This window comes from Staurois parvus, unplaced genomic scaffold, assembly GCF_062004578.1.
Source record: "Staurois parvus isolate SC_StPar_1 unplaced genomic scaffold, SC_StPar_1.0 ptg000298l, whole genome shotgun sequence".
NCBI lineage: Eukaryota > Metazoa > Chordata > Amphibia > Anura > Ranidae > Staurois > Staurois parvus.
The window spans coordinates 4859881-5004059 of NW_028318094.1; the positions used below are offsets into that span (position 1 = coordinate 4859881).

The 144179-nt window shown below is 43.0% G+C and overlaps 1 protein-coding gene across 1 annotated transcript; it reads right to left on the reverse strand.

Annotated features, from left to right (window-relative positions):
* Positions 1-2337: 2337 nt before the first annotated feature.
* On the reverse strand, positions 2338-114538 carry LOC149458012 (LON peptidase N-terminal domain and RING finger protein 1-like). The gene is made up of 11 exons (XM_089682814.1): positions 113863-114538; positions 95875-95993; positions 84173-84295; positions 78292-78429; positions 67941-68070; positions 64982-65075; positions 52222-52336; positions 52016-52137; positions 45914-46072; positions 30689-31001; positions 2338-14288 (listed from the first exon to the last, which is right to left on the reverse strand). Exons 1-11 carry the CDS (start codon positions 114161-114163, stop codon positions 14133-14135), a joined length of 1770 nt encoding a protein of 589 aa, XP_089538940.1. The 5' UTR covers positions 114164-114538; the 3' UTR covers positions 2338-14132.
* Between the last annotated feature and the right edge of the window lie 29641 nt (positions 114539-144179).

Sequence of the window (144179 nt, forward strand, 5' to 3'; positions counted from 1 at the left end):
GAAGGGGCCATCCCCAAAATGTTCCCACACAGTTGGGAGCATGAAATTGTCCAAAATGACTTGGTATTCTAATGCCTTAAGAGTTCCCTTCACCGGAACTAAGGGGCCAAGCCCAACCCCTTAAACACAACCCCACACAATTATCCCCCCTCCACCAAACTTTACACTTGGCACAATGCAATCAGCCAAGTACCATTCTCCTGGCAACTGCCAAACCCAGACCCATCCATTGGATTGCCAGAGAAGCATGATTCGTCACTCCAGAAAACACGTCTCCATTGCTCTAGAGTTCAGTGGCGGCATGGTTTGCATTGCACTTGGTGATGTAAGGCTTGGTTGCAGCTGCTCAGCCATGGAAACCCATTCAATGAAGCTCTCTACGCACTGTTGTTCTAATATGAAGGCCACATGAAGTTTGGAGGTTTTTAGCTACTGACTCTGCAGACACTTGGCAACTTCTGCGCACTTCAGCATGCGCTGACCCCGCTCTGTCATGTTACGTGGCCTACCACATTGTGGCTGAGTTGCTGTTGTTCCCAGTTGCTTCCACTTTGTTACAATACCACTAACAGTTGACCATGGTATTTAGTAGCAAGGAATTTCATGGATGGACTTATTACACAGGTGGCAACCTATCACGGTACCACGCTTGAATTCACTGAGCTCCTGAGAGCGACCCATTCTTTCACAAATAGAAGCAGTCTGCATGCCTAGCTGCTTGATTCTATACACCTGTGGCTATGGAGGTGATTGGAACACCTGAATCCAATGATCTGGAGCAGTGTCCCAATACTTTTGGCAATATAGTGTAGAAGTCCACCTCCTGGATGCCAAATATATGTGTTACGTGGTCATAAAGGGGTTAATCCAATAAAGTATAACTATTCAAAATTGAAAAAAAATAATTGCGTTTAGAGTGGAGGGGGATTAGAAAACCTGTCACATTTTCTTTTGTGGTCAGTGTTAGGGAGATTTATCCTATTTGTCTTGTTTACCATTATTACAGAGCGTGAATGTGAAAAAAAACCCACATTTTGGGTTGTCAACAGAATAGTGATAGAGGGGAAATCTTCCAATGAGGAGACTAGTTCTGGTGACCCTGGTGACAACCAGGGATTCCCCCCACTTTGGAGAGATTTCCTTTCACTTTCTGTTTTGAGTATGGAACAGGATGTAATTGGAAATCCCTGAATGGGACACAGATGGCAGATAAAATTGACAAGGGTTATACCCATCCAAAATGAAAAAAAAACAAAAAACACACGTTTTGCCTTTAGTTCTGCTTTAGGTTTCAAATCTAAATACTGTGAGCCATCGGTTTTAATAAAATAAGTAATTCATCCAATGGGATTTTTTAACCTGTGCAAAATATAATAGCAGAGCCTAGAAAAAAGGCAAAATAAAATTCTTAGAACACTGGATATCCTAGGTATTTTCAAAGAATAGCTAAAGTAAAATATCACCCTGACGTATACAATTTCTTCTGCCGTCTCTTTCCACTGGGGAATGTATAAAACCCTTGAGAGGTCTCAGTCTTGCCAGCAATAACAGCTTATCTCTGGTTTACTAAGATAATTGATACCATCTTCTACTCCGGTTAATAGATTTTGACTTTTTAAGCCAAGATGAAACTGTGGCATGTTGAGATGGTAGGAAGTTTTCTGGAGAAAATAAAGATGACAAATTCATCATAATGAATAATGGACCATATTGATTTTTAAACGTATAATAGTGTAAAGCTACAATCTAGCGAACCTTGAAAATTTAGTACAGAAATCCTGGGAATGGAGCTTACACGCTTGGAGAGTTAAACAACCTGGAGTTTCCTTGCTGTGTAAAATTCTGCTGTGTAGCAGTCTGGTACTTGGGAACACCAACCACAAGCCTCTGATCATTTAAATGTCTGCACAAAGACATTGATGGGTGGAGCTAAGATTTCCTACTGTTTATAGTCATACTCACAAAAGGAAACAAAATATGAAACCAGCCTAAAGAATCAGATAGTTCAAGCTGTGGCAAATGGGTCAATCTAGAATTAATCCTGGATTGCCATCTCTGGGCACCCCTCCACCCCCATACTCGTCCCAACCATTCCTTCATTATAAAAAGATACATTTAAGTAATGACAAAAGCTTATTAAACAACTTCATCAATTAGTTGGGGGAAACGGAAGGTTACAAAGGGCACAGTGGGATTGATACCCTTTAAGAAACTGTTAGGGCAAGTCAACTTATTAGCACAATTTCATATTTAACCTTAATTTCCATATAAATTACAAAAGATTTTTTGATTGGGTGGAGATTTTAATATAGCAAAAAAAAAGGAAAAAAAAGGCAATGACATTATCAGAATTTTTTAATGCTAATTCTTACAGTAGAAACAGTTTTATTTTTTCAAACTCATCATTCATCAGCAGATTACAATGCAGACATAAAATCTCAGGCTCTATAAAAGGTTAGATAAAGAGGAACTGTAAAACAAACAATTATGACTACCACAAAAACCAAAATGGAGCAAAAACTATAATCTATTTATTGCTTAAAAGAAAATGCCAGATTTAGCATTCATGTTGCACAGCAGCAGCCATTGTGTGACCTGAAAGTGTGAGCAAACATTTCAAATGCTTGTTTAACCCCTTGGCTTCGGCACCTCCCGGTCCTTTAAGGGTTTCAGAAGCCGGGAGATGGGGCGGGGTTTTGGTTCATGTGACCACCGTGACACGCCATTATATGATCAGGAAAGGTCCCGATCGAAAGAGGAGATCGGGACCTTTCCGTGAGTACTGGACATGTGTGCTGGGAACGCGCAGGGTGTGTGCTCTCAGCACATTTTTCTTAATTGCACGTAAATGTGCGGCCGCTCGGTGTCAAGGCCCAGGCGCTGGGAGGCCACACATTTGAGTGCGGCCGGCGACAAGAGGTTAAGCAGTTTTATGGATGATAGTGACTATTAATGTCTCGGCTCCAGATTGTAACCGGTTGTCCTAGTGCTAAGGACTAAGGCTGCTTTCACACTGATATGCTTTTGTGGTTAAAAAAAGCGGAAGAAAAACACAAGAAAAACAGGTGTATTCCTATGGAACTTTTCACACTGATCCGTTGCGGGTCAGGTGTGTTTTATAAAATCGTGCATTTTTGGTGCAGTAAAGAAGAAGAAAAAAAAAAAACGCACCTCCCCATTGAAATCAGTAGAAAATGCAGCAAAAACACATCAAAAGCACACCTGCACTACGTTTTTGGTGCGTTTGAGACATGTCCATTAAAAATGTGGCAAAAGCGTGGTAAAATGCGATCATTGTGAAAGTAACCTTAGCCGTAGCTCTCTAACTAGGACATAGATCTCAGCGAAAAAATGTTAAGGATGGCTTACAACCTCAATCAGTTTTTGTTATTGTTGCTCATATTCCCCTTTGCTGAGATTTCCTCTCGCTCTGTGTCCTGAGGAGGAAGTGATGGAAAATGTTCCCAGTGGGGCCCAAGATAGCAATAAAAAGCTTACAGTGACACTTATATGGGAAAATGTTCCCAGTGGGGCCCAAAACAGTAATTGAAGCCTTATAGAGTCCTTGACAGGAAGAAAAATCACTTCTGAAAGACCCTAGAATTGCACATACCATAAGGTCTGCCATCTTGGGTAGCATGTTTTTGGAGTAAATGATGCTTTCCCCACAATGCGCTGATTTATGAAGAGCAGAGAATAGGTAAGCTGTTCTGATTTCTAATAAGACCCCATCAACCTCATGTTGTGCGACTTTCATTACACAGGGATCCTACAAGTGCAGCTACATGCATCATGTGTTGCACAGCAATCAATAAAACCCTGTGGGTTCTATCTCTTTCCTTCTCGATCAAAAACATAAAATATATGCATAATCATTTCAAATAAACTTGAGAACAAGAAAATTGACTTGTGGTAATTGATGGCCTCACTAATTTGGAAGGTGAGTGTCACAGCTTGAGACCACAACCACCACATGCGCAGATATTTCGCTACTATGCACAGGCCAAAGACAATATTACTTCGCATTTTTATCATAACCTTCAGTTCACAATAAGTCAGTCTTCAAAAATATTCATAAGCAATGCCAGAAAATTAGAAAAAAAAATCCATATTTTGCATTTCACATGATTAAAATGATTACCTTAATGCTACACATTTTAGCTACGGCTCTTCATTTAAAGTGATTCAAAGCTCTAACAGGTAGCCTTTCATCTTGTCCTCCACTGCCTACTGATTACAGCTCTCTAAACCACAGCAAGGGGTAAATGAGTGGCTCCTCAGTTGCACTAGAATATTAATTTACAAACTGTTTTCTTCTGGAACACCGACTTTGTAAAGGAGTGTAATTTCTACTGCCACTTGTGAGAGGTCCTGGAGTTGTGCTTACCATGAGGTAACCAGAGTCTGCCATCTTGGGTAACATGCTTTTTTGTGGTTACAAAATGGCTGTTTCCAGGCAATAAGCTGATTTAATAAGAGTAGAAATGTCATTAATACTGTTCTTATATCTTATATATTACACATTACGTGACTTTCAATATATGAGAATCCTGCAGGCATAGATACATGAATGACGTAGTGTATGAGATTGTATTCATGTCAATGTTACCACACAACACCTGGCTGACACAATAGGGTATTCATGTCAATGTTACCACACATCTCCTGGCTGACACAATAGGGTATTCATGGCAATGTTACCACACAACTCCTGGCTGACACAATAGGGTATTAATGTCAATGTTACCACACATCTCCTGGCTGACACAATAGGGTATTCATGGCAATGTTACCACACAACTCCTGGCTGACACAATAGGGTATTCATGTCAATGTTACCACACAACTCCTGGCTGACACAATAGAGTATTAATGTCAATGTTACCACACAACTCCTGGCTGACACAATAGAGTATTAATGTCATTGCTACCACACAACTCCTGGCTGACAAAATAGGGTATTAATGTCAATGTTACCACACATCTCCTGGCTGACACAATAGGGTATTAATGTCATTGCTACCACACATCTCCTGGCTGACAAAATAGGGTATTAATGTCAATGTTACCACACAACTCCTGGCTGACACAATAGGGTATTAATGTCATTGCTACCACACAACTCCTGGCTGACAAAATAGGGTATTAATGTCAATGTTACCACACAACTCCTGGCTGACAAAATAGGGTTTTCATGTAAATGTTACCACACAACTCCTGGCTGACAAAAGAGGGTATTCATGTCAATGTTACCACACAACTCCTGGCTGACAAAATAGGGTATTCATGTCAATGTTACCACACAACTCCTGGCTGACACAATAGGGTATTCATGTCAATGTTACCACACATCTCCTGGCTGACACAATAGGGTATTAATGTCAATGTTACCACACATCTCCTGGCTGACACAATAGGGTATTAATGTCAATGTTACCACACAACTCCTGGCTGACAAAATAGGGGATTAATGTCAATGTTACCACACAACTCCTGGCTGACAAAATAGGGTATTCATGTCATTGCTACCACACAACTCCTGGCTGACAATAGGGTATTAATGGCAATGCTACCACACAACTCCTGGCTGACACAATAGGGTATTAATGGCAATGTTACCACACAACTCCTGGCTGACAATAGGGTATTAAATGGCAATGCTACCACACAACTCCTGGCTGACAATAGGGTATTAATGTCAATGCTACCACACAACTCCTGGCTGACACAATAGGGTATTAATGGCAATGCTACCACACAACACACAACTCCTGGCTGGCACAATAGGGTATTCATGTCAATGTTACCACACAACTCCTAGCTGACACAATAGGGTATTAATGTCAATGTTACCACAACTCCTGGCTGACACAATAGGGTATTAATGTCATTGCTACCATACAACTCCTGGCTGACACAATAGGGTAATAACCATAAAAGCAAATAAAATTTAGGGTGGTGATACATTAATGTAATGGGCTGTACTTGTGCAAAAGGTCTACCACTTCCCTAGAGGGCCTCACTCCACTTCCCCTACTAAGCTAAGGCCGGTGCAGACAAAAAGGGATTGTGTAAATAGGCCCTTACACCATATAGGTGAAAAAAGGGCCGTATGGAGATTGTACAACTACATTGTGACCTCTGTGGACTTAAATACAACAAAGTAATTTGCTACATAAATGTACAATGTGAAAGCATTAATTCAGAGAGCAATTGCACATATTCAGTGGATGAATGGCCAAAAAACAAGTACAAAAGGTTTATGTGGCTGCATGAGAGTCACTGATAACATATTCATCTACAAATTACTATCCTGTATCGAGAACTACATCACATACAGTTGTGTTCAAAATAATAGCAGTCAGACATCACCAACCTGATCAATCACTGTTTTTGGTAGAAATGATATTTCTACATGGCAAATAATTTACTAGCAGGTGTAGTAGAGTAATAGAAATCCAACAGACCCAACAGTCATGACATGCATGCTGCTGATTCTGTGTAATTGAATCACTAATTGAAAGGGGCATGTTCAAAATAATAGCAGTGTGGAGTTCTATTAGTGAGGTCATTCATTCTTTGAAAAACAGGTGGCAATTATTGCCCTTATTTAAGGAAGGAAGGCAGCAAATGTTGTACATGCTGGTTACAGTGCATTTCTCTCTGAAATTCTGAGGAAAATTGGTCGTTCCAGACATTGTTCAGAAGAACAGCGTACCTTGATTAAAAAGTTGATTGGAGAGGGGAAAACATATAAAGAAGTGCAGAAAATGATAGGCTGCTCAGCTAAAATGATCGCAAATGCTTTAAAATGGCAACCAAAGCCTGAAAGACGTGGAAGAAAGTGAAAAACTACCATTGGAATGGATAGAAGAATAGCCAAAATGGCAAGGACTCAGCCAACAATCAGCTCCAGGAAGATCAAAGAAGGTCTAAAGTTCCCTGTGAGTACTGTTACAATTAGAAGACGCCTATGTGAAGCCAAGCTATCTGCAAGAAGCCCCCGCAAAGGCCCACTGTTGAAAAAAAGACATGTGCTGAAGAGGTTACAATTTGCCAAAGAGCACATTGACTGGCCTAAAGAGAAATGGCGCAACATTTTGTGGACTGATGAAAGTAAGATTGTTCTTTTTGGGTCTAGTGGCCGGAGACAGTTTGTCAGACGACCCCCAAACACTGAATTCAAGCCACAGTACACTGTGAAGACAGTGAAGCATGGTTGCGCAAGCATCATGATATGGGGATGTTTCTCATACTACGGTGTTGGGCCTATTTATCGCATACCAGGGATCATAGATCAGTTTGAATACATCAGAATACTTGAAGAGGTCATGCTGCCTTATGCTGAAGAGGAAATGCCCTTGAAATGGGTGTTCCAACAAGACAACGACCCCAAACACACCAGTAAACGTGCAACATCTTGGTTCCAGACCAACAAGATTGACGTTATGGAGTGGCCAGCCCAATCCCCGGATCTTAATCCAATAGAAAACTTGTGGGGTGACATCAAAAATGCAGTTTCTGAGGCAAAACCAAGAAATAGAGAAGAACTGTGGAATGTAGTCCAATCATCCTGGGCTGGAATACCTGTTCACAGGTGCCAGAAGTTGGTTGACTCCATGCAACACAGATGTACAGCAGTTCTCAGAAACAGTGCTTATACAACAAAATATTCATTAAGTGATTCAAAGGAAAGCAAAATCTTCAAACATTTTTCAGTTTATATAGTGAATGTTTGAGTTTGTAAAGAAGAATACAAACACTGCTATGTTTTTGAACAGTCTAATATTCACTTTTCTTCAATTTTTTTAGAGGAACAACACAAATTTGATCTATTTTTCTTCATGTTTTGATTTGGAATAGAATGTGTAGTGTCCCCAATGCATTTGTGTGTATGGAAATAAAATCTATTAGAAGGATTTTGAGCTTTAGTCACTTTTTTCAACACACTGCTATTATTTTGAACACAACTGTATATACCCATTCTATACTGCCTTCCTTTTGGTTGCTGCGAAATCTCTGTACAAAAAAATGAGTGCAAGCAAAACATAATAAAATTAGGATCTGTCAACGAAAGGATTCATGACGTATTTTCAGCCTACCTATTCAACTACAGGCTAAGAAAAAGGGCCACTGTGAGAGGAGATGCCTTTACAGGCTACAAATACATAAGTCAATTGCAATGCATGCCTGAATAAACCAAAGAAACTGATAAAATAGTGGCTCCATCCTGGAATAAATTCATTGGTGGAACCCCAAACTGTAAATATCCTAAAGTATACCTGTCATAACAAAACCATGAAGAATGCCATTACTGATAACAGTCTAAATTGCCAGTATTTATAGGGCACCTGCAGACTTTGACTTCCAAAGGAGTTCTAATGGAATAGTGAAATGATCTATCTACAGTAGTAGCAGTCACATTCAGCTGGACTTGTTCTGTCATGTTGAAGACGTTTTGCAGCTTCTATAAGCCACAGCTTCAGTTCTAATGAGTATCAGGAAGATGGCCAACATGTATCTCTACATTTATATCTGTGCTCTGTGGATATACTGTACATGCTGGGTTATCTTCCTGACACTCAATAGTACCAAGGAAGTGGCTACTAAATGTCTTCACCATTATAGAACAAGTTCAATTGAATGTGACTACTAGCTATACTATGTCCTAGATCAGGCTCTCTCAACCGGGGTTCCTCCAGATGCTGCTTGGGGTTCCTTGAGCAATGTGCAATTTCTGCCTCTCAGATAAGATCCCATTGATCTTTTTTAGCTATCTTTAACCACATGCCCTCCAGAGGATTTACCCCCCTTCCCGTCAAGGCCATTTTTTTTGCGATACAGCGCTGTGTTACTTTAACTGACAATTGTGCGGTCATGCATCGCTGCACCCAAATAAAATGTATGTCCTTTTTTTCTCCACAAATAGAGCTTTCTGTGGTACTTTATTGCCTGTGCATTTTTTATTTTTTGCGCTATAAACAAAAAAAGACCGACAATTCTGAGAAAAAACAAACAAACAATACTTTTGACTTTTTGCTATTAAACATGTCCAGTAAAAAAAAAACAAAAAAAACACATTTTGTCATAAATTTAGGCCAAAATGTATTCTGCTCCATGTTTTTGCTAAAAAAAATCCCAATATGTGTAAATTAACTGGTTTGCGTGAACAAATGACGGTATATATACACCAAATTTTCTTTTTTTAATAATGGCGGCGATCAGTGACTTATAGTGGAACTGCGGCGGGCATTCTGACACTGGGGGGAACTGACATCCCTAGTAACACCAATACAGTGATCAGTGCTAATAAAAAAACACTGACACTGTACTAATGGCACTGGGCAGGAAGGGGTTAACATGTGGGGCAATCAAAGGGGTTACTATGAGGCTCTGTGCTGTGTTTCACTGTAAGCACACTGCATACAAAAGTGTGCAGGAGCTGACAGGGAAGAGATCTGTGTTGTTTAGACACAGGTCTCTCCCCCGTCGGAGATACTCGGCGATCACCAGGTGCTGGCGAGAAATCACTGGTGCAAGCCCCCTATCCAGAACTGCAAAATCACACCCATGCCACCCTGTAGTGGTTAAGGGGGTAATTCTTATAAATGACCTGTAAGGAGCAATCTTCCCACTGACATTAATTAATTACACATTAATGTATTATGAGTTGTAGATATAGTAACTTTTAGCAGGGACCCCGAGACCACAAAGTCATTTCAAAGGTTTCCTCCGTGTTGAAAAGTTTGAGAAAGACTAACCTAGATAAATGAAAACCTTCACAGTGACATGATAGATTACAGCATTTTACTGCTCAATGGTGTCTGCTAAGCTAGTGCCAAAAAATTGTCTGCCGAAACCTTACACCCCCTCCCATATGTTTAAAGGGTCATGTGACTGTTTGTGGTTGGGGAAATGCAGCAGACCGATACCAAAATCAGGCCTCTGTATCCAACTACCCCCAAGTATCCATTACCACCTTTGGGCTTTAGTATTGCTAGCTACTATCCCTTTTCTGAATATTCTAATAGGGTGACACACACACTTACAAGAACCAAATGATATAGCTAATATCTAACTAATCAGAAATGTAAAAATAAAGAAAAGAAAGATTGAAACTTTCTAAAATAGAAAAAAAAACAAAAAACATACTGCATTACCAAATGTGTAAGAAAAACTGGCATCTGACTAATTGGTTGCTATAGGTTATACTGCATCAAAAGTTCTTTGCACCTTTTTAGATTTTAGAATATATAAAAAGAATTTTGTGACAGAACGCTCTCGCTATGCCCTTCTAACACTGCTAACTGCAGTATTCCATATAATATTGTACAGTTCCGCCTTGCTGAGTTATATTAAAGAAGGCAGTAGCACAGAGAAACTTACAAAAATCAGATTTACAGCAATTTCCTTTAAAGTCAATAGATTTAAATAAAGAAATACTCAATATATAAAAATGCAACATTATTAAACACAAAGTTTGCCTATCTGCCATCTACAGAAGAAGCAGCCATCTTGTGGAGCAGATCAATATTTTATCAGATTCAACCTAAGCTGAATACTTTAAGAATAGCTCCCACCAATGTCCTTGGTGTCCTCTATATTTCAAGGTGTATAATTAAAATTGTTTTCTACCAGACCATTTTTACAACAAGGGTAGCTATATATTTTTTTTAAACATAAATACCTCAGAGGCTGGTGCCAGTAAGGCCTGTACAAAAACACCCACAAAATAAATGTACATTTTGAGATAACACACTTGAAGTGCAGTGCCTTAAGCCTTGTACACATGGACCAAAAATCCACTGAAATTGGTTGGTTCAGCAAGAACCGGCTGACGTTCGACCCATGTGTACAGCTATCTGTTCTACAGAAGCTGGTCTCACAGCTGGCTTGTTGAATGGGCATGCTGGTAAACCAATGGCTGCGAGCGCTGATCAGACTGCAATAGCATAGCAAGGGAGATCGCTGCACTAACCACATCGATTGTGTTAGTACAGTGATCTCTCTGTGTTTTTCGTTCGATCCGCTTGGTTGAACAAAAAAAGAAAAGACTTCTCGTGTGTACCCAGCTTAAGGATTATGGCACAGTTGATTTTACAGGATTCCATAGGAGTTGAACAGAGACTGGGAGGACCAGGAGCAGCAGCAGCAGCATGGGTGAATGGAGAAGACCTACACTGAATGACACACATCAAGTACTGATAGCTGATCTGCAGCTTGTAAGATGTGTCGCCTGCATAGTGCCTGCTATATATATCTATGAATCTACCTTGCAATCATGTAGCAATGTCACGCATTCCAATGCAGAAGATGGCGTAAGGCAAGTATTTTTTTTTTTCAGCATTAATGTGGCCATTTTGAATAGAGGAGGGGCTCTATGTAAAAAGCAGACTTTAAGTTCATTTTAATGCATTTGTTGTGCTACCTTAAATTTAAATAATTTAAATGCAGCTAGTAGTAATAGTAACCTAAATTGACTCTAGTAAGGATGAAGAGCGCAGCATCAAGCGCCAGCTTGCAACAACTTGTTGATTCCAAAGCTGCCGAGTGCCAGCATCCAAGGGGATCGACTAGTCCACTAAAAGTGATTGTGAAAGTCTTAGAGAAGCCGCACACCAACACCAGTCACTATTTGGCTTTGGGAAGAGACAGGCTAAAGCCGATTCTCTATACATAGTGACTGGACTGTGTTGTTGGTGTGCTGCTTCTCATGGTCTTCCAGTCACTACGTATAGAGAATCAGCTTTTCTCCCCCCAAAGCCAAATGGTGTTGTTGGTGTACGGCTTCTCATGGTCTTCCACAGTAATCGAAGGTATTAGCCTCTTGCAATCCCCTTTATAGCTGCACTCACACTAGAGGGCAGGGCTAAAGTCATCAATTTTGACAGCTGAAGAAAGCAAAGGGATAATATCTGTTGTTCCTTCACTATCCAATCAAAGGGCTGTGGGTAAGAAGATGACCAAGCTGTATTGCCCAACTGCAGCAGAGAAAAATCAGGTCACTAACCTTGCTTTACTGTACTGCAGTACTCTATTAATCTAAGGACTGGATGGACACAAATACAAGTACTTTAAGTAAAACAGCTCCTATATACAGTAATTAATCTGTCTATTCAGTTCAGATTTAAATGTTTCGCCGACCCAAGACTAATGTTTCAGCTATGAGCAAATGTTGGCAGGATCAGTCAAGCACCAGTTTCTTATATTTCTGAGGGACACCCATGAAAGGTTTCTACACCTGAGTTCCAAGTTCCAAGGTCTGCACACTTAGCACAGTTTTAACAAAGGAGTCTATTTATCTCTCTCTGTTGAATTTTTCATTTACTTCACATCATGGAGACTTCAGTAGAAAGCATAAAAGACACTCCCCACGTGCAACTTAAGGAGTGAAACTGGTATTGTTGTCCAAAGGAATTCCACTAAAACATTTAAGCAGCAAGTTTGCAATTCAGCTCCCCAGACTGCATACTCAAGTGAAAAAAAAAACAGCTTTGCCCCGAACTCCAGTCTAAATAAAACTAGTATATATTTTCTAGACACAGAGTTATTTAGATCCATATATAAAATAATTGCCAGTTCCTCTTCCGTGTATGTACATGGTATACATCCTAACTTGTCATCTAAAGCAGACATCCAGAATATTTTTATGTGTCTGCTGCTTACAGACTGTTAGGAGTTGGGGGCTATGCTCTTTGCCCCCTAGTGACAGTTAGACATGCTAAGCAGGAGCCTTCCAACATTATAGGTTCATCCCCATATTTAGGACTCTTAAATGGGAACTCCTAAATAGTCAGCATTTTTTTTTCTACAGAAAGAAAGGTTTTTCTGAAAATGCACGGTTTATTACATGGTCAGTTTAAACACCATAAATGCCAAGCATTGCTTTGGGAAACACTTTTATGTTCTTCCTAAACTGATCCTTTCCTTTACCTATGCAGGGGAACCTAAAAGTGTCGCTTAACTCCCCCAGCCCAGCAGCATATAATCACCATTCCTCATACCCGTGCTTCTCGGTTTTGACACCAGAACAAGAAACAAAATTCTGGATAAGCACCCGATTTATCAGAACTCACACAGACCTATAGATTCCTTTCCTTGCCCCATGTGTCAGCATTGGACCAATCAGAAGGCACCTAGCGCTGGCTTGCGTGAGTAAATCACAAGTTCACCCATACCTTAAAGTGCAGAATGGACTGGCGAGTGGTGAAGAAAGGTCAGTATATATGCGGCTGGGGAGCGAGGGAAGCCAAGTGACTCTTTAAAGAGTCCCTTTATTTGCCCCAGTATCATTTGGCAAGATTTTTAATAATATAATATATTTTTATAAATCCACAAGTTACCCTGTTCACTTCAAGATATACATCAAACATACAATTTATAGCAAGGATTTTTCATTGCTAAAATTAGAAAAAAACCTTACTTAAAAATAATGGCTATCTATAATAAAGTGCAAGAGTGCCAGCTAGACACTACTGCAAGAAAATGTTCACTGATTAAAGTAGTGCCACACTGCACTTAAAAAAGCTTACTTCCCTTGTAGCAAAATGCACATTTTTTTTTTTAACTTAAGGAGAGCTACATATGCTAGGGTCTTTCAATACATTTAAAAAATAAATATATACACTAAATAAAATATGCAGTTAAATTATGCAAAACACAGCTACAGCATTGTACTATCATTGTTGAGAAGTTTGGTGAATGATTTGCAGGCAAAAAAGACAATAGAAAGAGTGAGCGAGATGGCAATAGCCAGGTTCAAAAAGTATAAGAACAGAAAAAAAAAGTAGGAACATCTTATTAACAGATTGTTTCACTTAGGAAAATAAAGGAAAAAAGTTTTTGTTAAATTAAGAAGCCACTGAATCAATAAGTTCCATTACTTAAGGGCATCAACCCTCATCTGAAGGTCTGGGGATATTACATTTGTAACAACCATTAAGGTTCCAGTGAAAACATATTGTCCTTGTGCTAGGTTAACAGTACTTGACTGCGCATTGCAGAGTCAATCAAAGCAGCAATGTCAACTGAGCAAAGGTAATCCCTTATGGACGGATGGTGCACAAGTTTGAAAGTGTGTGCTTTTTGTCTTCTTAAATTATACTCATTATGGCATAGAATCCTTTAGGAGCTTAAGACCGACTCTGGAGGAAGACAGATAAAATGTGCTTCACATGGAAAAGCCTCTCCTTTAATGAAGTCATAGAAATAATTAGCGTTTGATAGGTCGGATCCAAGGGCAAGACGGACAAGAGCCACCAACACCAGAACGGACCATCTGGAGATGCCTGTGCGAAAGAAACACAAAAAATACAGTATGTAAATAAAAGGAACATAGATGTGATATCACAGCAGCAAATAATAAAGGATGCACAATAAAGAAGTCACTAACAAGTCACAAAATGTACTTCTTTTCACCGACAAAAGGAGACAGAGCTTCTGAGTGGAAATGGAAAGAAAACAATTTCTTCTGAACTCTGTATACAATTTTATAGTTCAACTTCAGCCAAAACATTTTAGTTTTGGATGTTGTGTGGAAAAGATAGAACGTCTTTTAACTTTTTATTGAGCTTACTTCTCATTGTGGAAATATCTACTGACTGCCCTCATCACTATGACACATGATAGAAATCTTCCCCAACAAGGTCACAGTCTACGAAAAAAAAAAAACCTGTCAGATTCTAACCCAGCATATGTGCCCAGGCAAGCACATCATTCCATTTACACAGGAAGCTGCTGCCATTGGCTGTACTGACAGCTCACTAGGTTGAAAAGTGCAAAGCCTGGAACACCCTCCTCATTGGCCTACCTAATCGCAGGTTATCATACTGCTGCCAGACTCATCCACCTTACTAACCGTTCTGTATCAGCCACCCCTCTCTGCCAATCCCTCCACTGGCTTCCCATTGTCCAACGGATAAAATTCAAATCATTAACAATAACATATAAAGCCATTTATAACTCTGCCCCAAATTACATCAACAATCTTGTCTCTAAATATCACCCAAACCGTACTCTCCGCTCCTCGCAAGACCTCCTGCTCTCTAGCTCCCTTGTCTCCTCCTCCCATGCTCGTCTCCAGGACTTCTCCAGAGTTTCCCCCATCCTCTGGAATGCTCTGCCCCAATTCATCAGACTATCGCCTACTCTGCTCACTTTTAGGCGATCTCTGAAAACCTATATTTCTTCAGGGAAGCCTATCCTGCCATCAGCTAATAATGGAATCTTCTACTCTTCCAACCAGTCCATCCCCCACAATTACTACCTTTTGTACTACTAGCCCCTCCCTCCTAGATTGTAAGCTCTAAGGAGCAGGGCCCTCCTATCCATCTTGTATTGAACTGTATTGTTGCTGTATTGTCTTCCGTTATATTGTAAAGCGCTGAGCAAACTGTTGGCGCTATATAAATCCTGTATAATAATAATAATAATAACAACAACAAGGACCCCTGATGTCACTGAGAGCCAAACAATGGTTTAGGATGCCGCTGTGCTTTGTGTAAGAAGCCTGCCCATTTGCTACAGGTACCCTATGTTCCTGAAGGTACAGGGTATGGGGCTGATCTAAAGGTCTGAAATGCATGGGTTTAGGGATGACCTGAGGTTTCAAGTGTATGGATTGTGTCATGATCTGAGGTCTGAAGTAAATGCATTGGGGCTGATCTGAGGTCTGAAGTGTAAGGACTGGGGCTGATCTGAGGTCTGAAGTGTAAGCATTAGGGGATGATCCGAGGTCTAAGTGCATAAATTTGGGCTGATCTGAGGTCAGAAGATTATGCTTAGGACATGATCTGAGGTCTGAAGTTTATGGATTGGGGGATGTTTTGAGGTCTAAGTGCATAAATGTGAGCTGATCTGAGGTCAGAAGATTATGCTTAGGACATGATCTGAGGTCTGAAGAGTATGGATTGGAAGATGATATGGAGGTATAAAGTCCATGCTTTGGGGATAATCTGAGGTCTGAAGTGTAAGGATTGGGGGATGATCTGAAGTCTAAGTGCATAAATTGCAGCTGAACTGAGGTCTGAAGTGTATGCATTGGAGCTCATATGAGGTCTGAAGTGTACGGATTGGAAGATGATCTGAGATATAATGTGCATGCTTTGGGGCTGACATGAGGTCTGAAGTGTATGGATTGGAAGATGATCTGAGATATAATGTGCATGCTTTGGGGCTGACATGAGGTCTGAAGTGTAAGGATTGGGGGATGATCCAAGGTCTAAGTGTATACATTTGGGCTGAACGAAGGTCTGAAGTGCATGCATTGGAGCTGATCTGAGGTGTGAAGAGTATACTTAGGGCATGATCTGAAGTCTGAAGTGTAAGGATTGGGGGATGATCTGAGGTCTAAGTGCATAAATTGGGTTGAACTGTATACATTGGAACTGATCTGAGGTTTGAAGTGTATGAATTTGGAGACAAAGGTTTAAAGTGAATGCATTAGAGGTGAACATAATTTGTGTGCTCTCTAGTTAATCAATCAATGTTTTCACTCTCTTAGTTGTACTGCTAATTGCAAGTTAAACTCATTAACATATAATAGGTAATGATTATCCCAACATATTGCAGGGGTTGACATAGGTGTGGATATGCATAAAGTATTAAACCACCATGTCATAGCAAAGTGTATGCCTGGACAAAATATAACCATACTATGCAGTACATGTCTACGATACATGCATTTTCTTTTTGTCCTTTTAACCAATTCAATACCGGGCAATTTTACACCTTCCTGCCCAGGCCATTTTCAAATGGTTAAAAATGCTTCCAGTACAAAAAATACCTGGTGATAATGCTAGAAATCATGTTGTTTGGATGACAACATTGTTTCTGTACAGAAATCCCTAGCAGTGTTGCCAGTCCAGCCCTAGATCTCCTCTGCTAGACTACAAAACTACACCTATCCCCACCCTAAGTGAGCTTCTCCACATGAATACATTGATTTCCCACAAAAACAAAGCTGCTGTCTTGACTTCCAAGAGCCTGCTCACAAACTATCATAGAAGTTGGCCATAGGCACCCTCTGATTCCCGCTCCCGGTATCTGCCCTTGCCATTACTTACTACAGGAGCAAGGTAAAGAAAAAAAACAGGGGCATGCGCTAGAGGAGAGCAGGGAGATATGGAGGTAAATTTGGATCATGCCCGTACAAATGCTTAAATAAGTATATACAGTTGTGACCAAAATTATTCAACCCCCACTGAAATTGAGTGTTTTGGCCAGTTTGACATTGCTTTTGATCATTCAGTCATCTTGCTTACATTTACATTAAAGAGGCACTTGTAGGTCAGACAAATATAACATAACAGTTATAATGAAATAACCACAAATGTCTTTTCTGTGCTCACAGCATTATCAGTTTTATTCAACCCCCAAGTGACATTCAATCTTAGTACTTAGTACAGCATCCTTTTACAGTTATAACAGCTTTTAAACGTGAAGCATAGCTTGACACAAGTGTCTTGCAGCGATCTACGGGTATCTTCGCCCATTCTTCATGGGCAAAGGCCTCCAGTTCAGTCACATTCTTAGGCTTGCGCACTGCAACTGCTTTCTTTAAGTCCCACCAGAGGTTCTCAATCGGATTTAAGTCTGGTGACTGCGATGGCCACTCCAAAATGTTCCAGCCTTTCCTCTGCAACCATGCTCTAGTGGACTTGGAGGTATGCTTGGGATCATTGTCCTTTTGAAAGGTCCAACGTCTCCCAAGCCTCAGGTGTGTGACGGACTGCATCACGTTTCCATCCAATATCTCCTGGTACTGAAGAGAATTCATGGTACCTTGCACACGCTGAAGCTTCCCTGTACCTGCAGAAGCAAAACAGCCCCAAAGCATGATTGACCCTCCACCATGCTTCACAGTAGGCAAGGTGTTCTTTTCATCATAGGCCTTGTTCTTCCTCCTCCAAACATAGCGTTGATCCATGGGCCCAAACAGTTCTAATTTTGTTTCATCAGTCCACAGAACACTATCCCACAACTTTTGTGGTTTGTCCACATGGCTTTTGGCATACTGCAGTCGACTCTTCTTATTCTTTGGAGACAGCAAGGGGGTACGCCTGGGAGTTCTGGCACGGAGGCCTTCATTACGCAGTGTGCGTCTTATTGTCTGGGCTGAAACTTCTGTACCCACATCTGACAAATCTTTTCTCAGTTCCTCAGCAGTCACACGGGGACTTCTCTCCACTCTACGCTTCAGGTAGCGCACAGCAGTCGAAGTCAGCATCTTCTTTCTGCCACGACCAGGTAGCGTTTCAACAGTGCCCTTTGCCTTGAATTTGCGAATGATGCTTCCTAAGGTGTCTCTTGGTATGTTTAACATCTTTGCAATCTTCTTATAGCCATTGCCCTTCCTGTGAAGAGAAATCACCTCTTCTCTTGTCTTCCTGGACCATTCTCTTGCCTTCACCATGTTTGTAACCACACCAGTAAATGTCTAGAAGGAGCTGAGTATCACAGTCATTTTAAAGCTGCCTAATTGGTGCTTATTATGCTTGATTGCTGCTCGGTGACATCCACAGGTGTTTTCAATACCTGATGGAAAGCACCTGTATGAACCTCTGTTCTTCAGAGTGGTAGTCTTTAAGGGGTTGAATAATTGTGGCAATGAAGAAACCACATAAGAACCATTTACTACTGTATTACATAAACAATTGATGTCATTTTAGTTGCATTTGGGTAGTTACAACGTCCTTGTAGGATTTGATTCTGAATACAATTCCAAATGTACACTATAGTCCCTAAACCCCTTTACAGCATTGGGGGTTGAATAATTTTGGTCACAACTGTAATAGCCACTGCTTTGGAATAACTTGCCCTTCCACTTGCCTGCCCTAGAAACTAAATAAGGACAGCTACAGTATATTCTCCTTGTTGGTCTACATCACTACAATGACGTGAGCAGGTATAACCTTTTCCATTATCTCCTGTTTACCTAGATTAACAAGGCCAGCTGTATTTTCTCCCCTGGACCACGTGTTTGTCTGCTCTCGCAACACGTATGTAAATCATGTGTCCTTACAAGAGAAAAGCATACCTTGCTCGGATCGTGGTCTAATTCTGCATGTCTATTCTTTGCTGCTGGATTATTAAAGGAAAATAAAACTGAGATACTGAAACGGGAACTTATGATCTCCTATTTGGATAGAAGTGTCCCTTTGGAGTCTTTAAGTATGCTATTTTGGTTTTGAGAACATTTTCCAGTCATTTGCTTGCAAGCACCTGGCGGCTTTTAATGGACAGGAGCATCAATCTCGCTTTCAAGAGCCGACAGTGTGGGCAAGGATAAGCACTGCAGGGTGCATGTAGTGGGGACAGATCTCCATGCTGTGTTGAATCCACTAACAGCTGCCATTAACTCCTGCATAGCCATGGACAAATTTAACCCAACGACACCTTTATAACATTTTTACCTATAGCATACATGCTTTGTGTTAAATAATTTAGGATTACGTTTTATACTAGGCTCCAGGCAAACAGCAATAAAAACTACTGCAATTGATGTTTTGGAACCCTTTCATTACAAAGGAATTTGTATTTCAGTCTATAGGCAATTCCAGACTGCAGAGACAAGCTGGTGACCTGACCTGTCCCTGCTGCAGGTAAGCAAAACAGCCTGGCCACCTTCCTGGCTTCAGCTTGTGATTGGACCATGTAGGAGCAGAAACAGCCCAATGAACTCCTCCCTCTGCTTTATCCTCCAGTCAGCTCATGTACACTGCAGCACACTGATTGGTTCCCTAGTGCTGTCCCTTTCATTCTCAACGGAAGTGCTGCAGTATAGGGGAATACAAGAGGCTGATCTCAAGTCAAAATCAGCTTCTCACACCGGTTTACAAAGAAAGATGTGACCATCTCATCTTTAATCAGCTCATTCTAGTTACTAGTCTGGTGTGCACAGTCCAGGTGTTCTAGCAGGATAACATTTAATCATTCTTGCAGAAATGATTAGCACCTCAAAGATGAAAGTAAAACACAAGGTTTCATTTCCTTCTACTAAAATCGAAGTAGTGCAGGTGCAAGAGAACTACATATAGAGACATCTCATTTTGACCCACCGAGTCTTAATCATGTTCCCTTGTTTTTAACATGGATTTGATAAAATACATTCTGGCTAATCAATTACTCTCCAAGCATCTTGATTATTTCTGCAAGCTTCACTACATACACTAGTTGCATTTTAAAACACATTGGGGTTGCTTTACTAAAACTGGAGAGTACAAAATCTGGTGCAGCTGTGCATGGTAGCCAATCAGCTTATAACTTCATCTTGTTCCATTAAGCCTTAAGAAAAAAGAAAAAAAAAAAAAAAACATGGAAGCGGATTGGTTTCCATGCAGAGCTGCACCAGATTTTGCACTCTCCAGTTTTAGTAAATCAACCCCCAAATTTTTTTTCTAATCTGAATTTTAATCTGCTAATATTTTGCCCTCCATGTAGCCTACAAATGCTAATGAAATTTAAAACAGAAAAAAAAATCTTGTTGTTTTTAATTCTATAACTTATTTTAGACCCAGTGATATCATCAGGTCTCTGTGTTTTTCTATGCAATGTAGGCAAATCATGACCTGAGGGAGGAACCAGCAGGGTGTTATACAAACAGTAACTCCCTGAAAACATGACAATACCTTGTCTCAGCTCTGATGCAAGCAGTGGGCTGGCTCATTGGAGGAGTTATGCAAACATTGAAATACCTTGATGGACAGATGTCAGCCTGGAGGAGTGGGCATTTCTGGGCAGACTACATTTGCATGCAGATCGCCCCAACTTGCACCCTTTTGTGATTGAGCCTCCATGATTGAAAGAACTGAAATTCAAGGAATGAAAGAGGTAAGCCAGGAACAGTAAGGCTTGGCGAGGAAAGAGTTAGATCAGCCTTTCTCAACCAGGATGCCCAGGCACCCTGGGGTGCCTTGAGGTTTCTTCAGGGGTGCCTTGGCAAAATATCTAAAAATTGCCCAAAACTTGTATACAAGCCAGCAGGTGGAACAAACCTGCCTCTTAGTTACACAAAGCCACAGGTTTTCATTGTGCACCATTACAACCTTCTAGCTGTTAGCATCCTGACAACTAATGACATCATCTGTTGATAGGGAGGATGTCAGTTGCCTACACAGCATCCTAGTATGACCCTTCCCTGCCCCTCTCCATCAGTGCTGGGGTCACATTAGCTCAGTGATGGAGAAAAACTGAGAGAGAAGAGAAACACTGGAATACTAGTCAGGACCAGTGTGCAAAAGTGTATTTACATTGGAAGAATAAATCACTCTAGCGTTGGGTGTCTTACATGTGTGGATGTTGCTGCGTTATATAAAACTATTACAACAGTTTTTCACATTTTAGAATAGGGTGCCTCAAGACTGTCCATAATTTTAAAGGGTGCCTCAGGACTGTCCATAATTTTAAAGGGTGCCTCGGGACTGTCCATAATTTTAAAGGGTGCCTTGACTGACAAAAGGTTGAGAAACACGGAGCTAGATGAGGCTGGATGTTCCTTAACCAGGAAATGGGGCGGCCTCTAACCAACTTGATGCAGCTTTTAATTCACACTATGAGAAGCTCAGAGTGTGTAGTAAAATCAAGGTAAGCAATTTCAGTCCAGAAGATGAACCTGTACAACTGTGCAAGACCAAGGCTGGGGGTCAGCTTAAACAAATGCATTACTTTATACTGGCCCTGACAGTTTTTCACATTTTAATGGTTCCATGGGTAATCTGCTGAGACTTGGACTTGTTGGAAGAAGGGAAAGTAAACGAAAACCTTAGAAAGCTACACTCTTATCAGTCTGCGTCAGCTTTTCTAAGGTTCACTGTGCTGCCCACTGCATTGTCACTCCATCATCTCTGCCACTACTCCCAACAATTTCATTGACAGAAAAGGGTATTGTAGGGCATTTCCAAGAGAAAATCAGCCACAAATCAGGTAACACATGATGGCTACATGGCTACAGAACCAAAAAGAGATAAAAAGGTGTTAGACTTCAATGTAACTTTAAAATGTATGTAAATAAATAAAAGTTTTTTTTGTTTGTTTTAAATAAAGTATAGAAAAAAGACTATGTCAGGTTTTTATTGCGATCTGTGCCCCTGCTGGGGAGATTCACCCCTTTATCTGTCCTATAGACCAGGGGTCTCCATATTTTCTAAACAAAAGGCCTTCAGACTTTGAGAGGGCCAGACTGTGGCCAGTGGGAGTAGAAATTGTCATGGAGCCCCATCTTTGATATCAGGGGGAGGAATAGGCCTGGTTTTTTGTGTCAGTGGTAAGAATCACGCCCCCTTGTTGGTGACAGTGAAAGGGATAGTGCCCCAAGGGCCGATTAAAGGCAAGCAAAGGGCTGCATCTGCCCCAACCCCCCCCCCCGGGCCACAGTTTGGAGAACAATGCTGTAGACCATTGTCATCAAGACAGGGAGTGAGGGGAAATCCATAACATTTTGAGTGTAGACCATATCAAGAGGTGAAGAAAAATCCCCTAAGGAGAGCATCTGTTCCTGCGAAAAATCCATTTACTTTGAGAGCTTTCCTCTCATTTCCTTTTGTGCCTCTAAAACAGAGTAGGGAAGAATTCCTAGAAGGACACAGGCAGCAAACAATCTGACAGGGATTTTAACCCTTCCATACTCTAAACCTAAAAATGCAGTTTTGCATCTCCATGCATGCTCACTAGCTCTTGCTGGCATTAGCCAGATGCTACTACTCCAAGATAAAAAACCTACATTTTTTTTTTCATGTTACACACCCAGCCCTCCTTACAACAACACACGTCAATAAAGGATACAGAGGCTCGGCATTGTAGTGACATCAAAGATGGTGCCATCAGTAAAGTACTGTATATCTCAGGTTTCCATTATATTGATTACAGGAGGAAACTCACATAAGATGTATCATGCTCTGAGCTGAAATTACTTTATAGCTATACTGACAGGAATTCTGGGTAAAGTATAGATAATTGTAGTGGTTGCAAAAAGCTAAGCAAGAACGTTCTCCCAGCCACCTATTGAGATGCATTCATGTCACGTGAGTATCAACCTAGGATAATAAAAACCATGCACAATTAAGTGCAAAGCAAATGTTATAAAGATTTTAAAGCCCTGGTGCCCAACCTATATAGTGAATAAATAAATTTATATTCCTCCTGCGCTTTATGGAGTACCTATAATCACAAGCTGCTAGCACTCAAAAACTGATAACTTGTATAGTGAACAGAAATAAATAAATCTTATTAATCTTACGAATACCTCATATAACATTGAAATACACAGAGACATAGAGGAATAATCAAAATAGGTGCCACACGTGCTCTTATAATATATGTGCAAGTAGGTGGGTGATCTATAGTCCTGTTCCTACTCCAGAACTGGTAACTTAGTAGTCACTACACATGTGTGATAACATATACTGGCCCCCTTAAGTCACACTCTACAGGAGTGATTGGCAAATATAAAATGGTGACCAAACAGATAAAGTAATATTTCTCTTAATGCAACAGTTCATAAATGATTAATATTCGTACTCCACTTGGTGCCCAACCGCCGCCCCAAGGGCTACATACGACCCTTTAGCACTTCTTGTGAAGACACTAATCTGTGTTTGCCTATTGCCCTGTTATTGTAGTGATTTCTGGCAGCCTCATATAATATGTCTCAAGTTCATCTCCTGAAGCATGTCCCCAGTCTCCAACAACTCCTATAGCATATTCATAGTTTCTGACAGTCTCCTCAGCATGTCTGCAATCTCTGACCATCTCTAGTATCATGTTCACATTCTCTGATTATCTCTTGTATCAAGCCCATAGTCTTTGACTATATTCTTTTATGTGTCTGCTGTTTCTGATAATTCACTAAATATTTTAAATGTGGCCCTTTGGTGATGTCGGGGGCTGCATTTGAGACCCTCATATCAAGAAAGTTGACCACCACTGACTTAAAGTGTTATCAAAGTTCCTGGGGTCTATTCATAGGGATTCACTTTGCAATTAGTATAGTAAATGTGTGCTGGACAGTCATCTGTATTTTTCAGCATTTGTCTATTATTTTCAGAAGATTTCTTATATATGTAAGGCTGGACATAGAGAGAAACTTACAGTCAGGTCCATAAATATTGGGACATCGACACAATTCTAACATTTTTGGCTCTATACACCACCACAATGGATTTGAAATTAAATGAACAAGATGTGCTTTAACTGCAGACTGTCAGCTTTAATTTGAGGGTATTTACATCCAAATCAGGTGAATGGTGTAGGAATTACAACAGTTTGCACATGTGCCTCCCACTTGTTAAGGGACCAAAAGTAATGGGACAGAATAATAATTATAAATCAAACTTTCACTTTTTAATACTTGGTTGCAAATCCTTTGCAGTCAATTACAGCCTGAAGTCTGGAATGCATAGACATCACCAGACGCTGGGTTTCATTCCTGGTGATGCTCTGCCAGGCCTCTATTGCAACGGTCATCAGTTCCTGCTTGTTCTTGGAGCATTTTCCCTTCAGTTTTGTCTTCAGCAAGTGAAATGCATGCTCAATCGGATTCGGGTCAGGTGATTGACTTGGCCATTGCATAACATTCCACTTCTTTCCCTTAAAAAAACTCTGTGGTTGCTTTTGCAGTATGCTTTGGATCATTGTCCATCTGCACTGTGAAGCGGCGTCCAATGAGTTCTGAAGCATTTGGCTGAATATGAGCAGATAATATTGCCCGAAACACTTCAGAATTCATCCTGCTGCTTTTGTCAGCAGTCACATCATCAATAAATACAAGAGAAGAAGTTCCATTGGCAGCCATACATGCCCACACCATGACACTACCACCACCATGCTTCACTGATGAGGAGGTATGCTTAAGATCATGAGCAGTTCCTTTCCTTCTCCATACTCTTCTCTTCCCATCACTCTGGTACAAGTTGATCTTGGTCTCATCTGTCCATAGGATGTTGTTCCAGAGCTGTGAAGGCTTTTTTAGATGTCGTTTGGCAAACTCTAATCTGGCCTTCCTGTTTTTGAGGCTCACCAATGGTTTACATCTTGTGGTGAACCCTCTGTATTCACTCTGGTAAAGTCTTCTCTTGATTGTTGACTTTGACACACATACACCTACCTCCTGGAGAGTGTCCTTGATCTGGCCAACTGTTTGTGAAGGGTGTTTTCTTCACCAGGGAAAGAATTCTTCGGTCATCCACCACAGTTGTTTTCCGTGGTCTTCCGTGTCTTTTGGTGTTGCTGAGCTCACCAGTGCGTTCCTTCTTTTTAAGAATGTTCCAAACAGTTGTTTTGGCCACGCCTAATGTTTTTGCTATCTCTCTGATGGGTTTGTTTTGTTTTTTCAGCCTAATGATGGCTTGCTTCACCGACAGTGACAGCTCTTTGGATCTCATCTTGAGAGTTAACAGCAACAGATTCCAAATGCAAATAGCACACTTGAAATGAACTCTGGACCTTTTATCTGCTCATTGTAATTGGATAATGAGGGAATAACACACACCTGGCCATGGAACAGCTGAGAAGCCAATTGCCCCATTACTTTTGGTCCCTTAACAAATGGGAGGCACATATGCAAACTGTTTTAATTCCTACACCGTTCACCTGATTTGGATGTAAATACCCTCAAATTAAAGCTGACAGTCTGCAGTTAAAGCACATCTTGTTCGTTTCATTTCAAATTCATTGTGGTGGTGTATAGAGCCAAAAATGTTAGAATTGTGTCGATGTCCCAATATTTATGGACCTGACTGTACTTGATTTCCCCATCCCCATGTACACTAACATCATAGATGGAGGAAACGTCATTGTAATTAGGCACCCATGGCAGTTGACGTTGTTGGGCAGTGACTATTTGATAAGATGCAGTCACTGTAATGGTGATAATTTTCCATCTGGGTCAGTCAATTTTTAATGTAACTTTTGTCAAGTTAGGTGGTGCTTGCGGGGCTACCCATAGCTGTAATTGCAGCAGAGATCAGCCAAAATCCAAATCATCTATGAAGGCCTTACTGCAGTATCTAAATGTCATTAGCAAATCTTGTTTGCAGATGAATTCTATCACGTGCATACTAATACTGCTGGGTGAATCCCGTTTGAATATAAATCAGATGGGCAAATTTTGTTTGTAATTGGAATCTATTATGTTATATTATGCTGATGGTTAGAGAGGAACTCATCTCTAGCTGAACTCCAAAATTAGGCTCTTTTACACTCCATTGAACTGTGGGTGAAGTCATTCTGGCCCCGTAGCTCATTGGAGAAAAAAAAAAAAAGGACAAAACACGAGTGTGGATAAAGTCTGAAGGACATCCAATCTCATATCAACTAATGGGCAAATCTAGTTTGATTTTTTTTATTTTAAATGTGACAGGTGAATCCTTTCATTAGAATCTCTCCCTTATGTTGAATTCTAATTCCTTTTCCATTGAATTTTCTTGGTAAATTTTTCAAGAGGTGGGTCGCCAACTGATCAGAGGTCTCCCCAATTGCTCAGCTTGGGACTGGCATGCGCAATGTGATAACACATGTACAGTATATCCAAATTGTACACGCATACTAGAGCAATGACACTTGAGTACCTGGAGAAAACTCATGTATGGAGAAAGAACATGCAAACTCAATGCACATAGTGTCCTGGCAGTTAAAGCGGAGTTCCACCCAAAAGGGGACATTTCGCTTTAAAGATTGGTCCCCCGCTCCCCATTAAGGATTGGCACCTTTGGAGAGCGGAATTTGACAGGTACCCGCTCCCACTTCCGCTGTGATCACCTAGGCGATCGGACACAGAAGTTGTCCTCCTACCCTCCCTCCCTGTAGTCATGTAGGACACGTGACAGGTCCCAGAAGACGACGGGGCCATTCAGGAAGCGCAGCACTACTTGCACATGCGCAGTGGGCACCCGGCTGTGAAACCGCAAGCTGTCACAGCCGGGTGCCCACTCTGAAGCTGCCGGCCTCCTGGAATACAGGACGGCCGGTGAAACGGGCTGCGGCGGGGGCAACGCGGGATCGTGGGACAGGTAAGTGGCTGTTTTTTAAAAGTCAACAGCTACAGTTTTTGTAGCTGCTGACTTATTTTTTTTACAGTGAGTGGAACTCCGCTTTAAGAACAGCAGTGTCACAAATGCATACATGCAAAGTGAAACAAAAAGAAAGCGCACCAACCTGATGAAGAAGGGACCCCCTCTGAAACGCGTCAGCCTTACTTTGGGATTGTCTGCCCTCGTGCTGTGACTCGCACTGGTTTTACACTCCTAGAGTTCTGTTTAGGATCTTATACACTTGTTATGCTTCTTTGTTTGTGAATATATTTCTCAATTCAATAAAATCACAGTTTACTAAGGTAATGCGCAAGGTTGGTGTGCTTTTTGTTTCACTTTGCAGTACTGGTTGGGCTTCCCCAGCCTTGTTTAGAGCCACACAACCTTCTATGCATTGGTGGACGAATTTCCACAAGATCCTTTTCCATCCATCCACCCTTGCTCTGGGTCGTAGAGCCAAGGAGGTGTTTTTGTTTCCACAAATGCATACATGTCAAGCCACTATGCCACCCCTGTCTTATTAGCAGATCCTTTAAATTGAGAGGCTGAGGATTAAACATAGCACCTTTTCATCTGCAGCAGTTTTAAAAAGCATTTTTTGTTTCTAGCAATCACATTACCACTTCAGTTCATTACCAAAGTAATTTAATTAAATCATTTTGTAGCGATATTTACATTACTCAAAACAACTGTGTGTTTTATGCTTTTAAGAAAGTCATTTTTGGAATAAATGAGCCTTGCACTGTGCCAAGCGCCAGCACTACTTTGCATGAGATGCTTGCGACTGCTGCAGCGGGATAAGATTAATGCGCGGTGGCAATGCTGTGTACGGCTTAACAATCATTAGTATACCTGCAGAGCAGAGGGACAGTAATAGAACGCGGTGTCAGAACAGTGTGTGTTTAAGAGGGAGTGATAGAGAGCAGGGGAGCGACAACACAGATGTGTCTGTCAGAAGATAAAACGTTCCATCTGTCATTTCTCCAGTCTTTCCCTCTTAAATTAGACGCTCAAAATTTAAGCTGTGTTGGCTTTTTAGTGAATACTGCTAAGGCCAGAGGTCATTGTAAGAAATGAAAATCTGGACAGGTTTTTTTTTTCCATGATGAGCTACTGAAGTCATTAAAGCAGAGATCTAACCAAAAATAACAAGATCAAAGGAAGCAGCCCATTTAGTGATAAAATAACAAAAAAAACTGCTTTGCTGCAATATTCAACTTCAGACCGGGAGTCTCTTCCACACTGCTTTTTTCTGCCATTAGATGTCCTCATTCTGATGGCCAGCACTATTCAACCTACCTCCTCTGAGCCCAGGTCATCCTTGACCTACCCAAGCCTGTGAGTGGACATAATAAGGACAAGCAGCACCATGGTGAGCTCTGTCAGTCCGTTTTCTCCTCCCACTTGCAAGAGGCTGTTTCCAGATCAAATTCAGGTACCGTACTTTCACTGCTTGTATTTAAAAATGCATTTACTGATGTATTAATGATTACAGAGCAGAAATTAGGGTCTTTCATTTTAATGTTATTTTATAATTATGTGTTGATTTATGAAAGGGAATGTATAGTGGTCTTGTAATTCATTTCTTTTGATCTTAACTTTAAAAGAATACATTAAAATATTGTACAGGATTACAGGGATGGATCCTGGACAGGATATATATTTCCCCACTAATTGGGTTGTGGTCCCTTTAAGGAAGAGTTCAAGAGACAATTTTAGTACTCACCCATGTAGGGTGAGGGGTTTCGGGGCAATTCAGCTGAAGAGGAGAGGACTCTCTACAGTACTCGCTGGACTGGCAAGTCCTCAGTTGGGACCTAGAATTCAGAGATTGGGGAGACTTTGAGTGGGAAAGAACCTCCAAACCCTGACCACAAGGACTTTGGTCCCACAGGGGTTAACCCACCTGCCAGGGAAGCCTGAAAAGCAGCAGGAATGAGTCAGTATCTGTCTATAAGGGGTTGTGGAGTAATCCCCAGCTGTGAGAAAGTGTGGGCTGTCTATTGACTGACTCTTTTACTGAGCTCCTGTGACTTTTATTGTAATCCAAAACAGACAGGAACCCTAAACCCACATGTGGGACTGAAATACTGGCGGTGAGCCATTTTTTTGGTCCAAATTCAGTCCAGGACTGTTTGCCTTTTTTTCCTGAAGAAAGCCGTTTGTATATGCTTGTTCTGAGAGACCAATAAAGACAACTACTGGCTGATATTCTTGGAATCTCCATATTACAAAATATATTCTAACAAGAAATGTGAAAGTTTAGACAGCTATAGTGCTGTCGGAACCCTCCATGTTACAACACACAGATGCTCCAATCACATATATGCAGCTGCAGTTATTTCTTGGAAGTACCTGTTCATAAAAACATAGGGAACAAACTCTTAAGCACACCATACACGTTACAATTATTTCATACAAGCTTCATATCAACATTAGAATTTACTAAAACTATATAATGTGAGGACCTACCTAAACTATCCAGTCAATCTGTTTTTAATCAGGCAGACCCTTGCACTACATACAGTAGTTGTAGTTAAATACATAGCAGATTGTACAGTCATATTGTAACATGTAAAACTTAAAAGTAGAACTTCTTGGAACGGGTGGGGTGACCTGCCTGAAGGTGGGCTTAATGTCTGAACTACTCCCATAGCCACTTATTAGTATTGTGCAAAGCAGAACCAATATTTATCCTTTATTCCTTGTCTCCCTTTCTTTTCTCTTTTTCATGCCATATAGCCACAGCATTCTTTGTCCTTTTCCCGATGACCATCCCTTAAACCTCACTTGTTGGTCATGTTCTCCTAGACATGAATTCCTGTGTAACCAGGATGCTTGTCTCAGATATATGTCTTCCCTATAGGTTATCTAATCTGAATACTTACCAAATATGATATTGTCAGAAGTAACCTCAGAACTTGACCTTTTTCACTTTCTGTTGACTACTACGTACTTTTCACTGGTCTAACAACTCTACATCTGGCATTTGTCTAACACTGTAAATGTCGATTGAGAATACATTGTAATTTATAATAGTATGGTCATGTCAATCAATGGTTGTACTTTGATTTGAAATTCAATAAAAATATAAAAAAAAAAAAAAACTACTGGCAAAAATGAGAATCCTTACATGTACTAAAAATGCTTCCACCTAATAATATTTCAGGTGTATTTTATTTCTTATCCTACCACCCCATGAACTGCTATTGCAATGAATAAGACCAATTGAAACACCGGAAAAGCATGGCTGCTGAATCACAGCTGCCTAAGGTCATCATTTTGCAGATGACAATGAATGATGGTTTTGTACTGTTGTGCAGATAGGGCTGCGTCTGATATGTGGACTGTTTTAGCAATGGTTTTGCTTTAAAGCCCAACTCCTTGCTCTGAGAAATACAAAGAAAGCTGTTGCTGACCTCGATCTGAAAATGCTAGTTGTTCATTACTTTTAAGACACTGCTGATAAGGAAAGTCAGATCAAATTCAACTTTTGTAACATTCACTTTTGTTTTATGTGAGTAAACTAGAGAGTTCTGAAGTCACAGGATTAGCATATCAACCAAGGAAATAGAATTTTAAGTCAGACAGTTATGACAACCTCTATATTTTCAGTAGTAGAGGCATCCTTTAAAATCTGCAGTCATTTTGTTCTGCACACTGACCTGGATGTTGTCTTCCTTTGGAGGTGGGCTGGTGTGATGCATGAAGACACGTCTAGGCAGACTCCCTCTCTGCTGTGAGAAGCATTCCTCCAGCTGTTGATACACCATGTCATGTAATCTCTGCAGCTCCTCCAGCTCTTCTCCCTCCACCTTCTTATCGGACAGGTACTCTATCTCCGCTTTGTGGTAACCATCCAATTGGCCTCTCTGCAGCACACGGAAACGTCTCCTGCCAATTGTCTCCACCAGTGACCGGCCATCAGGCAAATAGTCCAAGTGCAAGATCTCCAACATACAGCCATAGTCTGCAAAGCTAAACACATGAGAATTCACTGTGAACCATGAAGACAACAATACCAACTAGAAAATCTACAATTTCTGGGGAAATTGTGTAAAGTGTTCTTGCAAGCAACCTTTACCAACTGATTGATGAAATGTAAGCAGTGTACATAGCAAGCCTGACAGAGGGAGAAATGGATTTCAGCTTGTATTTTGCAAGCTCACAGTTAGCCTCAATGACTCAGCTGCGTGTGAGTCATGTTTGGTTGCTATAGCAACTCACTCAGTCAGGAATGTGAGAATATTGTGACAATCACAAGAAGCAGGGCTAAATTTTGATGTATAGTATGTCTCTGAAAGATAAAAAATTAAGGCACAGTCGCAGTTTAAAAACATCCCTTCACATTTCAGGTGGCTGTGAGTGAAGTTTCAATGAAAGTCAATGGGAGGGGTGAGTTGCAAACAAATGGTCATATTGTGAAAACTATCAGGAGTATGTCCTAGCCGTGAACATTTTTAGTGACAGCAGGGTTAGCTGAACGTTTTTATATAAGATATGTGTAGGTGGGCTTGAAAATGACAGAGTGATGGCAGTTTACAAATCATGTTCTGATTTTTCCTTCCACACTTTAGCTTTGTCACTTCTCACTCTAGATGCACCATTCATTCCTATGGGAAAATTTCACCACAAAAACCGCGATATTTCGTGAACGATTCGTCGAAACGTTCCACAAAGTAATAGCACACCAATCGGGAACAATCCGCACGTTTTGATATATTACTTGTCTTTGTAGTGTAAAAACTGTGGGAGGAGTTAGGGTGGTAAATATGGCTATAATAAGAAACGGAATAAGAATAAGAATATATTTGTGAGATAACAATAAGTGTTCCTGCTATGCAAGAACACTTAATAAGACACAAGCAGACCAGTTTACACAGTTACTGTATATAGTTAATAGGGGATCAGTGTTCACGAAGGTGAGGGAAAAAAAAGAAATAATTCCTGATAGACTGCCACCAACCCTACACAACTAGATGAAGATATGGAGAAACCCCTTAGACGAAGTAGGACTTTAAAGGCATAATACATACAGAAAAATTATGAAATCTTTATTTTCATTTTATTTATGAAAATATATATAATATATATATACACACACACACACACACACACACACACACACATACACTCAGGTCCATAAATATTGGGACATCGACACAATTCTAACATTTTTGGCTCTATACACCACCACAATGGATTTGAAATGAAATGAACAAGATGTGCTTTAACTGCAGACTGTCAGCTTTAATTTGAGGGTATTTACATCCAAATCAGGTAAACGGTGTAAGAATTATAACAGTTTGCATATGTGCCTCCCACTTGTTAAGGGACCAAAAGTAATGGGACAATTGGCTTCTCAACTGTTCCATGGCCAGGTGTGTGTTATTCCATCATTATCCCAATTACAATGAGCAGATAAAAGGTCCAGAGTTCATTTCAAGTGTGCTATTTGCATTTGGAATCTGTTGCTGTCAAATCTCAAGATGAGATCCAAAGAGCTGTCACTATCAGTGAAGCAAGCCATCATTAGGCTGAAAAAACAAAACAAACCCATCAGAGAGACAGCAAAAACATTAGGCGTGGCCAAAACAACTGTTTGGAACATTCCTAAAAAGAAGGAACGCACCGGTGAGCTCAGCAACACCAAAAGACCCGGAAGACCACGGAAAACAACTGTGGTGGATGACCGAAGAATTCTTTCCCTGGTGAAGAAAACACCCTTCACAACAGTTGGCCAGATCAAGAACACTCTCCAGGAGGTAGGTGTATGTGTGTCAAAGTCAACAATCAAGAGAAGACTTCACCAGAGTGAATACAGAGGGTTCACAACAAGATGTAAACCACTGGTGAGCCTCAAAAACAGGAAGGCTAGATTAGAGTTTGCCAAACGACATCTAAGAAAGCCTTCACAGTTCTGGAACAACATCCTATGGACAGATGAGACCAAGATCAACTTGTACCAGAGTGATGGGAAGAGAAGAGTATGGAGAAGGAAAGGAACTGCTCATGATCCTAAGCATACCAACTCATCAGTGAAGCATGGTGCTGGTAGTGTCATGGCGTGGGCATGTATGGCTGCCAATGGAACTGGTTCTCTTGTATTTATTGATGATGTGACTGCTGACAAAAGCAGCAGGATGAATTCTGAAGTGTTTCGGGCAATATTATCTGCTCATATTCAGCCAAATGCTTCAGAACTCATTGGACGCCGCTTCACAGTGCAGATGGACAATGATCCAAAGCATACTGCAAAAGCAACCAAAGAGTTTTTTAAGGGAAAGAAGTGGAATGTTATGCAATGGCCAAGTCAATCACCTGACCTGAATCCGATTGAGCATGCATTTCACTTGCTGAAGACAAAACTGAAGGGAAAATGCCCCAAGAACAAGCAGAAACTGAAGACAGTTGCAGTAGAGGCCTGGCAGAGCATCACCAGGGATGAAACCCAGCGTCTGGTGATGTCTATGCGTTCCAGACTTCAGGCTGTAATTGACTGCAAAGGATTTGCAACCAAGTATTAAAAAGTGAAAGTTTGATTTATGATTATTATTCTGTCCCATTACTTTTGGTCCCTTAACAAGTGGGAGGCCGATTGGTTGCTAGGTCAGTCCTAGAAACCAATCAACAGCTTGCAGCTCCTGGCCTCTGTCCAGACTTCCCGTGCCTTCCGCTCTAATGTGTAAGGAAGGACAGGGGGGAGTCGGAAGGGGAGAATGTGAATGAAGGCTGCTTAGGACAATAATGGGGGGATAGAACAGTAATGTGGGGGCTGAGGACAATTATGAGAGAGCGAAGGACAATTATAAGGGGGGCTGAGCACAGTAAAGGGGGCTAAGGACAATTATAGGGTGGCCGAGAACTGTAATGTAAGGATGGGCTGAGGACAGTAATGTTGGGGGGGGGGGGGCTGAGGACAGTAATGTTGGGGGGGGGCTGAGGACAGTAATGTGAGGGGGAGCCGAGGACAGTAATGGGCTGCTGAAGACAGTAATGGGGGAGCAGAGAACAATTATGTTGTAAGCAGAGGACATTTATGGGGGAGCTGAGGACAATTCTGGGTGGACATAGGACAGTAATGGGCTGAAGACAATTATAGAGGGGCTGAGGACAGTAATGGGGGAAGCCAAGGACAGTAAAGGGAGGCAGATGACAATTATTGGGGGGGGAGAACAATTATGGGGGGGGGGCTGAGGACAGTAATGTGAAGAGGGATTTTGATGTGAAAGGGGAGAGAACTGTGATGTAAGGAGAAAACTTTGCATGCACGTGTCACGGGTTGGGCAGCCCATTCATTTTGAAGTGCTTCCCTACCCTAAAGAAAGACAGGGAAGACGTTCATGACCCTTCTTTTCAAATTGCGCTGCACCAAGCTGCTTGGTGTGTGTCAAAATGTGCCATAGGTGGCAATGTGTGGGGGTGCATTTAAAAATGAATGGCACCCCCGTACATCTGATGAAGTACAGCACATTTTTCTGCAGGTTGGGAACATGTTCAGTTTCATGACCGTTCTCCAGCCATAGAAATATGAACCTAAGAGGAGATGGAGATTGTGATGTGAAGGATCTGAATCATGGCACAAACATGCGATCCGGACCTCTGTTGGAAGAAACTTTAATTGATTGGATCTCCATTAATTTTAATTCAGTACCCCTGCTTTAGAGACTCCAGAAAAAAATTATAAATGCACATTTTGTTTACCTGCAAAAAATATGCATTTATTAGTTTTCAAAAAAAGGTTAACTTATCTTTTAAGGAGCCCTAAAGCCTCACTTTTATTTTTTTTTTACAGATACATTCCTCTTACCCAAATAGGCATTTGCCAGTTAATCATTATTTGCCACTGTCACTAAACACTCACACAAACATGCAGCCTCCAGTTTCCTCCCAGCAGTTTCCCGGTAGTTCATGTGAGGGAGCTTCTCAACAACATGCCCCATCATTCCTAGTGCCTGGCCTAGCTGTACGTGTTTAGTGCAGGCAGTGGCAGCAGGTATACTATGAGGTAGAATGTAAGGGTGGCTATGGTGGGGCTCCATAGGACACTGGAAGCTAAAAGGTCTCACTATACAACGATAATAAAGCCCGGAAATAGGGGGACGCAAGCAAGTAAGTGCTGCCATCAGCCTCCTAAAGTAGACCTACAGGCAAAACTTTTTTTTAAAATTTTCAATAGAGTAAGGGAGGGTTAGCACAGTGGCAAAGTGGTTAATCCTCCACCTAGCAGCACTAGGGTCGTTGCTTTGAATTCCAGCCTGCATGCTGTCCCTGCATGGGTTTCCTCAGGTACTCTGGTTTCCTCCCACATTCCAAAAAATTTTTTCCAGAATTGGATGAAGTAGAGAAGGTTTGGAACCCGTCAGCCGATAGTGTGCTTTAGCTGACTTCAGAGTGCTCTGGGAAGGATCCTGATAATAATGCTGGCATCCACCCAGAAGCCTGATCAGAAGTTGGCTCAGCTCCAGTAAGCGCTGTCAGTTACCGCTCTTGCTTTATATATTAAATTTAAAAAAAAAACAAAAAAACACAACTTATACGGCTGCAGCATTGTTGTGATGCTGCAGCAGTCCCCCGCTGGATCGAACACTGAGAACTGAGCAATGAGTGGTCATGTGATTGCTCAGTTCTGAGTGTTAGAGCCTACCTGCAGTCTGCATGTTCTCCCTGTGCCTGAATGGGTTTCCTCTGGGTACTCCTGTTTCCTCCCACATTCCAAAGACATGCTGATAGGTTAATTGGCTCCTGTCTAAATTGGTCCTAGTATGTGTATGTATGAATGCGAGTTAAGGTCCATAGATTATACACTCCTTGAGGGTTAGGGATCATGTGAACGTACAATATGTATGTAAAGTGCAGCATAAATTGATCTTGCTATATAAGTACCTGTAATAAATAAAATAAATAACCTGTGTCAGACTTTTTTTTCGCCATCGCCATCTGTGTCCCATTGTTGAGATTTCCCTTCACTTCCTGTCCTATAGCTAAACAGGAAGTAAAAAGAAATCCCCGCAAATTAAAGGAATTTCTTGGGGACCCCAAGTCATCAGAACTAATGTCCCCATTGGAAGATTTCCCCTATGTTACTTTTCTGTTTTTTACTGTCACTTTCAACAATAATGGTAAACAAATAGGGAGAGTAAATTTCCTTAACAGAGACACAGACTGCAATAAAAAAAAACCTGACAAGAGTTCTAAACTCTCTTCACTCTGTCCAAAACTTAAAAAAAAACAGTTTTGCATTTAGTTAGACTTCAATTAGCACATTAAAGGTTTAATTATCCTTTAGATATTATAATGCCGAAGTGCATTATAAAGCCCGAGAGAGCAATATTGTATATGAATCTGTGACGTTTCCCATTCAGAGTAAAACAACAGGTTCTCTTGACAGGTCACCCACTCATCCAACCACTGATACCTTAGGCATGCTCCCCTGCCACTTTGTTCACCTTTTGGAGCTCTGGGACTAATCCTTTTTTTAAATACTAGGTTGGTTTGTCATGGGAGGTCATTTACCATGTGTAAGCTCCTACACAAAGTTCAAGCCTGGTGACAGGCTCCTCACGGTATCCTGGGATGAAGAGGAGATGGTCACATGTTCCCATACCTGAAAATACTTGCTACGTGGGGAGCATATTGCAAAGGTAAGTCTCAGATGTCAGGGGAAGAGTGGATTGTCAAGCAAATGTGTCACTTTGTCCATGGAGATGACATGGACACATTCTCTTTAAATCAACTGCATGTTTTAAAAAATACATTTGAACTGTGTTAGGAGAGGTCTATGAGGACATCATCTATGGTGACAGTTACCAAGGACAGGAAATGGATAGAGAACAGTCTGAAAGCAGGGATAAAGAATGGCATCACTGTGCTCTCTACATTGTTTTCTGAGATCCATAACTTCTACAAAGCAGCATGGATGCATGTGTAATTAACACTTTATGCTCAGCACCCACAGTCGTTTCCAGTTATGCTTCCTGAAGATTTCCATTGAGCCGGTCAGCCTTTTTAAAGTTTTTAAGCTAAACCTGCTTATCAGCAGTCAACAGACGGTGCTTACATCATTATTAAAATAAAAACCTTCTTCTGTGCCCACCAGCGCTAAATGTCCACTATTCAATGACAGCAAGCCTATATGAGAGCCTTCACTTAATAATCATTAGTTTAAAGTTCTTTAATCTCTTCATGACTGAAATAGTTAGATTTGCTTCCTCCTGGCAATATTGCAACAATGGGCACTCATTAACATCTGTTGTTCGGAATAGACATGACAGGTTTACAGGTTGTCAAGCCTAAATTTTTTTTTCCTAGAATTGGACAAAGTGGGGACGATTTGGAACCCGTCAGCCCCTTCTGGCTCTGGAAGGACCCTGATAATAATGCTGGCATCCACCCAGATGCCTGACCGGCAGCTGGCTCAGCTCCAGGGAGCGCTGTCAAATACCGCTCTTGCTTTATGAAAAAAAAAAAAACCCCAAAAAAACACACCCTATATGGCTTAAGCATTGTTGTGATGCTGCAGAAGTCCTCCTGCTGGCTCTAAAACGGAGTACTGAACACTCAGCACTCCGACGGGAACATCCTGGACCTTGTCTTCTCCCATCTCTGCACTCCCCACAACCTCACAAACACCCCCTTCCCTCTCTCTGACCACAACCTTATTACCTTCTCTGTCTCCTCGTCCTCAAATGCCTACCCCTCCAAATGTCAAACTATTACCAACCTGAACCCTGCCCCTTCCACTCTGCAGCTGATCAACTTTACGACAGCATCCTTCCCCTGTCCTGCCCCGACCTGGCCACGACTGCCTATAACAACTCGCTGTCAACCGCTCTAGACTCGCTAGCGCCTTTAACCACACGAAGCTTCAGACCCCGATCGCTTCAGCCCTGGCAGACTGATCACACCAAATCTCTCAAACAACGCAGTCGTGCGCTGGAGCGACTATGGCGCAAAACCAGATCCCAATTAGCGTTCACCCGTTATAAACCTGTCTTCCACACCTACACCTCCTCCCTCCACGCTGCCAAACAAGCCTACTTTCTGACCCTCATCAATACCCTCTCCTCCAATCCTTGCAGGCTCTTCTCTACTTTCAACTCTCTACTCTGTCTGCCCCCCCTCCACCTTTAATCACCCACAACTTTAATCTCTTCCTCTCTTCTGGCGCATTCCCCTCCCCTCTGAAGCACGCGCACATCACTCCATACTTAAAAAGCCCTCCCTAGATCCCACCGACCTGAACAACCTTAGACCCATCTCCCTGCTGCCATTTACATCCAAACTCCTTGAGCGCTTAATCTATAATCACCTAAGCTCCCACCTCAATGACAACAAACTCTTCAACCCCCTACAGTCCGGCTTCCGTCCCCTACACTCCACCGAAATTGCCTTACTCAAACTCACCAACGACCTGCTAACCGCCAAAGCTAATGGTCACTATTCAGTCCTCCTACTCCTTGACCTCTCCGCAGCTTTCGACACAGTCGACCACCCCCTCCTCAAAAAACTACACTCCCTAGGCCTCAGAGACTCCTGGCTCTCATCCTACCTATCACAACGCTCCTTCAGCGTTACCTATAACGCTACCACCTCCCCCTCACTCCCCCTCTCTGTTGGGGTCCCTCAAGGCTCTGTCCTCGGGCCCCTTCTCTTCAACATCTACACCTCTTCCCTTGGCCAACTGATACACTCTCACGGCTTCAACTACCACCTCTATGCCGATGACACACAAATCTATCTCTCGACCCCTCGCCTCACCCCTTCAGTCTCCGCCCGAATCACTAGCCTACTGAACGACATATCAGATTGGATGTTGCTCTACTTCCTAAAACTAAACCTCTCCAAAATTGAGCTCCCAGTCTTCCCCCCAGCCCGCGCAAAGCCCCCCCCCCCCCCCCCCACTGACTTCTCCATCACGTCCAACAACGCCACCATCAGGCCCACCCCACAAGCCAGAGTACTTGGTGTCATTCTTGACTCCAATCTATCCTTCCAGCCCCAAGTCCAATCGCTAATAAGCTCATGCAGACTCCACCTCTGCAACATCTCCAAAATTACACCCATTCCTAACTCCAGAAACTACTAAGCAACTCATCCACTCCCTCATCATATCACGACTCAATTACTGCAACTCCCTCCTCACTGGCCTGCCTCACCACAGGCTATCCCCGCTTCATTCGATCCTGAATACGGCGGCCAGACTCATCCACCTTACCAACCGCTCCGTTTCCGCCACCCTCCCTGTGCCAATCCCTCCACTGGCTTCCGATTGCCCAACGGATCAAATTCAAAATGCTAACACTGACGTACAAAGCTGTCCATAACTCTGCCTCAAACTACATCACTGACCTAATATCCAAATACCACCCAAAACGAACTCTGCGCTCCTCACAAGACCTCCTTCTCTCTAGTTCCCTGGTCTACGCCTCCCATGCCCGCCTCCAGGACTTCTCCAGGGCATCACCCATCCTTTGGAACTCCCTACCCCAATCCATCAGACTATCACCTACTCTCCTCTTCTTTAGGCGCACCCTGAAAACCCACCTCTTCAGGGAAGCCTACCCCGCCCTCTGCTAATTGCCGATCTCCTCCACTCTTCCTATCACTCCATCCCCCACAGCTTTTCCTCCCGAACCACTATCCCCTCCCTCCTAGATTGTAAGCTCCAAGGAGCAGGGCCCTCGAACCCTTCGTGTATCGCATTGTATTGTTATTATACTGTCTCATGTATTGTCTCCCATTGTAATGTACAGCGCTGAGCGAACTGTTGGCGCTATATAAATACTGTATAATAATAATAATGTGATCACTCAGCCAGCGAGGGATCACAGAGACAGCGGGGGACTGCTGCAACATCATATCAATGCTGTAGCCATATAGGTATGTTTGTTTTCCATGTAGCCCACACTTCTGCTTTAAAGATATTTCCTTGCATTTCTGCCTGACAGGAATTGAGGGTAAATCTGCAAAAGAGAAACAGAAAAAATAAAAATGCAACAGTAATTCTAGCCTTGCCATACTCTACTAAAAGAAATATATTTTCCTGTCTATAGTGCTGTTGGAGATTTCCCCTCACCTCCTGTATGGTAAAAGGCTGTCAGCAGGTTGGGAAGTGAGGCTAAATCTAACAGAGACCCGGATAGCAGTAGAAACTTGACAGAGGTTGTAATCATTGCCCATTATGCAAAACTAAAAAAAAAAAAAAAAAAAAACACATTTTGGCTGGACATACAATTTAACATAATTGTGAACGTACAATACCAAACTACTCAGCATAGGTATGCTGTGTGTCTGCACAATGTCCTGTACCTCAGAATGGCCAACCAAAGGATGAAAACTGACCACACAAGAATAGATCAGCTTCTATGCTTTGTGTGGTCAGTTTAGAACAGGGGTGTCAAACTCATTTTCATTGCAGACTGTATCAGCATAAAAGTCGGTTGAATCTTCAAGACTATGGAGATGTACTAAAACTGGTGCACTCAGAATCCGGTGAAGCTGTGCATGGTAGCCAATCAGCTTCTAACTTTAGCTTGTTCAAATAAGCTTTGGCAATAAAACCTGGAAGCTGAATGGTTTGTTTGCAGAGTTACACCAAATTTTTCACTCTCCAGTTTTAGTAAATAACCCCCTATGTATGCAGATTTTTGGAGTACCCTACTTAGAGAGTGCAGGGTTCAGAAGTACACTATGTACGGAGTGCAGAGTTCAGGGGTGTGCTGTGTACAGAGAGCAGGGTTTAGGGGTGTGCTTTGCACAGAGAGCAGGGTTTAGGGGTGTGCTATGCACAGAGAGCAGGGTTTAGGGGTGTGATATGCACAGAGAGCAGGGTTTAGGGGTGTGCTATGCACAGAGTGAAGGGTTCAGCTCTTTCACAGACTGTCCACATCTCACTTCCACTTTGACCTCTGCACCACTCTCCCCCATCCCCTACTTCTGCACTCATCTCTATCCCTTCCCCCCAAAAATTTCCTTGCATTTCACCAACTTGGCCCCCCTCTAGTACCTCCTGTCAGTGTAGGAGACTCCACCTCTCTCCTTTTTGTAGAAAGAGCATTTGCCTCCATTGTGCCCCACCATGAGTGTGTGCTGGGAAAGCAAGGATCTGTGAGAGCCATGAGCTGCTGAGAGGACAGCTGTCCTGGTAAACACAAAAGGCTTTTGTGTTTACAAGTGACAGTGGTGAGTGGGGAGCGGAGGTAACGAGCCAGGGTGGCAGAACGGAGTTCCGCTATGTTCCAGCTGAAAAAAGTCCTGGGTGCAGGGGCCACATGAAATTGCCTGGCAGGCCAGATTTGGCTCACAGGCCTTGTATTTGACACATGTGGCTTAAAACAAGGAAGAAAGGTGGCTGGCAGGATCAACCAGATACTTTAGATGGAAAAAAAATGCACAGACATAGAAAAAACATATTTTGGGTAACAAAGTCCTTTAAGTCCTGGGAACCAGAGTGGCTCCTGAGCCTGCCATAACCATGAGCACCAAAAATGGTGACCACAGACAAGTTTGCTTCTTAAGGTTGCTGAATTCAACATTATAGAGATGTTGCTTTTTCAGTATAATGCAATGCTTGTCTCACCTCTCCTAGGAGTGCCATCTGGTGGAAACCTGGAGCAGTTTTCCCCAGCATCATAGTCGCTAGTTCTCATACACGCGTTAAGGGCACATTCACACTAGGAATCGCACAGGAACATAATGCGCATTCCTGTGCAATTCAGTGTGGTGTGATTTTAGCCCATTCATTCAAGTAGTGCATGCCTTTCTTTTGGAAGCACACTGTAAACGGATCATATGGTACTTTTGTTTCTTGTGATCCGATGTGGGCAGACGCACTGCAATTGCGATCTGTGTTTGAGGGTATCGTTAACATTGCACTGATGCCCGCTGAAGATCGCAAGGGCAGTGTACATGGCATTCTAGTGTGAACAGGCCCCAAAATATCACGGTAAAACAAGTTCTGTGTACAAGCTACTTTGTTGTATTGGTTGCAGAGACAAAGCAAGACAAGGAATCAGAAATCAAGGTGAGGAGGACTTTTAAAACCCAACTGAATTCACAGCGATAGATATACAGTCAGACAGACATTGTATTAGAGACCTCCATCATATAGCCTCATGACAGTGAAACCCAATGACAGCCAAAGTTTAGCCACTTTTCCATGTGAGTTATAAAATCTAAAGGTAGCCATACATGGCTCGATTTTCTCCTTCAATCACTTCCTCCATCCATGCTAACATGGAGGAATCTCCACTGGTATTTACTGTATACCTGAACAGCGACTGCAGCTGATAATATGGATTCAATGTTCGCCCAATAATATTCCACCCATCCCAGTCGATTTTTAAGTCAACTTTTGTCAAGAACAGTGCCTGCAGGGCCACCCTTTGCTCAAAGTTTAGCGGATCTAGCAAACAGACATGATCAGGCAACACAGTCCCATTAGTCAGACACATCCCCAACTATTCCTCCATAATACAAGTCTGTGTGAAGACATCTGTGATGTGGTACTCATCTATGCCAGCACAGAGCACCGGCGTGGGAGGCAGGAAATCAGAAATCACAACAAATAGTGGTACAGGACTATGAATAGATAAAGAAAAAAACCAACAAGCTCCTATCCTCCATGGCCTGGAAGACAACACAATAAATATGTGAGCAACAGCAATAACATCTGTCTGGGGTGGGGCTTAAGCCGACCATAGAAGGTTCGAATCTTGGCTGGTTCAGCAAGGAACAGCCGAAATTTGAACCATGTATGGGCAGGCTGAATGTACCCGAGTTGATCAATTGACCAACCTGGGTACAACCACAGCCTGTCGGATTTTACATGCAATTTATTGCCAGCGGCCATCATAGCCGCTAGCAGCAATCATTGTGTTCCCCCCCCGCCAGGAGAGTATAATGGCTCCAGGGGAGGGGTTCTCCCATAAACACTGACTGTATTGCTGAGGGAATCAAGTGATTTTCTTTCCTGCAACCGTTGGCTGCAGGAAATAAAATTGCTCCATATATGGCCAGCTTTAGTGGTGGGAGTGTGCAGACTGTCCTGCCATCCTGGGAACTCTGAGTGAGTCGTGCATCCAGCTAGCAGTTCGCCGACCCTGCACGCTGTGATATGTGGAGAGACGTAAAGAGACGCGGAGTCTTTTTTTTCTATGCATTGAGTAGCATTGGTTTTTAATAAAATGTTTTTAAAGCGGAGCTCCACCCAAAAAGGGGAAGTTCCGTTTTAAAGATTGGTCCCCCGCTCCCCATTAAGGATTGGCACCTGAAATTGACAGGTACCCGCTCCCACTTCCGCTGTGATCGTCCTCCTACCCTCCTTCTCTGTAGTCTTCTGGGACATGTGACAGGTCATAGAAGACTACAGGGCCATTCAGGAAACACAGCACTTCTTGCGCATGCGCAGTGGGCACCTGGCTGTGAAGCCGAAAGCTGTAACAGCCGGGTACGCACACTGTAGATGTCGGCATCTGGAACACCAGACGACTGACGAAACGGGCTGCGGGGAGGACACTGTGGGATCATGGGACAGGTAAGTGGCTGTTTTTTAAAACTCAGCAGCTAAAGTTTTTGTAGCTGCAGACTTATTTTTTTACAGTGTGAGTGGAACTCCGCTTCAATCTGGATTTACACTATTGGATCGCTTCCGCTTCATTCTTCACTCACCTTGTGGATGAGAACAGAGATCAAAACGGTTACAGGACTTTTCCTGGAGGACAGCAGACAATTTAGAGAATTCCAATGTGTGTAATGCCGGTCTTTTAACGGAGGCATATCATTTTGATGAGTTGCTGCCTAAAGGGTATGGATCACAGTGCACTGAATGAACACTTATCTGAGGGCTGCAACTGAACACTTCACATTTGGACACTTTGATCCAAAACTCATACAATCCATTTATAATCCCAATTTCATTTACCGTATTTTCCGGCGTATAAGACGACTTTTTACCCCTTGAAAATCTTCTCAAAAGTCGGGGGTCGTCTTATACGCCGGTAACGGCATGCTGACACTTTTTAAGGGGGCGGCGCGGTGCCGCCGCCGCCCCCCCCTTCCAACAGAAGGGACACTAAGTACAGGGGTGGGCAGGGGCTGCTGTCTCTTACCTGGCTCCGGTCCCACGACGATCCGGTCCAGGAAGCGCGGCTGCTCCTTCCTTCGGTTCGTCCACTGGATGTTCGCGCGGCTACTCGGCTCCGCCTCCTCACCGGTGATTGGCCGCCAGAACTGTAGCTCAGGAAAGGCACACAGGCGGCCAATCACCGGCGAGGAGGCGGAGCTGAGCGGCCCCGCAAAGATGCAGGTAAGTGTGCCGTGCTTAGGTGCTGCTGCGACCACATATGCTGGCTGCAGCAGCACCATACTGGAACAGGGGTCAGCAAGTATCAGTGGCAGGAATAGTGCCCCATCATTGGTGTCACTGATACCAATGATGGGGCATTATTCCTCCCACTGACACCAACGATGGGGCACTTTTCCTCCCCCCCACTGACACCAACGATGGGGCACTATTCCTCCCCCCCCCCACTGACACCAACGATTGGGCACTATTCCTCCCCCCCCACTGACACCAATGATGGGGCACTATTCCACCCCCCACTCACACCAACGATGGGGCACTATTCCACCCCCCACTGACACCAATGATGGGATACTATTCCTCCCCCCCACTGACACCAACGATGCGGCACTATTCCTCTCCCCCCCACTGACACCAATGATGGGATACTATTCCTCCCACTGACACCAATGATGGGATACTATTCCTCCCACTGACACCAAAGATGGGGCACTATTCATCCCACTGATACCAATGATGGGGCACTATTCCTGCATCTGATACCAATGATGGGGCACTATTCCACTGACACCAATGATGGGGTGCTATTCCCCCCAATAATACTAATGATGGGGCACTATTCCTGCCACTGATACCAATGATGGGGCACTATTCCTCCCACTGACACCAATGATGGGACACTATTCCTCCCACTGATACCAATGATGGGGCACTATTCCTCCCACTGATACCAATGATGGGACACTATTCCTTCCACTGACACCAATGATGGGGCACTATTCCTGCCACTGATACTAATTATAGGGTGCTATTCCTCCCACTGACACCAATGATGGGGCACTATTCCTGCCACTGATACTAATGATGGGGCACTATTCCTCCCACTGACACCAATGATGGGGCACTATTCCTCCCACTGACACCAATGATGGGGCACTATTCCTCCCACTGACACCAATGATGGGGCACTATTCCTCCCACTGACACCAATGATGGCGCACTATTCCTCCCACTGACACCAATGATGGGGCACTATTCCTCCCACTGATACCAATGATGGGGCACTATTCCTCCCACTGATACCAATGATGGGGCACTATTCCTCCCACTGATACCAATGATGGGGCACTATTCCTCCCACTGACACCAATGATGGGGCACTATTCCTCCCACTAATACCAATGATGGGGCACTATTCCTCCCACTGACACCAATGATGGGGCACGATTCTTCCCACTGGTGTGCACTGGAAGAGGGGTAGTCTTATACGGGGAGTATAGCCCAAACACTACATTTTAAACAGGAAAAATAGGGGGTCGTCTTATACGCCGGAAAATACGGTATATTTTCGCACAATTATATTGCATGAGAACATTTGAGAGATTGGAGGTTATATATTATATTGATAGGAACTTTATTTTTTTATCTTTCATGTAAATTAAATTGGCACTTTATGATTGTGTAGTTTCTGGATTATAGGTTTTGATGTTTTAGAGTAATATTTATAGCACAGTGCTGCAATCAATTCTAATCTATTTTAGGATTGTGTTTTAGAATAACAACAACAACAACATCTGTATGGTACCTCTTCCCACTCTCATAAAGGCACATGCCAAAGCTTTTGGTCCCAGTTTCAAGGCAGCGACGCATCATGAGGCGATAACGTGGTTCAAAAACATGGAGAGGACAGGGTACTCCAGGAAAGGCCACTGTGCACACGAAGATCGGCACATTGCTGACTAGGCTGGAAGAAAGGAAAATACATTACATGATCACTTGAATACTTTTAATGATATTCATATTATAGCCAATAACAGAAGAAACTTCATCAGCCATTCCTCCCAACCAGAACAGCGTTGCAGGTATTCCCAGCAGCAGGCTGCAGATAAAGACGGCTGCTCTCTGTGAAAGCAGCCATCTCTCTGCAGCAGTCTGACAACCCCTGCAAACAGCCACGCTCACGCCCCCTGCTGACTGTAGACCTGCACTTTTGGACTAAACAGAAGATCAGTTCTACAAAATCTTAACTCTTGATTTATTACAAAATATCCTTATCCCTTAGGGCTCATGTACACTGCATCTGATAAACTCACATTTAGGAGCTTTTCTGCATTTTTTTCGGCAGCCCCTGAACGCTCCCTAATGTTTTCCTATGTGTCCATGTACACATCGTCCTTTACAGGCAGTTGAGTTTACAGTCGTTTTTTTTGAATGCACCAAACTTGCGTTCAGAAGTAGATTTTATCAGCTTTTCAAACATCAAACGCGGCTAAACGCGTTTATAAACGTTTGCGTTTAGAAGCGTTTTTTAACTGATCCATATCCAAATGCTGTCCAGAGCCTTTCTTCATCATCAGAAATGCATGCAAAGCATTTTCCATGTATTCAAATAGACCCGGTACACCAGCGCGGTCAGTTCCAGGTTTTGCGTGAAGGAAAAAAAGGTAGACCGTGCCGCATTATGCTCATCATGGGATCCATAGTGAATACAACCAGAAAAGACAGGGCATCTCAACACATACTGCTCTCTCTGCTTCTGCTCTCTATTTCTCTCAAAATGTCTGAAATAGTTTTTTTTACTGTTTTTCCGTGCATCTGGGCATTTTGGAAGGTCTCCTGATGTTATCTTTAAAAAACGCTTCTAAATGCAAACGCTCATAAACGCGGTATGCAAACACGGCTAAACTCACGTTTTTTAACCTACGTTTTCCAGCAGTCAGTTTCCATCGTTCAGAAGTGTTTTCCAAACATCCCGTGTACATGAGCCCTCAGGGATTGCTTTATATTTATTGTTTACTTGTATTCATCTTCCTGTCAATGCAGACATCAGACTGTAAACCAATCCTTTTTCCTGCCTAAACTCAGTGCTGATAACACTCAAACTGTCAAATAAGAAAGGTGCTGTCAGGATTATAAGAACAAAATCTAAATGTGTCAACATTTTTTTGTTAGAGATGGTATTTTTTTTTCTTTTTTACTTAAACTAATGACCTGATTCCATAATGATGCCCTACAGAATAATGGAAACTGAATTTTAATTTAAAGAGCAACATCAAGCAAAATGATTTGGGGAACTGCTGACACATTTTAGAAATCTGAGCTCATGCTTCTGTACTACACTCAGAGGTCCTGCAGGTAAGTTGAAAAGACTTTCTAAGAAGGATTACAGTCTCTTGTCACATGACTCTTTATTCCCACTAATTCCCCACAATGTGGGAAAAGATGCAGAGAAATCAGAGAAGTGCTGAAACTGGGGAAGACACCAGCCTACATTCTGAAGGCTCTTATTTGCAGTCACCTAGGACACTAGTAACTATAGGAATATAACTGGGAAAGCAGCTGTCCACAGAGAGTAAATACTAGGATAAAAACTGGGGACACTCAGCAGGTAGTTTACTTTTTCTGAGAGTTAGTTTAAAGCAGTATTAAACCCCAAACCACAAACATCGCTTATTTCAGCTTAATAATCATTAGCTGTGGTGATTGCATTAGTTTTCTCTTTTTTTTAATATATATACACACTCCCCCCCCCCCCCCCCCCCCCCCGTTTTCACCTGGCGATCTGCCCAGTAACACACCTTCTCTACTAGAGTACCCCCACTCTGAATGAAAAAGCACAGGGGCACCTTTGCACAGCAGAATTGTCAGTATTGGGGGGAGGGGAGTATTAGAGTAGCAGATTTAGATACACTAACAATTTGAAGCCAAACTCCAGCTAACACTGCAGTTACAAAAGCAGTTACAGCAAACAGTTTTTTTTTTCTTTTGGGATAAAGATTTTAAAATCAATAAAAGTTGATTATGTAAGCACCCGTCAGAGGTAAATGGTTTCTCTCAACCTTCTAACTGCTACATCCGCAGGACAGCTTGTTCTGTTGAAAAAAAACAGACCTACTGGCTAGATCACCAGGTGAAAATAAAAAAGCCTAAAAAAGAAAACAAAAATGCAGCAATCTAAGGATTTTTTATTTTTGGGTTTAATGCTACTTTAAACCTAAACTCCAAGCAAATACAGATACTGTACTGAAATACAGTATATACCATATACTGTAGTATATTAACCTGCCAAATGATTTGTATTTCTGTCCAGTTCTGAGACTTACACAGCTCTGCCACACAGCATAAACCTGTCTGGAAGAACAGGGGACCTGATTTTAATCTACTGGAGTTCAGTAACACTTATGGGTCCAGTTTCTCCATTAGCCTGTGAGTAGATGGAGAAAAGAAAAAGCAGCAGATTTATGAGCTTGCCTTTCTTTGTTACTAAACCCACAACAGTAAAATCAGTCTGTATATGCAGTAAAGCACGCTTGGTATACTCACTGTGGAACCTAAGGGGTTAATCCTCTGCATTGTGTAAAAATTATATTTGATCCTGTCTTCTTTGATCCTCCCCCACTTCCACTGTCTCCAATCCATCTGCTGACAAAACAGAGCCTTGGGGGCAAGCTGCACATGCTTAGTTTGGTGTGTACTGCTACAGAGTTTTTTTTCATTCTTGGGAGAGTGCATGTGGTCAGCAGAGGGCCAATCAGTACTGTCCAGACAGAAGGTCAGGTGTTATGCAGCCTCATAGGACAGTCAGGGGAGAATGAAAACTCCTCCTCCTACTCCTCCTAAGCTTTAACCAGTGCTCTGCTGGACACTGATAGAAGTCACAAGACTGCTCTAACTGCTGATGAGAAAAGGTATTTATCAGTTTATATTTACTAAAATAAATGCATTTCCATTGTTCAGTGGACTGTGGGAGACAAGATATAGAGAATACAGGGTCCTGGGTTTGGTAACACTTCCTTCTCCTCCTATCAGCATGTTCCTTGTAAGCACATGAGCACTGCAGTACAAATAATTGGCTCCTTGTGCTGTTTCTCCATCCTCCCTTTGATTTCCACTACACAGGGACTGCAAGAGTCACATTCTGCTACTTACAATGCATGTACTTGTATGTATGTATGTTGATTGTCTATTAAGGAGTACAGAATTGTATTATTGTATGTCTTTTATATCTGCCTACAGTTCAGCTTTAAATGCAAAATGTTCAGCATTGACTATAGGGTACCTGTAAACTTGTGTAATATATACAGTTTATGGTGAACCTTTTCCAGAACCGTGCAACACACATGACTAGCTGAGGTTACTGACACCAGGGGAAGTCAATTACAAGGACATGCCTCATTTTCAGGCTCTAAAGTCAGCAGAAAAAAAAACCCCTTGCAATCTGGGAACGTTAATTACTGCAGCGAACCTCTGGGTAAGTGTATAAATCCACCTGCCGAGGCTCTATGTCAGCAGAAGAATAATTACCCGAGACCCCACAATTACTGAACTCTGTTATTCTTTTAAACTGTCCCCGTTATGGTAATTATCTTTTCTCAATATTAATGCCCTGACTCATGTGCATTCATTCTGAAGGGAAGAGCAGGGATCATTGGTGTGTTTGCCTCTACTACACCCCGGCTGCTGTGTTTGTATTTTGTATTAAATAGAAAACTATCGCCATTTCTACTCCTTTGTTCTTTAAATCTGTGTAAACTAATATTTAAAAATGTTACAATGTAGTTTATAATCCTAGAACTCTTTCCCTTTATCTTTTCCAACCTAGTTACTCCCTCCAATAGTAAGTGCTCTACCCACAATCCCTTTCTTCTCTCTCCCATTATAGTTGCAACAACTCATGATGTATCCAACGATGAAACAACTCTTCCTGGTTTTTTTATACTATATATTAATGCAGCATTAAACCTAAAAGCAAACATTATATTGCAGTTTACCAATTCTGAGTTGTGATGGCTGCATCAATTTTCTTTTTCAGATTGTTTCTTTTATTTTCATCAGGTTATCTTTTTTGTCTGTTATTTTTCAAAAGAACAAGCTGTCCTGCAAATGTCAGTGATTTTTATTAGTACTGATCACTGCATTAGTGTCACAGGGAATGTCAGTGACACCAAGTCAGTTCCCCCCCAGTATCAGAATGCCAGCCGCAGTCCCGCTATAAGTTGCTGATCGTCGCCATTACTAATAAAAAAATTTCCAGTATCTATACCGCCATTTGTAGACGCTATAACTTTCACGTAAACCAATTAATTTACATGTATTGGGATTTTTTTTTTAGCAAAGACATGTAGCAGAATAAATTTTTGGCCTAAATTTATGAAAAAATGGGCTTTTTAAATTTTTTGACTGGACATGTTTAATAGCAAAAGGTCAAAAATATTGTTATTTTTCTCAAAATTGTCATTTTTTTTTTTAAAGCACAAAAAATAAAAAAAACGCACAGGCAATCAAATACCACTGAAAGAAAGCTCTATTCATGGGAAAAAGGGCATACATTTAATTTGGCTGCAGCTTTGCATGACCGCGCAATTGTCAGTTAAAGTAACGCAGTGCCGTAATGCAAAAAATGGCTTGGTCAGGAAGGGGGGTAAATCCCCTGGAGGGCAAGTGGTTAAAAATTATGTAATCTCAACATATCATATTCCTGATATGTTCCACACTGATATTCCCAGTGAATGGCTCTGTGGGGATTGGAGGGTTGTCAGGACAAGCCTGATCATTGGAGGAGAGGCTGAGTTCCCAGCTCAGCTAGAAAACTGACTATGCTATGCTTTTCTGCCTAGTGTGGTCAGTTTTTATTAGGAAAGCAGAGAGACTGGCAGGAAACACCAGAGATTTCACACAAAGGAAGCAATGTAAAGAGAACAGAATACTTTTTCATACAAGTACATGGTACAGCAAGGACATCTGGAATATGAGGGCCCTCGAACCCCTCGTGTATCGTTTTGTTACTGTATTGTCTCATGCTCTGTCCCCCACTATAATGTACAACGCTGAGCAAACCTTTTTGCGCTATATAAATACTGTATAATAATAATATGAAGTTTTTGTTTTTTATATTCTTGAACACTTTTAGATTTTCCTTTAACATAGCAAATGTTTACCTTAAGAGTGTCCCTGTCACTGTAAGTTACTGTGATCTTTTACATTCCTTTGCATAATAACCCCACCACCACCATCACCTTTTTTTAGAATAATAATTCTTATGACTTGTTTTCTTTAATCTTTTAATGCTGCTTTTCTACTGTATTTTTAAAAAAAATTAAACAGTTTTATTGAAGAAAAAAAAAAACCACAATCCTCTTGCATATATGTGTGGCATGAATTTTGGCTGAATTTGTATTTGCTGGTCCGTAACCTTCTCTGTTTTGAAGAAACTGTTGCTTGCTTCACCGTGCCCTTTTTCAAACTAATATTTAAAAAGGAGAGTCTGCCTTCATTAATATTACAGAAGCATTCTCAGGATTGTAAAGAGATGGCTGCATTGTTTGCTTCCCTTAGATGAACCTTAGAAAATATCGAAGTACAAATTAAACTGCTCTTGCAGGGGATGCCTGACATTTGACCAGTGCACTTCACTGACGCACTTCTCCCCACTGACCTCCACTGTGGCGGCACACATCTCCATTGACTGCCATTATAACAGCATACCACAGAAGGCAAACAGCTGCTCTATACATTACACTCCCTGGATTGATTAACCCGGTCCACGGCATTGTACATTCATAACAGTAGGTAAATGTTTTCGGAATTTAGCATTTCATCTTTTACAAACAGACACACTTTATCTAGTCTTCGCTTGTTCTTCGGTTTTCTTTAAACCTGAGTTACTGGTTACAGGTCAAGGACTTACTTGGACAACTCAGCAATCTCTGAAAGATGGATTTGCTTCCGGTCAGCCATCTCAGAAGGAAATATGGTTTCAATGAGGTCCACCAGAAGAGCAGTGACAGCATATCCACCCACCCTCAGGTACTGCAACAGAGGTAAACAAATTGTCAGTCCAGGAGGAAATGCAGTCAGGACAACAACATTTACTGGAATAAAAGTGGATATTACCTCTCGTAAGCTCTGCTTGCACAATGGGCAGTAGGGCTGATGGTCCAGGCAGCGTAACAGGCACTCCCTGCAGAAGGTGTGGCCACAAGGGGTGGTGACCGGCTCCAGAAACATCCTGACATATTAGAAAAGAAAAGTTAGCTTTACTATAAAAAAAAAAGTATTACTAAAAGCACAGACCAAAACCTGATCAAAGAAAGTATCACCTACTGTCCATCTTTGTCAGGAAATCTAGGGGACCGGTTGACAAATTAGTCACATCCACAGAATCTCAGAATGTGGTTCAAAGCTCAAAAGACAAAATCGTAAGAACTGGATTTATTCACAGCCAACTAGGAAGGGGAAATGATGGAACTCTATCAGATGTCAAAACTAAAGCTGTAAAAAAGATGGTTAGCACACATTAATATATTGGGTTGGGTGGAGGAGTTGAGTGCAACCAGAGAAACGGACTGGAACTCAAATTTGGTAAACTTTGGTAAAAGCTTTTGAGACAAACTACTTTCAAGATGGTATCTAGTCCCAACCCCGAAACTAAATTTGGTAAACTTTGGTAAAAGGAATGCTCAAGTAACATCTATGCTTTAGAGACAAACTGCTTTCAAGATAGTATCTAGTCCCAACCCTGGGACTAAATATGGTAAACTACAAAATCATGCTGAGGTCATGTCTATGCCTTAGAGACAAACTTCTTACAAGAGGCTACCTGTAGGAGGTTTTTCCCACATGCCATCGTGGATGTAACAAACTTGATACCGTCTACTATATTTGCTGGACTTGCCCTGTGGTTTTCACTTTATGGTTCAGTACCTATTAAATTATACATACAATGATTCCCCCTCACACAGGATCCACATGAAGCCTTACCCAATTTTCAATTTAGGCTGTTAACTCTTTTAACTGCGACAAAACAAAAACAACAGCCAAAGCCTACCAATCTCCATCACACAATTCTCCAGAAATAGTGGTGAGAGGCTCTTGAACTCTACTGAAGTAGAAAAATAACTGACAGATACTTACAGACCAGATGTGAGAGTGTAATCCCACAAAGTACACTCCATCGGCGTCTTTACATATACATTCATTTTATGGAAGGATCTCCAAAATAAATTTTTTTTACTTTTTGAAACAATTTAAAAAATGTCTAATGTTAAATGTCTGTAATTAAGTTGTCATTGTACACTTGGCTACAAGTACTCACTGCAGTTTATGGGCTGCATTTCTCTGCTGTTATTGTTTCTTTATTTAAAAAAGAAAAAAACACTAAAAACAGAAAATATCTTGGTCACTGGTGTGTGCCTTTCCCACATACATAAACTTCAACCTATACTTCTATTTGAAAATTGTATATTACAGTTGACCCAGGGACATAAAGACATCATGGATTCACCCATGATCATAAATTGGACACCCCCTGTGTTTGGAATTGGTGATGAAAGTATTGTTTTTATCCTCTTGGCCCACCTCACCATTGCCTTTCTGGGTTATACCTTCTACATAAAATGATAAAAAAAGCTTGTAGTTTGGTTTTCCTGTTATCGTTTATATTTTTATTATGTGGACTGTAGCTGGGCAAGGACTTTAGTCAAACAAACATACATTCCAGCTGTGGAATGATTTTTTGTTTCATTCCATCCTCTAACTCAACTTGTCAATGGCAATGTAAAGCAGCCCATTCATTTTCAATTGGCTGACAATGCACAAGAAACTGAACCCTTTTGTGGGGATGCAGCACATTGTAGTACATTACCATTCACCATGACGGTAGTAATGCAGGTGCATTGCTTTAGTGAGTTGGGGTGCCATTCAAAATTAAAATCAATGCAAGGTATACACTATGGTGCATGGTGTAACATCATGTGTTGCTGCAAGGCACAGATGTAATCTCAGCATAAAAACGAACCTACTGCTCGAATAACATTTTTAAAAAATTCAAACAAATTGCAATTTTATATTAGCAAAAGGTAAGGGAAATACTGAAAAAGTCAACAATATATTTTAATTGAATATATACTAGATTTCCCTTTTAATATCAAATTTTAACATTTCCAACACAGAAGCAGCACAACCTGTGACAGTTCATGTGGGAAAAGGTTTGGAGAATATCTACAAATAACCAGAATCACAAAATGATGTAATTTTGGAACATGCAGAAAAAGAGATAGATGTTGAACTTTTATTACGCCATAAACGCAGTCATGCACATCCTGGTCTCATATTTATAGCGGGTTCCCATCAGGGGTGACAGACAGCTCTCTGGTGCAGTAGTGGGGCCCTTCAGCAGGTGTCGGTATGTATGAGAAATAACAGTGATCTGTTGTCTTCTACAAGGACGCAGTCTCTGCAGTTTTGGCCGTCTGCATGGATTCCGGCGGTGTTTTTTTGCAACAAAGACTCCTTCCTGCTTCTGGTTTCCAGGGAAACGTTCCAACCTCTCCAAATCCTACTAAATGTGTCTCTAAATAGACTGAAGGACTGTCACGCTGTTCTGTGCAGACTGCAGTCACCACAAAGTACTGCAAGGAAGAAAAAGGGAACTAAAGCTGAAGAAACTTCAGTCCCAAGGACCTGGGAACACAAGGGTACGAGTCCCAAAGACCTGGGAACATGAGAATACAACGAGTCCAAAGGACCTGGGAACATGAGAGTACAACGAGTCCCAAGGACCTGGGAACATGAGAGTACAACGAGTCCCAAGGACCTGGGAACATGAGAGTACAACGAGTCCCAAGGACCTGGGAACATGAGAGTACAACGAGTCCCAAGGACCTGGGAACATGAGAGTACAACGAGTCCCAAGGACCTGGGAACATGAGAGTACAACGAGTCCCAAGGACCTGGGAACATGAGAGTACAACGAGTCCCAAGGACCTGGGAACATGAGAGTACAACGAGTCCCAAGGACCTGGGAACATGAGAGTACAACGAGTCCCAAGGACCTGGGAACATGAGAGTACAACGAGTCCCAAGGACCTGGGAACATGAGAGTACAACGAGTCCCAAGGACCTGGGAACATGAGAGTACAACGAGTCCCAAGGACCTGGGAACATGAGAGTACAACGAGTCCCAAGGACCTGGGAACATGAGAGTACAACGAGTCCCAAGGACCTGGGAACATGAGAGTACAACGAGCCCCAAGGACCTGGGAACATGAGAGTACAACGAGTCCAAAGGACCTGGGAACATGAGAGTACAACGAGTCCCAAGGACCTGGGAACATGAGAGTACAACGAGTCCCAAGGACCTGGGAACATGAGAGTACAACGAGTCCCAAGGACCTGAGAACATGAGAGTACAACGAGTCCCAAGGACCTGGGAACATGAGAGTACAACGAGTCCCAAGGACCTGAGAACATGAGAGTACAACGAGTCCCAAGGACCTGGGAACATGAGAGTACGAGTCCCAAGGACCTGGGAACATGAGAGTACGAGTCCCAAGGACCTGGGAACATGAGAGTACGAGTCCCAAGGACCTGGGAACATGAGAGTACAACGAGTCCCAAGGACCTGAGAACATGAGAGTACGAGTCCCAAGGACCTGAGAACATGAGAGTACAACGAGTCCCAAGGACCTGGGAACATGAGAGTACAACGAGTCCCAAGGACCTGGGAACATGAGAGTACAACGAGTCCCAAGGACCTGAGAACATGAGAGTACAACGAGTCCCAAGGACCTGGGAACATGAGAGTACGAGTCCCAAGGACCTGGGAACATGAGAGTACAACGAGTCCCAAGGACCTGAGAACATGAGAGTACGAGTCCCAAGGACCTGGGAACATGAGAGTACAACGAGTCCCAAGGACCTGAGAACATGAGAGTACGAGTCCCAAGGACCTGGGAACATGAGAGTATGAGTCCCAAGGACCTGGGAACATGAGAGTACAATGAGTCCCAAGGATCTGAGAACTTGAGGGTATAACGAGATACAGCTGAAAAAAAAAAAAAAAAAAAACATAGAAAAAGGACCTGTCAGATTAGTAAAGTTACTTGTAAAGTAAAAAGGATGCTCTTGTCATTTACCCAAATCTTCATATGTATACAGCTACAGTGGGTATAGAAAAGAAACACCTACCTATAAAATAATCACATTTTGTTGCTTTGCAGCCTGAAATGAAGACAGACACAGTTTTGTTTTATCCAACTATATTTACTGATTGCAAAGTATAACATCCAAGTGAGAGATTTAACACCAAATAGTCAGAAACATTTTTTTTTTAAACCAAAACAACTGAGTTGGAAAAAGGATCACCCCCTCCTAATAATGACTTGTAAACCCAATCAGATGTAGCTAATCACCTTCTCGAAGGCACACAAAGCCATTTGAATTTCAACTGATCAGCTCTGGTCATTTTGATTAGCTCAGCATGAAAAGAGCTTTCCTGGAGCATTTCAGTCCTTGGTAGTGCAACTGAAGCAAACAATCAACTATGGGTGTCAAGGCACTGCCAAAAGATCTCCGGGATAAGGTTTTGGACAGGCACAAGTCAGGAGATGGATACATAAAAAAAAAAAAATAAAAAGGCTTTATCAATGCCTAAAAGCACAGCGAAGTTTATTATTAAGAATTGGAAGGTATTTGGTACAACACAGACCCTCCCTGGATCAGGACATCGCTCCCAGCAGATAAAAGAGCCAAGAGTAAACTGGTCAGAGAGGCTACCAAGAGGCCTACAGAAACTCTGAAGCAGTTGCAGGAATTTATGACAAGGATTGGTCATTGTGTGCATGTAGCAACAGTATCACAAATTCTCCACAAATGTGACTTGTATGGGAGGGTTGCAACAAAACTCCTCAAGAAAGGCCTCATGCAGACACGCACCTTGAAAATTCTGAGGCCACATGGAAAAAGGTGTTATGGTCAGATGAGACTAAAATTTAATTATTTGGCCTCAACACTAAACAATATGTCTGGTGGAAATCCAATACAGCTCACCATCCAAATAACACCATTCCTACAGTAAAGCATGGAGAGGGGAATATCCTGTTATGGGGGGTTTCTCTGCAGCAGAGACTGGAGAACTTGTCAGGATAGAAGGAAAAATGGATGGGGAAAAACAGTGTCAAATTCTTGAGGAAAATCTGCTGCCCTCTGCCAGAAAGTTGTCAATGGGAAGAAGGTTTACCTTCCAACATGACAATGACCCAAAGCACACAGCAAAAATGAGCACACAGTGGTTGAAGAAGAAAAAGGTGAATGTCCTTGCATGGCCTAGTCAGAGCCCAGACATAAACCCCACTGAAAATCTGTGGAATGACTTGAAGACTGCAGTCCACGAATGGTCACCATCAAATTTAACTGAACTTGAGCAGTGCTGCAAAGAAGAGTGTGCAAATATTGCAAAGTCAAGATGAGCAAAGTTAGTAGAAACAAAGCCCAACAGACTAAAGGCTGGAATTAAAGGAAAAGGTGGTTCAACAAAATAATGACACAAGGGGGTGATCCTTTTTCCAACTCAGTGATTGTTTTTTCTGACATGTTGGTATTATATATCTTTCACTTGGATGGTATAGGCTGCACTGAATGAATACAGCTGGATAAATCAAAAACTGTGCCTGTCTTAATTGCAGCAAAATGTGATTATTTTAAAGGTGGGGGGGGGGGATTATTTTCTATACCAACTGTATTATAAGGAGAGCACCAACACAATGCAAACCCACTGCCACGATTCTTTTCTGGTCTCTGGAATACTAGGAGACATCTCCAAAATAGAGGAACTCATGACACAGCAGAGATCTCCCTGGGTCAGGGACAGGTGACTATAAAACTGGCAAAGGGCGGGGAAGTGGCTGTACTTAAAAAATAAATACACTGAACCCTCTGGAGTTGACTTCCTAAAAGAAAATACTGTTCAGGGAAGCTGCACTTCACAAAGGAATTTCCCCCATAGCTTAGTGAATGAGGTGAAGCTCTGCTGCCTTCCATCAACTAATCATGTGAAAGCAAAAAATGCTTTTTTCTTATTTTTCTTTGCAAAGTGAAATTTCAACGTTCATTAAGCTCTGGGGAAAATTCACTTGCAAAGAGAACAGCCTATTTTCCTTACAGAATCAACCTCTCTGTTTTTATTATTGTCCCAGTGTCATGCTGGATATACATTAATAAATATGCTTCCGTTTTCGATTTTTTTACTTGCTATGTTCTGCAGGAAGGATTAAAGTGTTTGTAAAGGTTCAGATGGTTTTTTTTGTTTGTTTTTTTAAATAACAAACATGTCATACTTACCTGCTCTGTGTAATGGTTCTGCACAGAGCATCCCTGATCCTCCTTTTCTCGGGTTCCCCCGCTGGCACTCCTGCCCCCGCTCCCCCCCCCTGCTGAGTGCCTCCAAGCTTGCTCTGGGGGCACTCGTGCATTCTCGCTCCTGAGTCACCTAAGACACAAAAAGCACAGCTCTGGCCCATCCCCGCTCCCTCATCACTGTAATTGACAGCCAGTAACATGGCACTCCAGTAACACAGGTAACCAGTCCGGACAAATTCTGACATTCTACTGCTACATGTAAAAATCCTAATTTTTTTGCTAGAAAATTACTTAGAACCCCCAAATATTATACATTTTTTTCAAGCAGAGGCCCCAGAGAAAAAGAAATGGTTACGTGTTGCATATTTTTATGTCACATAATATTTGCTCTGTGGTTTTTCAAACCCAAATTTTTGGGAAAAACTATACTTCAATGAATTTTAATGCACAAAAACACAATATAACACAACATTATTGGTAAAATATAAAAGATGCATGTTGCGCCAAGTAAATAGGTACTAAATATATCATGTTTTAAAATTGCGTACGCCCGAGGAATAGCTCCAAACTACAGTACATAGAAACCTCCATAGGTGAGGCTTTAAAAGCCTTTACAGGTTACAAATTTAGAGTTACACAGGAGATCTGGCGCTAGAATTATTTCTCATGCCCTGATGTTTGTGGTGATATCTCACATGTGTGGTGCAATTGTCGTTTGCTTGTTTATTTTTAACACTGTACTGTTAATTTTTTAGCAACTTTATTGCTCTGACAAGGGATAAACAACATCCCTTGAGATAGCAAGGGCCATGACAGGTCCTCTTTATGGAAATATCTGGGGTCTCTCTCTTCTCTGGCTTCCAAAGCATCAAATCAAACTGAGATCGGTTTGATCTGATGCATTCACAAGCCAGTAATGACTTGTTTACATGAGACTGAAACCAGAAGTGAGAAATCCTTGTTGTTTCTGATGTCACACAGTGGGAGGAACAACATCACTGTATACCAGAAACCAGATGCCACTAGTCACATTCGTACTGGGCTTTCCAATCGGACAGGAGAGCCCGGTGAAGGCACAGGGGGGACCACCTTTCACAACCTGTAAAAACTATTCCAGTGGCTGTATATATCCTGGTATAACCACTTTTATCCATTTATAAATGTGCTAAGGGATGGGAAGTGGTTAATTAATAAAACAATTTAAATAGGATTTTTGTGTAGACTGATTGTAGACAATATTTTTGTATTGTTTCAATAATAAAAATCTGGCAGGGCTCCCGAAGGGAAGGGGATAGTGGCAAATGGAGATCAGCCCCCCATTTTCCCATTATTATTATTCTGTTTTTTCTTCTTTCTGGTTTTCATTCTTCTTTTCTCTCCATCCTCTACCCCCCTCCAACCTTTCTTTCTCACCCCTTCTCTTTCTTTTGCTTGGATATTATATTCCATCTACCGTATTTGCCGGCGTATAAGACGACTTTTTGACCCTTGAAAATCTTCTCAAAAGTCGGGGGTCGTCTTATACGCCGGTACACATGTTTAGGGGGGCTGCGGCATTAAGTACAGGGGTTTGCAGGGGCTGATGTCTCTTACCTGGATCCAGTCCCACGACGATCCGGTCCAGGAAGCGCGGCGTCTCCTTCAGTTCGGCCACTGGATGTTCGTGCGGCTGCTCGGCTCCGCCTCCTCACCGGTGATTGGCCGCCAGAACTGTAGCTCAGGAAAGGCACACAGGCGGCCAATCACCGGCGAGGGGGCGGAGCCGAGCGGCCCCGCGAAAATTGAGTACCGGAGCAGCAGGTAAGTGTTCTGTGTAGAGGTGCTGCTGCAACCACATATGCTGGCTGCAGCAGCACCATACGAGAACAGGGTCAGCAAGTCTCAGTGGGAGGAATAGTGCCCCATCATTGGTGTCACTGATACCAATGATGGGGCACTATTCCTCCCACTGACACCAACGATGGGGCACTATTCCTCCCACTGACACCAATGATGGGGCACTATTCCCCCCCCCCACTGACACCAACGATGGGGCACTATTCCACCCGCCACTGACACCAATGATGGGGCACCATTCCTGCCACTGATACCAATGATGGGGCACCATTCCTGCCACTGATACCAATGATGGGGCACCTATTCCCCCCACTGATACCAATGATGGGGCACTATTCCTCCCACTGATACCAATGATGGGGCACTATTCCTGCCACTGATACCAATGATGGGGCACTATTCCTCCCACTGACACCAATGATGGGGCACTGTTCCTCCCACTGACACCAATGATGGAGCACTATTCCTCCACTGATACTAATGATAGGGCACTATTCCTGCCACTAATGCCAATGATGGGGCACTATTCCTGCCACTAATACCAATGATGGGGCACTATTCCTCCCACTGACATCAATGATGGGGCACTATTCCTCCCACTGACATCAATGATGGGGCACTATTCCTCCCACTGGTGTGCATTGGAAGAGGGGTAGTCTTATACGGCGAGTATAGCCCAAACACTACATTTTAGCAGGAAAAGTAGGGGGGTCGTCTTATACGCCCAGTCGTCTTATACGCCGGCAAATACGGTAGTTCTCTTTAGATGCTATATCCCAGGGCTTTTGTAATATGGAAAAGAGGATTGTATTAATATAAGGATACGTAATCCTACTTAGCTCCTATTTTTACAATTGGTAATATCCTTACTATGGGAATACATTGTACCTTCTCTTTGTATAAGCTAGCTGGTAGAAAATCCAGTAGACACACACAAACTTGGGTTGCGAGCTGAAACCTGAGGAATCTTACATACTGAAACTGCCTTCATTCTGTGCGATCAGATATTATGTCATCCGGTATGTACTGTTTCTTTGACATAGGCTTTGTTGCCTAAAGTACAGTCAGGTCCATAAATATTGGGACATCGACACAATTCTAACATTTTTGGCTCTATACACCACCACAATGGATTTGAAATGAAACAATCAAGATGTGCTTTAACTGCAGACTGTCAGCTTTAATTTGAGGGTATTTACATCCAAATCAGGTGAACGGTGTAGGATTTACAACAGTTTGCATATGTGCCTCCCACTTGTTAAGGGACCAAAAGTAATGGGACAGAATAATAATCATAAATCAAACTTTCACTTTTTAATACTTGGTTGCAAATCCTTTGCAGTCAATTACAGCCTGAAGTCTGGAACGTATAGACATCACCAGACGCTGGGTTTCATGCCTGGTGATGCTCTACCAGGCCTCTACTGCAACTGTCTTCAGTTCCTGCTTGTTCTTGCGGCATTTCCCTTCAGTTTTGTCTTCAGCAAGTGAAATGCATGCTCAATCGGATTCAGGTCAGGTGATTGACTTGGCCATTGCATAACATTCCACTTCTTTCCCTTAAACTCTTTGGTTGCTTTTGCAGTCTGCTTTGGGTCATTGTCCATCTGCACTGTGAAGCGGCGTCCAGTGAGTTCTGAAGAATTTGGCTGAATATGAGCAGATAATATTGCCCGAAACACTTCAGAATTCATCCTGCTGCTTTTGTCAGCAGTCACATCATCAATAAATACAAGAGAACCAGTTCCATTGGCAGCCATACATGCCCACGCCATGACACTACCACCACCATGCTTCACTGATGAGGTGGTATGCTTAGGATCATGAGCAGTTCCTTTCCTTCTCCATACTCTTCTCTTCCCATCACTCTGGTACAAGTTGATCTTGGTCTCATCTGTCCATAGGATGTTGTTCCAGAACTGTGAAGGCTTTTTTAGATGTCGTCTGGCAAACTCTAATCTGGCCTTCCTGTTTTTGAGGCTCACCAATGGTTTACATCTTGTGGTGAACCCTCTGTATTCACTCTGGTGAAGTTTCCTCTTGATTGTTGACTTTGACACACATACACCTACCTCCTGGAGAGTGTTCTTGATCTGGCCAACTGTTGTGAAGGGTGTTTTCTTCACCAGGGAAATAATTCTTCGGTCATCCACCACAGTTGTTTTCCATGGTCTTCCGGGTCATTTGGTGTTGCTGAGCTCACTGGTGCGTTACTTCTTTTTAAGAATGTTCCAAACAGTTGTTTTAGCCATGACTAATGTTTTTTCTATCTCTCTGATGGGTTTGTTTTGTTTTTTTCAGCCTAATGATGGCTTGCTTCACTGATAGTGACAGCTCTTTGGATCTCATCTTGAGAGTTGACAGCAACAGATTCCAAATGCAAAAAGCACACTTGAAATGAACTCTGGAACTTTTATCTGCTCATTGTAATTGGGATAATGAGGAAATAACACACACCTGGCCATGGAACAGCTGAGAAGCCAATTGTCCCATTACTTTTGGTCACTTAACAAGTGGGAGGCACATATGCAAACTGTTTTAATTCCTACACCGTTCACCTGATTTGGATGTAAATACCCTCAAATTAAAGCTGACAGTCTGCAGTTAAAGCACATCTTGTTTGTTTCATTTCAAATCCATTGTGGTGGTGTATAGAGCCAAAACTGTTAGAATTGTGTACATGTCCCAATATTTATGGACCTGACTGTATATATTTATTGCTGTTCAGTCGCACCCTACTTGATGGAGATCTGAAAAAGTGTACTTATTATTCTGTATGTAATGTCTTCCTTCTTCAATTAAATTTTATTATGAAAAAAATAAAAAAAATCTGCCAGGGATTCTACTTTCCTAAAAAAATAAATTACCATCTCTTGTTTGCCTCTGTTAGAGAGGTCTCTAATCTTTTGTCCATGTAACAGTGGAACAGGAAGTTTAGAGAAATCCCCCCAGTGGAAACAAATAGAAAAAAAAAATATCTGAGGTTCTAACGCTTTGCCACTTTACTTAAAACAGATTTGGCTGGGGTTAAATGTTAAAATTGTTTTCTTTTATATTTATTGAATTCATGTTTGTAAAGTTGTTTTTTTATTGTTTTCTTTCTTTAGACAAATCACATATTTATAAACATGAAAATTACAATGGATTCTGTTTGACTAGATCATTTCTAAACTCAGCAGAATCAGCTCATTATTGCCTGGGACATGACAGGCCCGATATTTGCTCTTTTAATCTTTTTGAAACCTGGAGTGCTTATTTGGAGAGAAGCCCAGATCATCTGCTTGGTAATTGACAATAACAACCTTCATTTCTCTCTACATAAGGCATCCCTTTGCTTTGCCACTTGTGTTACAGAATTAATTAGATTTTGCCATGATCTACTGTGTAGAACTGTCCACAGATATTACAGGATGAAAGTTTACTAGGAAAAAAATCTGATTGCTAAAAGATCCTTTGTATGCCCAATGTACATACAGGCTGCAGGTTCCACCCTATAGCCCAATTCACACTAATACTAAACAAGGCATTTACAGGAAGTTCTGATTCCTGCCATGCCTTTCTCAAGGATTTTAGGGCCAATGTACACAATGTTAACAAAATGCAAATTAACACGCGTTATTTCACCCATTTATATGTGTTGGGTTAAGGCAGCCCATGAAAAAAATGGTTGTTGACGCACCCCCACCATGCTTAACCCCTTAACGCCGGCGCTTCCCAGCCTTTTAAGAGGTTTCTGATGCCAGGACCTATGATCATGTGACCTACTGACTGACTGTCATAGCAGTCACATGATCAGAAAGCTCCCGCAAGTAGTGATAGGGAGATTTCTGTTGGCACCAGTAACTGTGCTGAGAGAGAGCAAGGCGCCCACTCTTGGCACAGGTTTGTTTACATTTTGGTACACATATATGTGGCCTCTCTGCGTCAAGGCTCACCCATCGAGTGGCCACATAAATGCATACTGTCTGCGCAATGGCGTTAAAAAGGCACATGACCCTTTTTTCTAATGCAGCATACACTGAGTATTTCAGTGCACTGCAACACAGGTGTATTGTTTTAGTACTTTGGGGTTCCATTCATACTGAATGGCACTGAAAAACACATTACGTGCATTGCCACATGTTCCTGTTTTTTCTGATGACACTGGTGATCAGGACAGACAGAGGGAATGAATCTTCCTAACAGGAACACAGCAATAAAAAATATGACAGGGGTTCTAACCCCTCACTGCTCTGTCCAAATCTTAGGCTCCGTTTACACCTATGCAGTTTGCTTTTTGTCCATTTTGCAGTGCTTTTCGAAGGTTGTTTTGCATTTTTGTACATGTATTTTTGATGCATTTTGTTCAACTGTTTTTTTTGTTGCTGGGAAGAATAAAAATGCAAAAAACATGGCAAAAACGCACTACCATGGATTTGAAAAGCTTTTCTATTGAACTCTTTTTAAAGCAAAAAGCAGCATTTTTGCTACAATAAAGTCCCTGACCCTTTCCAAAAATGCAGCAGCTCAAAAAAGCATAGATGTGAACATGTTCCATAGGAAACCAGGTTAAATGGACTGTAGTGAGTTTCTGCAAAAAAGCACTAAAAAAAAAACAAAAAAAAAAAAACCACACCAATCACTGCACTCTACCTTGTGTTTTTTAAATAAATTGATCATGAATGTATCCATCACAGCTCACCGAATACAAAGGGAACATTCCACATCAGAAAGGCTCAGCAGGTCTTTTAGAGATGAAAAGGGGCAGATTTTCTGAGAACCATCTTCTTCCTGATCTGAAAAGAAATTGGAAGTCTTAGAATCACATATATGATTCTCCCAATTTACCGCTCTACTGGTTTATTACTGAGAATAAGAAGTACTGGTGCTTCATATCACCTGTGATCAATCTGGCCAAGATTGATGCAGAAGCATACAGAAATCAATACAATTCATCTGGCACTGGTAAGACTTCATCAGGGGAAATTTTGATTGGTTACTGCTTATATTTTGTCTTTCCTGATTGCTTCCTAACCACCTCCTCAATACGCTTATACTGTTCTAAGGGCACTCCAGTCCAATCACAAGATCCAGAAGGTTCCAGCACCGACTTCAGTGAAGAGAAGATACAGCTTACAGCAGATGCTCTATAGTAAGCCTATGGGTGACGTCAATGCCCTGGCTCTGCAGCCGTCAGCAGTGATCTCTCCTAAAGCCGGTGCTGGAAAGATCCTGTGACCGAACCAGAGTTACTTCAGAATAGATAAGTATTGACGTCTTTCATTTTACAGGCTAAATAGAATCTAGATGTTCTTAGAATATGGGGCTCTTACTTTTTTTTTTCCAATGCGGAGTCCTGCAGCAAGAGTTTAAATACCCTGTGCTAGCTGCACTAAGACCAGGTCTTAAATGTACATGGTCCTACTCACCTATGTGCTGGAAGCACAGAGTATTTTAGCCCTGCAAGATGCAGCAGTGTAGGTAAAAAGAAATATAACCCTGTATTTATTCTGGCTGCACAACAGAAAAAATAGGGATTTAAATGGACTTTAAAGCATTCATATATTCAACTTTCTCATACACATCTGTCATCACTTAGGCAACTATTTTTTAGTATTAAGGAGAATACGAGCAGTTGATTTACTGGCAATAATCATATTCAGAGTATTGGTAATTTTATAGGTCAATGCAAACATTTCCCGGCATGCACCACTGACTCTTGATTAACCATCAATGCTCACATGCAGTTTAACTTCCGTAACTTCCTTATCCAGACTGAATAACCGCAAAGCTGCCAAATACACGAACATTAAGACTCATTGTGCTTTAAGGGAATTCTGCTCAATAGTACCGACATTTCCCAAAATGCATCACTGATATCTTAATGCCTCTAGATTTTAATGTGAATTTTAGTGTAATTGCTGTCATCTTGGCACCTCATAAAAAGTAAAAAAGGGTGACAATAAAAAGGTCAGCTGTACCGGGCAGCAGAGTTGCTAAATGGTTAGCACTTCCACCTGGCAGTACTCGGGTCGTTGGTTCAAATCCCCGCCACGGCACCACCTGCCTGGAGTTTGCATGTTCTCACTGTGCCTGCGTGGGTTTCCTCTGGGTACTCCAGTTTCCTCCCACACTCCAAAGACATAGTAGGTTAAATGGATCCGGTCTAAAATGGCCCTAGTATGTGTATGTATGAATGTGAGTTAGGGACCTTAGATTGAGGGTTAGGGACTGATGTGAATATATAATAAATACCAAAAAGCGCTGCTTTTGATTGCACTATATAAGTACCTGTAATGAATAAAGGAATAAAGGTCAGTATGGGAGTTACTATCCTAATACAGGATTTACAAGGATGAAGATTTCATGGTAAATATTTTCATGATGACAGGTATGCTTGCAAAAGATAATAAATAGCAATTCTGCTGGTTATTATACAACCGTTCATTACTTGGATCTGGAGATGAGAGCTCAGATAGGACTAAACATAAACAGACTGCTACAATTGCAGGCGTCAAACCCACAAGAGACAGAGATCCGTGAGAAAGAATGTGGTAAAAGAAAATCATGAATAGAGATGAGCTTGGGCGTCCTCCAAAATCTCTAACCTAAACTACTGCTTTCCTGTACTCCAATGCTCACGTGATCTGACCCCCATTCTGCCCAAACTCATCTTTAATTATGAATAAAATGCCAGGTGCTAATAGCAATGGCCACAGCAATGTGAAGCAGTGTGGAAGCTATGACAACAGCATGGCTTCATAGTAGAAAAGCCCAGGAGCTTAACCGGCCTGCCTGCAGTCCAGACCTTTCACCAACTGACAATATTGGCGGATGTTTAAAAAAAAAATAATAAATAAAATAAATATGACAAAAAGACCCAGTTAAGCAGTTAGAAAACTAAGGGCAAGAATGGGACAATATTCCTCCCCCAAAACGCAAGCAACTGGTCTCCTCAGTTCCCAGACATTTACAGAGTGCTTTAAAAGAAGAGGGGATACTACACCATGGTAAACATGGCCATGACCCAACTTTTTTGAGAGGTGTTGCTGCCATCAATTTCAAAATTACCTTTTTTTCTTGAAATGGTACATTTTCTCAGTTTAAACTTTTGATAGGTTTTCTAGTTTCTATTGTCAATAAAACATGGGTTAATGTGATTTGCAAATCATTGAATTCTGTTTTTATGTAGATTTTACTCATCGTCCCAACGTTTTTGGGGTTAGGGTGCAAATGAAAGCTGCAAATTTGGAACGAAATTTTGTTAAACTTTACATAAAAATTGAATATGTGAGAACAGGGAGGGCTTTTATTTCAGAACACAAATTTTCTCTTCTTCAATAAAGGATTCTCACTTGCCCATTTGCAATCTTCTTGAAAATGTACAGCTCTCAGCTCAGGCATCTGCCAGCTACTGGCATAAATGAACCCTCCGTGCATGCGCAAGAGTTACACCATCCCAGCATGGCCAGGTAGGATAACTAAAGTTTCCAAACACAGAAGTTGTCCAAAACAAAGATCCTGGCGCTGGCATGGGAGGTTGGGGATGTTGCATTGCTGGAAGGGAGCTGAGTAAAGTTCTGCTTTAATTGGCACAATAGATAGGCTATATGCCACTAGTTTGGTTTCCAGCTACTGACCTTTTAATTTGAAATGCTTACTTAGTCTGTACTTTTCTGGTGGGGCTGGCACATCTGGCTCCTTCCTCTTTCTCTGCTCTTGGTTGATGTCAGCTGACTTTGTCAGTCCATTATTAGAGGGCTCTGTGAAGGTCTTCTCATTGTCTTCAAGCTGTGGGAGGACACACATGTGACATTTCATAATGCATACAACCTTACAAAAAATAATAAGTAGTTCTAACATCCACAAAAGAGAATATATGTATAAGATATGTAAAGAATAACATGCCAGGCATCGGCATGTTATGTACATAGTTACACTGGTCCAGCTTGAACCAATATTACTATGCATATACCACAACTGGCCGATGCTCCTGGAAGTTGGAAATCACTGAAGTAGACACTGCTACACTAGTGATCTCAACTTGCCTCTGTGTCCCACCCTTAGCGGTTGTTCTCCTGCCTTGTGAACAGAGTAGGTCAGCCGCTCGGAATGCATTCCCTGTTTGGTCAAGGTAGAGTGTGACATCCCTGTCCAACCTCTCCATCTCATCCAATCAGAGAATGCTTTGCATTCATTCAACAACTGCAAAGCATTCTCTGAATGGTATCTGTGCTGAGCAAATGACCTTCAGTGTTCAGCAAACAGGTGCAGCTACTCGGCATGAGACCTGCAAGAAGGTGGAGATCACTGAAGCAACAGTGACTATTTCAAGGATGTCCAGCTTCCAGGGGCATCAGCTAGGTATGTTCTATACATAGTTACATTGGTTCAAGTTGGACTAATGTAACTATGTATAACATACAGATGCCTGGAATTCTTCATTAATGAAACTTTCTCCTATCTATATTGACTTCAGCTTCATATTTCCTCAAATATTACATTATTTGATGGTGGATGATAGAGTTAAAGGTTCTGTTGGATAGGTTTTACAAAAGTAAGGGTGGCCATACATAGTTCTTTTTTGCTTTCAGCCCAATGGCTGAACACAAAAACTAACAGATTCCTACATCCACACAAGAGGTGGATAGAGGAATCCCCCGCCAGGACATTGTATTCTGACAGTGGCACCTGCTGCTGTCAGAAAACACTGATCAGTGGCTGCAGCTGCTGTATGTTGGAAAAGTTTCCAACATATCCCCTCAATAAAAGTTCATTAAAAGCAGTAGTAGACTGCAAAAACAAAAAAATATATTGTGCTATTATAGATCACATACTGGCACATGATGACAGACTTACCTTATGACAAATCCCTCCAGTTGCATGCGGTCACTGCTGACAGGGATTCTGAACCCTTCTGGGTTTGTGGGCTTCGGATGTTTGAATGGCCAAGCTGCAGTGACACCACTCCTGCATATGCTCTGCGGCATAGCTCTCTCAATGGACAGCGTGCCATCCACTGAGAGCGCAGTGTGCATGTGCTGGTAATGTCACAGGCTGCTACTAAAGAAAATATTGCCTAAACGGTACACGTTTAGGAGATATTTACTGTACTTATAGGTAAGCCTTATTATAGGCTTACCAGCAGGTACAAGTAAAATAAATCAGACTTTACTTAGTACTACATTAAATAATCAATTTCTGTTGATCAGCAATGGACTTGCCAAAATTCAATCAGTGTATGCAGGAGTCTAATTAGAATTTGTGCTGCCCTAGGCAACACAAAAAAATCTGCCGCCTCTGACCCCTCGCTGCTGCCCACCAGCCCCCCCCCCCCCCCCCCACCTGCGACCCAACTGCACACCACGGCCCCTGCGACTCCACCTCTCCCTTTTTTCCCCGGAGAGAGACTTACCATCACAGTGGTTCTGTTCCCGGAGTTTCACAGCTGCTCAATTGGTTATCCTCACTCCACTCTTCTGCCCATTAGAACCAGCGGCTGTTCATGGGGGTGGGGGGAGGAGTATAGGGGGCGGCGCTCCCTTCACTCCACTCTTCTGCCCAGGAGAACCAGCGGCTGTTCATGGGGGTGGGGGGAGGAGTATAGGGGGCGGCGCTCCCTTCACTCCACTCTGCTGCCCAGGAGAAACAGCGGCTGTCCTTAGGGAGGGGGGTGGCGCTCCCTTCAGTCCGCTCTGCTGCTCAGCCCTGGTGAGAAGGAGAACCAGCGGCCTTTGTTCTGGGGGTGGCGCCGCCCCCTACCCTGCAAAATTCCGCCCAAGGCAAATGCCTTGTTTGCCCCTGGGTGTATGGCCAGCTTAAAAGTGCAAAGAGAAGTAAGCAAGCAAAGACACGATAACAACAATATCATTCTAATAGCTAAGCAATGTACATACTTGGGTCAGATAATCAGAAGCTACATATTAGGGAAAGTTCCTAGGATTCCAGGAGAACATATGCCAGAGACCTTATAGCATTTGTATTGGCCATAGGAAGCATGTGTCAAGGCCAGTCTGCCCTACACAGACAAGCCACTGAGCCAGACAGACAGACAACTGAGAGTTGGAATTGTGCAAGGTCACAGGTAGTCCACATCACAACAGAACATTGTGTCTGAGCTAAGGAAGTACCAGTCTGTATGTGGACAACATGTCCAGTCTGATGACCTAGAGTGGACCTCACATTTAAGACATTACATAGTCATACCCCTCCCCATTACATATTTGTATTTTTGAGGGGCAGCAAGTACCCTTTTAAGCACATACTTGCTCCCACGTCTATTTCCCACCTAGGCAAGGATTACATTCTTAGCGGTGGAGGCTGTAGATCTTGGGCTAAAAATATTTTTAACAAGTACAGAAAATACGTGATCTTCTCAAAAATTCAGTGTCCTTGTCACTTCCTGTGAGCTAAGAAGGAAAACACAAAAAACCTTTATTGTGTAAACTTCTAGTCCCACCAGTCCACCGTGTAATGGGGATGAGCAAAGGCAGACATGTTTGAAGTCCAGCCACCCATGGCTGCCCCCATCCCCACAACGGATAAAAAAAAATAGACATGAAGGGACAGAAAGTGTTATTCCCTAGATCACCAGGTTAAAATAAAGAAAAAAGGCCTAAAAAAAAAAGAAAAACAAATGCAACCACCACATCTAAAAACGAATAAGCTACATATATCACATTTTTGGTTTGGGGTTTAGATATACTTTTGTTTAAAACACGTTTTCATTTACAGCTTTAAAACACCATTAAATTGAATCTCCATCACAAGGTCAAACAGCAAAAAAGGCAAGGTGAAACACAAAACTATCTGTCCGGAATAAACAATATATATAAAACGCGTGTCACTTCTCCGACACGTAGCCTGTAACTGTGCTTCACGTCTCAATGCCTACCTGTCACATCCAATTTTACACAGGCTTGTGGATAGTTGCCATAGCAAAAACACATGTAGCGTCTATTGATTTTTTTTTTCTAGAGAAATTCGCATTCTTGCAATAAGACTTTTTTTGTTATGTTTGAATATAAATCATCCATGTCAAATTATGCACCTGGAATATGGTGAACGACACTTTTCATTAGATAACGCTGCACGTTTCCTATCTAATTTGAACAGGAAAAAATTGGTATATTTCTTATGCGGTTATTAACGATTTAGCTCATAAATATGTATATAAACACACAGAAGTTTAGTACATATTATAAAAGGAAATATTAAAAGATGAAATCATTTGAAGGAAATAAGATCAGTTTTCTAGAGGAAAACAAACAGTTTATTGGACTTTATCCTCAAGTTGGTCATGGATGAATATAGATGTAAACATGTGAATATGTATGAAGATAACAGAACAAGGTCAACAACTGAGGAATAATAAAGGATAAATAACTTCACCAAGTCATTGCAGCACTTCTATGTGCTCCTGGAATATCTTTGAAAAAAGTATATTCATTGTTCCCAAGAATCATAAAAACATGGGCTAAAATAGCACAGGGACCAAACAGCTAGGAGGAAAGTACACAACCTTAAGAAACAAATCAGAATTCCTCTTTTACTAGTTAGAGTTCAGCAAAGTTTATTACTATGGGTTACTGAAGTACGTACTTGGCATATTACTGCTTGCATCCTTAGCTGATAAAGCCCAAAATGGAATAATGCATTACTCAAATGTTTCTGTAGATAAAAGTAGGCTTTGTAGAGTATCATGTCAATTGCCAAAGCTCAAAAGGCTTGATGAATAGTCTTTTTGCTTCATCAAACTGCCTATTTGCAACACTTAATTCAGACTCAGCAGTTCTGGTTTGGCACACTAACCTTCTAAGTGCAAACTGTCTGTCATATAACATTTTTTCATGTTCTATGCCAGTTTCTACATAACGTTCACCCCAATGTCTAGGCAGCCTCCATACTATTCTAGAGTTTATCTGTACACCTTCATATCTAAGCTGCCCAATTTTAACTGCATTCTCTTCACACCTCCTTCTGACTCATTCTTCCTCATCCTGCTAACCTAACTTTCCACTTGTCTAAACCACTTTCCATTTCATAATGTCCACCTTTTGCCCACCTTTCATTCACTTCACCATCTCCCCATCTGTACCACTGCGACTCCCCTTTGTCCACAATCTAATCACTCATGCTGCACAGTATACCATCTGCCAGACCCAGTGGAAGTCAGACTAAAGTGCAGAACCTAGAGAAAACAAATGAAGAATCTTCATTATCTTGTTAGAATTCTGTGAAGTGAATTACCAAAGTCTACTTCACTTTTACTTAGCGTTTTGCTCCTCACCTCCTTGGGTGAAGAAACCCACTATGGAATGTTGCACTAATCAAAGATTTCTGTAGACAAAAGTAGGTTCTGAAGACTAACATGGCAATGGACAAGGATCATAGGGCATGATGGAATTTTCAAAAGGCTGAAAAAGGGTATAAAAAAAAACCATGTACTGTATAAAAATAAAAATTAGATATATATAAAAAATTTGGGCATGTCACGGTTTGCCAGACACTGTGCCCAATAGGGGTAAATTGGAGCACAGTACAACCATGTCCAATCCCTCTTCAAACAAGTGTGCGGGAGGCAAAAGATAGTTTGCTAACCATGGGCCAGGTGCTGCTGATAAAGCGATCCACCAAAGATCACAGCTAGGCCCATATCAAACAGGCCTAAAGGAAAAAGATAGGAGCCAATAATTGCCAGCAGTGTTAAAATTTATGCCAGTTACATCTAGATTCTACCCAAATGTCAAATCATTTCCTTAACATTTTGCAGTTTTGTACCCGGTCACCTAGACAAGATATTTGTAAATTTGGATAAGGGATTTGTCAGCTCAACACTTATGACAACATAGGCCACTCTGTGTATGATTAGGTGCACTGAAGAGCAATTTGTTACCACCAACATAAAGTTTACAGAAGCACAGGGGATAGATGGTACAAAAAGTGGAAGTAAAGTGGTGGACATATTGTGGATGAAACTGAGGTAAATGTGGACAAAGTCAACAAAAAAGTAGTGTATAAGAGTGGCATAAAGTTAGAAAGGTTAGCAGAAAGTTCAGTGGGCACACATAGTGAAATAAAAAGTAGGTAGATTAAGACAGAAATTGGATATAGTGGAATAGAAGGTGGGCAGAGTAGGACAGAAGGAGGAAATCATAAAGCAGAAGGTGGGCAGAGTAGGACAGAGGATACAAATTGTGTAAAAAGGTGAGCAGAGTAGGACAGAGGATGGAAATTGTGGAAAAGAAGGTGAGCAGAGTAGGACAAGACAGAAGGTGGAAACAGTAGAACAGAAGGTGGACAGAGTAGGACAGAGGATGGAAATTGTGGAAAAGAAGGTAATCAGAGAAGGACAGAAGGTGGAAGTAGTGGAATAGAAGTTGGGCAGAGTAGGACAGAAGGTGGAAATAGTGGAGCAGAAGGTGGAAATAGTGGAGCAGAAGGTGGGCAGAGTAGGACAGAAGGTGGAAATAGTGGAGCAGAAGGTGGAAATAGTGGAGCAGAAGGTGGAAATAGTGGAGCAGAAGGTCAGCAGAGTAGGACAGAAGGTGGAAACAGTGGAACAGAAGGTGGAAATAGTGGAATAGAAGTTGGGCAAAGTAGGACAGAAGGTGGAAATAGTGGAGCAGAAGGTGAGCAGAGTAGGACAGAAGGTGGAAACAGTGGAACAGAAAGTGGGCAGAGTAGGACAGAAGGTGAAAACAGTGGAGCAGAAGGTAAGCACAATAGGACAGAAGGTGCAGCATGGGACAAAAATGTGAACTGATTGGGACAGAGGGTGGAAAAAGTTGAAAGATGGTATACTGAGAAGAATGGAGCAGAAGGTGGACATAGTGGGGTAAAAGTGGACAGATAAAGATTAGACTAGAATTGAGTAGACAGTGACATGAAACTGAAGCTTCATGGAGGTCAGTGTGATAAAGCAGTAAGACCTGCTGAGGTTGAGAAAGTGTCAAAAGTAGGCAGTTGACCAAGTAAAGTAAGTCTCCTCTCAACATTCTTCTCAAGTATTCTAAATCTATATGGAACTTAAAATGTACCTTTTGCAAAAAAAAAAAAAAAAAGTTTCACCACCACCTACTCTAAATAGACCCGCTCACTACCTGGAAAGTTCATCTAGCCTGCTATGTGATGCAAACATTTTTACTGTTGCCTACTCTTGCCCAGTGCCTCCTGCACCACACACGTTTCACTTCTTGAGGAACCTACATGCACCTTCTATTGGCTCACACACACTCACTCTCTATCTCCTTCCTGTCTGTCACATTGAACAAAAATGTATTTTACATTGATAACACCACAATTAAAAAAAAAAAAAAAAAATGGTTAGATAGGCCGAAACATAAATAAATCAGCAATATTTCTTATTCCTAAACAGGCCACAAAATTACAAGATAAAAAGCATGCAGAAAGCTGCATAAATAAATTATATAAAGTGTACACTAGAGGGCTCCACAAGATTGGCTAATGAAACAAATTATCACATGAAATTGCAATAAACTTTTTATTGAGGTTTGAAATGTGCTCTGAAGCCTCCAGTCTGCGAAGCACATATATGAAATATATGCTTTATGTCATTCAGGTGCAGTTTCTCAGAGAAAAGATGACAGTGCAGCTGAATTTAATTTCCCATGTTATGTAAATGCCAGGAACAACAGGTACATTTAAATTAGAACCCCAAGCAAACCACTAAATACAGTTAGGATGGTAGTACATCTCACACATTTTAAGTTTTGTCATTCAGGAATCCCAGCCAGATAGATCAGCATCCTAGACCTCCATGTAAAATACACTGCATTTAAAGCCAAGCTCTAAGAGTTAAAAAAAAAAGCCCTTGGGGACCCTGGGTTAAATGGCAAGGGTTAAATAAAAAGCGTACCTTTTCAAGAAAAATCAAAACGTGAATTTAAAATATCCTGGCCACCCCTCCAGACCCCGATGCACAAAGCGGCTGTGATGACCTTTCAGCCGGTGCAGCGGTCCATACACCACAATACACATCATAATGCTCACAATCACCTCCAAAAGGTGGATCCAAACACTTGGCACGCGGTTCCAGCACAATATTTCAATTACAAAATCCCCATTCACCTCAAGAAGGAAAAAAAAAGTACTTAGGAGGTGTCAATATTGCCCTCTGAATACCTGGCAGCACTACCACCTACTAAAAAGCAATTCATGCACATTTCATTTTAGAGTGGAAGTACAGAGTTCCACTCATTTAAAAACGCACCCTTAGATACACTTTCAGCTTTCACCCAATGAACTAGGCCTCCATAGTTCCATTAAGCAGTTATCTCGGTTATCGGAGAACACCTGCCTGTGATGCAGGAGAGCCATTCCCAAACACCCCCTCCTGACACCTTGCTGTCTCTCACATGTAAGAAAATGTCACTATTGAGAAGTTTTTCACAGATGCTAATCGGATTCAAACCTGCCCTGGAAGTCTAAAGGTTACTGGTGATGTAGGAAGTGGGAAAAAAAAAAAAAAGGAGGATGTTCACTCATAGTGACTCTAAGTGGTGCTCTCTGGATTTCTTGCTACAGCGGACCACACAAAATCCAAATTAAGGCAAATGCCATTACCTTGTAGCATGGCAGAATGATATGAGACACAGGGAGCAGCAAAAAATTACCAGATTCTAAATGTTGCCCACTTCAGGGCCTCATGCACAGAGATGGTGAGAGACTGAAAATTTGCCTAGCAAAAATCTGCCAGTGATTTCTTGCACCTAGGGAGCACAGCAGGCCTTAGAAGTGAATGGCTGTACATGGTATTCTGTACTCCTGTATATACTGATGCTTCTTCACATCAGCATTTACCCACAAGTGTGGTGTATCGGACATATGTGCATGTGTGGCTAAATGCTTGTAGGCAGGTTGCCTACATTGTGTTAGCTAGGCAGTGGCTGTCCTAGGATGAGGAAGGGGTTAATTATGTGCTCTGTTCCCGGGCTTTTTGGACCCAGCCTATCCTATGAGATAGAGATATTTTATATATATTTATATTTTATTATTACCATACAGAATTAATATAGCGCCAACAGTTTGCGCAGCACTTTACAAAATGAAGGTAGACATTACAGTTTCAATACAATTTGGTACAAGAGGAAGCAAAGGGCCCTGCTCGTTAGAGCTTACATATAAGGGAAGGCTCAGTACAGGGTCCCTGCTTAACCGGAATGCCGTGATCAGGTGGAGCTACAAAAGGGGACAGCAGAAGGGACCGGGTGACTGGAGAAATGCTACATCATGGAAAATGTCAGAGATGGACTGACACCTTGTTGAGGTATGCCTGGGACACCTAGGTTAGTGAGTTCATGCGTGTTATGGTTCATGCGTGTTATGGTTCATGCTGGACTGTGTTGCAAATTGTTAAAGTAAAAGTTGCCTGGACTGAAGTTATTCAAAGAAGTGAATGATAGTTCCTGGCATATGCAAGAACTTGGCCCAGTAAAGCACATATGGGGTATGAAGCAGGGCCGCTACATAAAGGGTTAACTCTGCAAGACAAGTGGAAGATGAATGCAGTTGCCACGGGTAACTGAGTAATGGTGTAAAGTATACAGCAACCGGCGGGTCCTCCGGTATCCAGTGAGTCAGTGATCTGGCTTCCTCCCCACCAGTCAGTTTTTCGGAGCAACCAGAACCGAACCCGCATTACGGAGACCAGCAGCTTAGCCATACAGTATGGAGAGCTGGACGAGTTAAGTGAGAGCAGGCATGGGGTCCGCACTAGAGCTCAGTGGGACCCCATTCTGTCATTGGAAGGGAGGTAGCAGAGGCATGCTGGACAGATGGAGAAGTCATGGTCTCAGCAGTGTCCCTTCCTAAATGTGACATGTTACAGAAAAGTGTGCAGTGACACAAGATGGAAGTTTACAGATGAACTCTTCATGTTACATACCAGTGCACAGCTCTTCTCTAAACCGAGGGACGCCATGACTTTCACATGAACGCGGTCCATGCCTCGCCCCGGGAAATGGTGAGTGTGTGCACTGTGAAAGGTACCCCCCATGAGCAGGGTGAGTGACCTCGCCCACACGCTGATGCACATCAGCACGGACATGAGTACAGACATGTACAGCGGTCCACCTTTATTGCCCGCTGTTAACGGTCCTGTAGCTCCCAAGACATGGGAAAACTCAGGGAATTTTACAATCTATATGGAACTTAAAATATACCTTTTGCAAAAAAAAATGTTTAACCACCACCTACTCTGAATAGTCCCGCTCATTACCTGGAAAGTTTGCAGTACCCGCCAAATCTAGCCATCTAGCCTGCTATATGATGCAAAAATTTCTACTGTTGCCTACACTTGCCCAATGCCTCCTGCGCCACATGTTTCACTTCTTGGGGAACCTACAAGCACAGTCTATTGTCTCACACGCACTTACTCTCTCTATCACCTTCCTGTCTGTCAAATTGAAAAAAAAATTATTTTACATTGGTAACACCACAGTAAAAAAAAAAAAAAAAAAAAAGAAAAAAGAAAATTGGTTCAATAGGCTGAAACATAAATAAAGCAGAAATATTTTTATTCCTAAACAGGCCACAGCTTAGCCAGACATGTTACAGAAAAGTGTGCAGTGACACAAGATGGAAGTTTACAGATGAACACTTCATGTTACATACCAGTGCACGGCTCTTCTCTAAACCGATGGACGCCATGACTTTCACATGAACACGGTCCACGCCTCGCCCCGGGCAATGGTGAGTATGTGCACTGTGAAAGGTACCCCCCATGAGCAGGGTGAGTGACCTCGCCTGCACACTGATGCACATCAGCACTGACATGAGTACAGACGTGTACAGCTTTTATTCACTTTTATTGCCCTCCTGTAGCTCCCAAGTCATGGGAAAACTCAGGAAATTTTACAGTAGCCATATTTCCAGCCTCTCACCGTCTCTGTACATGATGCCCATTAAATACAAAATGTTTTTGGCTAAAATTGCACCTTATGATACACAGCTGACATGTCACAACAAACACTCTTTTCATGAAGTTTTTACCTTCACATCGATACTGCCGCTGTGGATGGGGATTACAAGAGCAGTAGTGTCTACAGAGGACAACTTCAAGTATTGAGACACCTCATATAGTAGATCAGCCAGAGAAGAAGGCACGGGACGACCAACATCTTTCAGCATCTAAGAAAAGAACATAGAATTTCAATTTAGCATCAATTTTTTTTAAATCACTTTTTTTTTTTTTTTAACAGAACCAAGGCCAAACTGAAAAGGACTTTTAAATGTTGAAGCGAAAGTAAGTCATATTTCTAAAAACACTGACAGGTAGGGTTTTTAGGTCATAATTATTATCCTCATCTATCTGCAGTTAAAGCACTAGTGATGGAGTGCTGGCAAGGCAGTGCTGGAAGGAATCGATTGCAAGGCACATCTGCCATAATGTGCTAATATGCTGTGAAAACTGGCACATTATGGCAAACAGCTCCTGGGTCCAGAAATGTTATTTTGTTGTGGCAGGTTTAGGAGGTGTGTTACTGGCCAGATCACCAGGTAAAAACAGATGGAATAAAAAAAGACTAAAAATGAAAACGAATACAGCCACCACATCTAATGTTTGCTAACCTGCAATATGATACATTATTGGTTATAGGTTCAATACCGCTTTAATATTTAGGGCTTGTTCACACCACGTCTGTTGAACAGAGTTGATCTGCATAGATCAATGTAGGCTCAACTCAAGGGCACATAGAAAGCAATTGTTTTCTATGTGACTTGTTCACACCATATGCTGCGGTGGTGCAGCATATATGCAATTTTACCCAGGGCAACTCACTACACTGCAAAAAATAATAAACAGATGCAACAACACATCACACTGGCCATAACATACAGTCCTCTTCTCTTTCTTCTCACTACAGCCTGCTGAAAAAAGGCAGCTGAAAAAAAAAGGTACCAGAAAAGAGACAGACTACAATGGGATAAATACGGTATATAGTCGGTGTCTTTCTACCTTTATAGTGGTGGCTGGAAGTAGCTCCTGCAAGAAGAGCAAAACACGCCGGTACCAGGCTGGAGGGACCTGCGCCTGAGATTCCAACCTATAAGCAAAACAGGGAGCCCTTGCCACTGGCTAATGTGAGTGGGTTGCTGGGAGAAAAAAGGGTTAAAGAGTTACTAAACTCACAACAGTAAACTCAGTCTGTATTTGCTGTGAATAATGCTCGTTATACTCATTGTGGAGCCTAAGGGGTTAATCTTCCTCATGGTGTAAAAACGCTGTTTGATCCTGACTTCTCTGATCCTCCCTTTCTTCCAGTGCCCCCTCTTATTTCCTGGTAAGACATATAGTGTGGAGACACTCTGCACATGCTCAGTGTGGTGCGTATTGCTAGAGGGTTTTATTTTTTTACTTGGAAGAGTGCATGTGATAAGCACAGGGCCAATCAGCACAGTCCAGACAGAGGTCAGGGGTTCTGCATCCTCCTGGAGCAGAATGAAAACTCCTCCTACGTGCTTTAACATGTGCTCAGCTGGACACTGATAGAAGGCACAGGATTGCTATATACTGCTGAGAAAAGGTATTTAGGAGTTTATATTTACAACAAATAATGTCCATGTTCTGAGTACTGTGGGAGATCTGATATAGTGAAGGCAGAGTCCTGGGTTTAGTAATACTAAGTGCTAAATAATTGCTTATTCTTGTACACACATATAAAATGATTCACACGGAGAGATTAAACCTGAACTGTAGAAAAACAAAAACCAAGAAATGCATGCTTCCTCCTCCCTGTGCACTCTGACATCATCACGTGCAATGCACGACCAGTGATCCCACAATGTGGGAGAGGACACCAAGAACTAAGACCACAACCTGAAGCATTACCGGGAAGAGCACTGGCTGCCGGAGGAGCAAGGGGCATGGTAAGTAAAACTGATTTTTAATGGTGCCCTAGACAAAAATGGGTATTTAATCCTTGCTGTACAAGAGTAGTTTTGAATTTTACCTGGAGTTCAGCTTTAATGATATTATCTGCAGCCTTGTAACCTTTTCACCATTCAAATCAAATTCTTCAGTTGACCAAAAAAAACAGTGCAGCACTAATTTAAATACAATAAACCATAAATGTGAAAAATGTGAAGGGTCCTCTGATTCCATATACTAAAAAAATAAATGTCTCTTAAAAGAGCTCTGTATGCTTGTGTGAAATCCTCTTTTTTTTCTCAAAAGCAACACCATTTTCCTTGCCAAATTATTGATTGTGCCTTTAATTGTGTTTAGTGAAAATGAATGTGCAATACGTACCACTTTCACCACATGTGCCCTCACCTGGTCCCTGTATTGCCAGCTCCAATAATCTCAAGATACTCCTTCATAATCTTCCAGATCACATTGATCAACCTAATATTCGTGGTGCAGTCCCTTTAAATCCTCTTCCACTTTTCCTTCTTTCCCATTGTGAATATATTGTCATACACTGCCCGGTCATCACAGACATTGGGGCGGTGCCCTAAAAAGTACTAGTCTCTGTCTTTCCAACGAAGTATTCCAGTGTGATCGGTACTGGAGGAGAGGGTTGGAATGTTGGTGAAGATTGGGAGGTGTATGACAGTGAAAGACAATATATTCACTGCCCTGCACAGTGATTATGAAGGAGTATCTTGAGTTTGTTGGAGCTGGCAAATAAAGAGACCGGGTGAGGGCACATCTGGTGAAGGTGGCACCCATTGCACCCTAATTTTCAATAAACACAAATATAGACACAATTGATAATTATTTATGTGAGTAGTATAGTCTGCAAAGAAAATTGTGTTTAACCACTTCAAGTCTGGACCCTCGCACCCCAGTCCAGGCCAATTTTCAGCTTTCAGCAGATAAAACTTTAAAAGCAATCATTTCTCCTTCCCTCTGCCTGCATTCCTGCAGCCATTGAGAAATACTGTGCGAGCTGTGATTGATCACAGCTTGTCACATGGTACAAAGCTGTTGTGAATAGCCTTGTACCATGTGACCTCTGTGATCATTCACAGATTTCACAAGTAGTAAACAATGATGTCAGAAAGTGACATCTTGTTTACTACTGTTCATGTGATCACTGATTGACCAATCAGTGATCACAAAATCTGGACCTCACACAAAGGTCCCGTACATCTGTGTTTCGCTGTGTCCTATGGACACAGCAAGCACCAATCACGGTGCCGCGCACTCCCAGAGGCTCTCTGCGCTCTGCTCTGCACTCTGCACAGGCCATGGATGTGGGGGGGACATTTAGAAACGTCCACCCGCTTTGGCAGCACTCCCGTCTGGCTATTTATCGATATGGGCCAGACGGGAAGAGGTTAATTTTCACTAAACACAAATAAAGACATGACTGATAATTCTTTATGTGAGTAGTATAATCTGCAAAGAAAATTGTGTTCAAGGATAAGGCATTATGTGGTTTTTTTTATTTTACATGCACTCTGAGTGGAAGAGAAGATACTGAAAAATATTTTGCCGCACATGCTATGGCATGCATTTTTTTCATCGATTCCCCAGTTTTAAAAAAGGAGGCTATGCAAGGCTGATTAATAAAAATGATTATTTCACCATACATGATTTTAAGGTCAACCAATCCAGGTGAGAGCACACTCTGACTTTTGAGAAAACATAAGAGGAATTCACAAAAAACATACCCAGCTTTTCAAGAGACATTTATTGTTGAAATATATGGGAATCGGAGGACTCTTCACATTTTTTTCACATTTATGGTTTATTGTATTTAAATTAGCACTGCACTATTTGTTGGTTATCTGGTATTGGAACACATTTATCTGAGAGTGTGTTAGGGAGCTAGCAGCTATTAATTAGGGTAACTCGTAGAAGCTCACGAGAATCATAATACATTCTTCAGTTGGCAGCATGAGATGTCCTCAAGTCACAATAGACTCATTCACAGTCATTACTCTGCAAGACAAAAAGTAATCTGTCTCTATTTCTAAAGAAGAGTTTATATTATAATGTATCTAGGGAGAAGACCTGGTGGCTTACCTGCTACATCTGTTGCCCATGTCGTCCAAGCGATACAAACACTCTCACAACATACACCTACTAAATGCAGGTAAGGCTTGTATCCCATTGTTCTGGTGACAGACAACCCCACCCCCAATGAGGGCATGGCTGAACAAAAGTGGTCATATTTGTACATTGGAAGAGATCTTAGTGTCTTCCAACCACAGGGAAGACACATTTTATAAGACTTGGTATTATTGGTTCAACTACACCTTCTCTGCGAGTTACTCAGCTGATCTGGCTTGATAATTATTATTATACAGGATTTATATAGAGCCAACAGTTTGCGCAGCGCTATACAAAATGAAGGTAAACATTACAGTTACAATACAATTTGGTACACGAGGAAACAGAGGGCCCTGCTCGTTAGAGCTTACAATCTAGGAGGAAGGGCTGAGTGATACAAAAGGTAATAGCTGTGGGGGATGAGTGAAGGAGGAAGTAAAAGGCAGTTTTACTAGGTAGAAGCAGGATAGGCTTCTTTAAAGAGAACAGTTTTCAGGGATCGTCTAAAAGGTGGATAGATTAGGAAATAGCCGGACAGATTGGGGTAGGGAGTTCCATAGGATGGGAGGTGGTCAGACGATAAGCCTATTCCTACCTTCTGATGACCCAGAGATGAGGGGAGTGAGTGGGCGCCCCAAGGCCCTGGTTCTTTAATTTTACAAAATTCCTGCTAAATTCCTACTAAATATAAAAGCTCAACCTGTATTGAGTTAGAAAAAATATTTGTAAATTTTAAATTGCACTTTTGCGAAATGATGAAAATCTAATGTATGCAAAAATTTCTTTAAAAATAAGGAGGTTTTAATTGTTTACTTACAGCTTTCAGAGTTTGTAAAAGACTGCCCCAACCCCTATATTTTCTGAATGCCCATGACCAGTATATTCTTTACATCCCTAAGAATCTGGATACACCCCTGGCAGACAGCCATACCATGAACCTCAACCCCATTTATTTTTCTGCTCCTCTGTGCCCTTCCCCAGCCTTTTTTTTTTTCTTTTAATACCAACTCTCCCATCCATAAGATGTGAGGGTCTGCCCTGTGTCCTAACTTCCAAATTATTACCTATGACAAAGATCTTGTACAAGCTGTATTTGAGCTACACCCTTCACCAATCAGCCTAGTTGAGCCATTAGAGAGTTGACTACATGCTTTTATTGGTATGTGTCTCTTTTGTAGAGTTTTTATTGTTTTTTTAGTTTTTGCTTCTGTTTACATATATGTGGCATACGCCGGCCCTTTGGGCAGAATGTGTTTTCTCATACTGCTTTTTTTTCCTTCCTGTATATTCTGAAAATCTTAAAGAATGAAAAAACAATTATCTAAAACTAAAAAACTTTTTTTTTGTTTTGGATAGAGCAATGAAAGGCTAGCAACCCTGTCAGGACTGGATTACTTTCCCGTTAGGGAGATTCTCACTCTGTCTTGGTGCTCGTTTTCACCGGGACAGGAAACCAGGGAAAGTACAAACATTGAGTTGTCACCAGAAAAGGAATAAAGTGGGAATCTTCCCACTGGAACATTTGTTCCAGTAGAAACTGTCTAAGAAGATATTTCCCTCACTTTAAAAAGATTTCCTCCAACTTCCTACTGTGTCTATATCACAAGAAGTGAAGAGAAATCTCTCCAATAAGAGAGGTTTTAGCCAGCTTAGCTTTATCCAAAATAAAGTTTTGACTTTTGATATACTTTCAGAATGTGGCAAGTCTCCAAACAGCTGAAATCTAGGACATGGCAGTTTGAGGCTCTCACCCCCCCTGCTGCTGTGACAACATGAAAACCATCTTTTTCCTTTTTTTTTGCCAATTTCCTCTTTTACTTATCAAAAGGTTAAAAGGTTCAACCATGTCAAACAGCATTTCTGTGTTACCTGCTCAATTCCCTGACGGGCTTCAGGGAATTGTGGGTTCAGATTCATGCAATGCTGGAAATTAATGAGAGCCTCTTCTTTATTTTCCATGTTGAGCAAAGCCACTCCTTTTCTGTAGAAACCCTGCACAGAAGATCAAATGACACCGGCAAGTTAGATCATAAACAGTGTGAAAATACTTTGAGCTTATATAGGATATGTATATCCGAATTACAGTGTGCAGTAAAGTCAGAGTAAGCAATTTCAGTATAGGAGAGGAGCCTGTAACTGTGTACAACTGTGTGCTCAGGCAACCCAGTACTAGAGTCTTGGCTACAAATAATGCAGGAAAGTAGGAAAAGAAGTGAGTCCTGTTTGACAATCCAACATCCCTAACTGCACAACAAAAACTAGAGCAAGCACCGCAGAAGCTGCTTGCATTTATGTCTCTTCTCTCTGCAGAAAACTCAAACTAAGCCATCTTATCAAGCAAGGAGGGAGGAAGGCAGACTCATTCTGTTCTGTGTAAACCTCAGCTTGTGTCATTGAACTCTGTAAGCAGACTTTTCCAGCAAAGCACAGGTAAGGACAGACTGGTAAAAACATAAAAAGGAATCTAGAGCTCCTGCTATAACCTAGTTCTATGCAATGTAGATTTATTTAGATCTATAGGTCTATAGATTAGTCCTGACCTTTATATATTAATAAAATAGGCATATACAGTATAAGCTGCCTTTCTCTCCACATCCCGATCGCCCTATAACAGATATACTGCTACAGGGCAGTAGGGTTGCGCAAAATCACATATATATACACGTGATGTTGAATTTCTGGGTAGGGGGTGCACGCCCTACCCGTGCCACCATTCACGGCCATGGCTATCAATCACCGGATCCCGGCCGGTGATTACCCGCCGGCGCCTGTTGATTGCCGAGCATCTCCGATGGGGAGGAGGACTACTTTGTTTAACAACAGTCCTCCTCCCTGTTGATTCGGGGACCCTGTCCTGGATGGCTGTACACAGCAAAGCCATCCAGAGCAGAGTGCTTACAGTGAAGCACCAACACACCGCCAGCCAGTAAAACACTGCCAGCATATATATACATATATACGTGATTTTGTATTTCTGGGTAGGGGGGCGATCGCTCTACCCATGCCGCCATTCATGGCTGCGGCGGTTAATCACCGGGTCCCGGCCGGTGATTACCGAGCATTTCCGATGGGGAGGAGGACTGCTTTGTTTACTCTGCACAGCACAGCCATCCAGAGCAGTGTGTATACAGGGAAGCACCAGCACACCACCCCCCAGTAAAACACTCCCAGCACACAGTTAATCCTTTGATCACCCCTCATGTTAACCCCTTCCAGCCCAGTGCTATTAGTACAGTGTCAGTGCTTTTTTTTACTGTATTGGTATCACTGGCGATGTCAGTGACAACAAGTCAGTTCCCAACAGTGTCAGAATGCCCGCTGCAGTCCCGCTATAAGTCGCTGATTGCCGCTATTACTAATACAAAAAAAAAAAATTCCAGTATCTATACCACCATTTGTAAACGCTATAACTTTCACGTAAACCAATTAATTTACATGTATTGGGATTTTTTTTTTTTTTAGCAAAGACATGTAGCAGAACACATTTTGGCATAAATTTATGACAAAATATGATTTTTTACTGAACATATTTAATAGCAAAAAGTTAAAAATATTTTTTTTTTCACAAAATTGTCGGTCTTTTTTTTTTTTGTAATATCGCAAAAAAAGATTTTAAAATACCACAGGCGATCAAACACCACTGAAAGAAAGCTCAATTTGTGGGAAAAAAAGGATGTAAATTGAATTTGGGAGCAGCATTGCATGACCGCGCAATTGTCAAAGTAACGCAGCGCTGTAACGCTTAAAATGGCCTGGTCAGGAAGGGGGGTGGGTGGTAAATCCTCAGGAGGATTTTAGAAACCGCAGCTTGGCATTGCATGCCATTATTAAGCTTGTGATCTACCAGAACTCCCAGATCCTTCTCCACCATTGATTCCCCCAGTTGTACCCCCCCTAGTATGTATGATGCATGCATATTCTTAGCCCCCAAGTGCAGAACCTTACATTTATCAACAATAAACCTCATTTGCCACATAGTTGCCCAATTAAACAGTGCATTGAGGTCGGCTTGTAAATTAGAGACATCCTGTAAAGATGTTATTCCACTGCACAGCTTGGTGTCATCTGCAAATACTGAAATTTTTTTTTTATCCCAGACCCTATATTGTTTATAAATATATTAAAAAGTAAGGGTCCCAACACTGAACCTTGGGGTACACCACTGATGACCCTAGACCATTCAGAGTATGAATCATTAACTACTACTCTCTGAATACGATCTTTTAGCCAGTTTTCTATCCATTTACATACAGATTTTTCCAAGCCTGTAGACTTTACCTTACACATTAGCCATGTGTGTGGAACTGTGTCAAACGCTTTTGCAAAATCAAAGTATACCACGTCCACAGTACCGTAGTTTGATGTCATTCCACGAGTGTGCACAATTTTAAAGTGTGACATGTTAGGTATCCATTTACTCTGCATAACATCTTTTATATTTTACAAAAAAATAGGTATTATATTGTGTTTGTGTGCATTAAAATTCATTAAAAAGTTTAATTGCAAAACCTACCATTTTATTCTCTAGGGCCTCTTAAAAATATATCATGTTTGGGGAAGGGGGGGGGGGTCTGTAGATGAATGAAACATAGTAAATACAAAACAAACAAACAGTTTTACAAAACGCAGATGAAATAATGCATCAGGATCACAACTAAAGCAGAGCAGATTAATGCTGCCTGTATGCTGTGTCATAAAGTTGGAAGAGTTGTCAGGGCAGACGCTTCTATTGCAGATCTCTAGAATTTGTGCTTTGGTAACATCTACCCATTCATTAGCACTCTGTAAGCCAATTTAGAGACAGTTTTGTTCACACAGCGGAGCCACTTGAGGTCTCACAAGGTCCCAGACTCACTAATCATTCCATAATGAGGTCAACAGGCCAAGATAGCGATTTGATGTTCAGCCTCAGTGTGGGAAGAGCTGCCAAAAGAGGACTTGTAAACAGAGACTTTGAAGCCTGATTCTCAGCTACAGAGGTGTCAGAAAATATGGATCTGTGAGCTGGACAAGCACAAAATAAAAAAGGAAAAAGAGAAGGGCTTCCAATTATTTATTTCTACTACTGAATTTTGCTAGTGGAATTCTTTTATACTTTATTTAGTAAAATCCCAACCAGCTAAAGTAGTTATAGACCATGTACCCGAGACCTGGGATATAAAGGTGTACAGATAAATTAGTAAAAATTAACTTTTGATATTCTGTTCTAGAATATACGATTGTTACAATCCATGGTATCCAGTACATGTAATCACACCATAAACCACCGAAACCCCCCCCCAAAAAAAAACACACAAAAAATAGGAGGTAATGCAGCAAGTAAATATGTGCTTCCTCTAAAAAAAAAATTAAAGTTTGCAAATCCAGTAACCTTAAGAAAATATATACATGTACATAGATATTCCTCAAATATTCCTGGTCGCAAATACTTTTAATAATAATTTAATTGCAAATGTAATAAAATAATCATTTTTACTATTTTCTCTGTATACAATGAGTCTGTATAGTAGTGATTTTATAATTCTCAATCAGCTTCTGTACCTGCAGGGCTGTAATGAGGAAAAGTGCAGGGTCTGCATCCCTTTAGACATGATTTTCCTTTGGAAGTATCTCACCATTAAGGATATTTTTGCCGACTTCTGGAAAAATCAGTAAGCCAATCACAAAAAAAGGAAATTACATTTCTGGGGGGGTCTGTGCACAGTGTACAAAACACCTCCAGGTAGAAAAGGTGTTTTACTTTTTTTTTCCCCACGAAAATGGATTTACCCTTTCATTCGCAGATATCATTCAAATACATGATCCATGCTCTGATACATTTTTCAAGTAGGATTGTAGTTCTTGATTAATCTATTTGATACTACCCATTATCTGGCACTAATCAATAGATATTTATTATTTATTTATTTCAGGTACTTATATAGCGCCATCAATTTACGCAGCACTTTACACACACTCAGGACAATTTAGACAGGTTCCAACTAACCTACCAGCATGTCTTTGGAGTATGGGAGGAAACTGGAGTACCCGGACTAAACCCACACAGGCATAGGGAGAACATGCAAACTCCAGGCAGGTGGTGCCGTGGTTGGAATTTGAACCAACAACCCTAGTACTGCCAGGCAGAAGTGCTAACCACTTAGCCACTATTCATTATAATTTTTTTTTTTTCATTCTATTGTGTATATAATAATTTACTTGACTTGGTACTGTGTTTTTCATGTTTTAAAATTGAAAACTTTAGCCCTGAGTGTCATTTTAACCACTAGCCTACAGGGCACTTATACCCCCTTCCTGCCCAGGCCAATTTCCAGCTTTCAGCGCTGTCGCACTTTGAATGACAAATGCGAGGTCATGCAACACTGTACCCATATGAAATTTTTATAATTTTTTTTGTGACAGATAGAGCTTTATTTTGGTGGTATTTAATCACCTCGGGGTTTTTTATTTTTTCTTAAACAAACCAAAAACCACTGAAAATTTTGAAAAAAAAAATGTTTTTTCTTAGTTTTTGTTACACAATTTTGTAAACAAGTGATTTTTCTCCTTCACCGATATGCTAATGAGGCTGCACTGATGGGCACTGATAGGCTGCACTGATGGAAACTGATAGGTGGCACTGATGAGGAGGCACTGGTAAGTGGCACTGATGGGCATTGACAGGCATCACTGATGGGCACTGAAAGGCAGCACTGATGCATGGCACTGATAGGCAGCACTGATAGGTGGCACTGACTGGCAATAATAGGCGGCACTGACTGGCACTGATTGGCAGCACTGATAGGTGGCACTGACTGGCACTGATGGGTGACACTGAAAGGCAGCTCAGATGGGCACTGATATGTGGCATTGATGTGCACTGGTGTGCACTGATATGTGGCACTGATGGGCACTGGCACGAGACACTGACATAAGGCACTGATGGACACTGACAGGTGGCACTGCTGAGGCAACACTGATCATCAGGGCACACTGATCATCAGTGTACATGTCCCCTCAGCGTGACAGCTCGAGAGGAGAGAAATGCCGATAACCGGCATTTCCCTGTTTACATGTGATCAGCTGTGATTGGACACTGCTTATCACATGACCGAGCCGACATCTTCGGCCCTTTCCGTGATCGGTGATCTGCTGTGTCCGAGGGACACAGCGCACTGCCGAGCCCCGCGCTGCGCGCATGCGCAGTGACAATGGGAGGACGTCATATGACGTCCACCCAGAACGAGAGAACCACCTTGCGCCCGTCATATTACTATATGGCGGGGGGGGAGGTGGTTAAATGCACAGGGACAGGGTTTATTAGTCACCAAGTGATATCTTGCTACACAGCTGCGTGCGGGGTCTAGATCTGGTCCCCACTGATCAGATCCAGAACCCAATGAAAAAAAAAAAAATTAAAAATACAATTTTTATTATAATGTATAATTATGTATATTTAACACATTTTTAAAAATACCAAAACAAAAGTAGTTTCTTGATCCAAATGACATTTGCGTTTCCTGCGAAAGTGTCAAATACTCATGTAAGTGAACGCAATGTCATTTGGAATTTTAGTGAGCCTACACTTTTTAAAAAGTTGATATCTGGCTAATTTGTATCCTCAACAACCAGATGTGCACCTATCCTTAGACAGGATCAAATCAGAACAGGTAAGTGACCACACACCTTCCTGCACCCGCAGAGAAAAAAGTGTGATGCTTAGGCAATGCATGGGGTATCATTAATACTAAGAGTACTCCTAGAAACCCCTGGAGAATCCTGGAAACAGCAGCACAGTTTTCTATGCTGGGAACCTCACTGCACTATGCTGTTTCCCTGCGGCCCTGTTTTTGAATTAGGTGCAGGGACCTTTTTCCTGAGTTTTCAGGAGGTACAGCAGCTCATTCAAATGAATGGGCTGCTATGCCCGATCAAATGCAGCCGCCGGAAACCACTTACAGTTGTGTTCAAAATAATAGCAGTCAGACATCACTAACCTGATCAATCACTGCTGACCCAACAGTCATGACATGCATGCTGCTGATTCTGTGTAATTGAATCATTAATTGAAAGGGGCATGTTCAAAATAATAGCAGTGTGGAGTTCTATTAGTGAGGTCATTCATTCTTTGAAAAACAGGTGGCAATTATTGCCCTTATTTAAGGAAGGAAGGCAGCAAATGTTGTACATGCTGGTTACAGTGCATTTCTCTCTCAAATTCTGAGGAAAATGGGTCGTTCCAGACATTGTTCAGAAGAACAGCGTACCTTGATTAAAAAATTGATTGGAGAGGGGAAAACATATAAAGAAGTGCAGAAAATGATAGGCTGCTCAGCTAAAATGATCGAAAATGCTTTAAAATGGCAACCAAAACCTGAAAGACGTGGAAGAAAGCGAAAAACTACCATTAAAATGGATAGAAGAATAGCCAAAATGGCAAGGACTCAGCCAACAATCAGCTCCAGGAAGATCAAAGAAGGTGTAAAGTTACCTGTGAGTACTGTTACAATTAGAAGATGCCTACGTGAAGCCAAGTTATCTGCAAGAAGCCTCCGCTAAGTCCCACTCTTGAAAAAAAGACATGTGCTAAAGAGGTTACAATTTGCCAAAGAGCACATTGACTGGCCTAAAGAGAAATGGCGCAACATTTTGTGGACTGATGAAAGTAAGATTGTTCTTTTTGGGTCTAGTGGCCGGAGACAGTTTGTCAGACGACCCCCAAACACTGAATTCAAGCCACAGTACACTGTGAAGACAGTGAAGCATTGTTGCGCAAGCATCATGATATGGGGATGTTTCTCATACTACGGTGTTGGGCCTATTTATCGCAAACCAAGCATCATGGATCAGTTTGAATACATCAGAATACTTGAAGAGGTCATGCTGCCTTATGCTGAAGAGGAAATGCCCTTGAAATGGGTGTTCCAACATGACAACGACCCCAAACACACCAGTAAACGTGCAACATCTTGGTTCCAGACCAACAAGATTGACGTTATGGAGTGGCCAGCCCATTCCCCGGATCTTAATCCAATAGAAAACTTGTGGGGTGACAAAAAATTCAGTTTCTGAGGCAAAACCAAGAAATAGAGAAGAACTGTGGAATGTAGTCCAATCATCCTGGGCTGGAATACCTGTTCACAGGTGCCAGAAGTTGGTTGACTCCATGCAACACAGATGTACAGCAGTTCTCAGAAACAGTGCTTATACAACTAAATATTCATTAAGTGATTCAAAGGAAAGCAAAATCTTCAAACATTTTTCAGTTTATATAGTGAATGTTTGAGTTTGTAAAGAAGAATACAAACACTGCTCTTTTTTTGAACAGTCTAATATTCACGTTTCTTAAATTTTTTTAGAGGAACAATACAAATTTTATATATTTTTCTTCATGTTTTGATTTGGAATAGAATGTGTAGTGTCCCCAATGCATTTGTGTGTATGGAAATAAAAGCTATTAGAAGGATTTTGAGCTTTATTCACTTTTTTCAACACACTGCTATTATTTTGAACACAACTGTAGGTGTGAACCAGGGATAAATGTTATGCTAACTATGCAAACTGTATTTTTTTCCTGCATTCTCCACAATGTACCTTCAAGAGGGGAATACACCTTTACTTTGAGCCTTACCATTTAGTTACGCTACATAAAAATCATATAATGTATAATATATATATATATATATTATAATATAATTATAACTTATAATGGTTATTTTTTGGGGTACATACAACGGGTAAGTGTTGAACACGTCACCATTTTCCTCGGTAAATATATTTCTAAAGGTGCTATTGACTCGAAATTTTCACATGCCGGTAACAACCCATGCAATCCATACAAAGTAACCAAAACAAATAAAGTTACGAAATTAAGTTATGTGTGATAAAATGGCATGACACAGGGAAAAAAATATTGAACACGCTAACTGAAGTTTATTTAATACTTTGTACAAAATTCTTTGTTGGTAATGACAGCTTCAAGACGCCTCCTGTATGGAGAAACTAGTCACATGCATTGCTCAGGTGTGATTTTGGCCCATTCTTCCACACAGTCTTCAAATCTTGACAGTTCCGTAGGCCTCTTTTATGAACTCTGATCTTCAGTTCTTTCCATAGATTTACTATTGGATTCAAATCAGTTGATTGGCTGGGCCATTCTAGCAGGTCCATGTCTTTCTTAAGCTCTCCACAAGTGGTCCTTGGCTCTTGGACAACTCTTCTGATAAATCTTTTCACTCCTCTGTCAGAAATCTTACAAGGAGCACCTGGTCATGACCGGTTTATAGTGAAATGATGTTCTTTCCACTTCTGGATTTTGGCCCCAACAGTGCTCACTGGAACAGTCAGAAGTTCAAAAATCCTTCTGTAACCAATGCCATTAGTATGTTTTGCAACAATAAGGTTGTGAAGGTCTTGAGATAGCTCTTTGCTTTTACCTATCATGAGACACTTTGTGTGACGCCTTGGTAATAAGACACCTTTTTATAGGCCATCAGTTGAGACCGAACCAGCTAATATTATTTTGCACTGACAAGAAGCAGAATTGTGACGTGTTCAATACTTATTTTACCTGCTGTATCTGAGGCTGTGCTAATTACTTGAAAGCTGCATTGAAGAGAATTACAGAAAAATACACTGGTTTGGGATTTTTTGTCACCATTTCTTCCTAATTAAAATCTAGAAAATAAAAAAAAACATATGTATCCAAGTCTTTCAAATTAAACCCTATAAAAACAAATACATTAGGGCCCTCTCACATTGGTGGCACAGTATCCATTTTCCAAAAATGCATATCGTTTTCGACACGCTTTGGTGCACTTACTGGATTCTCTGGTCAGTGACCAGACATGAGACTTGTGGCTCTCCTACAACTTTGTCTTTTTTCCCCATATTGGTACTGTATCCGCTGTAGCATTTGCATTTTGCAGAGCAGAATAGCACTGGCCTGAGAGGGATTACTCTATTGCAGTTGGTCAACTGAAACGTGTATTGCAATGTGAGCTAAAAATCCTGTTTTTTTTTTTGTTTTCTTTTATTGCAAGTTTGCTAGAGAGGGTGTGTTGCAGTGTGCAGAGGGTTCATCCAGAATTTTTTTTACTGAATTCCTGACTCCCAGCATGCACCTGTGAAACTTGGACATGTTATTAGTATTATTATTATTATTATTATTATACAGGATATATATAGCACCAACAGTTTGCTCAGCGCTTTACAATATAATGGGGGACAATATAGCAACAATACAGTTCAATACAAGAGGGATAGGAGGGCCCTGATCCTGGGAGCTTACAATCTAGGCGGGAGGGGCTAGTGGTACAAAAAGGTAGTAACTGTGGGGGATGGACTGGTTGGAAGAGTAGAAGATTCCATTATTAGCTGAGGGCAGGATAGGCTTCCTTGAAGAGATAGGTTTTCAGAGATCGTCTAAAAGTGAGCAGAGTAGGCGATAGTCTGATAAATTGGGGTAGAGAGTTCCAGAGGATGAAGAAAGCTCAAAATGCACCTTAAGAGCACTAATGTGCAGAGTTCCAAAGGATTTAAAGGGAAATATTTTGAATGTGTTTTTGGTATTTAAGTGTATCCAGATATGCATATTTGCAAGTGATGGAAAATGCTGCCATGGTCACCCCCCTACCAGGGGCAGACTGACCATTTGGAAACTTGGGCACTGCCCGAGGGCCCGGGGTCAGTAGGGGGCCCCATGAGATGCCCCTGGTACCTTTTTCATAGGCTTTTTTGAGTTTGGGCAAGGACACAGGGGCCCCATGATCCCCTACTGCCCGAGGGCCCCATGAGTTGTCAGTCCGCCCCTGCCCTCTACCTACTGTAAAAACCTTTACTTTAATATATGATAAATGATTCCCACAGCACTATGGGATAGCTAAGGATTCAGCACAGCAGATGCAGCCAGCTCTGTAAAAAGGAGGCTCTTTCAATAATGTTTATTATTATTTACAAGTAATAAACAGGCAATTGTTCCAACCACACAGGGGCAAGCAATGACCATCATAACCGGAATAGGCACGCAAAAAGGCAAAAGGTGGCAATACAGAGGTACTATAAATCAGTCAGAAACTGACACAGCAGCAGCAATGAAACACACCTTATAGGGTTCAGAGGGGCCTCCTCATAGCGGCAGGGGGCTCCCTGGGGACGCCAACACCCATGCAAAGCCACCATCTGTAGCTCATGTGGATACAAGAGGATTGTACACCAAGTATGTAAAATATCCCCTCAATGGCCACAACCCCAAAAGCAGCAGTCACTGTAAGATGGATTTGCATGGGCGGTACCCAGTACCAATGAAATAGCACCTTACAGTATATGCTGCCTTCAAGGTAGCAGTGTTAAATGAGAATTTAGTCATAGAAGACCAGGCCTTGCTCTTGTCCACTAGATCTACCCTAATTGCCAGATCCCGTTCCCATTGGGTGACATAGGAGAGGACAGTATGGGAGGAGCAACTGGTCAGAGAAGCATAAAGGGCTACTCAAATATCATCCCAGACTTGTAGACTGATGCATGAGCAGACTCAATGCCGCAGTGTGGAGGTTAAATGGTAGCCAAAGAAGCGCTGATGTGGAAACAGGGGCACTGCTGGAAAGTTCCAGGAGAACCCATAGGAGAACGTCAACTGAGGCATGCAGTAAAGATAGCTTAAAGATCTGAGCCGCCCAATAGTATTTAGCTATGTTGGGTACCTCCAGCCCTCCTTGTAGCCTGTGCAAAAAAAAGAGTAGTCTTCTTTCCCTGGTGCCGGCATCTTCAGTGGGCACCCGGCTTGCAGTCACGTGTCCCAGAAGACTACGGGGAGGGAGGACAACCTCCACTTCCGATCGCCTAGGCAAGTGGGAGAGGGTACCTGTCAAATTCAGATACCCCCTCCCCCCCACTCCCCAAAGGTGCCAATCCTTAATGGGGAGCGAGGGACAAAGGCTTAAAGCGGAACTTCCCCTTTTGGGTGGAACTCCGCTTTTAAGGTTATACTTGTGGCCTGCGTAGGGAATGCCAGTCACACTGCGGTCAGCCCACAGAGCCATCGCCAACAGTTGCAGTGCTAAAATGAAGAGGGCTGGGGAAAAGGGGGCACACTTTTCTTGTGCCTCTGCAAACAGAAAAGGGGGCTGAGAAAAACCAGCATATTTTACTGAAGCAGAAGGGGTCCAAGTACAGGGCCTGGATCCAGGTCAAAATAGCCTCCCCAAACCCCCAGTGGAATAACACAAAGTACTCCCAACACAGGGAATCGAAGGCTTTGCAAATATCTAAAGAGCAGAAATGGTAATTTTCCGATGATGAAGTAGGTTTATAAAAGGTGGATCACCTTGCGGATGTTGTCGCTAGCCTACCACCTGGAAAAGAGATTCTTTCAAACCAATTAGAAAATGTTCCAACTGTGAATTTTGTGCTGCAAGGTAATAAACAATAATCTGGTTGCCATGGACACCACTATATTTTTTTCCTTCAGCATTCAAGTAAAAAAGATTAAATGAAGGCATTTACAGCATTTAGAGATTTTTTTTTTCTAATAGGTGGGGTTGCCGGATCTGCTTTAAGATTCTTGGATCACTATAAAGATGATGCATACTTACATCTGGGTCCTGAGGCTGCAAATTACAGATCACTTCTGCTTCTCGCAAGGATTCTGGGAACTGTTTTAAATGCACAAAAACCTGGGAGCGGAGTAATCTTAAAGGAACATCCTGAGGAGCTGCAAAGACAATATAATTAAAGATTATAAAGAATTGAAGAAGATTTAGAAGACCAGGCCTAATAAACCAAACAAAAATGTGGTTAGTACACATCCAAAGTTCATATTGGGCTAGTGGCATTGGTGTAAGACCTGGGTGAGTCCTTAGAGTATAATTTCATATACTGTAGCTTCACAGCCGGCTGCCCACTGCGCGTGCATGAGCCAGATTGTGCTATCTAAATGGTTTGACAAGTAGGAGGGGTGCCAGGAGACCTTCCGTTCTGATAGCCTGGGTTTTCGGAGTGGAAGTGGGAAGCAGGTACCGGTCATGTACAGTATTTTACTGAGTATGCAAATTGTTTATCCTTTAATCCTTGCCTATGTTCCAGTTTAGGCTGCTGCCATGACCACTGCCCCAGGTTTCCTGTTTCATGGTGGCTCCTTTCTCTTGCAGAATTCGTTGGAACCACCTTTGCATGCAGGGACTAGCGGTATGTCTCCCTTCACTGTGTGCATCAATAGAAACACACAGTCCCTTAGTCTAGGACGCAAAGCACTCCCCTGCTCCTACTCTCCTCTCTTTGAAATAAAAATGTGGGCTCTTTTACACCTTTTAACCTGGACACAAGATGATAGGTTTGGTCACCTGCACTTTCATGATCATGCTCTGGCCAACCCTTTTCTGCTCCCTTTGCTTTCCTACTAAACCAAAGTTTTATGGGTGGGCTTACCTGTCAACAGGGAGTCAATGGATGGTGGAAGCAGTGACCACAGAACAATCATGTGAATTCTGGTCACAGCTTGCCTAATAGTAGTACTGGTGCGGAGTTCCTCTGCAAGTCAACAAAACACTTGCACTTTCATTGTGGACAAATTTAAAGCAGCTATCCAGCCCACCATTTTATTGTAAAGTATGTGCATTCTGGAAACTCTAATAAAAAGACTGTTTTCAGGGGCAAACGTTTAAGAAGCATATTTCAAGAATGGACGAAGCTTCAAAATAGTTGACATTCCATATAATAAAACAATCCCCCCCACATCTTCTCATCCCAATGACTAATGGCTTTGCACTCAGGAACATTGGGTTATTTTCTCTGTCACAAGTCATGAAAGGAAACAAGTATAACCTAAAAGTGTGCAATCGAGCAATAGCAGGACTCTAGAGGGTCACACACACACACACACAATAGGATTTTTCTAGATACAATTGTTTTTTTAGTAAGAGCTTTACATCCTAATCGAATGACATATTGCCTGAATGTCTTCCTGCAATCAGACCAGATTTTAAAAAAAGCTAAACTCCAGGCAGATATAAAAAAACAGAAATAAATCCAGTGCTGTATTAATCATTGAGGACCAATTCACACTAGAGTGGTGACCAGCACTGGACAGTAAAATGCTTGTCACTGATAGGATACAAAAAAAACAGCGGTTTTCTATGTGTTCTGTTCACATTGCAGTGCAGCCCAGAGCTGTGCTACAGACATCTGTGATAAAATGCATACATGCTGCATTTTATCACAGTACATTGTACATGATCGCATATCACTGAAAAGCAGTGTAATGCACTTTAAATAAAGTTTCTATAAAGAAACCGGAGCTCATGTGCTGAATTGCACACCACACCACCCCCTACCGACACCTCACTGCAGCCAGAATGGACAGCGGTAGCACAGTAAACCACTGCAGTGTACTGTGCGTCAGTTTCAGTGTGAACCGGCCCAGAGTGTATTATTTCAAAGCCAATTACCTAAATTTGACCTGGTATCTGCCTCTTAGACCACATTCACACTTTGTATAGCGGGACTGCTTGTCTCCGCATGTCATGCATATGGCTGCCTGTTCCATTGAATGAGTTGCCCTATGCACAACAAACAAACCAAACAAGCTCCCGCACCTTTTTCGGGCATGGAGTGTTATATGTTTTTAAAACACGTATTTTGGCGCGTTTATAGTATATAAAATATGCAGCAAAACTCGCATCCGCTAACCACGTTTGGAGTGCCATTAACAATTAATGGCACTACAAGCGTGATGCATGTTTGTAGTCCATTTCCAAAGTTTGCTGTGTGTCTTGTCATGTGATCAGGAAAAGCAAGGTGTGAATGGGGCCTTATAGTCTCTGTATAGCAGTGCAGACTGGAGGAGGGAAATGCAGCACAAAGGACTAGCCATGGGCACTGCATTGTAAGAAGCATGCTAACAGGAGTAGAGAGAGAAGCACAGCGTGCATGGCAAGCCAATCTTACTGATAAGGGAAGGATTTCTTCAAGCCCATTAGCTGGAAACAGCACTCAAGAATGCTACAAGTTACCATCACAGTACTAATTATATACAGTCAATCTGTATCCATTGATCTACAGGCATTATGAGTATAACCCACAGAAATGGGAGAGCCATTCATAATCTTACAAATAAATGTACAGGTGTACCTCGGTTTACGAACGCCTCGGTTAACGTAATTTTCCATTGAAAAATGAAATGAAAGTCCATTGAAAATAATGCCTCAGTTTACAAATTTTTTTTTTGCAATATGAAGTAAGTTTCCCCAGGATGCATTGAGCTTGGGAGGTTTATACCTTTAAAGTGCACTTTATAAAGACTTTTGACATTTTTCAGACCTCTGGAATGGATTAATTGGTTTTCAATGCATTTATGAATTCATTTTTAATCATGTCCCTGTACAGTATTTATGCCTTTAAAGTGTACGTTATAAAAAGTTGTGAACCGATAAAATCCTTTTTTTTTTTTTGTTTACTTTGTAAACTGCACTTTATAAAGAGTTTTGAACGGATAAGACTTTTGACATTTTTCTGACCTCCGGAATAGATTAATTAGTTTTCAATGCATTCCTATGGGAAACCGTATTTCGTTTTACGAATTTTTCGCAATACAAAACGACCCGGAGAACGCATTAAATTCATAAACCGAGGTACACCTGTAATATTACGAATGGCTCTGCCATGACATGAATGGGTTCTGTTTATAGGACGGTATTTGCCGAGGGGAGGACATAATTAATTCCTCTGAATGACTTGCTACAGTGTTGGCAAATAACTATATATCTTCTGATTCATTGTATTTCTATGCAGGAATTCTTTGCACCTCTTTGGAAAAATCAAATTGTTCTGCTACATTGTTAGCGAATGAATCATATTACCGCTTGTGTAAAGTGCCACCTGGGGGAAACTTTGTTGCATGTTGCCACTATTCTATGATGAGGATCTGTAAAGAAACAATGTTGCAATAGGAATGACTTAACTATTTATTACTTGTGGGGTCCACCACTTAGAGGCTTTTTTACCTCCTTACTGCAATCCAGAGGGTGCATTATAGTATCTAATTAATGGCTTTAGTGGTGGTGGCACTGAAGAGAGGGGGAATATATAATGTATTTTTTGTAATAGCAGATCTGTTTGTTTTTCCTTTAATGTGCACACTTCGGGGAAGGGAATGTCTCCAATATCCAAAGCTTGCTTACATAAAATGCGGTGTTTATTTCAGTTTTTGATTACCTCCCTAGTATCACACCACTGTTTAAAAAAAGGTAAGTTGGTGGATCCAATTCTCTGGAAAGCCATTTATGAACAGCCTTGTGTCTCCTACATGTGCACACAATGCCTGTGATGAAGCTGTCATTAGTTAGTGCAGATGGCAAAAAGCACAGAGCTAATCAGAGTGGCTCTGAGCCTTAAGATCACTGTGAACCAATCATAGCAATCACAAGTTTCAACAAAAAACTGTAAACAAGCACTTGCCTTCTGCTATTCCCTTCTTCTCTTTAAAGAGGAGCTCCACCCAAAAGGGGACATCCCACTTTAAGGACTGCTCCCCCGCACCCCATTAAGGATTGGCACCTTTGGGGAGCGGGTACCCGAATTTGACAGGTACCCTCTCCAACTTCTAGTCCGATCGCCTAAGCGATCGGAAACGGAAGGTGTCCTCCCTCCCTGTAGTCTTTTGGGACACGTGACAGGTCCCAGAAGACTACAGGACCATTCCCGAAGTGCAGTGCTACTCGTGCTTGCGCAGTGGGTACCCGGCAGTGAAGCCGCAAGCTATCACAGCTGGGTGCCCACAGTGAAGATGCCAGCCTCCTGGAATACAGGACGGCCGGTGAAACGAGCTGCGAGGGACACACCACGGGACCGAGGGACAGGTAAGTGGCTGTTTTTTAAAAGTCAGCAGCTACAGTTTTTGTAGCTGCTGACTTTTATTTTTTGATAGGTCTAGTGGAACTCCGCTTTAAGTAATAACTCTGGTCCAACTGAGCAGCAGTGAAAGGGGCATTCTAACCAAAAAGGGCGAACACTGAGCAGCAACAGAGTAGAATGATCTTAAAAAGGCACACTGACCACCAATGTGGGGCATGCTCCACTGATCACCAACATTAAAAAGGGAGCCCAAACCACTGACTACCTAAATTTAAAGAGTCACTCACCACTGGCAACCACCATAAGGGACTACTAACTTCTGACCACTGGAATCTGCAAGCTGTTCTATGCATTGCATAGTCCTGACCTCTGCACTACAACTGCTGCAGTGTACAACACTATGCCCTAAATTATACTAAAACATTTTTAGTGGTGTTTGTACTGTCCTTGCATTTTTTCAAATTATTTGTCTTTTTCCCTTTATAGAGTAAAACAAAAAATAAATAAAAACAGTGACTATTAAATATTATTAAAAGAAAGCTCTGTTTAAAAAAAAAAAAAAAAAAGATATAAAATGCATTTGGGAACAGTGATGCATGTTGGAGTAATTGTCATTTAAACTATCACAGCACTGAAAACAGAAAAAGGCCTAGTAATGAAGGGGTATTAGAGGGTACTAATTCAAAAAAATATCCCAAATGCCATAGGGAAGCATTATGTAACAGTTTATTCTTTTTTTTTTTTACATGACAGATCCTCCTTAAGAAGAAATAGAACATTTGTACTGTTCAGATATCTATGAGTACAGTTGTATAACACAAACACATAACAAGAGAAAAAGCCATAAACATCTTTTCAGGTTAAAGATCACACTGATATCTCAGAGCTGTGTTCAGGCTAGCACAAAATTTCATAACCAGACATAACATACTTATTAAAAGGTGTTTTGCATATCAAAACTGGATTTTGTAGACATCTTCCAAGAAAGATGCTGGTGACTAATTTAATAATTTATTCTATCGCTTGCATTTGCTATAGACTCAGGAGCCAAAAGTACTCCTAAAGTGACTCCATTACCATTTGTTTCTCACTTCTTGGCTTTGTTACTGTTTCCATCAGGATGGTAAAAAAAAAAAAAAAAAATTCCCTAAAAAGGGACAGACGTTAAGGAAGGATTATAACAACTGTGCAATTTTTTTTTTTGCTTAACTGTATCCAGAATAAAAAAAAAAAAAAACCCCAAAAACAAAAAAAAAAAAACCTTTCAGCTGGAGATTAAAAGGGACCCTGTAAATCCCAGGTATGCTGAAAAAGGAACTTCCCACTTAAAAAAAGAAAAGAAATTAAATAAATAAAAGTCAGCAGCTACAAACACAGCATGTGGTGACTTTTAAAAATCAGGTACTTACCAGTCCCTGAAGTCCAGTGCTGTCTTCCTACAGCCATTTCTTCTTATCGCTGTGGATCCCTTGAGGAAGTACACTGGTGGCTGAAAAACAACGGACACACTTCTGTATGCCAACCCATTTGTAACTACCATGTCTTTCTTCTAGAGATGTTGGTTACAGCACATGAAAGCATACTCTCAGAAGTTGATTATATTTCAGCCACTGAAGCTCCTCAAAAAAGCAAGAATTGGTGGTACACACAGCGGTGTACGAGGACAGAGTTACTTTAGGAGAAAGGTGGGTAAGGCGCATGTACTAGAGCAGCCTTCCTCCGGATGTTGCTAAAGGTTCAGTAAGCAATGGAGGACTGATCTCCTGCCTAAACCAACCACCAATGTAAAGGGATATCTGACATCAAGAGGGTCACTTCTACATTGACCACCAACATAAATGGGCAATACACTGATCACCAATTTAAGGGGACACGTCTACACGGACCACTAAGATAAAGGACCATTTTTGTCGTGAGAGGAGGCATAGACCCATCCCGCCTCTTTCAGTTCATGGCCTTACCTTTTAACACACTTCAAAAGAGCCTGCTAACCCAACTTAGGAACAGAAGACACAAGCACACAGGCCTTTGTCAGAGCTGTAAACAGTTAATTGAGTTCTGCCAGGATGTCTGTTAGTTTCTGCTGACCATAATAATAAAAAAAAAAATATATATATAGATTAACACTTCCCTCGGACCTTCTGATCATAAAACTATAACAAAATCCTCCAGTTCTGTCACCCATGGTTTGTAGAGCAATTAAAGCACTAAGAACACACAGTGTCTTGAAAAAGTATTCATACCCCTTGAAATTTTTCACATTTTGTCATGTTGCAACCAAAAATGTAAATGTATTTGTTGGGATTTTATGTGATAAACCAATGGAAAGTGGCACATAATTGTGAAATGGAAAGAAAATGATAACTGTTTTTCAAAATTTTTTACAAATAAATATCTGAAAAGTGTGGTGTACATTTGTATTCAGCCCCCTTTTCCCTGACACCCCTAACTAAAATCTATTGCCTTCAGGAGTCACCTAATTAGTAAATAGAGTCCACCTGTGTGTAATATAATCTCAGTACAAATACAGCTGTTCTGTGAAGCCCTCAGAGGTTTGTTACAGAACATTACTAAACAAACAGCATCATGAAGACCAAGGAACACACCAGACAGATCAGGGAAAAGGTTGGAGAAGTTTAAAGCAGGTTTAGTTATAAAAAAGAATATTCAAAGCTTTGAACATCTCACAGAGCACTGTCCAATCCATCTGAAAATGGAAAGAAATTGGAAAGAGTATGGCACAACTGCAAACCTTGGGAGAAGCCATGTGGGGGACATAGCAAACATGTGGAAGAAGGTGCTCTGGGCAGACGAGTACAAAACTGAACTTTTTGGCCTAAAAGCAAAACGGTATGTGTGGTGGAAAACTAACACTGCACATCACCCTGAACAAACCATCCCCACCATGAAACTAGGTGGTGGCAGCATCATGTGGTGGGGATGCTTTTATTCAGCATGGACAGGGAAGCTGGTCACAGTTGATGGGAAGATGGATGGAGCCAAATACAGGGCAATCGTAGAAGAAAACCTGTTAAGAGTCTGCAAAAGACTTGAGACTGGGGCGGAGGTTCACCTTCCAGCAGAACAACGGCCCTAAACATCCAGCCAGAGCTAAAATGGAATGGTTTAGATCAAACACATTCATGTGTTAGAATGGCCCAGTCAAAGTCCAGAACTAAATCCAATTGAGAATCTTTGGCAAGACTTGAAAATTGCTGTTCACAGACGCTCTCCATCCAATCTGACAGAGCTTGAGCTATTATGCAAAGAATGGGCAAAAATTCCAATCTCTAGATGTGCAAAGCTGTTAGAGACATCCCCAAAAAGACTTTCAGCTGTAATTGCAGTGAAAGGTGGTTCTACAAAGTATTGACTCCGGGGGGCTGAAAACAAATGCACGCCACACTTTTCACACATTTATTTGTAAAAAGCGTTGAAAACCATTTATCATTTTCCTTCCACTTCACAATTATGTGCCACTTTGTGTTGGTCTATCACATAAAATCCCAATAAAATACATTTACGTTTTTCATTGTGACATGACAGTGTGGAAAACTCTTTTCAAGGCACTGTAGCATGCCATAAAAGGTCTACCCAGAAAGCAGTCAGGTGAGAGGTGTCTCCAAAACATCTGACCAATTCACAACTTAAAATCCACACACAATTCATAAAATCAAAACAGGACCACGACACATTAATATTATATTTAAATGGGGAATATCATACTGAAACAAATGAAGGTAACACATGACTAAGCTAGCACATACAGAGGGTGAGATAGTCTCCTACCTCCTGGGTGACAGGTCCATTTGAAATACTCTGTGTTTGGTATCCCTTGACACGAAATATAATGCTGTACAATAATCTACCAGTTTCCAGAATGCAACCTGTACATAACGGAAGATATTATTATTAGTATAAAACTGTGAAACTGTGTGTAAGGGGGGGCCATGATACAGTCAAACACGGTGACACCCCCATGGCCAATCCTCAAGCGCTTATTTGACAACACCCTCTTGATACCAGAGAAAAAGAGACAGCTCCAAAAGTTGATAGCTCTCATGTACCATCAACCAAGGAACATCCGTCAAGTTATGAGAGCCGGTAACACCTTCCTCACACTCGACTCAACTCTGCTGAAGCCAAAGACTTTGTATTATCTTTGTTTTTGTAAATATTTTATTGGCACAAGTTTGATATTTTCGTTATTAAACCCTATTTTAAAAAGTGTTGAAATTGTCTCTAAAAATGCGCTAATATAAACTAAAAGAATCCCTGTCTCTTGAAGAGTGCTAATGTAGCATAAATCCTCTGAATATGCCTGTCTGTGGTGACCTTGTGTGTTGCAGACATTTATTCTAGAATCATATTTGTTATTGCTAAGCTTGTGAGTTTCCTACTTCTCAGACAAAAGGTGGTGGTGGTAGCATAAACCGTTAATTGTTTAGTTAACCACTTGTCCTCCAGAGGATTTACCCCCCTTCCTGACCAGGCCATTTTTTGCACTACAGCACGGAGTTACTTTAACTGACAATTGTGCGGTCATGCAACGCTGCACCCAAATTAAATTTACGTTCTTTTTTTCCCACATATAGAGTTTTCATTTGGTGGTATTTGATTGCCTGTGCATTTTTTATTTTGTGAGCTATAAACAAAAAAAGACTGACAATTAAAAAAAAATATATTATTTCTGCTACATGTCTTTGCTAAACAAAATCCCAATACATGTATAATAATTGGCTTACGTGAACGTTATAGACGTCTACAAATGGCGGTATACATACTGGAATTTTGGTTTTTTATACTAGTAATGGTGGCGATCAGCGACTTATAGCGGGACTGCGGCGGGCATTCTGACACTGGGGGAAACTAACTGCCACTGACCTCCCCAGTAGCACTTAGCCCTCATGCACACTGGATGCTTATACAGCGGCTGTTTTTAGTGTTTGATGTTTTTTTCTAGTCAATAAACTCCCCAACATGTTATCCTATGTGTCCATGCACACATAGGCTGTAATCAACGTTTTTTGGCTAGGAAGTCTTTTGGCAGGAAAAAAAAAAAACAAAACTAGTTGGCTTCTAGAGGAGTTTTTTTAGCTGTAAAAACGCTCTAACGCTGAAAAATGCAGCAAAACTGTGTTTATTGGCTTTTTTTTTACCAAGAATCAAAAATTTTTTGGTAAAAAAAAACGCAAAGGCAGAAAAACTTAATCATGGCAAAATGCTATTGCAAAAACACTAAAAAAAGCTAAAAAACAAAAATTTTTAACACGACTTTACACAGCTAATGTTACCAGCATTATCAAAATGTCAAGTGTGCATGAGGGCTCATACAGTGATCAGTGCTAATAAAAAGCCCTGACATTGTACTAATGATACTGGGCAGGAAGGGGTTAACATCTGGGGCGATCAAAGGGTTAACTGTGTGCTGCTTTACTAACTGTGCTGTTTGTGTTTTACTGTGTGAGCATGCTTCTTTGTATTGCTCTGCACTGCTATGCTGGTGCTGACAGGGGAGAGATCTGTATTGTTTACATACTGACCTCTCCCGTCAGTGTTCCTCGGTGGGGAATCTCCGGGCGGGACCTGGTGATCGACAGCTGTAGCTATACGTGATTTTGCATAGCCCTGCCGCAGTAGTTCTGCTATAGGGCGGTCAGGAAGCAAATAACTAAACCCAGTGACAATCGCTCTCAGGCTGCTCGTACCTATATTGTGGTCCCGCGAGCTGGAAAATCTTTGTGCAGGGTGCAGCTGAGAGTGGCATGCGTTACGTAAGTGACAGAGCAGTTGGAGAGTGGCCAGTCCTTTGTCACGAGTTGGTGAGAAGGGCAGGGGTCAGGCAGCGCAGTCGGTACAGTTATAGCAAACCTTTACCTGCAAAATGGCAATTATAGATTACGATCCATTATGTTCAAATACATTTATCGTCCTATAGGCCCTCTCACATTACTTTGAACATCCCTCTTGCCTTTCACTTCTATATGGCTCTTGTATGTCGCAACCTAAAGCTCTGCTGGTCACTCATCCACCACTGTTTGTTTCATTCTCTTTAGACAATGCACCTCGGAGAGAGTTTCTCATTCTGTCGTACTCATGGTCTCCCATTTCTTGTGGTCTGAGATACCATGTTCGCAATGGGACCTTATGAAGGGGGGGGGGGGTCTTATTTTTTTTTTGTTTGATTTTTCTTTTTTTGTTACAGAGAACACAGTGGGAGAAGATGAAACACACAATGGTGGACAGAAACACCACTAAGTCCCAGGTAGACAAAAACAGGATTCAGGATTACGGTATGGCGATTTCAGTTTTGGAGATGCACAAGATGCCAGGGGCAAACTCAGTCTACAAGGCACTACCAGTCTCTAAAATATCACACTTGCCCTAGAAATTCTTTTACATCTGTAAATGTCTAGGAGCCTTTACATTCCAATGTTTTAAAACAAATCCAGCCAAAGGCTAGGTTCACATCTGTGCGGGTGGTGCCGCTGTGGATCCGCACAAAAATCCGTGCAGCCACACCACCCGCACAGAGGACTGCGGACCCGCGGGCGGGTTGCCATTAGTTCTAATGGTACGCTGCCTGTACTGGAAAACGCAACCGTACTGGAAACCGAGGTTCCCGCTGCATTTTCAAAAGTGCAGGGACTTCTTTCTTGCGTGTCACAGGGCACGGGAGTCCATTCAATGAATGGGCTCTCATGCCTGCGCAAAACGCGGCCCGCACGGCCACATATTTGTGAACCAGGGCTAAAAGGCATGTTGGTTTGTCTATCTGTATTCAGACTTATGTTCAATGTTTTACTATATAATTTATTAAAGGTATTCACAGTGGGCCAACGATTTATGCGGCACTTTACATACTCCACTTACCAGTTATTGCCGGTACAAGAACAGTTTGGGTTTTTTCTTCCAAATTATACTAACCTAGGTATTATTATTATTATACAGGATTTATATAGTGCCAACAGTTTGCTCAGCGCTTTACAATATAGCAACAATACAGTTCAATACAAGAGGGATAGGAGGGTCCTGATCCTGGGAGCTTACAATCTAGGAGGGAGGGGCTAGTGGTACAAAAGGTAGTAACTGTGGGAGATGGACTGGTTGGAAGAGTAGAAGATTCCAGTATGAGGGCAGGATAGGCTTCCCTGAAGAGATAAGTTTTCAGAGATTGCCTAAAAGTGAGCAGAGTAGGCGATAGTCTGATAAATTGGGGTAGAGAGTTCCAGAGGATGGGGGAAGCTCTGGAAAAGTTCTGGAGACGAGCATGCGAGGAGGAGACAAGGGAGCTAGAGCAGGAGGTCTTGCGAGGAGCGGAGAGTACGGTTTGGGTGATATTTGGAGACAAGATTGGTGATGTAATTTGGGGCAGAGTTACAAATGGCTTTATACATTATTGTTAATTATTTGAATTGTATCCGTTGGGCAATGGGAAGCCAGTGGAGGGATTGGCAGAGAGTAGTGGCAGATACAGAACGGTTAGTAAGGTGGAAAAGTCTGGCAGCAGCATTCATGGACCATATTGGTCCAATGCTGCATCTGTCCCCCACCGGCTCTAAAGCTGGGCATATACGTACAGATTTATGTTCAAGAATGTCCCTTTCAAGAATATTCGTTTGCTTTTCTAATCATTAGCAGGGTTAATTCGATGTTCATTTTCGACAGCAGTGATGGGAAAATTCGAAGGGCTGGAAGGAAAATGTTTCTCACTCAAAAAATTTTCGGCCAGTGTATGTGGTTGTCGTTCAGAAATTACATTAATTTTAAAGTTGAATGTTAAAAGCAAAAGAATTTTTGAATGACATTCGTCCATTCCTCAAATGTGCAAAGAATTTTTTGTATGACTTTTCTTACAAATATCTTTGACCGAAAATCTACATGTGTATGGCCAGCTTAAGTGTGAGAACACAGTGATCACATGACTGCAAGTTCTCACCACCGCTGCGAGCAGAGAGCGGTGACTTCAGTCTCTGCTATCTGTTCTGCCCCCCCCCAATGCTCACTGGAGCCCTGGGCTGTGGAGGGGGAGAGCGCGGCTGGCTCAAGCTCACAGCAGACCGCTGACAGGCCAAGCCAGGTGCCGCTCCAGAGTCTCCAAAGTTGAGATCTCTCCCCAACCTGGACCAGCTGAGTGACATCAGCCAACAAAAGGGCTTCAGCCCGCTGTCAGCTGAAAACGGGTCACAGGAGTGCAGAACTAACTGCACTCTTGTGATCCACTGGAGAAGTACGGCCGAAAGAGCTTTGGTTGTACTTCTCCTTTAAGGAGCTTACAATCTAAGGTCCCTCAAGCTGGCCGTAGATGGCTAGAATTTCTAATTAAATTTCTTAGGAAAATTAATACAAATTCTCACATTTCTCAGAAAGTTTGACATTCAAAAGATTGTGTTTGCTTTAAAAATGTGATTTTGTAACGAACGGACTTTACTGAAGAAAAACCACATAATGTTAGGAATTCATACGTTCGAGAAAAATTTACATCCTGTTCTTTATATTTTCCCGTCAGGTTCAGGAAACTTTTTTGGTTGTTGCGCACCCTGTGTTTGTCGCGCAGGAAACGTTGCGATTGCAGGGGGAAAAAAAACGCTCCGTTTTCAAGTGCCATCGAAATGAATGGCACCTGAACACAAATGCGCATTTCCACATTTTCACAGTGCGTTTTCAAATCGTGGGCAGAATCGCAGCGATTCCACCTGCGATTTGAAACGCCTAAGTGTGAATGGAGCCTTAGGCACTGCTGCCTATGACGGCTGGTATCAGCAGAACTGGAGTGAGATATGGTGAGCTCACTACTGTTCTGCTCATTGTTTTGCTGGAGGCAATGACAAGAGGAAGCAAAGCCCTGCCTCTACCAAGATGGCCGCCTCCGCACAGAGATAGTGTAGAACAAGACATGGTAACCAGAGGCCTTCCTCCATTGTTCTCATATACACAATTATGGCTCTAAATAGTTAGTACTGGCTACTGCACTGTGCAAATAAGCATCAATCTACCAGTAATTACTTAGATGGCATGCAGAAACTGGAACCGAGAGGAACCCCATAAACAGCAATTCCATTTCAGGTCGTCTTATTATATAGAATTTATAAAGCGCCAACAGTTTGCACAGTGTTTTACAATATAAAGGGAACCAGTAAAATTACAATACATTTCAGTACAGAAGGAGTAGGAGGGCCCGGCTCGTGGAGCTTACAATATAAAGGAAGGTGGAGGTGGTACAAAAGGTGATAGCTGTTGGCAATGATCTGGTGGAGGTGATTCAAGTGCAGTTCTTAGGTGTAGGTGGGGTAGGATTCCCTGAATAAGTGAGTTTTCAAAGATTGCCTAAAGGCAAACAGGGTGGGGGCTGACCGGACATACTGTGGTAGCGAGTTCCAGAAGATGGGAGAGGCTCTGGAGATGTCCTGGAGGCGAGCGTGGGAGGAGGTGACAAGGCAGCTAGAGAGCAAGGGAGGATCGGAGCGGGCGATTTGGATATCTGCGGATGAGGTTGGTGATGTAGCTAGGGGCAGTGTTGTAGGGTTTGTTCATACTTGACTCAAAACGCTAACTCTTAACAAACGCATTAATAGGTTCATTTGACCTATGTGCAGTTCTGGCGTATAAAAAAGGTACCTCACAATACCTATAATAAACTGTAAGGTTTTTAATGTGCCGCAACCACACAACAACTGTGCCGCAACCGCTGACCAGCGCGTTCATGCAGCGTTATCATAGACTTGAATGGGACGCATTGAAAGGCTTGACCTTCCTCCAGACTCGACATGAGGCTTCAATTTTGAAGCAAAGCGATGCAACAAAAACACTTCCTGTTTTGATCATGTGAACAGCACTGTGTGCTGCCCATAGTGTCATTTGCATAGGCCTGCTTTCAATGCCAGTGTGAACTTCGCCTTACAGTTCACGTTGAACCAGAATTTTGTAGCTTAAAGGCTTTTTTCACCTTTTGGAACTTGTTACAGATTACACCCATATTAGGGTGTATTTATAACATGCTACAGCAGTCTTCCCCGATTCCTCCCTGTGATAGCATTCGAGGGTTCCTCTCCCTGCCCACACTGCCATGTCATTCATTCACAGTGACAGACGGCTTGTAATTCTCAGCGAACTGCGGAGGGCACTGGTGAGCACGCCCGTAGTTCATTCACAAGCACTGCACTTTCCAAACTGACAGCCTGTACAGAGCTTGTCTGCAGGAGCCTGACATTTCACCTGATCAGGGGTGCGATGCTTTGCAGGCTCCTGCAGGAAAACATAATAAATGCTGCAAAAGTATTTATTATTTTTTCCCAAAAGGCAAACTTACCCTTTAACAGCACAATAAAATAAACATTCCTCTGTAAACTGTTGACATTTTTACCCCAACACATGCAGTTTACAACTGGCAATGGTGCCGACTCCTGCTCCGAGTACTACTTCCTTCCAATCTTCACAGGAGTTAACAGTGGACAGTTTAGTCCCTAGTCAGCCTGTTAGCTTGGAGGGGGGAGAGGGAAGGAGGAGCTTGCTATCCTAGGCTGTGGGGCTGTGTGTTTCTATTGATGCACACAGCACAGAGAGACAAGTCTAGTTCCTGCATGCAGTGGTGGCTTCATTGGAAGATGCAAGAGAAAGGAGCCATCCTGAAACAAGAAATCCGGTTTGCAGTCATGGCTCTGGCTTAAACTGGAAACTAGGCAAGGGTTAAAGGATAAAGAAGCTAAAAACTCACAAAGTGATTAAATCCACTGCTGGGAGTATTTAAAAACAAAGGGTTCAATGTCATTTTAGAGGATGGAATCTAGCATGTGGGCTGGTGTGAATGAGCCCAGGGTCTAGGTGACAATGGTCACCCAGGCATGTAGAGAGGAGAATCTTCCCAGTGGGAAGAGACAGCAATTAACCATTTCAATACCGGGCACTTTTACCCCCTTCCTGCCCAGGCTAGTTTTCAGCTTTCAGCGTGGTCGCACTTTGAATGACAATAGCGCGGTCATGCAACATTGCACCCATAAAAAACATTTTAATTTTTTTCACACAAACAGAGCTTTCTTTTGGTGGTATTTAATCACCACCAAGTTTTTTTCTTTTTGTTTCTGTTACAAAATTTGCAATTAAATATCCTTTCTTCATAAATTTAGGTCAATATGTATTCTACCACATTTCTCTGGTGAAAATAACCCAAATTAGTGTATATTATTTACTCTGTATCACAAACCTTGAGAGATAGATAAAATATATATATACGACAATCGATCAATCCTGATGTACTGATCTCATTTCTTGAGGCCCAAAAATACCAGGATAGTACAAATACCCACCAAGTGACCCTTTTTTAAAAAAAAAATAGACAGTCCAAGGTATTTCGTAAGAGGCATGGCGAGTTTCTTGCAGTTGTAATTTTTTGGAAAATGAAAAAGTGTGCTTACAAGGAACATGTTGATAGGAGAGGGAATTAAAGTGTTACTAAACCCACATTGCTACAGAGGTTTTTTTTTCTTCTTGGGAGAGTGCATGTGATCAGCAAAGGACCAATCAGTACTGTCCAGACAGAGGTCAGGGGTTCTGCATCCTATTACAGCAGAATGAAAACTCCTACAAGCTGTAACCAGTGCTCTGCTGAAGTCAGAAGACTGCTCTAACTGCTGATGAGAAAAGGTATTTATTAGTTTATGTTGACTAAAATAATTGCACTTCCGTGTTCTGTGTACCAGGGGTGGACTGACAACTCATGGGGCCCCCGGGCAATAGGTGATCATGGGGCCCCTGTGTCCTTGCCCAAACTCAAAAAAGCCTATGAAAAAGGTACCAGGGGCATCTCATGGGGCCCCTACTGACCTCGGGCAGTGCCCGAGTTTCCAAATGGTCAGTCCGCCCCTGCTGCGTACTGTGAAAGATCATATAAACTAATACATGCCTTTTCTCATCAGCCGTTAGAGCAGTCTTGTGACTTCTATCAGTGTCCAGCTGAGCACTGGTTAAAGCTTATAGGTGGAGTTTTCATTCTCCTCTCACTGCCCCATGAGATTGCATAACCCCTGACCCTCTGTCTGGACAGTGCTGATTGGCCCTGAGCTGATCACTTGCACCCAAGAAAAAGAAAAACTCTCTAGCAATACACACCAAACTGAGCATGTACAGTGTCCCCGAATCAGGAAATGAAATGGAAAATGTGGAAGGGGAGGATCAGAGAAAGCAGGATCCAACATCCTTTTTACACAATACAAAGGATTAACCCCTCAAGTTTCACAGGGAGTATAACAAGCATGCTTTACCCCCCGGTCACATCAAGCCCGACTTTGGTCAGTGAAGTCAATTTCAAAGTCGGGTGAGATGCCGATTTCATATGCAAATCACTCCAAAAGTAGTACATGTGCCACTTTATAAATCGGTGCGGCTCCGGCCAAGTTGGAATTGCATCGATTTGACCGCTCTAATTGCGGACAATAGGGTGCGTCTTGGCATATGATTTGCAAATTGCGTGCCAAGTCGCACCCCATGTGACCGGGGTCTTATGCATATACACACTGATTTTACGGTTGTGGATTTAGTGATATTCAAAAAAATTCACAATTTGTTTTGACATACTGTCACCAGTCCAGTACAGCGTTAATATATAACTGCTGTGCCTGTGATCAGGGGCACTGACCGGTGACAGTGTGTTAAAAAAAACAAACTATAAATTGTTTTCTTTTTATTACATTTTTTTTTCCAATTTTTTTTTGCAACACACTGTGACCAGGGCAATAAAAGGTTTCCATAGTAACATTGTACCACTCTGGGCAAGTGGTCAAGTTTTTTTGTTTTTTTTTTTACATGTTATGATTGCTTATACAAACGTATTTCATTGATATTAGTAACCATTTTTTTTACTGAAACTGATTCATTCAGTCTTTTGTTGTGATTAGCCAAAGCTCATCACATGGTACAGATGGGCTGTGATTGGCCCTATCTGTACCATGTGACCAATCACAGCTAACAACACTATTGTATACAATGGATGGCATGAAAGGAAGCCATCTACGTTATAAAATTGTCATGTGATCTGCTGTGATTGCTCAGTAACACTGGGCCGGTATAGTAATCTGTGACATGCGTGAGTGTCACCTTCTCACAGGACGTCATATGATGTCTACTCAGAAGGAGGAGCATCCCACCCAGCCTTCAATCTGCTACAACCCAGGTGGGAAGGTGTTAAAACCTGACAGGGGTTCTAACTCTTCTCAGTCCAAAACTTAAAAAAAAAAAAAAAAAGGTGTTGGGATTAGATACATTTTAAAGTGGATGCCTAGGCATGAGTTTATTGCAAAGTTACATTTCTCCTTCTTGGACCAATGTAAGCATGCATAGCTCATAGGTGACAGATCCTACAGCGATTGCAGCAGCCTTCTGGATCCGATGCCAAGAAGTTGCCCTTCAGCAGAATAACCATAGGGGGTTGCTCACTTGTATTTCTTTCAATGAAGACAAGGCATTCTCTGATTGGATGAGATGGAGATCATAATGTTACCTCTTCCCGTCCAATCAGAGAATGCCTTGTATTCAGTGAAATACATTACAAGGCGATCTGTGAACTGCGGCAGCAGACTGAGCGACCCTCCGTGGTTACTATGAAGAGAGGTAGCCGCTTGGCACTGGACCCTCAAGACTGCTGTGGTCACTGTAGCAGCGGCGACTACTACTGCACGGCTTCCACAGGGTCGCTCAGGTGTGAGATACGGATGGGTTTTTGGTTGTTGTTGCCCCCTTACCCAGGAGAACCGCCTTGCTGGCCACCTTCCCAGCCTCTTCATACTGGTGCTGGGCGAGGAGATGGTGGAGGTCCCTGGTGATCCGGGTGAGTTTGGTGGGGGGGTCCAGGCACTTGTCCATCAGGTGGGAGAGGAGGGTGTTACATGGCAGCTCCTGGTCCTCCGGGATCCTCAGCTGGCTCCTGCACACCTGGCACCTGGCCGCTCCCTGCAGACACCTCTTACAGAACGTGTGCCCACAGGGGGCAGTCACAGGGGGCCACAGGGGGTGCAGGCAGGATGGACACCCCAACAGCTCCATGCTCCCAGTCCTAGGCTCTCCCGGGGGGGGGCACACGACCAAGTCCCTTTAACGATCCTTTGAAAGAAAAAAAAACAAAAAAAAAACCCCAAGCAGCAATGACTGTAGAGGAATGGAGGGCAGCACTTCCCGGCTACCACCAGTACTGCCTGCTGCTGTCAGCGCAGAGTGCCGGGGCTTCCTCCGTCTGGGCACCCGGCGCGGAGAACAGCTGATGCCATCCCAGATCAACGGGGGAGCCGGGAGCACCGGCCGGCATTAGAGCTGACAGGGGAATGGGGGGGGGTCAGGGAAGAGGAACCCCGATCCGGCACTGAGGACCCCGCCGCTCCCGATCCGCCTTCTACTCATAGAAACACAAAGAGCGGAGCGGACGGATCATATAACACCGGCACTGCCATTACATAAACTCAGCGGCCACGTGATGCGCCACGGAGTGCTCCTATTGGCTGAGGCCGGATCCCCGCCCTTGTTGTGAAACAGGCACAGTCCTGTGTTTCATAATATTGGTGGTATGAGGAGGAGGGGGGGGCATTGAGAGAGACGGGGGACACAGAGAGATACAGGGGACACGGGGGACACAGAGAGAGACAGGGGATACGGGGGACACAGAGAGATACAGGGGACACGGGGGACACAGAGAGATACAGGGGACACGGGGGACACAGAGAGATACAGGGGACACAGAGAGAGACAGGGGATACGGGGGACATAGAGAGAGACGGGGGACACAGAGAGATACAGGGGACACGGGGGACACAGAGAGATACAGGGGATACGGGGGACACAGAGAGAGACGGGGGACACAGAGAGAGACAGGGGATACGGGGGACATAGAGAGAGACAGGGGACACGGGGGACACAGAGAGATACAGGGGACACAGAGAGAGACAGGGGATACGGGGGACATAGAGAGAGACGGGGGACACAGAGAGATACGGGGGACACAGAGATACAGGGGACACGGGGGACACAGAGAGATACAGGGGATACGGGGGACATAGAGAAAGACGGGGGACATAGAGAGAGACGGGACATAAAGAAAGGCAGGGGATACGGGGGACACTGAGAGAGAGGACACGGGGGACATAGAGAGAGACGGGACACATAGAGATAGACAGGGGACACGGGGGACATAGAAAGAGACGGGGGACACAGAGATAGACAGGGGACACGGGGGACATAGAGAGAGACGGGATACGGGGACATAGAGAGAGACGGGGGACACAGAGATAGACCGGGGACATAGAGAGAGACGGGATACGGGGACATAGAGAGAGACAGGGGACACATAGAGATAGACGGGGGACATAGAGAGAGACAGGGGATACGGGGGACACTGAGAAAGACAGGTGATACGGGGGACATAGAGAGAGACGGGATACGGGGGGGGGGGAACAGAGAGACGGGGGACATAGAGATAGACAGGGGACACGGGGGGGGGGGACACACAGAGAGAGACGGGATACGGGGGGACATAGAGATAGACAGGGGACACGGGGGACATAGAGAGAGACAGGGGACACATAGAGATAGACAGGGGACACGGGGGATATAGAGAGAGACGGGATACGGGGACATAGAGAGAGACGGGGGACACAGAGATAGACAGGGGACACGGGGGACATAGAGAGAGACGGGATACGGGGACATAGAGAGAGACGGGGGACACAGAGATAGACAGGGGACATAGAGAGAGACAGGGGACACATAGAGATAGACAGGGGACACGGGGGACATAGAGAGAGACGGGATACGGGGGACACTGAGAAAGACAGGTGATACGGGGGACATAGAGAGAGACGGGGGACATAGAGAGAGACAGGGGATACGGGGGGGGGGAACAGAGAGACGGGGGACATAGAGATAGACAGGGGACACGGGGGGGACACACAGAGAGAGACGGGATACGGGGGACATAGAGATAGACAGGGGACACGGGGGGGACACACAGAGAGAGACGGGATACGGGGGACATAGAGATAGACAGGGGACACGGGGGGGCACAGAGAGAGACAGGGGACACAGAGAGAGGGGACACGGGGGGGACACAGAGAGAGGGGACATAGAGACGGGATGGGGACACAGAGAGAGATGGGATACGGGGGGGGGACACAGAGAGAGGGGACATAGAGATAGACGGGACGGGGGGACACAGAGAGAGACAGGGGATACGGGGGACATAGAGAGAGAGAGGGGACACAGAGAGAGGGGACACGGGGGACAAAGAGATAGGGGACACAGAGAGAGGGGACACGGGGGGGAAACACAGAGAGAGGGGACACGGGGGACATAGAGATAGACGGGACAGAGAGAGAGGGGACACGGGGGACATAGAGATAGACGGGACACAGAGAGGGGGGACACGGGGGACATAGAGATAGACGGGGCACAGAGAGAGGGGACACGGGGGGGCACACAGAGAGAGGGGACAGGGGGGACATAGAAATAGAGGGGACACATAGAGAGGGGACACGGGGGGGACACAAAGAGAGGGGACACGGGGGACATAGAGATAAACGGGGCACAGAGAGAGGGGCCACGGGGGGGACACAGAGAGAGGGGACACGGGGAAATAGAGATAGGGGACACGGGGGGGAGGACACACAGAGAGAGGGGACACGGGGGACATAGAAATAGATGGGACACAGAGAGAGGGGACACGGGGGGGGGACACACAGAGAGAGGGTACATAGAGATAGACAGGGGACACAGAGAGAGGGGACATGGGGGGGACACACAGAGAGGGGACACGGGGGACATAGAGATAGACGGAACATGAGGGGGGCACACAGAGAGAGGGGACACGGGGGACAAAGAAATAGACAGTGGATACAGAGAGGAGACACGGGGGGACATAGAGATAGACAGGGGACACACAGAGTGAGGGGACTCGGGGGGGGGGGGGACACAGAGAGAGGGGACACGGGGGACAAAGAGATAGACGGGACACAGAGAGAGGGGACACGGGGGGGGGGAAACACAGAGAGAGGGGATATAGAGATAGACGGGACACTGAGAGAGGGGACACGGGGGGGACACAGAGAGAGGGGACATAGAGATAGACAGGGGACGCAGAGAGAGGGGACACGGGGGACATAGAGATGGGACACGTGGGGGACACACAGAGAGAGGGAACACGGGGGACACAGAGGGGGGACATAGAGAGAGAGGGGACACGGGGGGACACAGAGAGAGGGGACATGGGGTTGTTGGACACAGAGAGAGGGGACACGGGGGTTGTTTGACACAGAGAGAGGGGACATGGGGGGGGACACACAGAGAGAGGGGACATGGGGGTTGTTGGACACAGAGAGAGGGGACACGGGGGTTGTTGGACACAGAGAGAGGGGACATGGGGGTTGTTGGACACAGAGAGATGGGGGACACAGAGAGAGGGGACACAGGGGTTGTTGGACACAGAGAGATGGGGGACACAGAGAGAGGGGACACGGGGGGGCACGGGGGTTGTTGGACACAGAGATGGGGGACACGGGGGTTGGTGGACACAGAGAGATGGGGGACATATAGATAGACGGGACACGGGAGACATAGAGAGAGACAGGGGACACGGGGGGACACACAGAGAGATAGGGAACACAGAGAGAGAGGGGGGACACGGGGGTTGGGGGACACAGAGAGACGGGGACACAGATAGGACACACAGACAGAGAGAAGGGACACGGGGGGGGGACACAGAGGGGACCTAAAGAGGGGGTACATGGAGAGACAGGGGACATGGGGGGACACAAAGAGACGGGACATGGGGAGTTGGGGCACAGAGAGGGAGGAGAGCGGGGACACAGAGAGACAAGGGATATGGGGGGACACAGAGAGAAGGGACATGGGGGTACACAGAGAGACAGGGGACACAGGAGGGGTGTAATACAGAGAGAGGGGACACAGGTAGGGTTGGTAGGGGGGATGGGATAAGTGGCAGTGCTGGGGAGAAGGTATGAGTGACAGTGGGGGTGGGGGGAGGGATCAGTGGCAGTGCTTGGGGTACATGGGATCAGTGGCAATGCTAGATGGAGATGGGAGGTGACATTTCTACACCAATCACCAATGAAAGGGGGGATCTACACTGATGACCAATGAAAGGGGGGATCTACACTGATGACCAATGAAAGGGGGGATCTACACTGATGACCAATGAAAGGGGAGATCTACACTGATGACCAATGAAAGGGGGGATTTACACTGATGACCAATGTAAGGGGGATTTACACTGATGACCAATGAAAGGGGGGATTTACACTGATGACCAATTAAAGGAGGGATTTACACTGATGGCCAATGAATGGGGGGATTTACACTGATGACCAATGTAAGGGGGATTTACACTGATGATCAATGAAAGGGGGGATTTACACTGATGGCCAATGAAAGGGGGGATTTACACTTATGACCAATGTAAGGGGGATTTACACTGATGATCAATGAAAGGGGGGATTTACACTGATGACCAATGAAAGGGGGGATTTACACTGATGACCAATGTAAGGGGGATTTACACTGATGACCAATGAAAGGGGGATTTACACTGATGACCAATGAAAGGGGGATTTACACTGATGACCAATGAAAGGGGGGATTTACACTGATGACCAATGAAAGGGGGATTTACACTGATGACCAATGAAAAGGGGATTTACACTGATGACCAATGAAAGGGGGGATTTACACTGATGACCAATGTAAGGGGGGATTTACACTGATGACCAATGTAAGGGGGATTTACACTGATGATCAATGAAAGGGGGGATTTACACTGATGACCAATGAAAGGGGGGATTTACACTGATGACCAATGTAAGGGGGATTTACACTGATGATCAATGAAAGGGGGGATTTACACTGATGACCAATGAAAGGGGGATTTACACTGATGACCAATGTAAGGGGGATATACACTGATGACCAATGAAAGGGGGGATTTACACTGATGACCAATGTAAGGAGGATCTACACTGATGACTAATGTAAGGGCGATTTACACTGATGACCAATGAAACGGGGGTTTACACTGATGACCAATGTAAGGGGGATTTACACTGATGACCAATGAAAGGGGCGATTTACACTGATGACCAATGAAAGGGGCGATTTATACTGGCCACCAGTGTAAGGGCAACCCTGCACTTACCACCAATTTTACACCAACAAGCAATACATGTCTACACTGGCCACCAATGTATAGGGGAATTTACACTGACCACCAATGTATAGGGGAATTTACACTGACCACCAATGTATAGGGGAATTTACACTGACCACCAATGTATAGGGGAATTTACACTGGCCACCAATGTATAGGGGAATTGACCACCAATTTAAGGGAGACTTCTACATGGACCACCAATGTGAGGGAGGATACGACAATGACCAAAAATACAAATTAGGATTTTTTACCAACTACCAATATAAAGAGGAGTTTCTACACTGACCACCAATGTAAAGGGGATTTATACTGACTACTAATATAATAGGAACATTCACAGTGACCACCAATGTAATCAGGGATTTACGCTGACCACCAATGTAAGGAGGACATTCACAATGTCCACTAGTGTGAATGAAAGGATTATAAACACTGGCCCAATGTAAAATACACAGAGAGAATAGACAATGACCACCAATGTAAGTGAGACATTTAGCCTATGTTCACATGTGCGTGTCGGGACTGCATGCAAAATCGCTTTCCTGACACCACAGAAACATGCTGCCTTATAGCAGCTACACAGCAGTGCCATTAAATGTTAATGACACCCTCACGCATCTGGTGACGTGCGTGTTTTCATATGCACCATGCTGAAAAAGGGTCACAGACTTTTTTTTGTATTTCTAGTGCATTGAGCAGCCCATTGAAATGAATGGCTGCCCTACACGTGACATACAGTTGTATTCATAAATAGCAGCGTGTTGAAAAAAGTGAATAAAGCTCAAAATCCTTCAAATAGCTTTTATTTCCATACACACAAATGCATTGGGAACACTACACATTCTATTCCAAATCAAAACATGAGGAAAAATATATCAAATTTTTGTTGTTCCTCTAAAAAAAATTGAAGAAAAGTGAATATTAGACTGTTCAAAAAAATAGTATTCTTCTTTACAAACTCAAACATTCACTATATAAACTGAAAAATGTTTGAAGATTTTGCTTTCCTTTGAATCACTTAATGAATATTTCGTTGTATAAGCACTGTTTCTGAGAACTGCTGTATATCTGTGTTGCATGGAGTCAACCAACTTCTGGCACCTGTGAACAGGTATTCCAGCCCAGGTTGATTGGACTACATTCCACAGTTCTTCTCTATTTCTTGGTTTTGCCTCAGAAACTGCATTTTTGATGTCACCCCACAAGTTTTCTATTAGATTAAGATCTGGGGATTGGGCTGGCCACTCCATAGCATCAATCTTGTTGGTCTGGAACCAAGATGTTGCACGTTTACTGGTGTGTTTGGGGTCGTTGTCTTGTTGGAACACCCATTTCAAGGGCATTTCCTCTTCAGCATAAGGCAGCATGACCTCTTCAAGTATTCTGATGTATTCAAACTGATCCATGATCCCTGGTATGTGATAAATAGGCCCAACACCATAGTATGAGAAACATCCCCATATCATGATCCTTGCGCAACCATAATTCACTGTCTTCACAGTGTACTGTGGCTTGAATTCAGTGTTTGGGGGTCGTCTGACAAACTGTCTCCGGCCACTAGACCCAAAAAGAACAATCTTACTTTCATCAGTCCACAAAATGTTGCGCCATTTCTCTTTAGGCCAGTCAATGTGCTCTTTGGCAAATTGTAACCTCTTCAGCACGTCTTTTTTTCAACAGTGGGACTTTGCGGGGGCTTGTTGCAGATCGCTTGGCTTCACATAGGCGTCTTCTAATTGTAACAGTACTCACAGGGAACTTTACACCTTCTTTCATCTTCCTGGAGCTGATTGTTGGCTGAGTCCTTGCCATTTTGGCTATTCATCTATCCATTCGAATGGTAGTTTTTCGCTTTCTTCCACATCTTTCAGGTTTCGGTTGCCATTTTAAAGCATTTGCGATTATTTTAGCTGAGCAGCCTATCATTTTCTGCCCTTCTTTAAATGTTTTCCCCTCTCCAATCGACTTTTTAATCAAGGTACGCTGTTCTTCTGAACAATGTCTGGAACGACCCATTTTCCTCAGAATTTCAGAGAGAAATGCACTGTAACCAGCATGTACAACATTTGCTGCCTTCCTTCCTTAAATAAGGGCAATAATTGCCACTTGTTTTTCAAAGAATGAATGACCTCACTAATAGAACTCCACACTGCTATTATTTTGAACATGCCCCTTTCAATTAGTGATTCAATTACACAGAATCAGCAGCATGCATGTCATGACTGTTGGGTCTGTTGGATTTCTATTACTCTACTACACCTGCTAGTAAATTATTTGCCATGTAGAAATATCATTTCTACCAAAAACAGTGATTGATCAGGTTAGTGATGTCTGACTGCTATTATTTTGAACACAACTGTACATCTTTATCCACCCCGTCAGTACACTTTTGCATCCTAAATTTCCCTGCTAACCTCTGCACCCCAAACCTCCTCCATCCTCTTCACACTAACTGCCCCCGCCACCTTAACTCTACATGCCTCCTCTGCTCACCTGTGCACCCCAAACTATAATTCCTTTTCTGCTTACCTCTGTACACACCCCTACCCACTTTATTTACATTATCAGAACAGGCTGATGGTAGGCTCAGTGACCACAGTTGCCGGCAGAACTTTCAAGCATGCCTCTGTTTACCTCCCCAGTGGGCATCATTCAGCAGAGGTGATGGTTGCTGGAACCTCAGGGGGCATAATATAGATATGAATGCCAGCACTATTTACATATGAATGCCACATTGCCACCACTATTTACATATGAATGCTACATTGTCACAGCTATTTACATATGAATGCCACACTGCCACCAATATTTAGGTATGAATGCCACATTGCCACCGATATTTACATATGAATACCACATTGCCACCGATATTTACATATGAATGCCACATTGCCACCGATATTTACATATGGTCCACATTTGCTCAGGCACAGCAGCCCAGTCATTTGAATGGTCTGGTCTGCTGTGTGAACTGCAAAAAAAGGTGTATGCACCATTTCCAAAACGCATCCACAGGGAAACCGCATGTTCTTTTTGACCATTAGGTGTCCCTCAGTTCCTGCATGCGCGATCGTGCTATAGGATGAGATGCATGGGGGTGCCATGTAGAATAAATGGCACCCCCACACATATCACAAGAGAAACATGTTGCAGGTGGTTGCAGGAATCGCATCAATTCCTGCAACCAGCCTGCAGCGTGCGGGCTAGTGTGAACCTAGCCATAGCAAAGTATCTGACAGATACATAAAATTTATAAACCTAGCACCTTTATTCCTGGATAGCCAACTATGACAGATTTGCATGTTCTAAAACAGATTTATTACTGGAGATAAAAAAGATTTGCAGTCTACATGGACAAATTATTATGAAGTGGTCAGGGTTAGGTTTCATTCTGTTGCAGTGTTACTTTAGAGCAGCTGAGGGTGGAATTTATTGCTCAAGTTGTAACCTTGTAGTAAATCTGTCACACGATCTCACTGCTGCCTTGCAGTAGGACAGAATGGATAGATGTCCCCCCCAGGCCTCTTCTGCAATAAATGTTTCATACCTGCCTCCTATTGAACTGCTATAGATTGTACACCTCATGCGCAGCTCATTACAAAATGTTGGCATTCCTTTGTGCTGGAGTGAAATAACTCCCTTGTGCATGCTTGGAAGTTGCATCATCCCATGCTGGCCAATCAACATGCCTGAAGAAGCCCAACTGAAGACAAGGCAAAGATGAAAGTGCTGTAGAGTAGGTGATTACTGCAGACTTTAAGGGGTTTATTCTCTAAAGCTGGAGAGTGCAAAATCAGGCTCACTTCTGGATGGAAACCAATCGGCTTCCAAGTCTAGTAAATAAACTCCAAAGTGTCACTAAACCCACATCATAAAAACTATCAATAAATGCTGTATTACATGCTGTTCATACTCAGTCACTTTGAGATTCGTTTTCTGTGTTCTGCAAAAAACCTGCTGTTCTCTATCTCCCCCTTCTGTTCACGTCCCCAGTTCAGCTAGGGATTTTGCATAGCAGTGTTGACAACTCTGCACATGCTCAGTTTCCAGTGAGATTCTATGGTGATAATTTTCTCTCAGCAGCCCAGGTGACCATAGAGTCACACATGTGGGTGTATACACAGTGGTAAATGACAGCCTCCCAACTCCCCCATGCAGTGGTGTATTTAGGTTTTGTGCTGCCCTAGACAGCACAAAAAAAGTCTGCCCCCACAGACACCAACCAACACCACCCCCCATCCCCCTCCCGTGAAAAAAGCCTGACATTGACCAACAACACCCCTGCCCCCCAACCTGGGACAGCCTTCCACTATAGAAAGACATTCATTTTCACAACTCCGGACATCCCCGGGATTGATAATCAGGCTCTACATACAGCACTAAGCAGCCCGCAGCCTCTCTTGGATCCCACCTGGTTCCCATGGTGCGCGTGTCCCTTCTTTCATCCCTTCTTCTGGGGGGAGGTGCTGACCCCTGAAAAATGCCGCCCTAGGCAAGTGCCTTGTTTGCCTTGTGGTATATACGCCCCTGCCTCTATGCCCACTAACCAGCTACATACAATAGGAGTAGGATATTACATGTAGATTGATGGAGGCTTCACCTTCCTCTTATTCTAATACACAGGCTGGAGGGGCGTGACACAGCCTGTGACTGTCAGAAATCCACCCACACCATGTTATGCCAAAAATAATAAAGATTTGATTTCAAATATATATTTGTATGATGATTTTAAACAGTTTATTGATATTATTTATTTTTACTTTGTATTCCAAAGGCAGTTTTATTTTATTTTGAACATGTGACCAGCAGCAGAGGACTACAAGCTCCTCCTGCTTTTGTTTCCCTGCAGAGAGGCTGGGAAAGAGCTGGGTCATGCGACAGCTGTATATCTATTAGGAAAAAGGTACGTAGATTTGGTTGTATTATTAGACATTATCCATATACAGGAATAGATGGGATAATGTAAATTAAACAGTGTGTGTTTAGTATTACTTTAACCCCTTTGCGTCAGCACCTCCCGACCCTTTAAGAGGTTTCAGAAGCCAGGAGGCAGGGCGGGGTTTTAGGGTCATGTGACCGCCGTGATTTGCTGTCATGGCAGTCACATGATCGGAAAAGGTCCCGATCACAAGGGGAGATCATGACCTTTCCGTGAGTCATGGACATATGTGCTGGGTGCGCGCAGGGCACGCGCTCTCAGCACATATGTATATTCAAATGGTATGCAAATATGCGGCCACTCAGCGTCAAGGCCCAGATGCCAAGAAGCCACATATTTGTGTGTGCTCGACGTCTAGGGGTTAAAGAAAACCTATTTTGTTCAGGCAGGACAAAGCAACAGGTGTAAATTAATGGCAGCCCAAAAGACTGCTTACATGCCTATTATATTGCCCTCTGGCAGGTTATGCGGGTTCACGCAATGCATGAAGTCCAGCACCAGTTGGTTTTCACCAGACCTCCTGATGGTGGAGATTGGCCAGATATGCTAATGGTGTCTGGGTTTCTTTGCTGCACACCAGCACCAGGATTGACCCACCAGGGGTTGCTGGGACAGAAGGGCTATGGTGCAGAAACTGTTCACAATGCGGTGGACAAGAAAATAGTTAGGTCCAGGCAGAGGTTGTGGCAAGCAGCAAACAAGGCAGGTCCAGTAGGGGTCGCAGCACGCATGAGAGTAGTCAGGTCAATCTGGGTCAGCAACAAACAGGCAACTGGCAGGTATATAATATGGCTTTTTAGCTTGCAGGCATCTGGCAATAAAGCAATCAAAAAAATCGTAGAAAAATACAGCTTTCGAATTGATCGTACGATAATCTGATCATTAGTACACGGCTTTCGAGAGACGTTCACAACAGTTCATATGAAATTATCCGAAGGGACAAACATGAAAATTTTTCTCGTACGATACCAGATCATATGATTTTTGTTTAATCAGTACAGTTTTCGTCTGAAAATAAAATACTATACAAAATATCACATCACATCTGAAATTCTATTCTGTCGTGCGAGAATTTGCCTTAGTTGAGTAACCCCTTAATTTTCGATATGGAGAGTAGCATGCAAAAAAAATAAATAAAAGATCATGCGTTCGATGTTCTCATCATGCGTACAAGGCTTAAGACTCAGCACCAACCATGTCAAAACCCAGGGCTTAAAGAGGAACTTCAGTCTCCCTTCTACTTGTCATGCTGGGTTGTGCTTAATTCACTTACGTATGCAGGCCATAGTCGATTTGTTTATCGGCCGATTTTTCGTCCGAAAAACGAAACATCGTTCGTTCTGTAAACCGATGTTGCCACCAATGATTGCGAAAATCAGCCGTTTTTCATGAATTTTCCAGCATAAGCGATAAACAAAATGAGGAGGAACCGCGAAAATTGGCTGATGCGATTGCCCCACTAACCGTGCGAAAATCGGCCGATTATTCTTTCGAATGAAAAAGCGGCCAATAAATGAACCGCCTATGGCCTGCATTAGATATCTAGCAAATCCACTGTTGTCCTGCTGCAGTCCGCTGCTCAACTATCACAGCCCAGGTCCTACATTGACATCTTTGTCCTCAGTCATTGGGGGCTGGGAGCCAATTGCAGGTTTAGTTAGATGATGCTCAATGAGACACACCAGGTCAACCTACCGACCATTGTGTTCCTGCTCCTGGAACCTGCTGGGATTTATGATATCCCAGGAGAGTGCAGGAGCAGAGAAACCTTATTCTCACCTAAGCCTCAATTGCAGAACAGGAGGGTTGGACCAAAGAAAAAAAATGTGAACAAACATTGGCTGTATGTTTAGGGTCGTTGTACCGCTGGAAGGTGAACCTTCACCCCAGTCTCAAGTCTTTTGCAGACTCTAACAGGTTTTCTTCTAAGATTGCCTTGTATTTGGCTCCATCCATCTTCACATCAACTGTGACCAGCTTCCCTGTCCCCGCTGAAGAAATGCATCCCCACAACATGATGCTGCCACCACCATGTTTCACAGTGGGGATGATGTGTTCAGAGTGATGTACAGTGTTAGTTTTGCTTTTAGGCCAAAAAGTTCAATTTTGGTCTCATCTGACCTGAGCACCTTCTTCCACATGATTGCTACAGTCAGGTCCATAAATATTGGGACATCGACACAATTCTAACATTTTTGGCTCTATACACCACCACAATGGATTTGAAATGAAACGAACAAGGAGTGCTTTAACTGCAGACTGTCAGCTTTAATTTGAGGGTATTTACATCCAAATCAGGTGAACGGTGTAGGAATTACAACAGTTTGCATATGTGCCTCCCACTTGTTAAGGGACCAAAAGTAATGGGACAATTGACTTCTCAGCTGTTCCATGGCCAGGTGTGTGTTATTCCCTCATTATCCCAATTACAATGAGCCGATACAAGGTCCAGAGTTCATTTCAAGTGTGCTTTTTGCATTTGGAATCTGTTGCTGTCAACTCTCAAGATGAGATCCAAAGAGCTGTCACTATCAGTGAAGCAAGCCATCATTAGGCTGAAAAAACAAAACAAACCCATCAGAGAGATAGCAAAAACATTAGGCGTGGCCAAAACAACTGTTTGGAACATTCTTAAAATTTATCCCTGACCTATCTTGTGTTTTCCTTGGCCTTCATGATGCTGTTTGTTCACTAATATTCTCTAACAAACCTCTGAGGGCTCCATAGAACAGCTGTATTTATATTGAGATTAAATTACACACAGGTGGACTCTATTTACTAATTAGGTAACTTCTGAAAGCAATTGGTTCCACTAGATTTTAGTTAGGGGTATCAGAGTAAAAGGGGCTAAATACAAATGCACACCACACTTGTCAGATATTTATTTGTAAAAAATTTTGAAAACCATTTATCATTTTCTTTCCACTTCACAATTATGTGCCACTTTGTCTTGGTCTATCACATAAAATCCCAATAAAATACAATTACATTTTTGGTTGTAACATGACAAAATGTGGAAAATTTCATTGGGTAGGAATACCTTTTCAAAGCACTGTACCTACAGAATCTAAAGGAAACTCAAGCATAAAATAAACAAGCCAAGCAATAAGCATGCTTCACACCCATGACAATGCTCATTGGTTGGTGAAACAGTCCAAGAGGGTATACCTTTATTATGCATCCTGAGCTCATCCATCCACTTATCATCCAACCTTGATGAGCATGTTGTTGCTCTAAAATATAACACCGGAACGTTACATGTAATCTAAAAGGTCATACACTGAAAGTGACATTAAAGTGAAGCCTTTTCTCCATCCAACATTCAAGGGCTGTGAATAGGTCCTTTATCCTTTGTGCAGTGGCACATGAAGTTGTATATTGCTGAATCTTTTTTCACCCAAAAAGCTAAGTACAGGGCTTGATTTCTTTATAGCCAACACGAGCTGTGGAAGAGCTGCCGAGGGCAACATACAGCCACCCACACATCATGTAGCTGACAGTAACACATTCCCATGCATTGTATAAAAGATTCCAGGCTGCTGCATTGCCTGCCAAAGCATTCCGCCTGGGTTCTCATTGTTGCTGTCCCTGCACAGTTTCTGTAGTGGTTGGTGGAATAGTTTACTCCATGGTTACAGCTCTCCTAAAAACAACCTTCTAGCACAATAGGCAACAGTTTGCCTACTCTCCTAGTTAGAGGTGTACTGATACAAAGGAGACATTGCTTTATTTAGCCTTTCTGCCCCATAACTCCCTGTACCTTGTGTGGTACTAAGGCTAGCCAGCCGACTTGAGTGGGGAACAGTGCAAGGCAGTCAACCTAGGTCAATGGTTGTCAAATTACAAATCATACGGGCCTTGATTGTAATGCCTGACATCAACAAGGGGACACCTATAATGTTCAATATATGTAATGCTTGGGATAACTGTCAAGAGAATGAAGACCTGCTAGAGGAACTGATGGCTGGAGAGTGTAAACATAATAGAACAGCCTTTCTTAACCTTTTTTTTTTACCCCAGAGGAATCCCTAAAATAATGTTCAGGTTTCTAGACATTCTTACTAAAACCAATTCATTGGTGGTCAGTGGGGAAATGGCCCTTACTTTGGTCTACAGTTTGAAGAATGCAACCCTTTAGAGCAGCCTTTTTCAACTAGGGTGCCCAGGCATACTGGGGTGCCTTGAGGTTTTTTCAGGGGTGTCTAAAAATTGGGGGGGGGGTGTCCAAGATGGCGACCGGAGCGGCCGCATAATCGCTAGCTCCGGCGCCTTACAACTGAAACCGCTGCCATCTGGGCAGCAGAGAGCTATCGGCGCTCACCGGAGGTCTCCCCAGCCCTGCCCGCACCTAGAGGAGGGGAGCGGAGCAACTTTGGCCCCTCTCCGTGGCGGCAGACTCACCCGGCTCTGTGCAGCCTACCGTGATCTATCCTCCTCACATAATCTGCCATCCAGACAGCAGAGAGCCTCTAGTGGGCACCGTAGGCCTTTCCGACCTTCCCCGCACCTGGAAGAGGGGAGTGGATCAAGTTTGGCCCCTCTCCGCAGCAGCTGGAATACCTGGCCTGTTAAGGCCTACCGCAGCCCCCATTCTGGACACCATCCGGCCCAATCGTGAGTACAGCCAGCGATGAGTAGTGCAGCCAGCACCCATCAGGTCCCCTATCAGTGCCCCAGGGACTGTGACAAGTGTCTGAGGCCTATATCACCATAAACGCAGCCCCTATTTGGCCTGGATGCTTGCAGTGGCCTGCAATTGCCTGGCAGTCAGGTATCTGGGCTCCCTACACCCCATCTGACCAGCTCTGGGTTCTAGAGCCCTGGAGATCCTGTGCCAGGCGGTCCCCTGCGCCTTATCTGGCCCTATTATAGTGGTTGGGCCAGCATCTGGTTTTCTGGCCCCTATTGCACATAACCACCACAGCTGATAACCACTTACCAATCCCATATGTTGAATCTCATTTTTACAATATAAAATTTGTGCTTAGACGCCTGACTGCATCTATGTAACTATACCTTTGCACCGTACCGGGCGTTATAGTTCCCCTGGAGTCATTACTATCCTTGGTTATAAAAAATTCAATTGATCACCCCCAGGAGACTTCCTGCATGCCGTCCACCAAAAAGAAAAGTAGGGGTAATGCTCAAAAATCCCTTACGACATATTTAATGAAAACGCACAAGATTTGCAGCATGTCTCAAGATACCACGGAACGAGCATCTCCTTCCTCACAGGATACCGAAGCCCATCCTTCAGCTCAGGACAGTGAGTACGCACAGCAACTTACTAAGGGTGATTTGGAATCTTGCTTGGAAACTATGTATACCAAGTTGGTCGCTAAATTCCAATCAGAACTCCACAAGAGCACAAACGTCCTCTCTCAGGAAATAGCTGCATTGGGATCCAGAACTGATTGTTTAGAAACAAAACATGACAAGCTCAGCTTAGCTTATGGTGAGCTGTCCAGAGATCACGATCACTTTCAGATGGCCTTTACGCAGTTGCAGGCGCAGGTTGATGATCTGGACAATCGCAACCGCAGGCATAATCTTTGAGTTCGGGAAGTCCCAGAGACTGTGATTGACCTTTCACAGGCCACAACCAAGTTATTTAGGTCCCTCCTCCTGGATCGTGATACTGGGTCCTTTGTTTGTGATCGCATCCATAGAGCTCTGCTCCCAAAACCTCCTAATGATAAACCGCCTCGCGACATTGTCCTATGTATGAAAGATTTCCTGACCAAAGAAGATATACTCAGGGCTGCTCGCAACACTTCATCGATCACTTTTGAAGGCTCAACTTTGCAAATATTTCTGGATGTCTCTCCAGCTACATTGGAGAAATGCAGAAAAATGAAAGAAATCACATCCACACTTTCTTCAGCTCGTATCTGCTACAAATGAGGCTTCCCCTTTAAGCTGATAGTCCCACACAATGATAGCACATATATAGCTACATCTCTTCCTGACGGCCGAGAAATCCTGGCTAAGTTAGGCCTAGCGGACGCCCCCTCACCTCAACGTCCACCTTCCTCTCCTCGGGTATATCCCATTTGGCATACTCCATCTCCATGAAGGGAAAGGAGGAGAGTCAGGCAAGAACCAGGATGAAAGGATTCTGCTCATCTGTATGTCATAAACCCTTTGGATGGGTTTTTGGAAAATGCTGAGATCTCTTTATACTCATTCATTTATTATGTTTGATTTCCTCTTCACCTATCTAGTCGTGCAAAAGTTCAGCAAAGGCCTTCAGACCTTTACCGCCCGTACGCTAATGTTTTAGGACTCTTGAACACGTGACCCGACCCTGCCGCCTATCATGGCTGGAGATGTCACCGCTAAGTTGTGGGGTGGCAGCTCCATTTCCCGTGTTTCACGGCAGTAGAGTTTGGGCCCGATTGGCCCTTTGATGTTTAATTTTTCTGTCTTTTCAGGAAAGGCAGATAGCCTACCTGATCCATGGTTTATAGCAATTCCTTTAGTTGTAGGAGCTCTTAAAGCTCCAATTCTATTGCTTTATGCTTCTATTTCTCTGACAATTTTGGTACATGATGTTGTTTATACACCAGTTTGTGGATATCCCAGCCGCCATATTGGGACTTGTTCCATAAATTGATACTGGTGGATTTTGCCTTATCTGATGTGGATCCGAGTGTTCCACTGTTTAGACAAACTATAAAGGATACCTTTCAGATGAATACCATAATGCTGATAGATATGATTCTTGTTTGCCATGGTAATCCAGTGTATCTCACATAATGTCCAGTGTTTCAACTCACCAAATAAGCATAAGACTGCCTTCCTTCAATAGAAACGCCTAGGGGCAAAAATTATTTTACTACAGGAAACTCATTTTTCAGCCTCTAAACACCTGCAATATTTTCATAGATCTAACAAACAGGAGTTCTACACTTTACACTCTACTAAAAATAGAGGCGTGGCTATTTTTTTACACAACTCATTTCCTTCGATATTCAACATGTTTATCACGACCCTGAGAGCAAATTTATCATCATTAAAGGCACCCTCTCGGGTCGTGAACTCACGATCGCTAATGTTTATGCACCAAATTCTGCGCAAGCATCCTTCTTTTCCCGTTTTTTCAAAATTCCCTCATTTATTGGGGGGACGTGATTTTAATTTGGTAGCTAACCCCCTTTTGAACATAAGCTCGTTCTCACCATCCTCCCAAGCCTTCCCAAAATCCCTTACCAAAAAATTAGATACACTTCAACTGGTAGACTCCTGAAGGACACATAATGTAGGAGCTAGAGATTATTCATTTTACTCCCACCCACATGACTCTTATGCTAGACTAGATTATATCTATTGTTCCCCCATTCTGCTGGCTAACTCTAGGAAAGCCTGCATTCATTTAAGCCCCTGGTCCGATCACAATATTATCGTGCTATCTATCACTTTCATAGGTTTAGCACCTACCCCCTACTCCTGGCGCCTCCACGACTCTATGCTTACGGATACTAACTCTCGCCAAGAAGTAGTTACTTCTATTCAAGAATATTTTTAGTCAAACATATCTCCCCGGCCATCTTGTGTGTAGCCCATAAGGCGGTCCTGTGAGGCCACCTTATATCCATGGCTTCTTCTAGAAATAGAAAGCGTTGGAAACAAATTCAGAAACTTACTGGAGAATTAGAAGCACATTATAGAGCTCATGTTGGCAATCCATCTCTCCTTAACAAAACGATGTTATCGCAAAAGTGTCTAGAATTGAATACTTTACTTTCCCAGGAAACTGAAAAAGCTCTACATTGGTCGAAGGCCTCCTTTTTATTACATAGTAACTCAGCCTCTACTATGTTCGCACGGATTTTAAACCACTCTATATGACCCCACATATCTACAAGTTACGTACTGAATTCGGCAGTATCTCCTCTCATCCTCGTGAAGTCCTGGGTATTCTTGAAAATTTTTATTCCACCCTATTAGCTTCCCCGCAACCAACTCCAACCAACGCTCCCCCAAAGGGCTCATGGCTTGATTCTATACCCCTCCCTGCTCTCACACCCTCTCAGATATCCTCTCTCAATGCCCCATGCACTTGGAGGAAATAACCCATGTGATTAGCACACTAAAAACTTCCACAGCACCAGGCCCTGATGGGTTTACTGCCAGTTATTATAAACATTTTGCCCCTACATTGGCTCCCTTTTTGATATCATTATTCAATGATGTTTTGCAGGGAGGTAGGTTTCCTGAGGAGATGCTGCTGGCTAACATGTCTCTACTACCTAAACCACTAAAAGACCATCATCTACCTCAAAATTATAGACCAATCTCGGTAATGAATAATGATCTGAAAATATTCAGGCGCATTCTGGCAGATAGGTTGGCCCCTATTGTCTCTTCATTGGTCTCTCCGGACCTATCGGGATTTATCCCAGACAGACTTATCTTGGACAACATTTGTCTCACATTAAATGTTATTCAGGATGCCTATTTGCATTCTAAAGAAGTTTTGTTAATGAGCCTGGACATTAACAAGGCCTTTTATAGTGTCCTCTGGCCCTATCTGTTTTCATTACTGCAGAAGATGGGCTTTAGTGCAGAATTTCTGTCTGGTGTACATGCTTTATACGACTCCCCCAAAACAAGAATAAGACTTCCAGGCTGCAATTCTGATTTTTTTACACTGGGCAGGGGCACCCATCAGGGTTGTCCTCTTTCGCCTTTATTATTTGCGCTAGCATTGGAACCCTTGGCAATTGCAATAAGATCACACTGGGACATTTCTGGTTACCCATTATTGGTTTCACATTTCAAAATATGCATGTATGCTGATCATGTTATGCTTTTCCTTACTAAACCGTTAATACCATTGCCTAATTTATGCACAGTACTGAATGACTTTGCTATAGTATCAGGTCTTAATGTAAATTTTACTAAATCAGTAGTTATGCCTATCAATGTTCCCGATTCCCTGAGTGCATCTCTCCGTAATTCTTTTCCATTTCATTGGGCCACAGATCGGATTTCATACTTAGGTACCAGATACTCGGAATTATTTGGTGCTAATTACCCACCATGTGTGTCACACCTCTCTACTCTGTTGAATATCTGGCATGGATACCCTATCTCATTCGTGGGTAGAGTTACGGCAGTCAAAATGAATACCTTGCCTAAATTACTTTATCTATTTAAAGCACTCCCAATCCCTGTCTCGAAAACGTTCCTAGATCGCTTTCAACGGATGATTAACAATTTTATCTGGCGTAACAAACGTCCTCGTTTTACTTCATCGGTTCTATACCGGTCGCAACGGACTGGTGGCCTCGGTCTTCCTAATTTCTGGCTTTGCTACCTGTCGGCCCGTTTTGCACAATTATCACAATGGGCGACTATTAATTCTCAGATCCCGTGGATCAGATTTGAATCTCAGTCTATACGTCCGTTCTATCTACCAGGCATATTGTGGTACAAAATTCCTGCTCGCTCGTTATTGATTCATAATTCCATTGTTGCCCAACCATTGATGCTTTGGTCCCGATATAAACATAAATTCAATCTGGTCTCCCCAGGTACATCATTTTTTGGCTTTTTCCTCTCCACAGGCGTTCCGTTGGAGGTACGTTAGATCCTTTATCAGGTTATCTGACTTTCAAAGAGGAAGATCTTATATCACCTTTGAGATGCTACGTATACTTTTTGATATCCCGCTTTGGGAATATTATCGATATCGACAGATTAGACATTTTTTTAATTCACATTTTGGCCTTATACCTTCATCTCCGATTTTGTTTTTAGAACGCATTAGCCGTGACTCTCTTTCAGATTTGTATCACCAATTTTTGGTTAGTTCCTTTCCCACACCCCCTTATATAGACAAAAATGGGAAGCTGATAGTGGTATCACCTGTTCGGATGAGGATTGGGATACCATGGTGGATAACATACGTAAGAGCTCTAGAACTCTTTCTGTCCGTGAGACAGCCCTCAAGGTATTAACCAGATGGTATTATACCCCCTCTAGACTACATGTCCTGTATCCAGGGACGTCCCACCTATGCTTCCATAGCTGTGGCCTTGCCGGTACTCTGGTACATACATTTTGGGCTTGCCCAAGCCTCTCCTTGGTGTGGCGCAGGATCTTTGACTTAGTTTCTGCACTGGCGGGTGCCCCGGTGCATCTGACTATGCAGTCCTGCCTATTGGGAGCTCGTATCTCGGGGGTTCAGACTGAGGTTATGAGTAGAGATGAGCGAAGTATTCAAAAATTTGATTCGGCTGATTCGGCGAATTCGAGGAATAAATTTGATTCGATGCGAATATATTCGCTGCGAATTTAACTTATAAAAGGGTGTTTCTAGGCTTCAGAGAGCCTTTCTATTAGTGCAGAACACTGTACCTTTAATTTAAATGCCCTTGGAGTCTGCTGGGGAAGATAAATAATACTGTCAGTCAGTATGACATGCAGATGAGTGCCGTCGATCTTAGAATCACCGCACACTTCACTCATTTGGGCAGTCACGGGGCCAAAACCAGAGTGTGGAGCCACAGTGTGGCGGTGGAGGCAGCAGCAATGGGAGGCCATACAGCACCCTATGACAAAAATGGAACCCACCAGCAGTGTGAGGAGACCTGAAAGTGGCACATGGCAGAGTATGGCGATGGAGACAGCAGCAATGGGAGGCCGTACAGGGACCCATGAGACACTCTGGACCTGGCAGCAGCATTAGGAGGCGGTACAGGGGCCCATGGCAGATTACGAGCCTGGCAGCAGCAATGGGAGGCCCGTAATCTGCCAGCACCCTATGACAAAATGGAACCCACCAGCAGTGTGAGACCTGAAAGTGGCACATGGCAGAGTGTGGCGATGGAGACAGCAGCAATGGGAGGCCGTACAGGGACCCATGACACACTCTGGACCTGGCAGCAGCATGAGGAGGCGGTACAGGGGCCCATGGCAGATTACGGGCCTGGCAGCAGCAATGGGAGGCCCGAAATCTGCCAGCACCCTATGACAAAATGGAACCCACCAGCAGTGTGAGGAGACCTGAAAGTGGCACATGTTTGGGGCATGATTCATGGCGGATTTAGTCAGTTGTGTCAGGAACTGGTGGTTTGAAATCCAGACTAATCCACGCCTGATTCATTTTCACAAACGTGAGTCTCTCCACACTTTGGGTGGACAGTCGTGTCCTCGGCGGAGTTACAATACCTCCTGCTGCACTAAACACGCGCTCCGATGCCACGCTACTGGCCGGGCATGACAGCCTTTCAAGGGCAAATTCAGCTAGTTGGGGCCAAAGGTCAAGTTTCGTTGCCCAGTAGTCAAGGGGATTGTCTACCTCGGTTGGCAGGGTGCTGTCCAAGTAGGCCCAAGCCTGTTGTTTGAGGTCCTGCTCCAGGTCCACCTGATGCTGCTGCTGCTGCGGCTGGTTAGTAGTTTCCTCACTGCGCTGGTGAAGAAAGCTACTCATCATCGACTGCAGACTGAGGCAGCCGCTGCTGGTGGAGCTGCCACTGCTCCTACCACCCCACCCCTCCCCTGCTGCCATGGCAGTGGAACGCGAGCGCACAGGGCCCACAGTGTCTGAGGATGGACGTTGGCGCAGAAAGGCAGAGACCAACTGACTACATAGGTGGTTTTTATAGTACTTTATTTTGGCCTCCCTCTCAGCAGGTGTGAAAAAGGCCACCATTTTTGAATGGTAGCGAGGGTCCAACAAGGTGGACAGCCAAAAGTCATCCCTCTGTCTGATGGTTATTATTCGGCTGTCGCTACGCAAGCAAGCGAGCATGCTATGGGCCATTTGTGCCAAGGAATGCGAGGGACTCCCTGCCTCCATCTCCACAGCATACTGCCACGGTGCGTCTGGGTCCTCTGTCTCCTCCTCCTCCTCCTCTACCAGATGCTCCTGCTCCTCCACTCCTGTCCGCTGAGTGGAAAAACCACCCATTTCACTCAATAATTCCTGAGCACCAATGTCCTCCTCTACCTCCTCCTCTTCTTCCTGTCCTGCCCCCACAGGGGTCATGTGGCGTTGAGATCTGTGCGCCACGTCTACCGCACCCTGACCAGCCATTGTTAACAGCATTTGTTCCAGGACGTGCAACAGAGGAATGACGTCGTTCATCCCATAGTCCTGCCGACTCACGAATAGCGTGGCCTCCTCAAAGGGCCTGAGCAAGCGGCAGGTGTCACGCATGAGCTGCCAATGGCTGACATCTAAGTTACACAGGGGAGTACCTTTATCCGCTTGTAACATCAGGAAATCGGTGATGGCCTTTCGCTGTTCGTAAAGGCGGTCTAACATGTGTAGGGTTGAATTCCACCTTGTTGCAACGTCGCAGATCAGGCGATGCTGTGGAATTCCGTTCTGCCGCTGCAGCTCAAGGAGGGTGTGCTTTGCGGTGTAGGAATGGCTGAAATGCATGCAAAGTTTACGTGACATTTTAAGGATGTCTTGCAGTGGGATGGTGGATTTTAGGAACCGCTTGACAACCAGATTGAACACGTGAGCCATGCATGGTGCATGGCACAACCTTCCTTGACGCAGAGCAGACACCATGTTCTTTCCGTTGTCGGTCAACATGGTTCCGATTTTCAGTTTGCGCGGAGACAGCCATCTGTCGATTTCTCTGTTCATTACACTCAGAAGTTCCTCCCCTGTGTGACTACATTCGCCAAGGCATACCAGGTGCAGCACAGCGTGACACCGTTGCGCCCTGCACATGTGATATGCCGGTCGGGTAATGGGACTTGGCACGGGGGTGGCGGCTGAGGACACGGCGGAAGAAGAGGTGGTAGAGGCGGACATCTTTGCCGGACCAAGGACGTGCAAACGTGGAGGCAAAAGCGGCGTGACCTGTCCAAGTTGCTGGTGCGGCTGTGCCGGCACCACGTTCACCCAGTGGGCCGTAAATGACATGTACTGTCCCTGACCGTAGTTACAGCTCCACACGTCGGCGCTGCCGTGCACTTTGGCAGAGACCGACATGCTCAAAGACTGGCCCACCATCCCTTCTACATGTGAATGCAGGGCTGGCACTGCCTTTTTGGCAAAGAAATGCCGGCTTGGCACTCTCCACCGCGGCGCGGCACAAGCCATCATTTCTTGGAAAGGTGCTGAGTCCACCACTTGGAAAGGGAGGGACTGCAGCACCAGCAACTTGGACAGGAGGACGTTCAGCTTTTGCACCGTCGGGTGCGTGCTCGCAAACTGTTGTCTCTTGGAAACGGACTCCAAGAAAGACTGCTGACGGAATCCGTGAGGAGTAGCAGGAGAAGGAGCATCTGAACGAGCGGAAGATGCCAACGAGCGACAACTCCCCTCAGCAGAGGTGTTGGAGCCTTGACTGGCTGATAGAGGGCGATTGACGTCGGGTGACGGAGCAAGTAACGGAGCGGGTGATGGAGCGGGGGCTGGGGCAGGCAGAACCGCCGTATCTTTATCACGGTTTTCCCAGGCCACCAAATGGCGACGCTGCATATGCTGACGCAACGCTGTAGTCCCAACATGGGCCCCCTGGCCACGCTTGACTTTCTGGCCACATAGTCGACATACGGCTACGTTTACTTCCTCGGGCGGCTTGATGAAAAATTGCCACACCGCCGAGTAGGAAACTTTGCCCCCGCTACTCCTCACTGGCTGACTGCTACTTCCTCCGTGCACACCGGCACCACTACTGGCCGTGGTGGTAGGCTGCAGTGGAGCTGGTGCTCTACTCCGTGGCCGTTTGCCTCCACTGACACTGCTGCGACCCTGCTGCCTCCTGGGCAACCCACCGACTGTTTTGCTCGCTGCCAAGCTGGCACCCTCTTCTCCTGATGATGCGGAAGCAATAGCCTGATGACGACGAGGCTGCCAAGTGCGATCAGCCTCATCATCATCAATTAGGGTCTCCGCCTCACTACTAGCCCCCTCGGCTGCGTGTGGGTCAGGAGACAGACCTGTCTCTAGACCGGCTACCGAGCCACTCTCCTCGCCAGTACTTCTTCGCCTGGCTGCTGCAGAGGCGGATGTCTCCCCCCGTTCCTGACCGCCCTCTGTTAGCTCTTCCTCACTGTACAGTGGGGCTGAGCCCACAGCATGCGATACTTCGCTTGGTGAGGGAACACCAAAGGACAGGGGCAGGTAGAGGACACGTGATTTCAGTGGGCTTGCTCCCGGGCCATGCCAACTAACGGTTGTGTCTGACGTACCCACCGACCGTTGGCTGTAGGTGTCAGAGGTGACCTGGGAAGAGGAAGACGACCGAGCCAACCAATCGATGACGGCAGAGTTGTCGGTGGAGACACGACCGCTGGATGACACCGGGAGCACTGGCCTCTGGCTGCGACTAGTGCTGCCTCAACCCCTTCCTCTGCTGCCACGTCTGCTCGCTCCTAAAACATTGCCTCCTCTGCCACTCCTCTGCATGTTGTCTGACATACTCTTTAATTCAACGATTCTGTGTCCCTGAGTAACAATTCTGTGTCCCTCAGTAACAATTCTGTGTCTGTCCCTGAGTAACAATTCTGTGTCCCTGAGTAACAATTCTGTGTCCCTCAGTAACAATTCTGTGTCCCTGAGTAACAATTCTGTGTCCCTGAGTAACAATTCTGTGTCTGTCCCTGAGTAACAATTCTGTGTCCCTCAGTAGCAATTCTGTGTCCCTGAGTAACAATTCTGTGTCTGTCCCTGAGTAACAATTCTGTGTCCCTCAGTAACAATTCTGTGTCCCTCAGTAACAATTCTGTGTTTCCTTGAGTAACAATTCTGTGTCCCTCAGTAACAATTCTGTGTCCCTCAGTAACAATTCTGTGTCCCTCAGTAACAATTCTGTGTCTGTCCCTGAGTAACAATTCTGTGTCTGTCCCTGAGTAACAATTCTGTGTCCCTCAGTAACAATTCTATGTCCCTCAGTAACAATTCTGTGTCCCTCAGTAACAATTCTGTGTCTGTCCCTGAGTAACAATTCTGTGTCTGTCCCTGAGTAACAATTCTGTGTATGTCCCTGAGTAACAATTCTGTGTCCCTCAGTAACAATTCTGTGTCCCTCAGTAACAATTCTGTGTCTGTCCCTGAGTAACAATTCTGTGTCCCTAAGTAACGGTTCTGTGGCCCTAAGTAACGGTTCTGTGGCCCTAAGTAACGATTCTGTGGCCCTAAGTAACGGTTCTGTGGCCCTAAGTAACGGTTCTGTGGCCCTAAGTAACGGTTCTGTGTCCCTAAGTAACGATTCTGTGGCCCTAACTCTCTCCCTCAATACAGACAGGTCTGCCTCTCTTGAATGACTGGAGGCAAATGGAGAATTCTAAAATGGCCGCAATTTATAGCTCGACCATTACACAGTGCTGGCTGGCTGCTGATTGGCTAATGCGATCACATGTCATGAATGAATGCATTATGGGTCAGCGCGCCTTGTCTGCGCGCCTTCCCAGAGATCCCCGCTCCGTCGCCGCACATGTCGCCGCCATTTTTGGAAAAATTTCGATTCGCGCATCCGAAGTCTGCTAATTTTCGGATTCGTCGCGAATCGAAATTTTCCTAATATTCGAAACGAATTCCACTTCGCCAAGTTCGATTCGCTCATCTCTAGTTATGAGGCTACTCCATACCATTTGTATATCTACCCTATGGGCTACCGCCCTACACTGGAAATCTCTCACGGTACCATTGGCCTCTGTTCTGCATAGAGTTGATGCTGTGATGCTCATGGAAAGATTTCTTTATACTTTATTGGACAAGATGCACTTATTTGATAGAAAATGGGAAATTTGGAGAACTCATAGACATTTAATATATGACTAAGGAACACCCATATTCGGATTGATTGATTCACTCTGTTGGTAGATTTATAACTCTGCCTACCTCTCTATTTACATCACTCATGTGCTTAAACTCTTTTCTCTCTTCTTCTCTTCTCTTTTCTTTTTCTTTACTCTACATGATGGTACCATTTTGAAATGTACACTTCAGTTGTGCCTTGTTTCTGTTTTACACACCGTTTGATGCTGTAATGTCATTTTACAGTCTATTTCTTGAAAAATAAAATCGTTTGTAAACAAAAAAAAAGTCTAAAAATTACCCAAAACATGTATACAAGCCAGTGGGTGAAAAATCCTGACTTTTAGTTACACAAAGCCAGAGGTTATCATTGTGCACCAATACAACCTTCTAGCCACCAGGGTCCTGACAACCAATGACATCATCAGTTAAAGAGGATGCTGGTTGCCTGCACAGCATCCTTGTTTGACCTTCCCTTGCCCTTCTCCATCACTGCTGGGGTCACATCAGCTCAGTGATGAAGAAAAACTGAGGGAGAAGAGAATCACTGGGATACTAGTCACTGCCAGTGTGCAAAAGTGTATTTGCTTTGGAAGAGTAAATCACCTCCAATGTTGGGTGTCCTACGTGTGTGAATGTTGCTTCATTATATAAAATTCCAAAAATAGTTTTTTACATGTTAGAATTGGGTGCCTCTATGGCTATCCATAATTTTAAGGGGTGCCTCGGTACTGTCCAAAATGTTAGAGGGTGCCTTAAAATTGTCCATCATTTTAAAGGGTGCTTTGCCTAAAAAAAGGTTAAGAAACACTGCTTTAGAGTGATGTTCAGAATGCCATATTTACAGACAGCTAAAATGATCAATGATGACATGCTGCTGGCTTTGTCAAGTGGAGTTGGCCCTGGAACTATGCAGGCACCATCAAATGGAAGGTCAATCAGCCACAATGCAAGGAACCCCAAGCAATCTCTGGAAGAACCATAGGATATAACCAAACCCTGGTTGAAAATGGCTGTACTAGAGCAATTGATGGTCAAAGATTGTAGATATGCCATAGGCTTGCTTGGAGTCTGAACACGCCATTACCCTTTTCCAAATCAATGCTCCCTCTCCCATTACAGACTGCTGAGATCCAATAGCCTCACAATAAATACCAAAGGTTTTCATGTAGCCCTCATGCCATGGTTTGGACGCCAGGGGCCAAGGACAGCAGAAGGAATCAGCCATATATATTCCTTGAGTTTATGTGGAAAGATTAGTGGCTATGGTAAGTAGAAAATTGCCAACATAACTATCACTGTTTCAGACGTCATTTTCTAGTGCCATTTGCTATATGATAATATGAGTTCTCATGGATCAAACTGATTTTTTTCCCCCCAGCCCGCGCCCCCCCCCCATCCTCTCCATCATGACTAGCAACGCCACCATCCATCCCACCCCACACGCCAAAGTCCTGGGTGTCACCCTGGACTCAAACCTTTCCTTCCAACCTCATGTCCAATCACTATCAAATTCATGCAGTCTCCACCTTCGCAACATCTCCAAGATACGTATGTTCCTCACCCCAGACACCACTAAACAACTCGTGCACTCCCTTATTATCTCCCTTATTATCTCACGCCTGGACTACTGCAACTCCCTTCTCACTGGCCTACCCAAACACATGCTATCCCCACTCCAGTCTATCCTGAACTCAGCGGCTAGACTCATCCACCTCACCAACCGCTCCACATCTGCCACCCCCCTCTGCCAATCCCTTCACTGGCTCCCGATTGCCCAATGCATCAAATTCAAATTACTAACTCTGACATACAAAGCCATTCACAACCCTGCCCCAAACTACCTAACCGACCTGATACCCAAATACCACCCTACCCGTGCCCTTCGCTCCTCACAGGACCTCCTACTCTCCAGCTCCCTAGTCTCCTCCTCCCACACCCGACTGCAGGACTTCTCCAGGACTTCCCCCATCCTCTGGAACTCCCTACCCCAATCCATCAGACTGTCACCTACCATCCTCAACTTTAGGCGCACCCTGAAAACCCATCTCTTCAGAGAAGCCTACCCCACCCTCACCTATCAGCCATTCTCCTCCACTCCTCCAGCACTCCATCCCCCACAGCCACTTCCTCCTGTACCTCTACCCCCTCCCTCCTAGATTGTAAGCTCGAAAGAGCAGGACCCTGGAACCCCTCGTGTATTGTATTGTTACTGTATTGTCTCATGTACTGTCCCCCCACTCTATTGTACAGCGCTGAGCAAACCCTTTGGCGCTATATAAACACTGTATAATAATAATATATTTCTTCTGCTTCAACTTTGTAAATCACTATCTGGTTAAACCTGTTTTTTTTTTTAAAAAGTGTCATAAACACTTCATCATATGCTTCCTACAATAAAAGCATTATACTATTATGTAAAAAGCTATCAAAAATCACACGATATAACTTAAAAGAGCCCCATAGAAAATTACAAATCAAAGCTGAGGATGTTATTACATCAATAAACATAACAGATGATCCTATTCTTTTCTTGTTGCATAAAACAGTCAGGGGTGTAACCAGAAATCACAGGGTCCGATAACATATCACTTCTTGTGATATTGTGTCAGTGAGACACAATATCACACTTAACACTCCTAACCTTTCCCCTCTTGATTCAATGTTAAAATAATTTTTTGTCTGCAATTGGCTTTAAGATCATGGAAGGACCGAAACACCTGAAGGAAATCCATACAAAGATGGGTAAACTCTGTCTGGATGGTTTGTATAAGGAGAATGTAACACAGAGCATCCAGATCAATAACAAAATGATAGCAACAGCTTGCGGGTGACTCTTTTATTTTTTTCTTCAATTAGAGCAATCAAGGGAACCATAACTGATTGGATGTCCCTGTTTGACTGAGCCACCATAAAGCTGTGAAATATAGGTCTGGTTATGATTAGGTTAATCCAAATGGGTTCCGTATTACTGGATAAGAGGACTTTTGGTTGAGGGATTAGAGAAATGCCACATTAAAACATTAAACTCCTTAGTTTTTTCATTTAGAGAAAAAAAGAAAAAGAAAGCGTATAGTACAGACTGTAACTTGGGTGAAATTAGATTAGAAAGTTGTTCAAATCCAAGCTATTAGAGGGCTACCAGATCTTAAAAAAATACATAAATAAAACCAAGTTTTTCATATTTAAGTGTAGATACCTTAAAACGATGCATAGTATCTGTAAAACTGTTTGAAGAATGGTTAAAGTACCAAAACTTGTAATGAGGATTGTATAGGCAGACTAGGGAATGATTTCATGAATCTTAGGATGGCCTGCCACTACATTGGTCATGGGAGCCCAAGTAGAAGTGAAGTCCTAGGTTCTTCCTGTGGTCATCATGTTTGGTTGGGAAGCAAGCAGTAGAGGTGTGTTGGGAGGTAAGAATATTCAAGTCAGCCAACAATGTCACAAGCAGGGAGAGTTGACATAGGAAAGGTGCCAAATCGTATCGGGAAAGTTCAAGGTAACCCAATATTATTGGCAGTTTCCTAAACAACTTAAGCCCACCATGTGGGCTCCTCCAGTTGCTGCAGAAATGGGTGTCTTTTTAGGCCTTTTGTGTTCTGAATATATTCATTGTTGCTTGGTGTAAGCTTTTTTAAAAAGGGTAGAGTGAGAACTATCATTTCAAACCACTGTCAGCAGAATAGAGTGTTTATACATTTCCACATAAGTTAGTAAGAGGGGAAAAAAGGGGCAATTTATCAATTTTTAACAAGCAAGACAAGAGTACTCGGTATGGGCAATTGTCTGTGTTATTAAATGGAAGCGGAACTAAACCTCCTATCCTTGACATCCAAGTTGTGGTCACCTTAGTCTCTGTTTAATCTGCAGTTGTCATAGTGCTGCATTATTAACTAGCTATGACACTATTCATGTGATGGCTTGAAAGATCAGCTAACGTAAACACAAGTAACTGCTAGTTATCATTCATGGCATTCCTTGAATGTAACTGTTTTGGAAAACAGTTAAAATTGTTGGGTTTGGTTCCACTTTAAGTGGAAGCTCTCATGAAGCAAACGCCTGTCTGAGAAAGTTCTGATGAAGAAGCCATCCCTTAATGTATGTGCTGCCTCCAGGGCAGTGAAGCTGAAACTATTCACTAAGCATGGCTCCACTTCTAGTTGGGGATGGCTGCTTC

Bases quoted from the DNA above. Each gene is read 5' to 3' on its own strand.
- LOC149458012 (XM_089682814.1), bottom strand. From the start codon at position 114,163: ATGGAGCTGTTGGGGTGTCCATCCTGCCTGCACCCCCTGTGGCCCCCT. The intron at 68,071-78,291 runs GTAAAAACTTCA...GTCCTCCCACAG, and splicing joins GCGGCAGTATCGATGTGAAG to CTTGAAGACAATGAGAAGAC. The intron at 65,076-67,940 runs GTAAGCATTTCA...ATTTCTTTTCAG, and splicing joins ACCAGAAAAGTACAGACTAA to ATCAGGAAGAAGATGGTTCT.